The sequence below is a fragment of the Stegodyphus dumicola genome, chromosome 11, assembly GCF_044657685.1.
Source record: "Stegodyphus dumicola isolate Sdum_Otavi_A_Nest chromosome 11, ASM4465768v1".
Taxonomy (NCBI): domain Eukaryota; kingdom Metazoa; phylum Arthropoda; class Arachnida; order Araneae; family Eresidae; genus Stegodyphus; species Stegodyphus dumicola.
Genome location: NC_140778.1, coordinates 71,334,663 through 71,478,841, shown reverse-complemented (window position 1 = coordinate 71,478,841; position 144,179 = coordinate 71,334,663). Strand labels below are relative to the sequence as shown.

General features: G+C 33.2%; 1 protein-coding gene across 8 annotated transcripts; it reads right to left on the bottom strand.

Moving 5' to 3' along the window:
• Nucleotides 1-61,158: 61,158 nt before the first annotated feature.
• LOC118198826 (protein Gawky-like) lies at nucleotides 61,159-136,510 on the bottom strand. Of its 8 annotated transcripts, none has more exons than XM_035370601.2 (17): nucleotides 136,379-136,509; nucleotides 109,932-111,088; nucleotides 105,236-105,523; nucleotides 103,577-103,806; nucleotides 101,368-101,752; nucleotides 99,718-100,367; nucleotides 97,006-97,167; nucleotides 95,133-95,207; nucleotides 90,427-90,484; nucleotides 88,172-88,377; nucleotides 86,876-87,019; nucleotides 84,788-84,904; nucleotides 80,391-80,627; nucleotides 79,123-79,907; nucleotides 72,920-73,041; nucleotides 72,772-72,827; nucleotides 61,159-71,511 (listed from the first exon to the last, which is right to left on the bottom strand). In XM_035370601.2, exons 2-17 carry the CDS (start codon nucleotides 110,815-110,817, stop codon nucleotides 71,014-71,016), a joined length of 4,899 nt encoding a protein of 1,632 aa, XP_035226492.1. In that variant the 5' UTR covers nucleotides 110,818-111,088; nucleotides 136,379-136,509; the 3' UTR covers nucleotides 61,159-71,013. The 8 variants fall into 8 exon arrangements, with proteins under 8 accessions (XP_035226492.1, XP_035226494.1, XP_035226491.1 ...); XM_035370603.2 differs by lacking the exon at nucleotides 136,379-136,509 and adding an exon at nucleotides 116,714-116,932 and having other exon boundaries at nucleotides 88,319-88,377; XM_035370600.2 differs by lacking the exon at nucleotides 136,379-136,509 and adding an exon at nucleotides 116,714-116,931.
• Between the last annotated feature and the right edge of the window lie 7,669 nt (nucleotides 136,511-144,179).

Here is a 144,179-nt window from a genome sequence, read left to right as displayed (position 1 = left end):
AAAAGTTAATTTTTATAATGTTTTTAGACATTATAAAAATTAACTACCTACCCTTTTTGTTTAGCATGATGTCTCACCCTTTTTAAAAATAGATCATGACTCATCCTTTCTAAAAATAGAATTCCAAGAAAAACAATGAGTTACGGTCTATTTTTAGAGAGGGTGACATATGATCTATTTTTAGAAAAAATGAGACATCATCCTAAACAAAAAGGGTATGTAGTTAATTTTTATAATGTCTAAAGACATTATAAAAATTAACAAAAAGGTTTTTTTTAACAACTCAGCCACTCAGAAATTTTTTCCAGAGCTCTGAGAGTTCTTCCCCTTCGACTCGATGATCAAAACATGACATACAAAAGACTTTCTAGAAGGAATTCATACTTATCTATTTAAACCACTCGAGTTTCGACTTCAAATCAGTCTGTGCAGTGGATTCGACCTGGATACACACTTCTCCCTCCTAGAAAGAGATTCTATAAAGGCATGCTAACATATTTCTCAGCTTTTAGAAATGTTTTTTCCAGCCGATTCGATCGACGAAACATCACCCTATTCTTAAGAATGGACTCTCTATTATCTATGGAAGCCTTTCCTGTTTCGTTTGCGTTGAGTCCATGCTGTATATCCAGCTGGGTAAAAGTGTCCTTATTCTAGAAATTATCCACCGGTTTTGTATTTCATTTCATAGCTATGACGGTTTGTTTGTCCTATTCATTTCAAACAACACCGTTAAGGTAAGAAAAAGTTTAGAGCATCCGTGTTTGTCTACGGGTGAACAACGGGTCTCCCACTGAATACAATGGAGACCTGTTGTTCGATCTCTGATCTCTCAACATGAGCCTGCTTCAGACGACATGTTTGAATTTTTTTTTCAAAAATGTGTCAAATGTTTTCTCTGAGATCCCTTAGAAATAGGTCTCTAAACGTGATGTGTACAGACATTCCGCTTCAGATCAACATTGCCCAATTTCCTCGTAGCTGTATAAGCGAATTGTAAATTTGGACTCATAGCTCTCAAACGGAGGAAATTTAGATCTGTCGCACGAAAATCACTTGAGTGAAAAAAATTAACCATTTTTGCTTGAGCGATCACGAGATTTTCAGCGACCACGAGAGAGTAGAGAAGATATCAAAAAAAAAAATACACCCCTTGAAGAAAAATCAAAACTAGCTCGTAAGAGAGAAAGTTAACTCTACAACACATACACACACATATTTTAAAAGGATCATGCGTTTAGGAAAATAATAACAGGATTCTATTCCTCTTAATAATAATAATTCCTCTTAATAGGAAATTCATGTTTAAGAGAGGATCTCATTTAAAACATATAGTAAATATATGAATCGCGTCGGATATATAGCAATAAAACTGAGCATTGAAATTTTTTTATAGATTCATGACAAACAGAAAATCATACAATGTTTTTCTCGAAAGTGTTTAAAAAGGAATACTTTGAACAAATACTTGAAAAACAGGAATGTGAAAGAGGACCTACCTTTCGTGAAAAGTATTTCTGTGTAGACGAAAGTGGGAATCGATCTCGAAAAACATAGTTCTCCTAGAACTATGCCGGCACTCAGGGCGTTCTAGTATCGACTCAAAGGATAGAGTTTCCCCCAAAATATTCAAAGGGTAACATTTTCAAAATTCGTAAGTCATTCCATTGGAATCTCCTCCTTTGATCAATAAATAGCTTCGAAATACGAAAAGAAACATCCATCTTAGCTAAGATTCCGAAATGGTAAGGGATTCTCAAAGAATTCGTCTTGAGAAAACATCATGGGTTCCAGATTTGGGTAGAGAAAGAGAGCATCCATCCAATGAAAACATCTCCCTAGATGAAGCAATGTTCTCATACCTCCAGAGAAGCTCTTTCCACGAGAGAGCAGCGTGTATCCAAGTTGAGTGCACAACACAGACTGATCTGAAGCTGAAACGCGAATGCTTTAAATAAATAAGCGAGAGCTCCTACTAGAAACAATTTGTTCTGTCTTGTTTTGATGATTGAGTCGAGGGGGAAGAACTCTCAGAGCTCTGGAAAAAGTTTCTGAGTGGCTGAGTTGTTAAAAAAAAAAAGAAAAAAAAAGAACTTTTTTTAAATTTTTATTATGTCTTTAGACATAATAAAAATTAACTTTACCTCTCCTATTTTGGTTCGAATCAGTCGCAACATGTTTCAACATGCTTCAAATGCAGAATTCCAAAAAAGAGATGACTCATTGTTTTTCTAGGAATTCTATTTTTAGAAAGGATGAGTCATGACCTATTTTTAGAAAATGTGAGACATCATCCTAAACAAAAAGGGTATGCAGTTAATTTTTATAATGTCTAAAGACATTATAAAAATTATTAAAGAGTGTGTTTTTTTTTTGTTAAACAACTCAGCCACTCAGAAATTTTTTCCAGAGCTCCGAGAGTTCTCCCGCCCCTCGACTCGATCATCAAAACAAGACAGAACAAATTGTTTCTAGAAGGAATTCACACTTATCTATTTAAACCACTCGCGTTTTGACTTCCAATCAGTCTGTGCTGTGGATTTGACCTGAATACACACTGCTCCTTTCTGGAAAGATCCTCTATGAAGGTATGCGAACATTTTTCTCAGCTGTTAGAATTTTTTTGCCAGCCGACTCAATCGACGAGACATCCCTCTATTTTTAAGAATGGACTCTCTATTATCTATGGAAGACTTTCCCGTTTCACTTCCGTGCAGTTCGTGCTGTGGACTCTCCTGGATGTCTATTTTCTGTCCCCCTTTCTGGAAATTCTCATAGCTCTTTTGGATTCTGGTAGCTTTTTCTGAGTAACTTTTTTTTTGAGTTGAAAGCAAATCTGAAAAATGTTTTTTATTGACAGCCTTCCAAGTTTCGCTTTAGCCATACCAGGGTGATTTCAGAAAACTAGAGCAAGATCTCTCAACACGATCTTTCTCGAGTGTTCAAAGAGAGGGGGGGAGGTATGGTAACAACATTAGGAACTAAAAACATTTTTAATACAGTTTCTCTCTATAAACAGAAAATTTGACAATATTTCACCCGGAAATATTCAGAAGCATACTTTAAACTACTACTTGAGAAATGAAAATGGGACATGCCTTTCATGAAAATTATTTCTATCCAGACGAAAGCGGGAATAGATTTGAAAAAGCATTTTCAGCCTAGAGCAATGTCAGCTCTCGGGACTGACTCAGAATTTTCTTCTGAGGTCTGAGAAATTTTTCCCAGCCGACTGGATCGACGGGACATCACCCTATTTTTAAGAATAGACTTTCCATTATTTAATGAAGCATTCCGCGTTTAGCTTCAGTTCAGTCCCTGCTGTGGACCCACTGAGACACACGTTTCCCTGATCTGGAAGGAATTGGCATCAAGAGAGATTCCTTCTACGCTTTTCCCGTTTCATTTCATATCTGTGACACTTTGTTTACCCTATTTCTTTCAATCTCTATCGTGGAGGTTGGACACTGAACCATCATCAGGCGCCAGTATTCTTTATTCAACTCTCATGGTCTGTTTATCCTGATGGATCTAGCTAGACCTCTTACAGGAAAACTAAGAATTGCTTTTGTTTATAGTTATACCACGGTGGTTTGAAAAAAAAAAAAAAAAAAGAAAGAAAGAAAACAGAACTCAACCTTCCTCGAGTGTTCAAAAAATAGGTTGATTTTAAATTAAAACCTCCAACTTGAATCATGGTTTCTTCATAACAGACAATTTTGAAATTGGGAAGATCCTTTCACATTGTTAACGGAAAGAAAAAGTTCCTCTAGCTCGTCTCCCATACCTCTGTAAATCTCAAATATGTTGTCTGTCGTGGGAACGGAAATGGATCTGTTAGAACACTTTACATTTCACTATCTTGTCAGTAGATGGCCGCACCAGTCCAATGCATTGGATTTGAACTTAGCATTTCAGTGGCCTGGTGATAGCTCAGAAATTGGTAAAAAAATCAATTTAAATTATGAAAGAAAAGTGTAATAATTATTTGTCATTGCTAATAACTGTAATAATGTGCATTTAATTTTTTAAAATTAAGTGTGTGAATTTTCAGAACATTTTTTTTTGCTGTGTTATTGTTTTTAAATTTTCATATGTAACTGTAACATTGACTAAAGAGTTTTCTTGACCATGTGTTTTTTCGTTCACCACATGTGTTGGTGTTGGGTGTGCTGAAGGTGGACGTCTGTAATTTTTTTTCTGTATAAGTTTTTAGTGCTGTTCATGATTATGAATAAAAGTTTGCAATGAGTTGAACTAATAGATCTCACGATCTGCCCTCCCCCCTCCCACCTCATCGGTCAACGTAAAAGGAGGGACCTGTAGAACGGAAAGGATTTGAGTTCAGACCGTTTCGATTGAGACCTATTTCAGGGAGTTCAAAAAAAAAAATAAATAAATAAATAAATAAATAAACTGTCTGTGAGAGATTTTTTTTTCTGAGCTCAGAAAATAAAATCCAATCTAAAAAAATATCTCTGGGATCCTTTAGAAATAGATAATCAATAGAAACGTTTTGCTTTAGATTCTCGTTGCTGATCCGTGAAGGGATTTAAGAGGACAGTTTTGAAATCACAGCGTAAAGAGGGGGGTCTAGCCGAACAGAAATCCTTTTGCCCCATTTCAGCGACCACGAGACGTTAGAAAAGATATCCAAATTTAATATTCTTCTTTGACAAAGTGCTTCGAAATACGAAAAGAAACATCCAACTCATAAAATGTTCAGAAGTCCTCAACAATTCCTAAGAGAATTTCCTCTTAAAAACATCATAGGTCTAGATTGAGTAGAGAAATGTCGTCTCTTCAACAACCAGCACGGATCTGCATTGAAACACGAAATGCTTTTATAGATAAGCGAGCAATTGACAACCAACTCATCTAAGATTCAGAAGTTGTAAACAATTCCTAGAAGAATTTCCTCTGAAGAGCATCCTGGATCCAGATTGAGTAGAGAGAGAGAGAGATGTGTTGCCTCTTCAATAGCCCGCAGGGATCTGCACTGAAACGCGGAATGTTTTTATAGATAAGCAAGGAATTGAAAGTGAAAGTAAAAACGAAATCGTGTTCGCTGTCGAATGGGAAAGAATTCTCAGAACTCAGAAAAAAATTCTAAATCGCTGAGTTGTGTAAAAAAAAAAAAAAAAAAAAAAAAAAAGTTAATTTTTATAATGTTTTTAGACATTATAAAAATTAACTACCTACCCTTTTTGTTTAGCATGATGTCTCACCCTTTTTAAAAATAGATCATGACTCATCCTTTCTAAAAATAGAATTCCAAGAAAAACAATGAGTTACGGTCTATTTTTAGAGAGGGTGAGATATGATCTATTTTTAGAAAAAATGAGACATCATCCTAAACAAAAAGGGTATGTAGTTAATTTTTATAATGTCTAAAGACATTATAAAAATTAACAAAAAGGTTTTTTTTAACAACTCAGCCACTCAGAAATTTTTTCCAGAGCTCTGAGAGTTCTTCCCCTTCGACTCGATGATCAAAACATGACATACAAAATACTTTCTAGAAGGAATTCATACTTATCTATTTAAACCACTCGAGTTTCGACTTCAAATCAGTCTGTGCAGTGGATTCGACCTGGATACACACTTCTCCCTCCTAGAAAGAGATTCTATAAAGGCATGCTAACATATTTCTCAGCTTTTAGAAATGTTTTTTCCAGCCGATTCGATCGACGAAACATCACCCTATTCTTAAGAATGGACTCTCTATTATCTATGGAAGCCTTTCCTGTTTCGTTTGCGTTGAGTCCATGCTGTATATCCAGCTGGGTAAAAGTGTCCTTATTCTAGAAATTATCCACCGGTTTTGTATTTCATTTCATAGCTATGACGGTTTGTTTGTCCTATTCATTTCAAACAACACCGTTAAGGTAAGAAAAAGTTTAGAGCATCCGTGTTTGTCTACGGGTGAACAACGGGTCTCCCACTGAATACAATGGAGACCTGTTGTTCGATCTCTGATCTCTCAACATGAGCCTGCTTCAGACGACATGTTTGAATTTTTTTTTCAAAAATGTGTCAAATGTTTTCTCTGAGATCCCTTAGAAATAGGTCTCTAAACGTGATGTGTACAGACATTCCGCTTCAGATCAACATTGCCCAATTTCCTCGTAGCTGAATAAGCGAATTGTAAATTTGGACTCATAGCTCTCAAACGGAGGAAATTTAGATCTGTCGCACGAAAATCACTTGAGTGAAAAAAAATTAACCATTTTTGCTTGAGCGATCACGAGATTTTCAGCGACCACGAGAGAGTAGAGAAGATATCAAAAAAAAATACACCCCTTGAAGAAAAATCAAAACTAGCTCGTAAGAGAGAAAGTTAACTCTACAACACATACACACACATATTTTAAAAGGATCATGCGTTTAGGAAAATAATAACAGGATTCTATTCCTCTTAATAATAATAATTCCTCTTAATAGGAAATTCATGTTTAAGAGAGGATCTCATTTAAAACATATAGTAAATATATGAATCGCGTCGGATATATAGCAATAAAACTGAGCATTGAAATTTTTTTATAGATTCATGACAAACAGAAAATCATACAATGTTTTTCTCGAAAGTGTTTAAAAAGGAATACTTTGAACAAATACTTGAAAAACAGGAATGTGAAAGAGGACCTACCTTTCGTGAAAAGTATTTCTGTGTAGACGAAAGTGGGAATCGATCTCGAAAAACATAGTTCTCCTAGAACTATGCCGGCACTCAGGGCGTTCTAGTATCGACTCAAAGGATAGAGTTTCCCCCAAAATATTCAAAGGGTAACATTTTCAAAATTCGTAAGTCATTCCATTGGAATCTCCTCCTTTGATCAATAAATAGCTTCGAAATACGAAAAGAAACATCCATCTTAGCTAAGATTCCGAAATGGTAAGGGATTCTCAAAGAATTCGTCTTGAGAAAACATCATGGGTTCCAGATTTGGGTAGAGAAAGAGAGCATCCATCCAATGAAAACATCTCCCTAGATGAAGCAATGTTCTCATACCTCCAGAGAAGCTCTTTCCACGAGAGAGCAGCGTGTATCCAAGTTGAGTGCACAACACAGACTGATCTGAAGCTGAAACGCGAATGCTTTAAATAAATAAGCGAGAGCTCCTACTAGAAACAATTTGTTCTGTCTTGTTTTGATGATTGAGTCGAGGGGGAAGAACTCTCAGAGCTCTGGAAAAAGTTTCTGAGTGGCTGAGTTGTTAAAAAAAAAAGAAAAAAAAAGAACTTTTTTTTAAATTTTTATTATGTCTTTAGACATAATAAAAATTAACTTTACCTCTCCTATTTTGGTTCGAATCAGTCGCAACATGTTTCAACATGCTTCAAATGCAGAATTCCAAGAAAGAGATGACTCATTGTTTTTCTAGGAATTCTATTTTTAGAAAGGATGAGTCATGACCTATTTTTAGAAAATGTGAGACATCATCCTAAACAAAAAGGGTATGCAGTTAATTTTTATAATGTCTAAAGACATTATAAAAATTAATACAGAGTGTGTTTTTTTTTTGTTAAACAACTCAGCCACTCAGAAATTTTTTCCAGAGCTCCGAGAGTTCTCCCCCCCCTCGACTCGATCATCAAAACAAGACAGAACAAATTGTTTCTAGAAGGAATTCACACTTATCTATTTAAACCACTCGCGTTTCGACTTCCAATCAGTCTGTGCTGTGGATTTGACCTGAATACACACTGCTCCTTTCTGGAAAGATCCTCTATGAAGGTATGCGAACATTTTTCTCAGCTGTTAGAATTTTTTTGCCAGCCGACTCGATCGACGAGACATCCCTCTATTTTTAAGAATGGACTCTCTATTATCTATGGAAGACTTTCCCGTTTCACTTCCGTGCAGTTCGTGCTGTGGACTCACCTGGATGTCTATTTTCTGTCCCCCTTTCTGGAAATTCTCATAGCTCTTTTGGATTCTGGTAGCTTTTTCTGAGTAACTTTTTTTTTTGAGTTGAAAGCAAATCTGAAAAATGTTTTTTATTGACAGCCTTCCAAGTTTCGCGTTAGCCATACCAGGGTGATTTCAGAAAACTAGAGCAAGATCTCTCAACACGATCTTTCTCGAGTGTTCAAAGAGAGGGGGGGAGGTATGGTAACAACATTAGGAACTAAAAACATTTTTAATACAGTTTCTCTCTATAAACAGAAAATTTGACAATATTTCACCCGGAAATATTTAGAAGCATACTTTAAACTACTACTTGAGAAATGAAAATGGGACATGCCTTTCATGAAAATTATTTCTATCCAGACGAAAGCGGGAATAGATTTGAAAAAGCATTTTCAGCCTAGAGCAATGTCAGCTCTCGGGACTGACTCAGAATTTTCTTCTGAGGTCTGAGAAATTTTTCCCAGCCGACTGGATCGACGGGACATCACCCTATTTTTAAGAATAGACTTTCCATTATTTAATGAAGCATTCCGCGTTTAGCTTCAGTTCAGTCCCTGCTGTGGACCCACTGGGACACACGTTTCCCTGATCTGGAAGGAATTGGCATCAAGAGAGATTCCTTCTACGCTTTTCCCGTTTCATTTCATATCTGTGACACTTTGTTTACCCTATTTCTTTCAATCTCTATCGTGGAGGTTGGACACTGAACCATCATCAGGCGCCAGTATTTTTTATTCAACTCTCATGGTCTGTTTATCCTGATGGATCTAGCTAGACCTCTTACATGAAAACAAAGAATTGCTTTTGTTTATAGTTATACCACGGTGGTTTGAAAAAAAAAAAAAAAAAGAAAGAAAGAAAGAAAGAAAACAGAACTCAACCTTCCTCGAGTGTTCAAAAAATAGGTTGATTTTAAATTAAAACCTCCAACTTGAATCATGGTTTCTTCATAACAGACAATTTTGAAATTGGGAAGATCCTTTCACATTGTTAACGGAAAGAAAAAGTTCCTCTAGCTCGTCTCTCATACCTCTGTAAATCTCAAATATGTTGTCTGTCGTGGGAACGGAAATGGATCTGTTAGAACACTTTACATTTCACTATCTTGTCAGTAGATGGCTGCACCAGTCCAATACATTGGATTTGAACTTAGCATTTCAGTGGCCTGGTGATAGCTCAGAAATTGGTAAAAAAATCAATTTAAATTATGAAAGAAAAGTGTAATAATTATTTGTCATTGCTAATAACTGTAATAATGTGCATTTAATTTTTTAAAATTAAGTGTGTGAATTTTCAGAACATTTTTTTTTGCTGTGTTATTGTTTTTAAATTTTCATATGTAACTGTAACATTGACTAAAGAGTTTTCTTGACCATGTGTTTTTTCGTTCACCACATGTGTTGGTGTTGGGTGTGCTGAAGGTGGACGTCTGTAATTTTTTTTCTGTATAAGTTTTTAGTGCTGTTCATGATTATGAATAAAAGTTTGCAATGAGTTGAACTAATAGATCTCACGATCTGCCCTCCCCCCTCCCACCTCATTGGTCAACGTAAAAGGAGGGACCTGTAGAACGGAAAGGATTTGAGTTCAGACCGTTTCGATTGAGACCTATTTCAGGGAGTTCAAAAAAAAAAAAAATAAATAAATAAACTGTCTGTGAGAGATTTTTTTTTCTGAGCTCAGAAAATAAAAACCAATCTAAAAAAATATCTCTGGGATCCTTTAGAAATAGATAATCAATAGAAACGTTTTGCTTTAGATTCTCGTTGCTGATCCGTGAAGGGATTTAGGAGGACAGTTTTGAAATCACAGCGTAAAGAGGGGGGTCTAGCCGAACAGAAATCCTTTTGCCCCATTTCAGCGACCACGAGACGTTAGAAAAGATATCCAAATTTAATATTCTTCTTTGACAAAGTGCTTCGAAATACGAAAAGAAACATCCAACTCATAAAATGTTCAGAAGTCCTCAAAAATTCCTAAGAGAATTTCCTCTTAAAAACATCATAGGTCTAGATTGAGTAGAGAAATGTCGTCTCTTCAACAACCAGCACGGATCTGCATTGAAACACGAAATGCTTTTATAGATAAGCGAGCAATTGACAACCAACTCATCTAAGATTCAGAAGTTGTAAACAATTCCTAAAAGAATTTCCTCTGAAGAGCATCCTGGATCCAGATTGAGTAGAGAGAGAGAGAAATGTGTTGCCTCTTCAATAGCCCGCAGGGATCTGCACTGAAAGGCGGAATGTTTTTATAGATAAGCAAGGAATTGAAAGTGAAAGTAAAAACGAAATCGTGTTCGCTGTCGAATGGGAAAGAATTCTCAGAGCTCAGAAAAAATTCTCAATCGCTAAGTTGTGTAAAAAAAAAAAAAAAAAAAAAAAAGTTAATTTTTATAATGTTTTTAGACATTATAAAAATTAACTACCTACCCTTTTTGTTTAGCATGATGTCTCACCCTTTTTAAAAATAGATCATGACTCATCCTTTCTAAAAATAGAATTCCAAGAAAAACAATGAGTTACGGTCTATTTTTAGAGAGGGTGAGATATGATCTATTTTTAGAAAAAATGAGACATCATCCTAAACAAAAAGGGTATGTAGTTAATTTTTATAATGTCTAAAGACATTATAAAAATTAACAAAAAGGTTTTTTTTAACAACTCAGCCACTCAGAAATTTTTTCCAGAGCTCTGAGAGTTCTTCCCCTTCGACTCGATGATCAAAACATGACATACAAAATACTTTCTAGAAGGAATTCATACTTATCTATTTAAACCACTCGAGTTTCGACTTCAAATCAGTCTGTGCAGTGGATTCGACCTGGATACACACTTCTCCCTCCTAGAAAGAGATTCTATAAAGGCATGCTAACATATTTCTCAGCTTTTAGAAATGTTTTTTCCAGCCGATTCGATCGACGAAACATCACCCTATTCTTAAGAATGGACTCTCTATTATCTATGGAAGCCTTTCCTGTTTCGTTTGCGTTGAGTCCATGCTGTATATCCAGCTGGGTAAAAGTGTCCTTATTCTAGAAATTATCCACCGGTTTTGTATTTCATTTCATAGCTATGACGGTTTGTTTGTCCTATTCATTTCAAACAACACCGTTAAGGTAAGAAAAAGTTTAGAGCATCCGTGTTTGTCTACGGGTGAACAACGGGTCTCCCACTGAATACAATGGAGACCTGTTGTTCGATCTCTGATCTCTCAACATGAGCCTGCTTCAGACGACATGTTTGAATTTTTTTTTCAAAAATGTGTCAAATGTTTTCTCTGAGATCCCTTAGAAATAGGTCTCTAAACGTGATGTGTACAGACATTCCGCTTCAGATCAACATTGCCCAATTTCCTCGTAGCTGTATAAGCGAATTGTAAATTTGGACTCATAGCTCTCAAACGGAGGAAATTTAGATCTGTCGCACGAAAATCACTTGAGTGAAAAAAAATTAACCATTTTTGCTTGAGCGATCACGAGATTTTCAGCGACCACGAGAGAGTAGAGAAGATATCAAAAAAAAATACACCCCTTGAAGAAAAATCAAAACTAGCTCGTAAGAGAGAAAGTTAACTCTACAACACATACACACACATATTTTAAAAGGATCATGCGTTTAGGAAAATAATAACAGGATTCTATTCCTCTTAATAATAATAATTCCTCTTAATAGGAAATTCATGTTTAAGAGAGGATCTCATTTAAAACATATAGTAAATATATGAATCGCGTCGGATATATAGCAATAAAACTGAGCATTGAAATTTTTTTATAGATTCATGACAAACAGAAAATCATACAATGTTTTTCTCGAAAGTGTTTAAAAAGGAATACTTTGAACAAATACTTGAAAAACAGGAATGTGAAAGAGGACCTACCTTTCGTGAAAAGTATTTCTGTGTAGACGAAAGTGGGAATCGATCTCGAAAAACATAGTTCTCCTAGAACTATGCCGGCACTCAGGGCGTTCTAGTATCGACTCAAAGGATAGAGTTTCCCCCAAAATATTCAAAGGGTAACATTTTCAAAATTCGTAAGTCATTCCATTGGAATCTCCTCCTTTGATCAATAAATAGCTTCGAAATACGAAAAGAAACATCCATCTTAGCTAAGATTCCGAAATGGTAAGGGATTCTCAAAGAATTCGTCTTGAGAAAACATCATGGGTTCCAGATTTGGGTAGAGAAAGAGAGCATCCATCCAATGAAAACATCTCCCTAGATGAAGCAATGTTCTCATACCTCCAGAGAAGCTCTTTCCACGAGAGAGCAGCGTGTATCCAAGTTGAGTGCACAACACAGACTGATCTGAAGCTGAAACGCGAATGCTTTAAATAAATAAGCGAGAGCTCCTACTAGAAACAATTTGTTCTGTCTTGTTTTGATGATTGAGTCGAGGGGGAAGAACTCTCAGAGCTCTGGAAAAAGTTTCTGAGTGGCTGAGTTGTTAAAAAAAAAAGAAAAAAAAAGAACTTTTTTTTAAATTTTTATTATGTCTTTAGACATAATAAAAATTAACTTTACCTCTCCTATTTTGGTTCGAATCAGTCGCAACATGTTTCAACATGCTTCAAATGCAGACTTCCAAGAAAGAGATGACTCATTGTTTTTCTAGGAATTCTATTTTTAGAAAGGATGAGTCATGACCTATTTTTAGAAAATGTGAGACATCATCCTAAACAAAAAGGGTATGCAGTTAATTTTTATAATGTCTAAAGACATTATAAAAATTATTACAGAGTGTGTTTTTTTTTTGTTAAACAACTCAGCCACTCAGAAATTTTTTCCAGAGCTCCGAGAGTTCTCCCCCCCCTCGACTCGATCATCAAAACAAGACAGAACAAATTGTTTCTAGAAGGAATTCACACTTATCTATTTAAACCACTCGCGTTTCGACTTCCAATCAGTCTGTGCTGTGGATTTGACCTGAATACACACTGCTCCTTTCTGGAAAGATCCTCTATGAAGGTATGCGAGCATTTTTCTCAGCTGTTAGAATTTTTTTGCCAGCCGACTCGATCGACGAGACATCCCTCTATTTTTAAGAATGGACTCTCTATTATCTATGGAAGACTTTCCCGTTTCACTTCCGTGCAGTTCGTGCTGTGGACTCACCTGGATGTCTATTTTCTGTCCCCCTTTCTGGAAATTCTCATAGCTCTTTTGGATTCTGGTAGCTTTTTCTGAGTAACTTTTTTTTTTGAGTTGAAAGCAAATCTGAAAAATGTTTTTTATTGACAGCCTTCCAAGTTTCGCTTTAGCCATACCAGGGTGATTTCAGAAAACTAGAGCAAGATCTCTCAACACGATCTTTCTCGAGTGTTCAAAGAGAGGGGGGGAGGTATGGTAACAACATTAGGAACTAAAAACATTTTTAATACAGTTTCTCTCTATAAACAGAAAATTTGACAATATTTCACCCGGAAATATTTAGAAGCATACTTTAAACTACTACTTGAGAAATGAAAATGGGACATGCCTTTCATGAAAATTATTTCTATCCAGACGAAAGCGGGAATAGATTTGAAAAAGCATTTTCAGCCTAGAGCAATGTCAGCTCTCGGGACTGACTCAGAATTTTCTTCTGGGGTCTGAGAAATTTTTCCCAGCCGACTGGATCGACGGGACATCACCCTATTTTTAAGAATAGACTTTCCATTATTTAATGAAGCATTCCGCGTTTAGCTTCAGTTCAGTCCCTGCTGTGGACCCACTGGGACACACGTTTCCCTGATCTGGAAGGAATTGGCATCAAGAGAGATTCCTTCTACGCTTTTCCCGTTTCATTTCATATCTGTGACACTTTGTTTACCCTATTTCTTTCAATCTCTATCGTGGAGGTTGGACACTGAACCATCATCAGGCGCCAGTATTTTTTATTCAACTCTCATGGTCTGTTTATCCTGATGGATCTAGCTAGACCTCTTACATGAAAACAAAGAATTGCTTTTGTTTATAGTTATACCACGGTGGTTTGAAAAAAAAAAAAAAAAGAAAGAAAGAAAGAAAGAAAACAGAACTCAACCTTCCTCGAGTGTTCAAAAAATAGGTTGATTTTAAATTAAAACCTCCAACTTGAATCATGGTTTCTTCATAACAGACAATTTTGAAATTGGGAAGATCCTTTCACATTGTTAACGGAAAGAAAAAGTTCCTCTAGCTCGTCTCTCATACCTCTGTAAATCTCAAATATGTTGTCTGTCGTGGGAACGGAAATGGATCTGTTAGAACACTTTACATTTCACTATCTTGTCAGTAGATGGCTGCACCAGTCCAATACATTGGATTTGAACTTAGCATTTCAGTGGCCTGGTGATAGCTCAGAAATTGGTAAAAAAATCAATTTAAATTATGAAAGAAAAGTGTAATAATTATTTGTCATTGCTAATAACTGTAATAATGTGCATTTAATTTTTTAAAATTAAGTGTGTGAATTTTCAGAACATTTTTTTTTGCTGTGTTATTGTTTTTAAATTTTCATATGTAACTGTAACATTGACTAAAGAGTTTTCTTGACCATGTGTTTTTTCGTTCACCACATGTGTTGGTGTTGGGTGTGCTGAAGGTGGACGTCTGTAATTTTTTTTCTGTATAAGTTTTTAGTGCTGTTCATGATTATGAATAAAAGTTTGCAATGAGTTGAACTAATAGATCTCACGATCTGCCCTCCCCCCTCCCACCTCATTGGTCAACGTAAAAGGAGGGACCTGTAGAACGGAAAGGATTTGAGTTCAGACCGTTTCGATTGAGACCTATTTCAGGGAGTTCAAAAAAAAAAAAAAAATAAATAAATAAACTGTCTGTGAGAGATTTTTTTTTCTGAGCTCAGAAAATAAAAACCAATCTAAAAAAATATCTCTGGGATCCTTTAGAAATAGATAATCAATAGAAACGTTTTGCTTTAGATTCTCGTTGCTGATCCGTGAAGGGATTTAGGAGGACAGTTTTGAAATCACAGCGTAAAGAGGGGGGTCTAGCCGAACAGAAATCCTTTTGCCCCATTTCAGCGACCACGAGACGTTAGAAAAGATATCCAAATTTAATATTCTTCTTTGACAAAGTGCTTCGAAATACGAAAAGAAACATCCAACTCATAAAATGTTCAGAAGTCCTCAAAAATTCCTAAGAGAATTTCCTCTTAAAAACATCATAGGTCTAGATTGAGTAGAGAAATGTCGTCTCTTCAACAACCAGCACGGATCTGCATTGAAACACGAAATGCTTTTATAGATAAGCGAGCAATTGACAACCAACTCATCTAAGATTCAGAAGTTGTAAACAATTCCTAAAAGAATTTCCTCTGAAGAGCATCCTGGATCCAGATTGAGTAGAGAGAGAGAGAAATGTGTTGCCTCTTCAATAGCCCGCAGGGATCTGCACTGAAAGGCGGAATGTTTTTATAGATAAGCAAGGAATTGAAAGTGAAAGTAAAAACGAAATCGTGTTCGCTGTCGAATGGGAAAGAATTCTCAGAGCTCAGAAAAAAATTCTCAATCGCTAAGTTGTGTAAAAAAAAAAAAAAAAAAAAAAAAAAAAAAAAAAAAAAGTTAATTTTTATAATGTTTTTAGACATTATAAAAATTAACTACCTACCCTTTTTGTTTAGCATGATGTCTCACCCTTTTTAAAAATAGATCATGACTCATCCTTTCTAAAAATAGAATTCCAAGAAAAACAATGAGTTACGGTCTATTTTTAGAGAGGGTGAGATATGATCTATTTTTAGAAAAAATGAGACATCATCCTAAACAAAAAGGGTATGTAGTTAATTTTTATAATGTCTAAAGACATTATAAAAATTAACAAAAAGGTTTTTTTTAACAACTCAGCCACTCAGAAATTTTTTCCAGAGCTCTGAGAGTTCTTCCCCTTCGACTCGATGATCAAAACATGACATACAAAATACTTTCTAGAAGGAATTCATACTTATCTATTTAAACCACTCGAGTTTCGACTTCAAATCAGTCTGTGCAGTGGATTCGACCTGGATACACACTTCTCCCTCCTAGAAAGAGATTCTATAAAGGCATGCTAACATATTTCTCAGCTTTTAGAAATGTTTTTTCCAGCCGATTCGATCGACGAAACATCACCCTATTCTTAAGAATGGACTCTCTATTATCTATGGAAGCCTTTCCTGTTTCGTTTGCGTTGAGTCCATGCTGTATATCCAGCTGGGTAAAAGTGTCCTTATTCTAGAAATTATCCACCGGTTTTGTATTTCATTTCATAGCTATGACGGTTTGTTTGTCCTATTCATTTCAAACAACACCGTTAAGGTAAGAAAAAGTTTAGAGCATCCGTGTTTGTCTACGGGTGAACAACGGGTCTCCCACTGAATACAATGGAGACCTGTTGTTCGATCTCTGATCTCTCAACATGAGCCTGCTTCAGACGACATGTTTGAATTTTTTTTTCAAAAATGTGTCAAATGTTTTCTCTGAGATCCCTTAGAAATAGGTCTCTAAACGTGATGTGTACAGACATTCCGCTTCAGATCAACATTGCCCAATTTCCTCGTAGCTGTATAAGCGAATTGTAAATTTGGACTCATAGCTCTCAAACGGAGGAAATTTAGATCTGTCGCACGAAAATCACTTGAGTGAAAAAAATTAACCATTTTTGCTTGAGCGATCACGAGATTTTCAGCGACCACGAGAGAGTAGAGAAGATATCAAAAAAAAAATACACCCCTTGAAGAAAAATCAAAACTAGCTCGTAAGAGAGAAAGTTAACTCTACAACACATACACACACATATTTTAAAAGGATCATGAGTTTAGGAAAATAATAACAGGATTCTATTCCTCTTAATAATAATAATTCCTCTTAATAGGAAATTCATGTTTAAGAGAGGATCTCATTTAAAACATATAGTAAATATATGAATCGCGTCGGATATATAGCAATAAAACTGAGCATTGAAATTTTTTTATAGATTCATGACAAACAGAAAATCATACAATGTTTTTCTCGAAAGTGTTTAAAAAGGAATACTTTGAACAAATACTTGAAAAACAGGAATGTGAAAGAGGACCTACCTTTCGTGAAAAGTATTTCTGTGTAGACGAAAGTGGGAATCGATCTCGAAAAACATAGTTCTCCTAGAACTATGCCGGCACTCAGGGCGTTCTAGTATCGACTCAAAGGATAGAGTTTCCCCCAAAATATTCAAAGGGTAACATTTTCAAAATTCGTAAGTCATTCCATTGGAATCTCCTCCTTTGATCAATAAATAGCTTCGAAATACGAAAAGAAACATCCATCTTAGCTAACATTCCGAAATGGTAAGAGATTCTCAAAGAATTCGTCTTGAGAAAACATCATGGGTTCCAGATTTGGGTAGAGAAAGAGAGCATCCATCCAATGAAAACATCTCCCTAGATGAAGCAATGTTCTCATACCTCCAGAGAAGCTCTTTCCAGGAGAGAGCAGCGTGTATCCAAGTTGAGTGCACAACACAGACTGATCTGAAGCTGAAACGCGAATACTTTAAATAAGTAAGCGAGAGCTCCTACTAGAAACAATTTGTTCTGTCTTGTTTTGATGATTGAGTCGAGGGGGAAGAACTCTCAGAGCTCTGGAAAAAATTTCTGAGTGGCTGAGTTGTTAAAAAAAAAAAGAAAAAAAAAGAACTTTTTTTTAAATTTTTATTATGTCTTTAGACATAATAAAAATTAACTTTACCTCTCCTATTTTGGTTCGAATCAGTCGCAACATGTTTCAACATGCTTCAAATGCAGAATTCCAAGAAAGAGATGACTCATTGTTTTTCTAGGAATTCTATTTTTAGAAAGGATGAGTCATGATCTATTTTTAGAAAATGTGAGACATCATCCTAAACAAAAAGGGTATGCAGTTAATTTTTATAATGTCTAAAGACATTATAAAAATTATTAAAGAGTGTGTTTTTTTTTTTTCTTAAACAACTACAACTCAGCCACTCAGAAATTTTTTCCAGAGCTCCGAGAGTTCTCCCCCCCCCTCGACTCGATCATCAAAACAAGACAGAACAAATTGTTTCTAGAAGGAATTCACACTTATCTATTTAAACCACTCGCGTTTCGACTTCCAATCAGTCTGTGCTGTGGATTTGACCTGAATACACACTGCTCCTTTCTGGAAAGATCCTCTATGAAGGTATGCGAACATTTTTCTCAGCTGTTAGAATTTTTTTGCCAGCCGACTCGATCGACGAGACATCCCTCTATTTTTAAGAATGGACTCTCTATTATCTATGGAAGACTTTCCCGTTTCACTTCCGTGCAGTTCGTGCTGTGGACTCACCTGGATGTCTATTTTCTGTCCCCCTTTCTGGAAATTCTCATAGCTCTTTTGGATTCTGGTAGCTTTTTCTGAGTAACTTTTTTTTTGAGTTGAAAGCAAATCTGAAAAATGTTTTTTATTGACAGCCTTCCAAGTTTCGCTTTAGCCATACCAGGGTGATTTGAGAAAACTAGAGCAAGATCTCTCAACACGATCTTTCTCGAGTGTTCAAAGAGAGGGTGGGAGGTATGGTAACAACATTAGGAACTAAAAACAATTTTAATACAGTTTCTCTCTATAAACAGAAAATTTGACAATATTTCACCCGGAAATATTTAGAAGCATACTTTAAACTACTACTTGAGAAATGAAAATGGGACATGCCTTTCATGAAAATTATTTCTATCGAGACGAAAGCGGGAATAGATTTGAAAAAGCATTTTCAACCTAGAGCAATGTCAGCTCTCGGGACTGACTCAGAATTTTCTTCTGAGGTCTGAGAAATTTTTCCCAGCCGACTGGATCGACGGGACATCACCCTATTTTTAAGAATAGACTTTCCATTATTTAATGAAGCATTCCGCGTTTAGCTTCAGTTCAGTCCCTGCTGTGGACCCACTGGGACACACGTTTCCCTGATCTGGAAGGAATTGGCATCAAGAGAGATTTCTTCTACGCTTTTCCCGTTTCATTTCATATCTGTGACACTTTGTTTACCCTATTTCTTTCAATCTCTATCGTGGAGGTTGGACACTGAGCCATCATCAGGCGCCAGTATTCTTTATTCAACTCTCATGGTCTGTTTATCCTGATGGATCTAGCTAGACCTCTTACATGAAAACTAAGAATTGCTTTTGTTTATAGTTATACCACGGTGGTTTGAAAAAAAAAAAAAAAAAAGAAAGAAAGAAAGAAAACAGAACTCAACCTTCCTCGAGTGTTCAAAAAATAGGTTGATTTTAAATTAAAACCTCCAACTTGAATCATGGTTTCTTCATAACAGACAATTTTGAAATTGGGAAGATCCTTTCACATTGTTAACGGAAAGGAAAAATTCCTCTAGCTCGTCTCTCATACCTCTGTAAATCTCAAATATGTTCTCTGTCGTGGGAACGGAAATGGATCTGTTAGAACACTTTACATTTCACTATCTTGTCAGTAGATGGCTGCACCAGTCCAATACATTGGATTTGAACTTAGCATTTCAGTGGCCTGGTGATAGCTCAGAAATTGGTAAAAAAAATCAATTTAAATTATGAAAGAAAAGTGTAATAATTATTTGTCATTGCTAATAACTGTAATAATGTGCATTTAATTTTTTAAAATTAAGTGTGTGAATTTTCAGAACATTTTTTTTTGCTGTGTTATTGTTTTTAAATTTTCATATGTAACTGTAACATTGACTAAAGAGTTTTCTTGACCATGTGTTTTTTCGTTCACCACATGTGTTGGTGTTGGGTGTGCTGAAGGTGGACGTCTGTAATTTTTTTTCTGTATAAGTTTTTAGTGCTGTTCATGATTATGAATAAAAGTTTGCAATGAGTTGAACTAATAGATCTCACGATCTGCCCTCCCCCCTCCCACCTCATCGGTCAACGTAAAAGGAGGGACCTGTAGAACGGAAAGGATTTGAGTTCAGACCGTTTCGATTGAGACCTATTTCAGGGAGTTCAAAAAAAAAATAAATAAATAAATAAATAAACTGTCTGTGAGAGATTTTTTTTTCTGAGCTCAGAAAATAAAAACCAATCTAAAAAAATATCTCTGGGATCCTTTAGAAATAGATAATCAATAGAAACGTTTTGCTTTAGATTCTCGTTGCTGATCCGTGAAGGGATTTAAGAGGACAGTTTTGAAATCACAGCGTAAAGAGGGGGGTCTAGCCGAACAGAAATCCTTTTGCCCCATTTCAGCGACCACGAGACGTTAGAAAAGATATCCAAATTTAATATTCTTCTTTGACAAAGTGCTTCGAAATACGAAAAGAAACATCCAACTCATAAAATGTTCAGAAGTCCTCAAAAATTCCTAAGAGAATTTCCTCTTAAAAACATCATAGGTCTAGATTGAGTAGAGAAATGTCGTCTCTTCAACAACCAGCACGGATCTGCATTGAAACACGAAATGCTTTTATAGATAAGCGAGCAATTGACAACCAACTCATCTAAGATTCAGAAGTTGTAAACAATTCCTAAAAGAATTTCCTCTGAAGAGCATCCTGGATCCAGATTGAGTAGAGAGAGAGAGAAATGTGTTGCCTCTTCAATAGCCCGCAGGGATCTGCACTGAAACGCGGAATGTTTTTATAGATAAGCAAGGAATTGAAAGTGAAAGTAAAAACGAAATCGTGTTCGCTGTCGAATGGGAAAGAATTCTCAGAGCTCAGAAAAAAATTCTCAATCGCTAAGTTGTGTAAAAAAAAAAAAAAAAAAAAGTTAATTTTTATAATGTTTTTAGACATTATAAAAATTAACTACCTACCCTTTTTGTTTAGCATGATGTCTCACCCTTTTTAAAAATAGATCATGACTCATCCTTTCTAAAAATAGAATTCCAAGAAAAACAATGAGTTACGGTCTATTTTTAGAGAGGGTGAGATATGATCTATTTTTAGAAAAAATGAGACATCATCCTAAACAAAAAGGGTATGTAGTTAATTTTTATAATGTCTAAAGACATTATAAAAATTAACAAAAAGGTTTTTTTTAACAACTCAGCCACTCAGAAATTTTTTCCAGAGCTCTGAGAGTTCTTCCCCTTCGACTCGATGATCAAAACATGACATACAAAATACTTTCTAGAAGGAATTCATACTTATCTATTTAAACCACTCGAGTTTCGACTTCAAATCAGTCTGTGCAGTGGATTCGACCTGGATACACACTTCTCCCTCCTAGAAAGAGATTCTATAAAGGCATGCTAACATATTTCTCAGCTTTTAGAAATGTTTTTTCCAGCCGATTCGATCGACGAAACATCACCCTATTCTTAAGAATGGACTCTCTATTATCTATGGAAGCCTTTCCTGTTTCGTTTGCGTTGAGTCCATGCTGTATATCCAGCTGGGTAAAAGTGTCCTTATTCTAGAAATTATCCACCGGTTTTGTATTTCATTTCATAGCTATGACGGTTTGTTTGTCCTATTCATTTCAAACAACACCGTTAAGGTAAGAAAAAGTTTAGAGCATCCGTGTTTGTCTACGGGTGAACAACGGGTCTCCCACTGAATACAATGGAGACCTGTTGTTCGATCTCTGATCTCTCAACATGAGCCTGCTTCAGACGACATGTTTGAATTTTTTTTTCAAAAATGTGTCAAATGTTTTCTCTGAGATCCCTTAGAAATAGGTCTCTAAACGTGATGTGTACAGACATTCCGCTTCAGATCAACATTGCCCAATTTCCTCGTAGCTGTATAAGCGAATTGTAAATTTGGACTCATAGCTCTCAAACGGAGGAAATTTAGATCTGTCGCACGAAAATCACTTGAGTGAAAAAAAATTAACCATTTTTGCTTGAGCGATCACGAGATTTTCAGCGACCACGAGAGAGTAGAGAAGATATCAAAAAAAAATACACCCCTTGAAGAAAAATCAAAACTAGCTCGTAAGAGAGAAAGTTAACTCTACAACACATACACACACATATTTTAAAAGGATCATGAGTTTAGGAAAATAATAACAGGATTCTATTCCTCTTAATAATAATAATTCCTCTTAATAGGAAATTCATGTTTAAGAGAGGATCTCATTTAAAACATATAGTAAATATATGAATCGCGTCGGATATATAGCAATAAAACTGAGCATTGAAATTTTTTTATAGATTCATGACAAACAGAAAATCATACAATGTTTTTCTCGAAAGTGTTTAAAAAGGAATACTTTGAACAAATACTTGAAAAACAGGAATGTGAAAGAGGACCTACCTTTCGTGAAAAGTATTTCTGTGTAGACGAAAGTGGGAATCGATCTCGAAAAACATAGTTCTCCTAGAACTATGCCGGCACTCAGGGCGTTCTAGTATCGACTCAAAGGATAGAGTTTCCCCCAAAATATTCAAAGGGTAACATTTTCAAAATTCGTAAGTCATTCCATTGGAATCTCCTCCTTTGATCAATAAATAGCTTCGAAATACGAAAAGAAACATCCATCTTAGCTAACATTCCGAAATGGTAAGAGATTCTCAAAGAATTCGTCTTGAGAAAACATCATGGGTTCCAGATTTGGGTAGAGAAAGAGAGCATCCATCCAATGAAAACATCTCCCTAGATGAAGCAATGTTCTCATACCTCCAGAGAAGCTCTTTCCAGGAGAGAGCAGCGTGTATCCAAGTTGAGTGCACAACACAGACTGATCTGAAGCTGAAACGCGAATACTTTAAATAAATAAGCGAGAGCTCCTACTAGAAACAATTTGTTCTGTCTTGTTTTGATGATTGAGTCGAGGGGGAAGAACTCTCAGAGCTCTGGAAAAAATTTCTGAGTGGCTGAGTTGTTAAAAAAAAAAAAGAAAAAAAAAGAACTTTTTTTTAAATTTTTATTATGTCTTTAGACATAATAAAAATTAACTTTACCTCTCCTATTTTGGTTCGAATCAGTCGCAACATGTTTCAACATGCTTCAAATGCAGAATTCCAAGAAAGAGATGACTCATTGTTTTTCTAGGAATTCTATTTTTAGAAAGGATGAGTCATGATCTATTTTTAGAAAATGTGAGACATCATCCTAAACAAAAAGGGTATGCAGTTAATTTTTATAATGTCTAAAGACATTATAAAAATTATTAAAGAGTGTGTTTTTTTTTTTTCTTAAACAACTACAACTCAGCCACTCAGAAATTTTTTCCAGAGCTCCGAGAGTTCTCCCCCCCCCTCGACTCGATCATCAACACAAGACAGAACAAATTGTTTCTAGAAGGAATTCACACTTATCTATTTAAACCACTCGCGTTTCGACTTCCAATCAGTCTGTGCTGTGGATTTGACCTGAATACACACTGCTCCTTTCTGGAAAGATCCTCTATGAAGGTATGCGAACATTTTTCTCAGCTGTTAGAATTTTTTTGCCAGCCGACTCGATCGACGAGACATCCCTCTATTTTTAAGAATGGACTCTCTATTATCTATGGAAGACTTTCCCGTTTCACTTCCGTGCAGTTCGTGCTGTGGACTCACCTGGATGTCTATTTTCTGTCCCCCTTTCTGGAAATTCTCATAGCTCTTTTGGATTCTGGTAGCTTTTTCTGAGTAACTTTTTTTTTTGAGTTGAAAGCAAATCTGAAAAATGTTTTTTATTGACAGCCTTCCAAGTTTCGCTTTAGCCATACCAGGGTGATTTGAGAAAACTAGAGCAAGATCTCTCAACACGATCTTTCTCGAGTGTTCAAAGAGAGGGTGGGAGGTATGGTAACAACATTAGGAACTAAAAACAATTTTAATACAGTTTCTCTCTATAAACAGAAAATTTGACAATATTTCACCCGGAAATATTTAGAAGCATACTTTAAACTACTACTTGAGAAATGAAAATGGGACATGCCTTTCATGAAAATTATTTCTATCGAGACGAAAGCGGGAATAGATTTGAAAAAGCATTTTCAACCTAGAGCAATGTCAGCTCTCGGGACTGACTCAGAATTTTCTTCTGAGGTCTGAGAAATTTTTCCCAGCCGACTGGATCGACGGGACATCACCCTATTTTTAAGAATAGACTTTCCATTATTTAATGAAGCATTCCGCGTTTAGCTTCAGTTCAGTCCCTGCTGTGGACCCACTGGGACACACGTTTCCCTGATCTGGAAGGAATTGGCATCAAGAGAGATTTCTTCTACGCTTTTCCCGTTTCATTTCATATCTGTGACACTTTGTTTACCCTATTTCTTTCAATCTCTATCGTGGAGGTTGGACACTGAGCCATCATCAGGCGCCAGTATTCTTTATTCAACTCTCATGGTCTGTTTATCCTGATGGATCTAGCTAGACCTCTTACATGAAAACTAAGAATTGCTTTTGTTTATAGTTATACCACGGTGGTTTGAAAAAAAAAAAAGAAAGAAAGAAAGAAAGAAAGAAAACAGAACTCAACCTTCCTCGAGTGTTCAAAAAATAGGTTGATTTTAAATTAAAACCTCCAACTTGAATCATGGTTTCTTCATAACAGACAATTTTGAAATTGGGAAGATCCTTTCACATTGTTAACGGAAAGAAAAAATTCCTCTAGCTCGTCTCTCATACCTCTGTAAATCTCAAATATGTTCTCTGTCGTGGGAACGGAAATGGATCTGTTAGAACACTTTACATTTCACTATCTTGTCAGTAGATGGCTGCACCAGTCCAATACATTGGATTTGAACTTAGCATTTCAGTGGCCTGGTGATAGCTCAGAAATTGGTAAAAAAAATCAATTTAAATTATGAAAGAAAAGTGTAATAATTATTTGTCATTGCTAATAACTGTAATAATGTGCATTTAATTTTTTAAAATTAAGTGTGTGAATTTTCAGAACATTTTTTTTTGCTGTGTTATTGTTTTTAAATTTTCATATGTAACTGTAACATTGACTAAAGAGTTTTCTTGACCATGTGTTTTTTCGTTCACCACATGTGTTGGTGTTGGGTGTGCTGAAGGTGGACGTCTGTAATTTTTTTTCTGTATAAGTTTTTAGTGCTGTTCATGATTATGAATAAAAGTTTGCAATGAGTTGAACTAATAGATCTCACGATCTGCCCTCCCCCCTCCCACCTCATCGGTCAACGTAAAAGGAGGGACCTGTAGAACGGAAAGGATTTGAGTTCAGACCGTTTCGATTGCGACCTATTTCAGGGAGTTCAAAATAAATAAATAAATAAATAAATAAATAAACTGTCTGTGAGAGATTTTTTTTTCTGAGCTCAGAAAATAAAAACCAATCTAAAAAAATATCTCTGGGATCCTTTAGAAATAGATAATCAATAGAAACGTTTTGCTTTAGATTCTCGTTGCTGATCCGTGAAGGGATTTAGGAGGACAGTTTTGAAATCACAGCGTAAAGAGGGGGGTCTAGCCGAACAGAAATCCTTTTGCCCCATTTCAGCGACCACGAGACGTTAGAAAAGATATCCAAATTTAATATTCTTCTTTGACAAAGTGCTTCGAAATACGAAAAGAAACATCCAACTCATAAAATGTTCAGAAGTCCTCAACAATTCCTAAGAGAATTTCCTCTTAAAAACATCATAGGTCTAGATTGAGTAGAGAAATGTCGTCTCTTCAACAACCAGCACGGATCTGCATTGAAACACGAAATGCTTTTATAGATAAGCGAGCAATTGACAACCAACTCATCTAAGATTCAGAAGTTGTAAACAATTCCTAAAAGAATTTCCTCTGAAGAGCATCCTGGATCCAGATTGAGTAGAGAGAGAGAGAAATGTGTTGCCTCTTCAATAGCCCGCAGGGATCTGCACTGAAACGCGGAATGTTTTTATAGATAAGCAAGGAATTGAAAGTGAAAGTAAAAACGAAATCGTGTTCGCTGTCGAATGGGAAAGAATTCTCAGAGCTCAGAAAAAAATTCTCAATCGCTAAGTTGTGTAAAAAAAAAAAAAAAAAAAAAAAAAGTTAATTTTTATAATGTTTTTAGACATTATAAAAATTAACTACCTACCCTTTTTGTTTAGCATGATGTCTCACCCTTTTTAAAAATAGATCATGACTCATCCTTTCTAAAAATAGAATTCCAAGAAAAACAATGAGTTACGGTCTATTTTTAGAGAGGGTGAGATATGATCTATTTTTAGAAAAAATGAGACATCATCCTAAACAAAAAGGGTATGTAGTTAATTTTTATAATGTCTAAAGACATTATAAAAATTAACAAAAAGGTTTTTTTTAACAACTCAGCCACTCAGAAATTTTTTCCAGAGCTCTGAGAGTTCTTCACCTTCGACTCGATGATCAAAACATGACATACAAAATACTTTCTAGAAGGAATTCATACTTATCTATTTAAACCACTCGAGTTTCGACTTCAAATCAGTCTGTGCAGTGGATTCGACCTGGATACACACTTCTCCCTCCTAGAAAGAGATTCTATAAAGGCATGCTAACATATTTCTCAGCTTTTAGAAATGTTTTTTCCAGCCGATTCGATCGACGAAACATCACCCTATTCTTAAGAATGGACTCTCTATTATCTATGGAAGCCTTTCCTGTTTCGTTTGCGTTGAGTCCATGCTGTATATCCAGCTGGGTAAAAGTGTCCTTATTCTAGAAATTATCCACCGGTTTTGTATTTCATTTCATAGCTATGACGGTTTGTTTGTCCTATTCATTTCAAACAACACCGTTAAGGTAAGAAAAAGTTTAGAGCATCCGTGTTTGTCTACGGGTGAACAACGGGTCTCCCACTGAATACAATGGAGACCTGTTGTTCGATCTCTGATCTCTCAACATGAGCCTGCTTCAGACGACATGTTTGAATTTTTTTTTCAAAAATGTGTCAAATGTTTTCTCTGAGATCCCTTAGAAATAGGTCTCTAAACGTGATGTGTACAGACATTCCGCTTCAGATCAACATTGCCCAATTTCCTCGTAGCTGTATAAGCGAATTGTAAATTTGGACTCATAGCTCTCAAACGGAGGAAATTTAGATCTGTCGCACGAAAATCACTTGAGTGAAAAAAAATTAACCATTTTTGCTTGAGCGATCACGAGATTTTCAGCGACCACGAGAGAGTAGAGAAGATATCAAAAAAAAATACACCCCTTGAAGAAAAATCAAAACTAGCTCGTAAGAGAGAAAGTTAACTCTACAACACATACACACACATATTTTAAAAGGATCATGAGTTTAGGAAAATAATAACAGGATTCTATTCCTCTTAATAATAATAATTCCTCTTAATAGGAAATTCATGTTTAAGAGAGGATCTCATTTAAAACATATAGTAAATATATGAATCGCGTCGGATATATAGCAATAAAACTGAGCATTGAAATTTTTTTATAGATTCATGACAAACAGAAAATCATACAATGTTTTTCTCGAAAGTGTTTAAAAAGGAATACTTTGAACAAATACTTGAAAAACAGGAATGTGAAAGAGGACCTACCTTTCGTGAAAAGTATTTCTGTGTAGACGAAAGTGGGAATCGATCTCGAAAAACATAGTTCTCCTAGAACTATGCCGGCACTCAGGGCGTTCTAGTATCGACTCAAAGGATAGAGTTTCCCCCAAAATATTCAAAGGGTAACATTTTCAAAATTCGTAAGTCATTCCATTGGAATCTCCTCCTTTGATCAATAAATAGCTTCGAAATACGAAAAGAAACATCCATCTTAGCTAACATTCCGAAATGGTAAGAGATTCTCAAAGAATTCGTCTTGAGAAAACATCATGGGTTCCAGATTTGGGTAGAGAAAGAGAGCATCCATCCAATGAAAACATCTCCCTAGATGAAGCAATGTTCTCATACCTCCAGAGAAGCTCTTTCCAGGAGAGAGCAGCGTGTATCCAAGTTGAGTGCACAACACAGACTGATCTGAAGCTGAAACGCGAATACTTTAAATAAATAAGCGAGAGCTCCTACTAGAAACAATTTGTTCTGTCTTGTTTTGATGATTGAGTCGAGGGGGAAGAACTCTCAGAGCTCTGGAAAAAATTTCTGAGTGGCTGAGTTGTTAAAAAAAAAAAAGAAAAAAAAAGAACTTTTTTTTAAATTTTTATTATGTCTTTAGACATAATAAAAATTAACTTTACCTCTCCTATTTTGGTTCGAATCAGTCGCAACATGTTTCAACATGCTTCAAATGCAGAATTCCAAGAAAGAGATGACTCATTGTTTTTCTAGGAATTCTATTTTTAGAAAGGATGAGTCATGATCTATTTTTAGAAAATGTGAGACATAATCCTAAACAAAAAGGGTATGCAGTTAATTTTTATAATGTCTAAAGACATTATAAAAATTATTAAAGAGTGTGTTTTTTTTTTGTTAAACAACTACAACTCAGCCACTCAGAAATTTTTTCCAGAGCTCCGAGAGTTCTCCCCCCCCCTCGACTCGATCATCAAAACAAGACAGAACAAATTGTTTCTAGAAGGAATTCACACTTATCTATTTAAACCACTCGCGTTTCGACTTCCAATCAGTCTGTGCTGTGGATTTGACCTGAATACACACTGCTCCTTTCTGGAAAGATCCTCTATGAAGGTATGCGAGCATTTTTCTCAGCTGTTAGAATTTTTTTGCCAGCCGACTCGATCGACGAGACATCCCTCTATTTTTAAGAATGGACTCTCTATTATCTATGGAAGACTTTCCCGTTTCACTTCCGTGCAGTTCGTGCTGTGGACTCACCTGGATGTCTATTTTCTGTCCCCCTTTCTGGAAATTCTCATAGCTCTTTTGGATTCTGGTAGCTTTTTCTGAGTAACTTTTTTTTTTGAGTTGAAAGCAAATCTGAAAAATGTTTTTTATTGACAGCCTTCCAAGTTTCGCTTTAGCCATACCAGGGTGATTTCAGAAAACTAGAGCAAGATCTCTCAACACGATCTTTCTCGAGTGTTCAAAGAGAGGGGGGGAGGTATGGTAACAACATTAGGAACTAAAAACATTTTTAATACAGTTTCTCTCTATAAACAGAAAATTTGACAATATTTCACCCGGAAATATTTAGAAGCATACTTTAAACTACTACTTGAGAAATGAAAATGGGACATGCCTTTCATGAAAATTATTTCTATCGAGACGAAAGCGGGAATAGATTTGAAAAAGCATTTTCAACCTAGAGCAATGTCAGCTCTCGGGACTGACTCAGAATTTTCTTCTGAGGTCTGAGAAATTTTTCCCAGCCGACTGGATCGACGGGACATCACCCTATTTTTAAGAATAGACTTTCCATTATTTAATGAAGCATTCCGCGTTTAGCTTCAGTTCAGTCCCTGCTGTGGACCCACTGGGACACACGTTTCCCTGATCTGGAAGGAATTGGCATCAAGAGAGATTTCTTCTACGCTTTTCCCGTTTCATTTCATATCTGTGACACTTTGTTTACCCTATTTCTTTCAATCTCTATCGTGGAGGTTGGACACTGAGCCATCATCAGGCGCCAGTATTCTTTATTCAACTCTCATGGTCTGTTTATCCTGATGGATCTAGCTAGACCTCTTACATGAAAACTAAGAATTGCTTTTGTTTATAGTTATACCACGGTGGTTTGAAAAAAAAAAAAGAAAGAAAGAAAGAAAGAAAGAAAACAGAACTCAACCTTCCTCGAGTGTTCAAAAAATAGGTTGATTTTAAATTAAAACCTCCAACTTGAATCATGGTTTCTTCATAACAGACAATTTTGAAATTGGGAAGATCCTTTCACATTGTTAACGGAAAGAAAAAATTCCTCTAGCTCGTCTCTCATACCTCTGTAAATCTCAAATATGTTCTCTGTCGTGGGAACGGAAATGGATCTGTTAGAACACTTTACATTTCACTATCTTGTCAGTAGATGGCTGCACCAGTCCAATACATTGGATTTGAACTTAGCATTTCAGTGGCCTGGTGATAGCTCAGAAATTGGTAAAAAAAATCAATTTAAATTATGAAAGAAAAGTGTAATAATTATTTGTCATTGCTAATAACTGTAATAATGTGCATTTAATTTTTTAAAATTAAGTGTGTGAATTTTCAGAACATTTTTTTTTGCTGTGTTATTGTTTTTAAATTTTCATATGTAACTGTAACATTGACTAAAGAGTTTTCTTGACCATGTGTTTTTTCGTTCACCACATGTGTTGGTGTTGGGTGTGCTGAAGGTGGACGTCTGTAATTTTTTTTCTGTATAAGTTTTTAGTGCTGTTCATGATTATGAATAAAAGTTTGCAATGAGTTGAACTAATAGATCTCACGATCTGCCCTCCCCCCTCCCACCTCATCGGTCAACGTAAAAGGATGGACCTGTAGAACGGAAAGGATTTGAGTTCAGACCGTTTCGATTGCGACCTATTTCAGGGAGTTCAAAATAAATAAATAAATAAACTGTCTGTGAGAGATTTTTTTTTCTGAGCTCAGAAAATAAAAACCAATCTAAAAAAATATCTCTGGGATCCTTTAGAAATAGATAATCAATAGAAACGTTTTGCTTTAGATTCTCGTTGCTGATCCGTGAAGGGATTTAGGAGGACAGTTTTGAAATCACAGCGTAAAGAGGGGGGTCTAGCCGAACAGAAATCCTTTTGCCCCATTTCAGCGACCACGAGACGTTAGAAAAGATATCCAAATTTAATATTCTTCTTTGACAAAGTGCTTCGAAATACGAAAAGAAACATCCAACTCATAAAATGTTCAGAAGTCCTCAACAATTCCTAAGAGAATTTCCTCTTAAAAACATCATAGGTCTAGATTGAGTAGAGAAATGTCGTCTCTTCAACAACCAGCACGGATCTGCATTGAAACACGAAATGCTTTTATAGATAAGCGAGCAATTGACAACCAACTCATCTAAGATTCAGAAGTTGTAAACAATTCCTAAAAGAATTTCCTCTGAAGAGCATCCTGGATCCAGATTGAGTAGAGAGAGAGAGAAATGTGTTGCCTCTTCAATAGCCCGCAGGGATCTGCACTGAAACGCGGAATGTTTTTATAGATAAGCAAGGAATTGAAAGTGAAAGTAAAAACGAAATCGTGTTCGCTGTCGAATGGGAAAGAATTCTCAGAGCTCAGAAAAAAATTCTCAATCGCTGAGTTGTGTAAAAAAAAAAAAAAAAAAAAAAAAAAATTAATTTTTATGTTTTTAGACATTATAAAAATTAACTACCTACCCTTTTTGTTTAGCATGATGTCTCACCCTTTTTAAAAATAGATCATGACTCATCTTTCTAAAAATAGAATTCCAAGAAAAACAATGAGTTACGGTCTATTTTTAGAGAGGGTGAGATATGATCTATTTTTAGAAAAAATGAGACATCATCCTAAACAAAAAGGGTATGTAGTTAATTTTTATAATGTCTAAAGACATTATAAAAATTAACAAAAAGGTTTTTTTTAACAACTCAGCCACTCAGAAATTTTTTCCAGAGCTCTGAGAGTTCTTCCCCTTCGACTCGATGATCAAAACATGACATACAAAATACTTTCTAGAAGGAATTCATACTTATCTATTTAAACCACTCGAGTTTCGACTTCAAATCAGTCTGTGCAGTGGATTCGACCTGGATACACACTTCTCCCTCCTAGAAAGAGATTCTATAAAGGCATGCTAACATATTTCTCAGCTTTTAGAAATGTTTTTTCCAGCCGATTCGATCGACGAAACATCACCCTATTCTTAAGAATGGACTCTCTATTATCTATGGAAGCCTTTCCTGTTTCGTTTGCGTTGAGTCCATGCTGTATATCCAGCTGGGTAAAAGTGTCCTTATTCTAGAAATTATCCACCGGTTTTGTATTTCATTTCATAGCTATGACGGTTTGTTTGTCCTATTCATTTCAAACAACACCGTTAAGGTAAGAAAAAGTTTAGAGCATCCGTGTTTGTCTACGGGTGAACAACGGGTCTCCCACTGAATACAATGGAGACCTGTTGTTCGATCTCTGATCTCTCAACATGAGCCTGCTTCAGACGACATGTTTGAATTTTTTTTTCAAAAATGTGTCAAATGTTTTCTCTGAGATCCCTTAGAAATAGGTCTCTAAACGTGATGTGTACAGACATTCCGCTTCAGATCAACATTGCCCAATTTCCTCGTAGCTGTATAAGCGAATTGTAAATTTGGACTCATAGCTCTCAAACGGAGGAAATTTAGATCTGTCGCACGAAAATCACTTGAGTGAAAAAAATTAACCATTTTTGCTTGAGCGATCACGAGATTTTCAGCGACCACGAGAGAGTAGAGAAGATATCAAAAAAAATACACCCCTTGAAGAAAAATCAAAACTAGCTCGTAAGAGAGAAAGTTAACTCTACAACACATACACACACATATTTTAAAAGGATCATGCGTTTAGGAAAATAATAACAGGATTCTATTCCTCTTAATAATAATAATTCCTCTTAATAGGAAATTCATGTTTAAGAGAGGATCTCATTTAAAACATATAGTAAATATATGAATGGCGTCGGATATATAGCAATAAAACTGAGCATTGAAATTTTTTTATAGATTCATGACAAACAGAAAATCATACAATGTTTTTCTCGAAAGTGTTTAAAAAGGAATACTTTGAACAAATACTTGAAAAACAGGAATGTGAAAGAGGACCTACCTTTCGTGAAAAGTATTTCTGTGTAGACGAAAGTGGGAATCGATCTCGAAAAACATAGTTCTCCTAGAACTATGCCGGCACTCAGGGCGTTCTAGTATCGACTCAAAGGATAGAGTTTCCCCCAAAATATTCAAAGGGTAACATTTTCAAAATTCGTAAGTCATTCCATTGGAATCTCCTCCTTTGATCAATAAATAGCTTCGAAATACGAAAAGAAACATCCATCTTAGCTAAGATTCCGAAATGGTAAGAGATTCTCAAAGAATTCGTCTTGAGAAAACATCATGGGTTCCAGATTTGGGTAGAGAAAGAGAGCATCCATCCAATGAAAACATCTCCCTAGATGAAGCAATGTTCTCATACCTCCAGAGAAGCTCTTTCCAGGAGAGAGCAGCGTGTATCCAAGTTGAGTGCACAACACAGACTGATCTGAAGCTGAAACGCGAATGCTTTAAATAAATAAGCGAGAGCTCCTACTAGAAACAATTTGTTCTGTCTTGTTTTGATGATTGAGTCGAGGGGGAAGAACTCTCAGAGCTCTGGAAAAAATTTCTGAGTGGCTGAGTTGTTAAAAAAAAAAAAGAAAAAAAAAGAACTTTTTTTTAAATTTTTATTATGTCTTTAGACATAATAAAAATTAACTTTACCTCTCCTATTTTGGTTCGAATCAGTCGCAACATGTTTCAACATGCTTCAAATGCAGAATTCCAAGAAAGAGATGACTCATTGTTTTTCTAGGAATTCTATTTTTAGAAAGGATGAGTCATGATCTATTTTTAGAAAATGTGAGACATAATCCTAAACAAAAAGGGTATGCAGTTAATTTTTATAATGTCTAAAGACATTATAAAAATTATTAAAGAGTGTGTTTTTTTTTTGTTAAACAACTACAACTCAGCCACTCAGAAATTTTTTCCAGAGCTCCGAGAGTTCTCCCCCCCCCTCGACTCGATCATCAAAACAAGACAGAACAAATTGTTTCTAGAAGGAATTCACACTTATCTATTTAAACCACTCGCGTTTCGACTTCCAATCAGTCTGTGCTGTGGATTTGACCTGAATACACACTGCTCCTTTCTGGAAAGATCCTCTATGAAGGTATGCGAACATTTTTCTCAGCTGTTAGAATTTTTTTGCCAGCCGACTCGATCGACGAGACATCCCTCTATTTTTAAGAATGGACTCTCTATTATCTATGGAAGACTTTCCCGTTTCACTTCCGTGCAGTTCGTGCTGTGGACTCACCTGGATGTCTATTTTCTGTCCCCCTTTCTGGAAATTCTCATAGCTCTTTTGGATTCTGGTAGCTTTTTCTGAGTAACTTTTTTTTTGAGTTGAAAGCAAATCTGAAAAATGTTTTTTATTGACAGCCTTCCAAGTTTCGCTTTAGCCATACCAGGGTGATTTGAGAAAACTAGAGCAAGATCTCTCAACACGATCTTTCTCGAGTGTTCAAAGAGAGGGTGGGAGGTATGGTAACAACATTAGGAACTAAAAACAATTTTAATACAGTTTCTCTCTATAAACAGAAAATTTGACAATATTTCACCCGGAAATATTTAGAAGCATACTTTAAACTACTACTTGAGAAATGAAAATGGGACATGCCTTTCATGAAAATTATTTCTATCGAGACGAAAGCGGGAATAGATTTCAAAAAGCATTTTCAACCTAGAGCAATGTCAGCTCTCGGGACTGACTCAGAATTTTCTTCTGAGGTCTGAGAAATTTTTCCCAGCCGACTGGATCGACGGGACATCACCCTATTTTTAAGAATAGACTTTCCATTATTTAATGAAGCATTCCGCGTTTAGCTTCAGTTCAGTCCCTGCTGTGGACCCACTGGGACACACGTTTCCCTGATCTGGAAGGAATTGGCATCAAGAGAGATTTCTTCTACGCTTTTCCCGTTTCATTTCATATCTGTGACACTTTGTTTACCCTATTTCTTTCAATCTCTATCGTGGAGGTTGGACACTGAGCCATCATCAGGCGCCAGTATTCTTTATTCAACTCTCATGGTCTGTTTATCCTGATGGATCTAGCTAGACCTCTTACATGAAAACTAAGAATTGCTTTTGTTTATAGTTATACCACGGTGGTTTGAAAAAAAAAAAAAAAAGAAAGAAAGAAAGAAAGAAAACAGAACTCAACCTTCCTCGAGTGTTCAAAAAATAGGTTGATTTTAAATTAAAACCTCCAACTTGAATCATGGTTTCTTCATAACAGACAATTTTGAAATTGGGAAGATCCTTTCACATTGTTAACGGAAAGAAAAAATTCCTCTAGCTCGTCTCTCATACCTCTGTAAATCTCAAATATGTTGTCTGTCGTGGGAACGGAAATGGATCTGTTAGAACACTTTACATTTCACTATCTTGTCAGTAGATGGCTGCACCAGTCCAATACATTGGATTTGAACTTAGCATTTCAGTGGCCTGGTGATAGCTCAGAAATTGGTAAAAAAAATCAATTTAAATTATGAAAGAAAAGTGTAATAATTATTTGTCATTGCTAATAACTGTAATAATGTGCATTTAATTTTTTAAAATTAAGTGTGTGAATTTTCAGAACATTTTTTTTTTGCTGTGTTATTGTTTTTAAATTTTCATATGTAACTGTAACATTGACTAAAGAGTTTTCTTGACCATGTGTTTTTTCGTTCACCACATGTGTTGGTGTTGGGTGTGCTGAAGGTGGACGTCTGTAATTTTTTTTCTGTATAAGTTTTTAGTGCTGTTCATGATTATGAATAAAAGTTTGCAATGAGTTGAACTAATAGATCTCACGATCTGCCCTCCCCCCTCCCACCTCATCGGTCAACGTAAAAGGAGGGACCTGTAGAACGGAAAGGATTTGAGTTCAGACCGTTTCGATTGAGACCTATTTCAGGGAGTTCAAAAAAATAAATAAATAAATAAATAAATAAATAAACTGTCTGTGAGAGATTTTTTTTTCTGAGTCCATTCTTAAAAATAGAGGGATGTCTCGTCGATCGAGTCGGCTGGCAAAAAAATTCTAACAGCTGAGAAAAATGTTCGCATACCTTCATAGAGGATCTTTCCAGAAAGGAGCAGTGTGTATTCAGGTCAAATCCACAGCACAGACTGATTGGAAGTCGAAACGCGAGTGGTTTAAATAGATAAGTGTGAATTCCTTCTAGAAACAATTTGTTCTGTCTTGTTTTGATGATTGAGTCGAGGGGGAAGAACTCTCAGAGCTCTGGAAAAAATTTCTGAGTGGCTGAGTTGTTAAAAAAAAAAAAGAAAAAAAAAGAACTTTTTTTTTAATTTTTATTATGTCTTTAGACATAATAAAAATTAACTTTACCTCCCCAGTTTTGGTTCGAATCAGGTCTCAACATGTTTCAACATGCTTATAAAGGAGATTTCCAAGAAAGAGATGACTCATTCTTTTTCTAGGAATTCTATTTTTAGAAAGGATGAGACACCATCCTAAACAAAAAGGGTATGTAGTTAATTTTTATAATGTCTAAAGACATTATAAAAATTACCTAAAGACATTATAAAAATTATAATGTCTGAAGATTACCAAAAAAATTACTAAAAATTTTTTTTTTAACAAATCAGCCTCTCAGAAATTTTTTCCACAGCTCTGAGAGTTCTCCCCTTTCGACTCGATCATCAAAACAAGACAGAACAAATTGCTTCTAGAAGGAATTCACACTTATCTATTTAAACCACTCGCGTTTCGACTTCCAATCAGTCTGTGCTGTGGATTTGACCTGAATACACACTGCTCCTTTCTGGAAAGATCCTCTATGAAGGTATGCGAACATTTTTCTCAGCTGTTAGAATTTTTTTGCCAGCCGACTCGATCGACGAGACATCCCTCTATTTTTAAGAATGGACTCTCTATTATCTATGGAAGACTTTCCCGTTTCACTTCCGTGCAGTTCGTGCTGTGGACTCACCTGGATGTCTATTTTCTGTCCCCCTTTCTTGAAATTCTCATAGCTCTTTTGGATTCTGGTAGCTTTTTCTGAGTAACTTTTTTTTTGAGTTGAAAGCAAATCTGAAAAATGTTTTTTATTGACAGCCTTCCAAGTTTCGCTTTAGCCATACCAGGGTGATTTGAGAAAACTAGAGCAAGATCTCTCAACACGATCTTTCTCGAGTGTTCAAAGAGAGGGTGGGAGGTATGGTAACAACATTAGGAACTAAAAACAATTTTAATACAGTTTCTCTCTATAAACAGAAAATTTGACAATATTTCACCCGGAAATATTTAGAAGCATACTTTAAACTACTACTTGAGAAATGAAAATGGGACATGCCTTTCATGAAAATTATTTCTATCCAGACGAAAGCGGGAATAGATTTCAAAAAGCATTTTCAACCTAGAGCAATGTCAGCTCTCGGGACTGACTCAGAATTTTCTTCTGAGGTCTGAGAAATTTTTCCCAGCCGACTGGATCGACGGGACATCACCCTATTTTTAAGAATAGACTTTCCATTATTTAATGAAGCATTCCGCGTTTAGCTTCAGTTCAGTCCCTGCTGTGGACCCACTGGGACACACGTTTCCCTGATCTGGAAGGAATTGGCATCAAGAGAGATTTCTTCTACGCTTTTCCCGTTTCATTTGATATCTGTGACACTTTGTTTACCCTATTTCTTTCAATCTCTATCGTGGAGGTTGGACACTGAGCCATCATCAGGCGCCAGTATTCTTTATTCAACTCTCATGGTCTGTTTATCCTGATGGATCTAGCTAGACCTCTTACATGAAAACTAAGAATTGCTTTTGTTTATAGTTATACCACGGTGGTTTGAAAAAAAAAAAAAGAAAGAAAGAAAGAAAGAAAGAAAACAGAACTCAACCTTCCTCGAGTGTTCAAAAAATAGGTTGATTTTAAATTAAAACCTCCAACTTGAATCATGGTTTCTTCATAACAGACAATTTTGAAATTGGGAAGATCCTTTCACATTGTTAACGGAAAGAAAAAATTCCTCTAGCTCGTCTCTCATACCTCTGTAAATCTCAAATATGTTCTCTGTCGTGGGAACGGAAATGGATCTGTTAGAACACTTTACATTTCACTATCTTGTCAGTAGATGGCTGCACCAGTCCAATACATTGGATTTGAACTTAGCATTTCAGTGGCCTGGTGATAGCTCAGAAATTGGTAAAAAAAATCAATTTAAATTATGAAAGAAAATTGTAATAATTATTTGTCATTGGTAATAACTGTAATAATGTGCATTTAATTTTTTAAAATTAAGTGTGTGAATTTTCAGAACATTTTTTTTGCTGTGTTATTGTTTTTAAATTTTCATATGTAACTGTAACATTGACTAAAGAGTTTTCTTGACCATGTGTTTTTTCGTTCACCACATGTGTTGGTGTTGGGTGTGCTGAAGGTGGACGTCTGTAATTTTTTTTCTGTATAAGTTTTTAGTGCTGTTCATGATTATGAATAAAAGTTTGCAATGAGTTGAACTAATAGATCTCACGATCTGCCCTCCCCCCTCCCACCTCATCGGTCAACGTAAAAGGAGGGACCTGTAGAACGGAAAGGATTTGAGTTCAGACCGTTTCGATTGCGACCTATTTCAGGGAGTTCAAAATAAATAAATAAATAAATAAATAAATAAACTGTCTGTGAGAGATTTTTTTTTCTGAGCTCAGAAAATAAAAACCAATCTAAAAAAATATCTCTGGGATCCTTTAGAAATAGATAATCAATAGAAACGTTTTGCTTTAGATTCTCGTTGCTGATCCGTGAAGGGATTTAGGAGGACAGTTTTGAAATCACAGCGTAAAGAGGGGGGTCTAGCCGAACAGAAATCCTTTTGCCCCATTTCAGCGACCACGAGACGTTAGAAAAGATATCCAAATTTAATATTCTTCTTTGACAAAGTGCTTCGAAATACGAAAAGAAACATCCAACTCATAAAATGTTCAGAAGTCCTCAACAATTCCTAAGAGAATTTCCTCTTAAAAACATCATAGGTCTAGATTGAGTAGAGAAATGTCGTCTCTTCAACAACCAGCACGGATCTGCATTGAAACACGAAATGCTTTTATAGATAAGCGAGCAATTGACAACCAACTCATCTAAGATTCAGAAGTTGTAAACAATTCCTAAAAGAATTTCCTCTGAAGAGCATCCTGGATCCAGATTGAGTAGAGAGAGAGAGAAATGTGTTGCCTCTTCAATAGCCCGCAGGGATCTGCACTGAAACGCGGAATGTTTTTATAGATAAGCAAGGAATTGAAAGTGAAAGTAAAAACGAAATCGTGTTCGCTGTCGAATGGGAAAGAATTCTCAGAGCTCAGAAAAAAATTCTCAATCGCTGAGTTGTGTAAAAAAAAAAAAAAAAAAAAAAAAAAAAAAAAAAAAGTTAATTTTTATGTTTTTAGACATTATAAAAATTAACTACCTACCCTTTTTGTTTAGCATGATGTCTCACCCTTTTTAAAAATAGATCATGACTCATCTTTCTAAAAATAGAATTCCAAGAAAAACAATGAGTTACGGTCTATTTTTAGAGAGGGTGAGATATGATCTATTTTTAGAAAAAATGAGACATCATCCTAAACAAAAAGGGTATGTAGTTAATTTTTATAATGTCTAAAGACATTATAAAAATTAACAAAAAGGTTTTTTTTAACAACTCAGCCACTCAGAAATTTTTTCCAGAGCTCTGAGAGTTCTTCCCCTTCGACTCGATGATCAAAACATGACATACAAAATACTTTCTAGAAGGAATTCATACTTATCTATTTAAACCACTCGAGTTTCGACTTCAAATCAGTCTGTGCAGTGGATTCGACCTGGATACACACTTCTCCCTCCTAGAAAGAGATTCTATAAAGGCATGCTAACATATTTCTCAGCTTTTAGAAATGTTTTTTCCAGCCGATTCGATCGACGAAACATCACCCTATTCTTAAGAATGGACTCTCTATTATCTATGGAAGCCTTTCCTGTTTCGTTTGCGTTGAGTCCATGCTGTATATCCAGCTGGGTAAAAGTGTCCTTATTCTAGAAATTATCCACCGGTTTTGTATTTCATTTCATAGCTATGACGGTTTGTTTGTCCTATTCATTTCAAACAACACCGTTAAGGTAAGAAAAAGTTTAGAGCATCCGTGTTTGTCTACGGGTGAACAACGGGTCTCCCACTGAATACAATGGAGACCTGTTGTTCGATCTCTGATCTCTCAACATGAGCCTGCTTCAGACGACATGTTTGAATTTTTTTTTCAAAAATGTGTCAAATGTTTTCTCTGAGATCCCTTAGAAATAGGTCTCTAAACGTGATGTGTACAGACATTCCGCTTCAGATCAACATTGCCCAATTTCCTCGTAGCTGTATAAGCGAATTGTAAATTTGGACTCATAGCTCTCAAACGGAGGAAATTTAGATCTGTCGCACGAAAATCACTTGAGTGAAAAAAATTAACCATTTTTGCTTGAGCGATCACGAGATTTTCAGCGACCACGAGAGAGTAGAGAAGATATCAAAAAAAATACACCCCTTGAAGAAAAATCAAAACTAGCTCGTAAGAGAGAAATTTAACTCTACAACACATACACACACATATTTTAAAAGGATCATGCGTTTAGGAAAATAATAACAGGATTCTATTCCTCTTAATAATAATAATTCCTCTTAATAGGAAATTCATGTTTAAGAGAGGATCTCATTTAAAACATATAGTAAATATATGAATCGCGTCGGATATATAGCAATAAAACTGAGCATTGAAATTTTTTTATAGATTCATGACAAACAGAAAATCATACAATGTTTTTCTCGAAAGTGTTTAAAAAGGAATACTTTGAACAAATACTTGAAAAACAGGAATGTGAAAGAGGACCTACCTTTCGTGAAAAGTATTTCTGTGTAGACGAAAGTGGGAATCGATCTCGAAAAACATAGTTCTCCTAGAACTATGCCGGCACTCAGGGCGTTCTAGTATCGACTCAAAGGATAGAGTTTCCCCCAAAATATTCAAAGGGTAACATTTTCAAAATTCGTAAGTCATTCCATTGGAATCTCCTCCTTTGATCAATAAATAGCTTCGAAATACGAAAAGAAACATCCATCTTAGCTAAGATTCCGAAATGGTAAGAGATTCTCAAAGAATTCGTCTTGAGAAAACATCATGGGTTCCAGATTTGGGTAGAGAAAGAGAGCATCCATCCAATGAAAACATCTCCCTAGATGAAGCAATGTTCTCATACCTCCAGAGAAGCTCTTTCCAGGAGAGAGCAGCGTGTATCCAAGTTGAGTGCACAACACAGACTGATCTGAAGCTGAAACGCGAATGCTTTAAATAAATAAGCGAGAGCTCCTACTAGAAACAATTTGTTCTGTCTTGTTTTGATGATTGAGTCGAGGGGGAAGAACTCTCAGAGCTCTGGAAAAAATTTCTGAGTGGCTGAGTTGTTAAAAAAAAAAAAAGAAAAAAAAAGAACTTTTTTTTAAATTTTTATTATGTCTTTAGACATAATAAAAATTAACTTTACCTCTCCTATTTTGGTTCGAATCAGTCGCAACATGTTTCAACATGCTTCAAATGCAGAATTCCAAGAAAGAGATGACTCATTGTTTTTCTAGGAATTCTATTTTTAGAAAGGATGAGTCATGATCTATTTTTAGAAAATGTGAGACATAATCCTAAACAAAAAGGGTATGCAGTTAATTTTTATAATGTCTAAAGACATTATAAAAATTATTAAAGAGTGTGTTTTTTTTTTGTTAAACAACTACAACTCAGCCACTCAGAAATTTTTTCCAGAGCTCCGAGAGTTCTCCCCCCCCCTCGACTCGATCATCAAAACAAGACAGAACAAATTGTTTCTAGAAGGAATTCACACTTATCTATTTAAACCACTCGCGTTTCGACTTCCAATCAGTCTGTGCTGTGGATTTGACCTGAATACACACTGCTCCTTTCTGGAAAGATCCTCTATGAAGGTATGCGAACATTTTTCTCAGCTGTTAGAATTTTTTTGCCAGCCGACTCGATCGACGAGACATCCCTCTATTTTTAAGAATGGACTCTCTATTATCTATGGAAGACTTTCCCGTTTCACTTCCGTGCAGTTCGTGCTGTGGACTCACCTGGATGTCTATTTTCTGTCCCCCTTTCTGGAAATTCTCATAGCTCTTTTGGATTCTGGTAGCTTTTTCTGAGTAACTTTTTTTTTGAGTTGAAAGCAAATCTGAAAAATGTTTTTTATTGACAGCCTTCCAAGTTTCGCTTTAGCCATACCAGGGTGATTTGAGAAAACTAGAGCAAGATCTCTCAACACGATCTTTCTCGAGTGTTCAAAGAGAGGGTGGGAGGTATGGTAACAACATTAGGAACTAAAAACAATTTTAATACAGTTTCTCTCTATAAACAGAAAATTTGACAATATTTCACCCGGAAATATTTAGAAGCATACTTTAAACTACTACTTGAGAAATGAAAATGGGACATGCCTTTCATGAAAATTATTTCTATCGAGACGAAAGCGGGAATAGATTTCAAAAAGCATTTTCAACCTAGAGCAATGTCAGCTCTCGGGACTGACTCAGAATTTTCTTCTGAGGTCTGAGAAATTTTTCCCAGCCGACTGGATCGACGGGACATCACCCTATTTTTAAGAATAGACTTTCCATTATTTAATGAAGCATTCCGCGTTTAGCTTCAGTTCAGTCCCTGCTGTGGACCCACTGGGACACACGTTTCCCTGATCTGGAAGGAATTGGCATCAAGAGAGATTTCTTCTACGCTTTTCCCGTTTCATTTCATATCTGTGACACTTTGTTTACCCTATTTCTTTCAATCTCTATCGTGGAGGTTGGACACTGAGCCATCATCAGGCGCCAGTATTCTTTATTCAACTCTCATGGTCTGTTTATCCTGATGGATCTAGCTAGACCTCTTACATGAAAACTAAGAATTGCTTTTGTTTATAGTTATACCACGGTGGTTTGAAAAAAAAAAAAAAAAAGAAAGAAAGAAAGAAAGAAAACAGAACTCAACCTTCCTCGAGTGTTCAAAAAATAGGTTGATTTTAAATTAAAACCTCCAACTTGAATCATGGTTTCTTCATAACAGACAATTTTGAAATTGGGAAGATCCTTTCACATTGTTAACGGAAAGAAAAAATTCCTCTAGCTCGTCTCTCATACCTCTGTAAATCTCAAATATGTTGTCTGTCGTGGGAACGGAAATGGATCTGTTAGAACACTTTACATTTCACTATCTTGTCAGTAGATGGCTGCACCAGTCCAATACATTGGATTTGAACTTAGCATTTCAGTGGCCTGGTGATAGCTCAGAAATTGGTAAAAAAAATCAATTTAAATTATGAAAGAAAAGTGTAATAATTATTTGTCATTGCTAATAACTGTAATAATGTGCATTTAATTTTTTTAAATTAAGTGTGTGAATTTTCAGAACATTTTTTTTTTTGCTGTGTTATTGTTTTTAAATTTTCATATGTAACTGTAACATTGACTAAAGAGTTTTCTTGACCATGTGTTTTTTCGTTCACCACATGTGTTGGTGTTGGGTGTGCTGAAGGTGGACGTCTGTAATTTTTTTTCTGTATAAGTTTTTAGTGCTGTTCATGATTATGAATAAAAGTTTGCAATGAGTTGAACTAATAGATCTCACGATCTGCCCTCCCCCCTCCCACCTCATCGGTCAACGTAAAAGGAGGGACCTGTAGAACGGAAAGGATTTGAGTTCAGACCGTTTCGATTGAGACCTATTTCAGGGAGTTCAAAAAAATAAATAAATAAATAAATAAACTGTCTGTGAGAGATTTTTTTTTCTGAGTCCATTCTTAAAAATAGAGGGATGTCTCGTCGATCGAGTCGGCTGGCAAAAAAATTCTAACAGCTGAGAAAAATGTTCGCATACCTTCATAGAGGATCTTTCCAGAAAGGAGCAGTGTGTATTCAGGTCAAATCCACAGCACAGACTGATTGGAAGTCGAAACGCGAGTGGTTTAAATAGATAAGTGTGAATTCCTTCTAGAAACAATTTGTTCTGTCTTGTTTTGATGATTGAGTCGAGGGGGAAGAACTCTCAGAGCTCTGGAAAAAATTTCTGAGTGGCTGAGTTGTTAAAAAAAAAAAGAAAAAAAAAGAACTTTTTTTTTAATTTTTATTATGTCTTTAGACATAATAAAAATTAACTTTACCTCCCCAGTTTTGGTTCGAATCAGGTCTCAACATGTTTCAACATGCTTATAAAGGAGATTTCCAAGAAAGAGATGACTCATTCTTTTTCTAGGAATTCTATTTTTAGAAAGGATGAGACACCATCCTAAACAAAAAGGGTATGTAGTTAATTTTTATAATGTCTAAAGACATTATAAAAATTACCTAAAGACATTATAAAAATTATAATGTCTGAAGATTACCAAAAAAATTACTAAAAATTTTTTTTTTAACAAATCAGCCTCTCAGAAATTTTTTCCACAGCTCTGAGAGTTCTCCCCTTTCGACTCGATCATCAAAACAAGACAGAACAAATTGCTTCTAGAAGGAATTCACACTTATCTATTTAAACCACTCGCGTTTCGACTTCCAATCAGTCTGTGCTGTGGATTTGACCTGAATACACACTGCTCCTTTCTGGAAAGATCCTCTATGAAGGTATGCGAACATTTTTCTCAGCTGTTAGAATTTTTTTGCCAGCCGACTCGATCGACGAGACATCCCTCTATTTTTAAGAATGGACTCTCTATTATCTATGGAAGACTTTCCCGTTTCACTTCCGTGCAGTTCGTGCTGTGGACTCACCTGGATGTCTATTTTCTGTCCCCCTTTCTGGAAATTCTCATAGCTCTTTTGGATTCTGGTAGCTTTTTCTGAGTAACTTTTTTTTTGAGTTGAAAGCAAATCTGAAAAATGTTTTTTATTGACAGCCTTCCAAGTTTCGCTTTAGCCATACCAGGGTGATTTGAGAAAACTAGAGCAAGATCTCTCAACACGATCTTTCTCGAGTGTTCAAAGAGAGGGTGGGAGGTATGGTAACAACATTAGGAACTAAAAACAATTTTAATACAGTTTCTCTCTATAAACAGAAAATTTGACAATATTTCACCCGGAAATATTTAGAAGCATACTTTAAACTACTACTTGAGAAATGAAAATGGGACATGCCTTTCATGAAAATTATTTCTATCGAGACGAAAGCGGGAATAGATTTCAAAAAGCATTTTCAACCTAGAGCAATGTCAGCTCTCGGGACTGACTCAGAATTTTCTTCTGAGGTCTGAGAAATTTTTCCCAGCCGACTGGATCGACGGGACATCACCCTATTTTTAAGAATAGACTTTCCCTTATTTAATGAAGCATTCCGCGTTTAGCTTCAGTTCAGTCCCTGCTGTGGACCCACTGGGACACACGTTTCCCTGATCTGGAAGGAATTGGCATCAAGAGAGATTTCTTCTACGCTTTTCCCGTTTCATTTGATATCTGTGACACTTTGTTTACCCTATTTCTTTCAATCTCTATCGTGGAGGTTGGACACTGAGCCATCATCAGGCGCCAGTATTCTTTATTCAACTCTCATGGTCTGTTTATCCTGATGGATCTAGCTAGACCTCTTACATGAAAACTAAGAATTGCTTTTGTTTATAGTTATACCACGGTGGTTTGAAAAAAAAAAAAAAAAGAAAGAAAGAAAGAAAGAAAACAGAACTCAACCTTCCTCGAGTGTTCAAAAAATAGGTTGATTTTAAATTAAAACCTCCAACTTGAATCATGGTTTCTTCATAACAGACAATTTTGAAATTGGGAAGATCCTTTCACATTGTTAACGGAAAGAAAAAATTCCTCTAGCTCGTCTCTCATACCTCTGTAAATCTCAAATATGTTGTCTGTCGTGGGAACGGAAATGGATCTGTTAGAACACTTTACATTTCACTATCTTGTCAGTAGATGGCTGCACCAGTCCAATACATTGGATTTGAACTTAGCATTTCAGTGGCCTGGTGATAGCTCAGAAATTGGTAAAAAAAATCAATTTAAATTATGAAAGAAAAGTGTAATAATTATTTGTCATTGCTAATAACTGTAATAATGTGCATTTAATTTTTTTAAATTAAGTGTGTGAATTTTCAGAACATTTTTTTTTTTGCTGTGTTATTGTTTTTAAATTTTCATATGTAACTGTAACATTGACTAAAGAGTTTTCTTGACCATGTGTTTTTTCGTTCACCACATGTGTTGGTGTTGGGTGTGCTGAAGGTGGACGTCTGTAATTTTTTTTCTGTATAAGTTTTTAGTGCTGTTCATGATTATGAATAAAAGTTTGCAATGAGTTGAACTAATAGATCTCACGATCTGCCCTCCCCCCTCCCACCTCATCGGTCAACGTAAAAGGAGGGACCTGTAGAACGGAAAGGATTTGAGTTCAGACCGTTTCGATTGAGACCTATTTCAGGGAGTTCAAAAAAATAAATAAATAAATAAATAAACTGTCTGTGAGAGATTTTTTTTTCTGAGTCCATTCTTAAAAATAGAGGGATGTCTCGTCGATCGAGTCGGCTGGCAAAAAAATTCTAACAGCTGAGAAAAATGTTCGCATACCTTCATAGAGGATCTTTCCAGAAAGGAGCAGTGTGTATTCAGGTCAAATCCACAGCACAGACTGATTGGAAGTCGAAACGCGAGTGGTTTAAATAGATAAGTGTGAATTCCTTCTAGAAACAATTTGTTCTGTCTTGTTTTGATGATTGAGTCGAGGGGGAAGAACTCTCAGAGCTCTGGAAAAAATTTCTGAGTGGCTGAGTTGTTAAAAAAAAAAAGAAAAAAAAAGAACTTTTTTTTTAATTTTTATTATGTCTTTAGACATAATAAAAATTAACTTTACCTCCCCAGTTTTGGTTCGAATCAGGTCTCAACATGTTTCAACATGCTTATAAAGGAGATTTCCAAGAAAGAGATGACTCATTCTTTTTCTAGGAATTCTATTTTTAGAAAGGATGAGACACCATCCTAAACAAAAAGGGTATGTAGTTAATTTTTATAATGTCTAAAGACATTATAAAAATTACCTAAAGACATTATAAAAATTATAATGTCTGAAGATTACCAAAAAAATTACTAAAAATTTTTTTTTTAACAAATCAGCCTCTCAGAAATTTTTTCCACAGCTCTGAGAGTTCTCCTCTTTCGACTCGATCATCAAAACAAGACAGAACAAATTGCTTCTAGAAGGAATTCACACTTATCTATTTAAACCACTCGCGTTTCGACTTCCAATCAGTCTGTGCTGTGGATTTGACCTGAATACACACTGCTCCTTTCTGGAAAGATCCTCTATGAAGGTATGCGAACATTTTTCTCAGCTGTTAGAATTTTTTTGCCAGCCGACTCGATCGACGAGACATCCCTCTATTTTTAAGAATGGACTCTCTATTATCTATGGAAGACTTTCCCGTTTCACTTCCGTGCAGTTCGTGCTGTGGACTCACCTGGATGTCTATTTTCTGTCCCCCTTTCTGGAAATTCTCATAGCTCTTTTGGATTCTGGTAGCTTTTTCTAAGTAACTTTTTTTTTGAGTTGAAAGCAAATCTGAAAAATGTTTTTTATTGACAGCCTTCCAAGTTTCGCTTTAGCCATACCAGGGTGATTTGAGAAAACTAGAGCAAGATCTCTCAACACGATCTTTCTCGAGTGTTCAAAGAGAGGGTGGGAGGTATGGTAACAACATTAGGAACTAAAAACAATTTTAATACAGTTTCTCTCTATAAACAGAAAATTTGACAATATTTCACCCGGAAATATTCAGAAGCATACTTTAAACTACTACTTGAGAAATGAAAATGGGACATGCCTTTCATGAAAATTATTTCTATCCAGACGAAAGCGGGAATAGATTTCAAAAAGCATTTTCAACCTAGAGCAATGTCAGCTCTCGGGACTGACTCAGAATTTTCTTCTGAGGTCTGAGAAATTTTTCCCAGCCGACTGGATCGACGGGACATCACCCTATTTTTAAGAATAGACTTTCCATTATTTAATGAAGCATTCCGCGTTTAGCTTCAGTTCAGTCCCTGCTGTGGACCCACTGGGACACACGTTTCCCTGATCTGGAAGGAATTGGCATCAAGAGAGATTTCTTCTACTCTTTTCCCGTTTCATTTCATATCTGTGACACTTTGTTTACCCTATTTCTTTCAATCTCTATCGTGGAGGTTGGACACTGAGCCATCATCAGGCGCCAGTATTCTTTATTCAACTCTCATGGTCTGTTTATCCTGATGGATCTAGCTAGACCTCTTACATGAAAACTAAGAATTGCTTTTGTTTATAGTTATACCACGGTGGTTTGAAAAAAAAAAAAAAAAGAAAGAAAGAAAGAAAGAAAACAGAACTCAACCTTCCTCGAGTGTTCAAAAAATAGGTTGATTTTAAATTAAAACCTCCAACTTGAATCATGGTTTCTTCATAACAGACAATTTTGAAATTGGGAAGATCCTTTCACATTGTTAACGGAAAGAAAAAATTCCTCTAGCTCGTCTCTCATACCTCTGTAAATCTCAAATATGTTGTCTGTCGTGGGAACGGAAATGGATCTGTTAGAACACTTTACATTTCACTATCTTGTCAGTAGATGGCTGCACCAGTCCAATACATTGGATTTGAACTTAGCATTTCAGTGGCCTGGTGATAGCTCAGAAATTGGTAAAAAAAATCAATTTAAATTATGAAAGAAAAGTGTAATAATTATTTGTCATTGCTAAATACTGTAATAATGTGCATTTAATTTTTTAAAATTAAGTGTGTGAATTTTCAGAACATTTTTTTTTTTTGCTGTGTTATTGTTTTTAAATTTTCATATGTAACTGTAACATTGACTAAAGAGTTTTCTTGACCATGTGTTTTTTCGTTCACCACATGTGTTGGTGTTGGGTGTGCTGAAGGTGGACGTCTGTAATTTTTTTTCTGTATAAGTTTTTAGTGCTGTTCATGATTATGAATAAAAGTTTGCAATGAGTTGAACTAATAGATCTCACGATCTGCCCTCCCCCCTCCCACCTCATCGGTCAACGTAAAAGGAGGGACCTGTAGAACGGAAAGGATTTGAGTTCAGACCGTTTCGATTGAGACCTATTTCAGGGAGTTCAAAAAAATAAATAAATAAATAAATAAATAAATAAACTGTCTGTGAGAGATTTTTTTTCTGAGTCCATTCTTAAAAATAGAGGGATGTCTCGTCGATCGAGTCGGCTGGCAAAAAAATTCTAACAGCTGAGAAAAATGTTCGCATACCTTCATAGAGGATCTTTCCAGAAAGGAGCAGTGTGTATTCAGGTCAAATCCACAGCACAGACTGATTGGAAGTCGAAACGCGAGTGGTTTAAATAGATAAGTGTGAATTCCTTCTAGAAACAATTTGTTCTGTCTTGTTTTGATGATTGAGTCGAGGGGGAAGAACTCTCAGAGCTCTGGAAAAAATTTCTGAGTGGCTGAGTTGTTAAAAAAAAAAAAGAAAAAAAAAGAACTTTTTTTTTAATTTTTATTATGTCTTTAGACATAATAAAAATTAACTTTACCTCCCCAGTTTTGGTTCGAATCAGGTCTCAACATGTTTCAACATGCTTATAAAGGAGATTTCCAAGAAAGAGATGACTCATTCTTTTTCTAGGAATTCTATTTTTAGAAAGGATGAGACACCATCCTAAACAAAAAGGGTATGTAGTTAATTTTTATAATGTCTAAAGACATTATAAAAATTACCTAAAGACATTATAAAAATTATAATGTCTGAAGATTACCAAAAAAATTACTAAAAATTTTTTTTTAACAAATCAGCCTCTCAGAAATTTTTTCCACAGCTCTGAGAGTTCTCCCCTTTCGACTCGATCATCAAAACAAGACAGAACAAATTGCTTCTAGAAGGAATTCACACTTATCTATTTAAACCACTCGCGTTTCGACTTCCAATCAGTCTGTGCTGTGGATTTGACCTGAATACACACTGCTCCTTTCTGGAAAGATCCTCTATGAAGGTATGCGAACATTTTTCTCAGCTGTTAGAATTTTTTTGCCAGCCGACTCGATCGACGAGACATCCCTCTATTTTTAAGAATGGACTCTCTATTATCTATGGAAGACTTTCCCGTTTCACTTCCGTGCAGTTCGTGCTGTGGACTCACCTGGATGTCTATTTTCTGTCCCCCTTTCTGGAAATTCTCATAGCTCTTTTGGATTCTGGTAGCTTTTTCTGAGTAACTTTTTTTTTGAGTTGAAAGCAAATCTGAAAAATGTTTTTTATTGACAGCCTTCCAAGTTTCGCTTTAGCCATACCAGGGTGATTTGAGAAAACTAGAGCAAGATCTCTCAACACGATCTTTCTCGAGTGTTCAAAGAGAGGGTGGGAGGTATGGTAACAACATTAGGAACTAAAAACAATTTTAATACAGTTTCTCTCTATAAACAGAAAATTTGACAATATTTCACCCGGAAATATTTAGAAGCATACTTTAAACTACTACTTGAGAAATGAAAATGGGACATGCCTTTCATGAAAATTATTTCTATCCAGACGAAAGCGGGAATAGATTTCAAAAAGCATTTTCAACCTAGAGCAATGTCAGCTCTCGGGACTGACTCAGAATTTTCTTCTGAGGTCTGAGAAATTTTTCCCAGCCGACTGGATCGACGGGACATCACCCTATTTTTAAGAATAGACTTTCCATTATTTAATGAAGCATTCCGCGTTTAGCTTCAGTTCAGTCCCTGCTGTGGACCCACTGGGACACACGTTTCCCTGATCTGGAAGGAATTGGCATCAAGAGAGATTCCTTCTATGCTTTTCCCGTTTCATTTCATATCTGTGACACTTTGTTTACCCTATTTCTTTCAATCTCTATCGTGGAGGTCGGACACTGAGCCATCATCAGGCGCCAGTATTTTTTATTCAACTCTCATGGTCTGTTTATCCTGATGGATCTAGCTAGACCTCTTACAGGAAAACTAAGAATTGCTTTTGTTTATAGTTATACCACGGTGGTTTGAAAAAAAAAAAAAAGAAAAAAAAAAAAAAAAGAAAGAAAGAAAACAGAACTCAACCTTCCTCGAGTGTTCAAAAAATAGGTTGATTTTAAATTAAAACCTCCAACTTGAATCATGGTTTCTTCATAACAGACAATTTTGAAATTGGGAAGATCCTTTCACATTGTTAACGGAAAGAAAAAATTCCTCTAGCTCGTCTCTCATACCTCTGTAAATCTCAAATATGTTGTCTGTCGTGGGAACGGAAATGGATCTGTTAGAACACTTTACATTTCACTATCTTGTCAGTAGATGGCTGCACCAGTCCAATACATTGGATTTGAACTTAGCATTTCAGTGGCCTGGTGATAGCTCAGAAATTGGTAAAAAAAATCAATTTAAATTATGAAAGAAAAGTGTAATAATTATTTGTCATTGCTAATAACTGTAATAATGTGCATTTAATTTTTTAAAATTAAGTGTGTGAATTTTCAGAACATTTTTTTTTTGCTGTGTTATTGTTTTTAAATTTTCATATGTAACTGTAACATTGACTAAAGAGTTTTCTTGACCATGTGTTTTTTCGTTCACCACATGTGTTGGTGTTGGGTGTGCTGAAGGTGGACGTCTGTAATTTTTTTTCTGTATAAGTTTTTAGTGCTGTTCATGATTATGAATAAAAGTTTGCAATGAGTTGAACTAATAGATCTCACGATCTGCCCTCCCCCCTCCCACCTCATCGGTCAACGTAAAAGGAGGGACCTGTAGAACGGAAAGGATTTGAGTTCAGACCGTTTCGATTGCGACCTATTTCAGGGAGTTCAAAATAAATAAATAAATAAATAAATAAATAAACTGTCTGTGAGAGATTTTTTTTTCTGAGCTCAGAAAATAAAAACCAATCTAAAAAAATATCTCTGGTATCCTTTAGAAATAGATAATCAATAGAAACGTTTTGCTTTAGATTCTCGTTGCTGATCCGTGAAGGGATTTAGGAGGACAGTTTTGAAATCACAGCGTAAAGAGGGGCGTCTAGCCGAACAGAAATCCTTTTGCCCCATTTCAGCGACCACGAGACGTTAGAAAAGATATCCAAATTTAATATTCTTCTTTGACAAAGTGCTTCGAAATACGAAAAGAAACATCCAACTCATAAAATGTTCAGAAGTCCTCAACAATTCCTAAGAGAATTTCCTCTTAAAAACATCATAGGTCTAGATTGAGTAGAGAAATGTCGTCTCTTCAACAACCAGCACGGATCTGCATTGAAACACGAAATGCTTTTATAGATAAGCGAGCAATTGACAACCAACTCATCTAAGATTCAGAAGTTGTAAACAATTCCTAAAAGAATTTCCTCTGAAGAGCATCCTGGATCCAGATTGAGTAGAGAGAGAGAGAGATGTGTTGCCTCTTCAATAGCCCGCAGGGATCTGCACTGAAACGCGGAATGTTTTTATAGATAAGCAAGGAATTGAAAGTGAAAGTAAAAACGAAATCGTGTTCGCTGTCGAATGGGAAAGAATTCTCAGAGCTCAGAAAAAAATTCTAAATCGCTGAGTTGTGTAAAAAAAAAAAAAAAAAAAAAAAAAAAAAAAAAAAAAAAAAGTTAATTTTTATAATGTTTTTAGACATTATAAAAATTAACTACCTACCCTTTTTGTTTAGCATGATGTCTCACCCTTTTTAAAAATAGATCATGACTCATCCTTTCTAAAAATAGAATTCCAAGAAAAACAATGAGTTACGGTCTATTTTTAGAGAGGGTGAGATATGATCTATTTTTAGAAAAAATGAGACATCATCCTAAACAAAAAGGGTATGTAGTTAATTTTTATAATGTCTAAAGACATTATAAAAATTAACAAAAAGGTTTTTTTTAACAACTCAGCCACTCAGAAATTTTTTCCAGAGCTCTGAGAGTTCTTCCCCTTCGACTCGATGATCAAAACATGACATACAAAATACTTTCTAGAAGGAATTCATACTTATCTATTTAAACCACTCGAGTTTCGACTTCAAATCAGTCTGTGCAGTGGATTCGACCTGGATACACACTTCTCCCTCCTAGAAAGAGATTCTATAAAGGCATGTTAACGTATTTCTCAGCTTTTAGAAATGTTTTTTCCAGCCGATTCGATCGACGAGGCATCACCCTATTTCTAAGAATGGACTCTCTGTTATCTATGGAAGCCTTTCCTGTTTTGTTTGCGTTGAGTCCATGCTGTATATCCAGCTGGGTACAGGTGTCCTTATTCTAGAAAGTATCTACCGGTTTTGTGTTTCATTTCATAGCTATGACGATTTGTTTGTCCTATTCATTTCAAACAACACCGTTGAGGTAAGAGAAAGTTTAGAGCATCCGTGTTTGTCTACGGGTGAACAACGGGTCGCCCACTGAACACAATGTGGACCTGTTGTTTCATCTCTCATCTCTCAACATGAGCCTGCTTCAGACGACACGTGTGAAATTTTTTTTCAAGAATGTGTCAAATGTTTTCTATGATATCCTTTAGAAATTGGTCCCTCAGCGTGATGTATACAGACATTTCGTTTCAGATCAACATTGCCCAATTTCCTCGTAGCTGTATAAGCGAATTGTAAATTTGGCCTCGAGCTCTCAAACGGAGGAAATTTAGATCTGCCGAATGAAAATCACTTGCGTGAAAAAAAATTAACCATTTTCGCTTGAGCGATCACGAGATTTTCAGCGACCACGAGAGAGTGGAGAAGATATCAAAAAAAATACATCCCGTGAAGAAAATCAAAACTAGCTCGTAAGAGAAAAAGCTAACTCTACAACACATACACGCACATATTTTAAAAGGATCATGCGTTTAGGAAAATAATAATAGGATTCTATTCCTCTTAATAATAATAATTCCTCTTAATAGGAAATTCATGTTTAAGAGAGGATCTTATTTAAAACGTATAGTAAATATATGAATCATGTCGGATATAGAGCAATAAAACTGAGCATTGAAATTTTTTTATGGATTCATGAAAAACAGAAAATGATACAATGTTTTACTCGAAAGTGTTTAAAAAAGAATACTTTGAACAAGTATTTGAAAAACAGAAATGTAAAAGAGGACCTACATTTCGTGAAAAGTGTTTCTGTGTAGACGAAAGCGGGAATCAATCTCGCAAAACATTCTTCTCCTACAACGATGTCGGCACTCAGGGCGTTCTAGTATCGACTCAAAGGATAGAGTTTCCCCCAAAATATTCAAAGAGTAACATTTTCAAAATTCGTAAGTCATTCCATTGGAATCTCCTCCTTTGATCAATAAAGAGATTCGAAATACGAAAAGAAACATCCAGCTCATCTAATGTTCCGAAATGGTAAGAGATTCTCAAAGAATTCGTCTTGCAAAAACATCATGGGTTCCAGATTTGGGTAGAGAAAGAAAGCCATCCATCCAATGAAAACACTTCCCAAGAAGAAGCGCAATGTTTCCATACCTCCTCTCTCTTTCCAGGAGAGAGCAGCGTGTGTCCACGTTGAGTGCACAGCACAGACTGAAGATGAAACGCGAGTGCTTTAAACAGATAAGCGAGAGCTCCTACTAGAAACAATTTGTTCTGTCTTGTGTTGATAATTGAGTCGAGGGAGAAGAACTCTCAGAGCTCTTGAAAAAATTTCTGAGTGGCTTGTGTTGTTAAAATAAAAAAGTTGTTAATTTTTATTATGTCTTTATACATAATAAAAATTAACTTTACCGCCCCAGTTTTGGTTCGAATCAGGTCTCAACATGTTTCAACATGCTTATAAAGGAGATTTCCAAGAAAGAGATGACTCATTCTTTTTCTAGGAATTCTATTTTTAGAAAGGATGAGACACCATCCTAAACAAAAAGGGTATGTAGTTAATTTTTATAATGTCTAAAGACATTATAAAAATTATAATGTCTGAAGATTACCGAAAAAATTACTAAAAAGTTTTTTTTTTAACAAATCAGCCTCTCAGAAATTTTTTCCACAGCTCTGAGAGTTCTCCCCTTTCGACTCGATCATCAAAACAAGACAGAACAAATTGCTTCTAGAAGGAATTCACACTTATCTATTTAAACCACTCGCGTTTAGACTTCCAATCAGTCTTTGCTTGCTGCGGATTTGATCTGAATACACACTGCTCCTTCCTGGAAAGATCCTCTATGAAGGTATGCGAACATTTTTCGCAGCTGTTAGAATTTTTTTCCAAGCTGACTCGATCGACGAGACATCCCTCTATTTTTAAGAATGGACTCTCTGTTATCTATGGAAGTCTTTCCCGTTTCACGTCAGTGCAGTTCGTGCTGTGGACTCACCTGGATATCTATTTTCTGCCCCCACCCTTCTGGAAATTCTCATAGCTCTTTTGGATTTTCGTAGCGCTTTTTCCGTAGCTTTTGAAAGCAAATCTGAAAAATGTTTCTTATTGACAGCCTTGCAAGCTTCGCTTTAGCCATACCAGGGTGATTTGAGAAAAGTAGAACAAGATCTCTCTCGGGTGTTCAAAGAGAGAGGGGTGTATGGTAACCACATTAGAAACTAAAAACATTTTTAATACAGTTTCACTCTATAAACAGAAAATTTGACAATATTTCACCCGGAAATATTTAGAAGCATACTTTAAACTACTACTTGAGAAATGAAAATGGGACATGCCTTTCATGAAAATTATTTCTATCCAGACGAAAGCGGGAATAGATTTCAAAAAGCATTTTCAACCTAGAGCAATGTCAGCTCTCGGGACTGACTAAGAATTTTCTTCTGAGGTCTGAGAAATTTTCCCAGCCGACTCGATCGACGAGACATCACCTTATTTTTAAGAATAGACTTTTAATTATTTAATGAAGCATTCCGCGTTTAGCTGCAGTACAGTCCCTGCTGTGGACCCACCGGGACACACGTTTCCCTGATCTGGAAAGAATTGGTATCAAGAGAGATTCCTTCTACGCTTTTCTCGTTTCATTTCATATCTGTGACAGTTTGTTTACCCTATTTCTTTTAATCTCTATCGTGGAGCTTGGAGACTGAGACCTCAACATCCCGCACTGATCTGCGCTGAAACGCGGAATGTTTTTATAGATAAGCGAGGAATTGAAAGTGAAAGTAAAAACCAAATCGTCTTGGCTGTCGAGTGGGAAAGAATTCTCAGAGCTCAGAAAAAAATTCTGTGTCGCTGAGCTGTAAAAAAAAAAAAAAAAAAAAAAAAGGGGGGTTAATTTTTATATTGTTTTTAGACATTATAAAAATTAACTACCTACTCTTTTTGTTTAGGATGATGTCTCAACCTTTCTAAAATAGATCATGACTCATCCTTTCTAAAAATAGAATTCCAAGAAAAATAATGAGCTATGGTCAGTTTTTAGAAATGGTGAGTCGTCATTCCCAGACAAAAGGGGGAGATTGTTTATTTTTATAATGTCTAAAGACATTATAAAAATCAACAAAAAGTTTTTTTTTTAAAAGTTTGTTTAACAACTCAGAATTTTTTTTTGCTGAGCTCTGAAAATTTTTTCCCAGTCGACAGCCAAAACGATTTGGTTTTTACTTTCACTTTCAATCAACTCTTATCTATAAAAACATTCCGCGTTTCTGTTCAGAACAGTTCGGCCTCTCGAAGATGCAACATGCTTTCTCTCTCTTTCTCTCTACCTCATCTGGACTCAGGATGTGCTTTCTCAAGAAAAGGAATTCTTTGGGAATGTTTTGCAATTTCTGAAGTTTACACGAACTGGATATTTATTTCATATTTCGAAGGAATTTGTCAAAGAAGGGTAAGATGTAATGAAAGGGACATTTTGACGAATAAGCTAAACTAATTTCTAGTCTCACGAAACCTCATTCAACTCGAATCATTTCATGCTCTTAAACCTCGATAGTTTGAGAACCACCCTTTTATTTCTCATCTCAAACCTTGATGGTGGAAGCAGCTATTTTGTTTCCCATCCAATGAAAACTTTCTGAAGAGATCGTTGTGTTCTTTCTCTCTACGCGAGCCAAGATGGGACGTAGCGACCGTTTGTTTTTTCTCTTCGCGCAAACCTGGATCGTTTGATCAGTCATTTTGTTTCTCATCTCGCCCAGATAGGTCATGTTGTGTTTTTTTCCCTACACCTAGCTAAGATGGACAAGAACCACCACCCTTTTATTTTCTCATCGAACGAAGATGGATTGGGGAGACCATTGTGCTTTTTTCCTCTTTCTCTCTCTCTTCGCGAACCAAGATGAGGTAAAGTGACCATTTTTTTCTCTGCTCTTAAACCTTGATTGCTTGAGCAGCCATTCTTTGTCGCATCTCACCCAAATAGGACATTTTGTATTTTTTTCCTACACCTAGACAAATTTGACGTGAGCTACCCTTTTATTTTCCCATCGAACTAAGATGGATGAGTGAGACCATTGTGTTCTCTCTCTCTTCGCGAAACGAGACGGGGCGTAGCGACCATTTGCATTTTTCTCTGCGCGCATACGTCGATCGCTTGAGCAGCCATTTTGTTTCCCAGCTCACTCAGATATAGCTCGTATTGTGTTTTTTTCCGACACCTAGCCGAATTTGACATGAGCCATCCTTTTGTTTTCCCATCCAATTAAGATGGATGAGTGAGACCCTTTTGTTTTCCTCTCTTCACCAACCAAGTCCGGCGCAACGACCGTTTGCGTTTTTCTCTGCGCGCAAACTTGGATCGCTTGAGCAGCTATGTTGTTTTCCAGCTCACCCAGATAGCTCGTGTTTTTTCTACACCTAGCCAGGATGGACGTAAGCCATCCTTTCGTGTTCTGATCGAACCAAGCCACCATTTTGTTTCTCAACGGAAAAGAAAATTTTCCGAATGCGTACCGGTGTTCAATTTCTTTTGTGACCGACTGTACCTCAGGATTTAACCGTGGATACAATTTTTTCTAACGAATCGAATACTTTTCTGAAGTACCTGGACCAAAGCATGCCCCTCCTCCTGATTCGAAACTAATTGAATATTTCAATAATTTTGTTTTCCAAGTATACTAACCAACAGCAGCGTCTTCGCATTCTCGATACAAAACAAGAGAAGCGCCGTGTTTTTGGCATACGACAAGTGAAGCGCGCGCCGGACTCAAACGGTTAATGAACTTTTTTTAAGCAAAGTATTAGTACACTGTAAAATCAGCCAGTTTTATATTAGCTTCTTCATTAATTACCTTTCGTAAATAATGAAGTTTGTTTTATTTGTATCAATAAATAAATACTCTTACATTATGAAAATAACTTGAGTAATTTGCATATTTTTCACTTAAAAGTTTTCTAATATTTAGTTTATGAGCTTCAGGAGTTTCTCTTACAGAAAGTTGTAAAAAGCATTCTAATATAAATCTTGCCTTTGCATTTTAAATTCAATGATTAAATGTAGTACTTCGAGTGTTTTTAGTTTTAAGTTCAATTAGTATTTTGAATTAATTAACGAAAAATGCCACAGACAAGTTCTATGCACTTAAGCCCCGTTCACAAGAGCAGATTCGACCGGTAGCGAAAACCGGTTCTTCCAATGTGTCCCATTCACATGCAAAGATTGTTCACATGGGACAAGCATTAACTGCTTCGCCGAATTGGAGGTAGAACTTGATTGAATGTTCCTTACCTCTCGGGAACAGGCCAAATAGGAAGATTTCTCGTACTATACTGCCCGGTTCACTTAATTTTAGTTACTGCTCGCTGGACTGTCAGCGAAACAATCGCGCTGATAGATGTCTGGGGATGTGATAGCATTTCCTTAAAAACTACGTAGAACTGTACAAGATACGGAAATTATAGACAAATACAGACAAGGTTATCTGATGATAGGTATTCCAGAAATATCGTTTAAATTAAAACTAAAGTTAAGACAAGTGCACATCGGCTTCCAATGCGACAAGGGACTCGGTACCTTTTGAATGATTTTTTTTTTAATTTAAGCATTCTTATCTACTTTTTATGAATATTATTAAATGGTTTTGTGAGACAAAATAATTTTAAGCTGAAAAAAAGTTTTTGCTGGTAATTTTTTTTTAATTTAAATTTTTGAAGAAAAATTTTACAATTAAAATGTCTTTCTTCTCCTACAATTTTCAATGTCTCCCCCGAGTTTTTTTATTGTATCAATTAGAGTGTTCTTAATAACTTCAAGGAATGATTTTGCAATTAATGAATTAGTTTCTGAAAAAAAATACACTTTTATCTAAAATCTTTAAAAGAAATATGATTTCAGTCACATTTTCATTTCAAATAATTTTTCCTTTCAGGATTTTGCAAAACCCATCCTTGTTTCTATAAAGTATGTAATTTTAAATAAGGCAGTAAAAATAATTTAGTCCATACCTGTATATGCTTTAGGACTTTTAAGTTAAAGGATTTATTGAAAAAAATGCAAAAGGTTTCTCAGTTTGCATTTGCAGTTTAAAGAATACAAACTGTCTAAATTGACATTTAACCATTTCAAATCTTAAAAATTTTATTACTGAATTTCAATACACACACACACATATATTTATCACACACATATATATCGACGAGATTTCCATGTGATTATATATATATATAAATCAAACCTAGTGCTATTTATTCAATTGGTAAATATAAACATAAATTACAATCCTTTTTTTAAACCTATGTGGCCAGAAAAATTGCAAAAACTCATAATACGCAAGCAGAATTTTTCTTTACCTGTTTTTGATTTGCAAAACACGTTCAAAACAATTTCAATACATTAATTAATTATAATATTGTGCATACAGGTTTGTAATAGATTGATAATAGTTCGTAAATGATTGTCATTGCACTCAAATCCGATGATAGCTTAATTAAATTTATTTTATCAACAGAAACACTTCAAAGTTTTCGAATTTTCCACAGAAGTACTCGTACAAGTGTTTAGAATATCACTAAGTATAATCAGTAATTATGCTTCAATCTAATAAGAACATTAAACACAACGGATTGCAAAACGCATCTTAAGAGAAACTTAACTCAGAAATATCTCCAATCTCACACTGAACTAACAACTGGCAACAATAACAACTTATATAGCATAAAAAATGTCATAAAAATAGTGTGGTATAATGAGATTATTACTTTGAAACCGATGTTTCAAATTGATGCCCAAGAAGAACCAATATTTCCCATATCTTTTTAAAAAAGTAAAAAAAAAAATCATCCAATTAATTTCCTTTATCATTTTTTTTAAATGCGAAAAGTTTGTTTTATAAGCTGTGAAAATGTCGGAAGTTTGTAACCGATATATTTTTAGATATGAAATTTTAAATTTAATGGCCGTCAAAAAGTCTAAAAATATGAACGATTTTAAAAAAAATTCTCCCAAAATATTTTTTAAAAAAATTACGCTAAAATTTCATTTTTTCCCCCTCCACAGTGTGTTATGATGTGAACTATGATATTCTGAGATTCTCAGTTTATTTGTTAATATTTGCAAAACATCGTTTCAACTTTAAATTTGAAAAAAATCTAATCCTCTAAAAATCAAAAGCGTGACACCACATCCACGTACAAAGTTTGAGTTCTTTATTTTATCGGGAAGCAGTTTAAAAATCTACGACCATCTTTTAACCATAGCAACAAGCACCACGAGTGAACTAAATAACAGCTTATAAAATAATATTAAAAAGCATATATTTTTCAGGAACCGTTATGAAAGTTCAGGTACCAGTTGTGAAAGTACAGATTACAAAATTAACAACAGTAAACAACATTAAAAACGTGTAAACAGTATTAGAAATCTGCCAATTCGGAGACGTGATTGCTCACAGAGGCTTAGGTGTAAAGGGAAGGAAGATGGTGGTTTTCTGAACAGGTCCTAAAGACAAAACTCTTCTAGGTTTGTAATGCTATACAAACAAGAGGCACTTATGTTATGAAGACGATGCGGTATGCATCAAAAATAGCTTTTTAGCCTATTCGCTCAATGCATAGGATTTGTCTATGGTATTTTTCATTAATTCAAATTGCTAAAAAGTCTTTACATTTTCTAATTATAAATTTAAACAGAATTTTTGCCACATTTTGGCTCTTCAGATGTGCTTTATCCATTTAATGAGGGACACGGAATTGTCAGAAAGTCAATAAAAATGAACAGTGATATTTCGTCTGACCATTTGGGAGGGGGGGTTATAGCTATTTTAGGTTCTAGTCAATTTTCTTGTTATATATCTATAATGAAGTAAATAATCCAGATAACCTCTATAAAGTTCAGTTCTTCATTACTGAAGTAGAGGGGAGACCCCCAAAGAAGTTTTTGCCCTGGGCTCTTGCTAGTGGTATAAGAAAAGAAAAACACATAAATGAGAGTACAATTTAATCAGTGATTAAGCTGTGAAACACACATTAAGTATACAAATATAGTATGGTTAAAAAAGCTTATTAAAAAAGTAAAGCTTCTTAAGGCATTACACCCCAGAATGTTTGTTTTAAAAATGTACTCTTACTTATTAATGAAATCTGAGTCTGTTAGGAATGGCAATATACTTAGTGAATCCAAATGTGTTTAAATGTTTTGCTAAAAGAGTATCCTGCTTCCTTTGCTTAATATTAAGTAAAATACTACTGCTCAAGTATTATTTCCGAGGGACACTTGGCAGCCATAAACAAGTAATTCAAAAAATTCTTGCACAAATTCATTTTTTTACATGATGCAGTAACAAATTTTTCCGTCACTAGTATTCATATTATTCCGTTGATCTAGTAAGATGTACTTGATGTTTATGATGTATTTTTTTAAATTAGACAAGACAGCAATACAGATTACACAAACCTTTAATGCTGAAAGTTACCCCCAGTACAGTACAAAAATCAGCTAACATTACATAGGTATTCTCAGCATAACGAAATCAGAAGGGAAGAGAGATTTCCATGTGAAGGCCCCAAATTTGCAGCTAGACTTTTGCTCATAACCAGGGAAAACCTGACAGTGAGTAAGTCTCAAAGGAAGGAATGTATTTATATTTCCCCCTTGGAATCACATTTGCAGAAGGGTAATTTTTATCTTTTTTGTCAGCTGCTTTCTCAAAGAGCTCATTGGAGAAAATAATGAAAATACTACAATACACGGAAGTCTCTCATCCCTTTTACATCGTTAGGTAACATTCTTAGATGCGTGCTTCAGTTGCAAGAACCTGAGAACCACAGACTTTTTTTTGTACCCTGGTGGTTGCTAAGTGCACAAATCACAGGGACGATCAGATCAGGAATATAAACATCTGCTTTGCAACTTTCTTCTTTTCGCTGTTAACCTTAAAATTTCATCTACACCGTACCATACATTTCAAAATACAAACCAGCATTTTTTTTTTTTATAATTTCAAAAAAATTCTAGTTGTACACTTATAAACACACGTCGACTTTTTGTGGCAACAATGGTTTTGGTCAGTCTGTTTATAATAAAGCAGGAATATATTTCTTCTTAAAGGAACAATATGTCTTTGCACAGGTGGTAACATTAAAATCACTGTCTTGTACATGATCTGAGCAAAAATTACAAGGCCAGCCTCATACATATTTGATCAAATATATATAAAGCAGCAAAATCTGGTTTGACTACAATTTTTCAATACATATTTTAAATCGAGTAATAGCTCGAACAACTGACAAACATTACACTTTCTTTAAATTAAATGATACATTGCAAGTAGGCTGACTAATGTCATCCAATAAGAGGTTTTAGCCACAACTTTTAAAGTTTTGGAAGTTTAAGTGGCAGTGCGTTTCAATCTCCATTGTTTGGCCTCGCAATGCACATTCAATTTAAAAAAAGGCTTTTTCAAACTAACATAAGCAGGTCACTTAAGATCCATACTCTGTACACAACACTTCTAAATCTAGAACTACACGACACTTATATTTTTTTTTATCTTTTTTGTTTTTTTAAATCTTAAAGGAACGATTTTATCTAATAATGCTCAACATAATTTCAGATCACATATTAGATAGACCCTGAGCAACAAAAACAACCACATTCATGTACAATTACTACTGCTTACAATGTTTACATAACATCAATACACAAAGTTACCTGTACATCATCGCATGTAATTCAGGAACAATACTCACATTATGAAAAGCAGTTAAACAGGGATCAAAATACTGGCTATACCATAGTTGCCCTCACAAACATATCTATTCAAACTAAGAGAGAATACATTGGTCAAGATTAAAATGGTGGCACTATTATATCGCAATATTTTTCAGTAAACCATTCCCAGGTCAGAGATGAATATTTGCACTGACAAACTGTTATCCTGCCGCACAAAACTTGCTTAACTACTGGTAAAATGCGCAGAGACTGGACCAGATTTACATTCAACGTTCCTCATGGTTCTGAAAATATTTCATGGTTTTATGAAAATGTTTAATTCACTGAATGGAATGCATAGGAATTTATAACCTTTGAAGGTTAAATTCTAAAGAAAAAAAAAAAAAAACTGACAATTTCAAGTCATGCTAAGCGTCAGAACCACAAGGAAGTTTATTTTTTCACTACCTTTTACCTCACAGTAGGTTCGTTGTGTTCGTGTTTGAGATTATTTTGAGTTTAAAAGGCACATTTAATTTTTTTTTTTTTTTTTTGGAACCCACAAACCAGCAACAATTTTTTTTCTTTCATTTTATATTTTGAAGGATTCTTACTGAGTTGGAGGGCTTCAGAGTAGTTGGCTTGTTAGTGATTGCTGGGTTTTGAGAAGCAAAGCCATCCACTTTCTACTTTTTAACTCCCGACGTGACTAGGCGGGTAATGGAAATGCATAGTGCGGATATTTCCGACACAGGTCGGTGCCATTATCACATAGGACGAGCTTTCGCCATTTAAGATCGGATATACAGGCAGGACTTTGATAATGATGCAGATACTGCAAAATGTCACTACCAACTGTCCTTCAGCTGGTTCAATTTAATTCAACAAGCAGTACATGTTTAAGTAATATCATCGAATTTTATGTTTTTTGATAAATGGCGGGATCAATAAGAAACAAACCTTTTCCCCTACATCCATTAATTTGGCACAATATTAAATATCTTCAGTGAGCAGTACATTATACTATGGGGTATAAATACACATATAAAGTAATTGCACTAGATATATTTATTTAAAAACACAAAATTAATACTAAAAGTATACAATGCCAAAAAGGTTTTACATAATGATATGATCTGCTAAGTATAAAATAATGAAAAAAGAATTTGATATTTCTTTGGAAATGTTACACAAAAACAAAGAGATTAACAATAAATTCTCAGCATGAAACAAGTTACCACCAAAATAATTTACACAGCAAGCAAAATAAATCAAATACGAGATTATGAGAAATAATGAACACAAACCCATTTGTAAGTATTTAATACCTTTTCACACACTGTTTCTTTATTCTACAAAAAATTTTAAAATATCAAAGTTATAATCTCTTTTTAAATAAAAACATGACAGAATTTGTAACATTTGAGCATCCTTCTCCTTTGGAACATTAACCTTTTGATTACAAAAACACATGGGTCTCAAACTCATAGGAATATGTACCCTATATTTTATCCAGGGTATGCATGAAAAGATTTTAGCTTCCTGAACATTTGACACAGGAATATAATTTTTGTACATCATTATATACAACACTTAAACAATTAATGGAAACTTTAAAGCAAAATTTTTGCAAAAAATAATATGACAACCAATATATTTAACTTATCACAATGGTGGGTTCTTAACTCATTAAATAAAATCATAATAGTCTTGAAAAATTAATTTATACTGATAACATTTTTGGCACTTAAAAACCAATTCCAAACAGCAATCATAGCTAATGTTTCTTCTCATTCAAAAAATTCACCATGTAACTTTAAAAAAAAAATATTCATATTTACAACACACATCAGCACTGCAAATGAAAGATATGACAGTATTCAGGATGTATGGAATGAAAACAATTCAATGAATTATAAATCAATCTACAGATTTCAGATAAAAGATAGAAATAAAATTCATAAAAATTTACACTGGAGATGAAGGAGTTAGAGTTTTATGATAATGAATTGTGTTTATCTAAAATAATTTCAAGAGTATTCAACTACTGATTATTAGAAGAAACACAAGACTACACTTAAGATAAAAAGTTGACATAATCAAATCTAATTTATACAATTCTTTTTCAAATTTTGTATTTACAGTAATACCTGGATAATGCTTTTGCATTACATGAGGTGTAATGATTTTAAAGAATATATTTTAATAATGTAAAAATAGTTTGTTTAAATATATCTTTTACTGTCATTTTAAGATTTCAAATACTGATGAGAGTAAGAAATTTGAACACTTCCATAAAGATTTTTAATACAATATTATTCAAATTCCTGCATTCTGTACAAATTATCATGGAATAAAAATATGAAAAAATTATATTAATTTATACCAATTTTTAAGTATTACAATGATATATCACTTCAATCAACAATGAATTTTTTGACTAGTTTTATGAGAAAAAATAAACGACAGACTATTTCTCACTCCCTATAGAATTCAATCTATCATGTTTTTTTTTTGCAAGTAAATGCATTTCTAGCTTTTGTGCATATTTCATCGGTTTCTGTCACAAAAATAGACCCACACAAATGCATGAGGAAATTTAAAAGTTTAGGCACAAATATAGATTTACAAAGTAAAAACGTTTTTAAACATCTGACTTCTGATGTTTGTTCTGCAAGTTACAAAAATAAAATATTTTCTAAAAATTTGGACAATTATTTAGTATGACTTAAAATAAAAACTAAGTCTTCAATGTACTTTAATAAAAATAGAAAAACTGCTAATAAAATCAATATTCAAAGTAAGCTCTACCAAGAACTAAAAATGTTAAATAATTTGCTCTTTTCCTTTGGGGACATAAGATGAGATTTAAAAACGTACATGCGAGTAAAAGAAAAATCAATCCATACGTGTAATAAGCCTCATTACATGACAATACTTCAGATTAAAATGTAAAACAAATTTCATCAGAAAAAAAAAAAAAAAAAAAAAAAAAAAAAAAACCTTAACTGTTTCCAAAAAGGCTAAAATAATTAATGACTGGTGATTTCAGCCAAATTGCAAACATTTCTCAAATATGGATTGCACTCTGGTTTCTTTAAAAGATGAATTATATCACTTTTTTTCTTGCAAATTTGTTAACCTTAACACTTTTTAAGCTCAAATACCAAGTTTGAGACCCATGTTCCTTCACTTTTCTGCAATCATTGTAAAGCTTAAAGCAAAATCTTTAGATTATCAATTTTGTAACATTATCTGTAACTATTTGCTTCATTGGCGAGTGAATGGAATGGTCACCTATAATTATTGATACCAGATGTGAGCACTCACCGGAATAAATGTGCGTTAAGCTCTAATATATATTTCTTCGCAAAAAACCTTGATAATTCATTCATTACAGAAGAAATTTTTATGGCATGTTAATGCTGAATGACTGTTAGGAGATTTTGGTGCCTTATCTCATTCATACTTCCTGAGAAAACATTTACAAAAGATTTTTTTAATATATATTTACATAGTACAGCTGCCAAACACAGTTGTAGAAATAAATTCCTCAATGCAAACAAAGAACATATAACATCTGTGGCACAGGAATCGTTTTAAAAACATTAAAAGTTAATTTTTTTTCAGATTGCATGACCTTTTACCGTGGCAGTAAAAGAAAGGGGGGGGAAGATGCATGCACAATTGAAAAAAATTTTTTTTTTCTTTATAAGTCTTTTTCCTTTGTCTTTCTGTACATGCACAGAGAGTAAAATAAAATGATTTTGGCTTCATTTAAAGGCTTTAAAAATATAGAATATTTAAATAATACAGCAATAAAATCAGAACACTTAAAATTAGCATACAACACTTAAAACTGGAACTTTAATGCATAATAATGCACAGTCACAACAGATGTATCTTGAACATCAAGTTCATCAAACAAATGATTAACAAATAATAGATACTTATATATTATGATTATCACAATTTATCAACTTGAGACTTAGAATGTTATATGCTGCTCATAATAGATCTGAATATATTAACCAGTTTCACCATATTCATAAAATGCACATTTTATAGACAAAGATTCACAGACAAGTTTTTCAGTCCTAGCTACTAATTTAATTGAGACTCCAAAAAACTCACACCATGTTACTGTTAAACTGAAAATCAGAAAATGCATTATATGAGCTTCATTTGTAAAAAAATAGTCCAAAACATCAATTTACTCCTTTTGCAGTAACATTTGCACTCATCTGCTGAAGTACACCACATCTTCCCACAGAAAAATATATCCACATTGTTAAAAGAAAATTAAAATGCATCTTCAAATGCATACCCCAAGGCAATTTGAGTGCAAAAATACTAATCACAATATTATGCAACGAGCAAGGGGCTTTGAAATAAGACGTATATATATATATATTTGATTTTTTTGGGGAGAGGATCAATCCACATTTTCTGTATTGCATAAAGGGTTTGCACATAGTGAAATATGGCAAAGAAAAAGGCATAGGACTGTAACAAGTTCTCTTCCAGAACTGGCATATTTCCTGAACAAACAAAATCACACTGCAAACAGGAAAACAGGAGCCTAGTCTAGAAGCTATCTTCACAGACATGGGATTCATTCACTTGTGCCATTCCTGTTTTGTTTCTGGAACAAAGAATACTATTGTTAAGTGCAGATATTACCAAGTTTGGTCCATGGAATATTCCATATTTCTGCACCTTAGTTTGACCAATGCACACTTTTATATCAAGGAACAGCAGAAAAATTCAACAAGAAATATACAAATTACAAAAATGTGCTACAGAATTTTGAAGTGAGCTTTGAGTAGGTAATTCCACAAAATTCAAACTTGGAGGGGGGGGCTACTGGGTGCAGATTAATAAATATTACAAATTGATATCGCACTTATGATCAAATATATTATTCATCTTAAGACTTGACAAAAGATGCAACAAATTTACAAGACTTAAATACCCCATTCTCATTAAATAGTACATAAACATGCCATCCGAGATCAACCTTAGCCTTAACATTAAAAGAAAAGTAGTGAACATCAACTTGTCATGGGGGGGACATGCCTTCAATTTTATTGGCTAGAACTAAAATAATAAATTTTTAAAAATTAATAAAGCACCATAATATACAAAAAAATTAGCCTGATATTGCATATGGCCAGTTCTTTGGTTACTTTCTTTACAATATGTGCATATTACTTATCTGAAATTATATTACATCATAAAAAGTAATAAATTAATACATCATAATCTCATACTATGTGATTACTACAAAACTGAATTTAAATTACCTTCAGTGGAAAAGGAGGAACGTCAGAATGGAATGCTGGCCATGCTTTTGGATCGAAGACCTAGCACCACAATACGACGGAGATGCAAGACCAGAGGATGAAAATTATACTCAGCAAAAGAGACCAAAACTATTGGATATGGTAAAGCGTGGACGGTAGAGCTTGCCTACAAATTGCTAGCCCCGTGTTCTTCCACTGAACAGCACAACACATACATTTACACATACTTATGTACAGATATATATATATTTTTTTAAGCAATGGAAAGCAAAGCGAATTTTTGCTGATGTAAGGCAATGATGCAATTTAATTTTGCTCTACACAAAACTTGCATGATTAAAGTAAAGGATGGATGAGTGACTTAATTTGCCATATTCAAATGGCCACAAAAACAGTTTGCTTTAGCCTTTCTTAAATATTTGTGCATGGAAAGCAAACTAAAATTCTTTTGATTAAATAAGGTATATATATATATATATATATATATATGTATATATATCATATATTGCTGAAGTACAGCATCAATTAAAATGGCACAGAGATGATCTTTGGGCCTACAAGAACCATCGCAGGTTCATTCCAACTGGATACCCGCTTGGTCCATTAACTTAAGCACCAGAGGCACAAGGGAAAGTTGTGTGGCAACCTCTAGCACATGAACTTGTCAAATTGCAACGATTCCTTTAAGTACAGTTGACGTGATGGAAGTTTGTTCCAAACAACGCTCTAAATGATGCATGGGTTAAAAAAACTTTTTTAAATACAAAACAAATATAAGACTTTTATTTTCTAAAATACATTAATTACTTCAAGAGTGTCTAGGGCACTGACAAGGCTAGATTTCAATGAGGTGGGATGAGAGTTCTCCAAAGAAAAACGTATTCCAATTGCGCAATACGATTTACATCTCGTAAACAAAGAGGCTGATATGTTTATAAAAGCTAGTTATCTTTCATTCAAACATGGGATGTCTGAGCAGATCAGTTTTCCTATGTCAAAATGTGAAACATCCATCTGACTAATGTGTACAGATGGGCCACATGCATTTTCACAGCAATGATGGAAAAAAGATTGCTCCAGAAGAATGCATGTTCAGGGAACATGATCACACATTCACAATAACACTGAACACGTGCTTTCATGTGCACATACGCATACACATACACACACACACACACAAACAAGTACATACATACACATGCACACACACAAATGAGTATTATTTTACATCACAAAAGAAATTGCATTAGTAATAAAGTATATCACTACTGCTAATCACCGGGGCAACATACCTTTCAGCATCCAAATAAGAACCAATTCTTACAAAAATCAGTTTACTATGTAACATGAAGTGGTTCCCAAACTTTTAGGTATGCACACCCATTGCACAGACAGTTAATACCCTTACCTGCCACCTTGAAATGTGTTCCCTGCAATATAGTAATTGACTGGAATGTTTTTGAAAAAGGCTATGTAAGACTATAATTCGATTTTTTTAAACTGCAACTGTCAACTAAATATCCAATTTTGCAGAAGGGAAGGCGCACCCCTTTGAGAACCACCAGCTTTAAAAAAGGAAAGCTGATGTGATGTATTAGTTACAAGTTTTTGCCTTGGAAGAAAAAGGATATATATATATACACACATACACTTTTTTTTTTTTTTTTTCCTTTGTATTATTTCTAGAGGGGGATAAAATATTCTGCAGCAAGCTCTCTGATTTGATCATTGAAAGGTGAACTTTGGCAAGCTATCAAAGTGCTGATGAAAAGGCAAATGCCACACATCAAGAGAATGTGCAAAGATTCAAAAAAGAAAAAGGCAAAGATGAAGAGCACTCTCTAAATGCCGCCATTTGCCAACATTAGCACCAGGTATAAAAACTACACAAAATGCACTTTTTTAGATTAATTTTCAAATATTGATCACATTTATAGTTGACTTAGTGGGGAAACATTTCCCCGAATCTGTCTGCTATTTGATATTTATATTTACTTTGTTATTTCCAGCAAAACAGACACATGTACTTATTTTTATCACACAATTTCAAGTGGATTCTCTCACTACACAATATGCAAAGACAAATATTTCACACATTCCAAAGCACATGGAATTTGGGAGGAAGTTAAGACTCTCAAGCTCAAGGATTAAAACTTTTGTCAAAATTACATTTAAAGCCTAAATGCATTAAAAAAATTTTCAATTAAAATATATGAAATAGGATTCATATTTTCTAAAACTTCTAAGAATTAAGATTCGTTTCAGTTATGGTCCTCGAGGTGGAGAACCTTACGAACCCTCCCTAGTAAATTATCAGTTTTCATGTAAATAAACATTAAAGTCAATTAACACATACTTCCAAATAATTAAAATGCAACTATTTTCAGAAAGACTTATCAAACACAGCACTTAAGATCAACATTAAACTTAACTTACTTTTTACAATAATTTCAAAATATTAATACATACCAATAATATACAATTCTTTCAAAAAAGAAAAGGGGAGAAGCAGCTCTCATTGGGATAGAATAGCACAATAAATCATAACATTAATTTACAGCAACAAATTCACAAAATACACAAATCTCAAATAAACCTTTTTCTATAGTCAAAAACAAAATGAAACTATCTGACAATCGACATATAATTTACTTGCAATTTGCAAAATAATAATAAAAAAGAATCATGCAGATGATCTGTCCAAGTCAATACCATCTACAATGCAGATCAAGCGAATCCAAACATCTGATGACTAAGAATGTGTTCGATAATCCACCAAAACAGATTGATATGGCAGAAATTTCTTTTTAAGGCTTTTCTCCTGTGGCACTTAAAATACTGGAGAAAGTTTCAATACTTTAATATAGTCGTTTGATTTGCTCTCTTCAGTATTAATCTATGATTGTAACCGAGCAATATCCAACATGCTCGAATCAGGCAATCAAATGGTCAAAAAGGTAATACAGTGTTACAATAGCCAAGGGGGAATATCACACTCTAGCATATGCAATCATAGTTCATTTTATCATGTAGACAATTACACATACTGGAAGAAGCAACATGGCTATTGTAACGTGAAAGTGTTCATATCACATTAACGCAAGACTTGGGCATTTAACCCATTAATGCTGCCCAAGATGGCGAACATCAGTTTGATCGTCCATCTCTGGCAATGTGTAAATGCCTTTACTCATATTATGGCATTTTCAAAGTTTTTTTTAAAAGCATCTCACAGATTATTTAGAATGTAATGAGATGCAAAGGAGGGGAACTCACTCACATGGGCTCACCACCTAGCAGATCACCAGGAAGGTAGGAGTTCATAGGATTTGTACTTGCATCATGATCGTTGCTTGGCTGACCAGAGCCCCATAAGCTGGAATTGGAAAATGACCACAGCTGAGAAGTAGATACATTTCCATTCCAGTTGGAACTGCCAGCACCATTAGTGGAACCACTGTAAAAAGCAGAAGAACTGGCTCCATGATAGCCACTTGTTCCCCCACCACTTTGCTGTTGCTGAGATGAGGGCCATGTATTATTGCCACTCTGACCAGAAGACACTTGGAGGTATTGTTGAATTTCGCCTTCACTAGGGATGTCAGCGAGCATTGTCGTGTTTCCTAGAACACAATTATTCAGTGCAGATTGGGCCTTGGACGCTTCTTCACGAGTGGAATAGCGGACTAAAGCTACTCCTCGATTTAAAAAGAGATGAAACATTTGCAATGGGCCATGTTGCATACACAGGGTTTTCAGTGTTGATCCATCAATCTATATAAATATATTAATGGTAAGCAAACTCATCTACATGAATATTTAAACTTCGGCTACTCATACATATAAACAAGATACACTTAAAAAGTTTATTTGGCACTAAAAGAAAATGAAAAAAGTTAGTTGAATAATTTTTATTTATTTATTTTTATTTTAGAAGCATATAGATTAGATTATTATTCCACACAGTCAATGAGGAACTTACTGCAGCTGAAATGAGCTACAAAACTGAAAATCCTTCAACAGCTTTTGCATACTGAAGTACTTTGGCCATGAAAAATTCAATCGTAAATCACTGATATGAAGGGAAAATTAACAATTGGACAGAGGGCATGGAAGAACTGTGTATTGTGGAAGAGGGCAATGCAGTTGGCATGTCCCTCATAATGAACTTCATGGAGAGTTTACATACCTGATATTAGCCATTATACATTTTGTCATTCATAGTTCCAAAACATGCATAAATGAACTGTACATGGGATGATTTTTCTGACACGATACACAAATGATAAAAGGTTTCCCGACTCCCACTGTAACTGGGAATGAAACCTAAGTTAGTCATCAAGTAATAATCCATGGATGCCATCATTTAGTTATCCTGCAAACAGAAACATGCAGATCCCTCTCCAGAAGTCAATTACTACTGCCTGGACATAACATTATATTATTGATATAATAGTATACTACTTATTGATTTACGCATAATCATTGAAATGAAGCACTGAAGTCCCAGACTAGTCATTTAAAAACAGAAGACATATCTCCTTACCTAATGGTGTGATCATCTTTCCCAACAAAGCCTCGCTGCATGTTGTCACATCATACAACTACTACTGCAGAACGTTCAGTAGAAGGTTTGGAAACACACAATTTATGGGCACTATCTCATTTCCACTGAATACTTCCTTTTTATAAAATTAAAAGAAATTTTTGGTAGAAAGCACTTTGCTAATGACAAAGGGTTCCAGTAAATAATAACTGCATCTCTTATCATACCGAAATTAGTGATACGAGCATACAAAATCTTGTCTTTCCGATTCTTATTGAGCTTCTCAATACTAAGAACATCTAAGTGGAATAAATACCCTAAAGTATGCACTTTCAAAATAAAAACGATTTATCAATCTTACTTTTTTTTAATAAAACTAAAAACAGTTTATGGAAATAATATAATACTAAAATCTCCCAGTTTACATATTACAAACATCCATCTATACATCATATAATAAATCAATTCATGGAATGAATGCAAATTACCTGTGGTGTCAAATTCCTCAAAATTAAGAAAGTTGAGTTGTATGGGCGTTCCCAACCTGAAATAAACCACAACACATGTAAATTTTTCTTTATACATATTACAATAAATGAAAACAAAAAGGAACATAACCGATGTAACTGCTCTTACCTTGGCCAGAAAGGCCAGGTGGAGGGTTTCGTGCTTTGGATATTGATCCCCACAGATCTGAAGATGCTCCAAAATCAGATGAGCTCCAGCTGTTTTTTCCATTTCCAGACTTTCCAGTTGAGCTAAAATAATTTTACGAATGAATATTTCAAAATTTAACAAAAAATTAATTTCCTAAACAAAAGTTTTTGCATGACATCAGATGTAAAACTACCATAGCACTTTACTCACATCAAATGTACAATGCAATTTTCAATAGAAAATTGTTTTTTGTATAACACACACAACTCTGAAAACCATTGGAAGTCATAAAAAAAGTATTGCTAAAGTATCTGTATGGCTAAAGTATGGATGTAACATACATAAGCATGAATTTGCACTTCCGGAAATTCAATCATTTTTGCACTAGTGTTTCCTTCTGCACTGAGAATACTTTATTTTTCTTGCAAAGAATTATAACAGGACTGTGAAGTCATGAAAAAGAAAGTGTTGCTTACTGCAGGAATAACGATGTTTTGCCTAAGATTTTTTTTTTTTGGGGGGGAAGCCACTTTATGAAGTTGTATTTCTTAAATGACTAAATTTTATGGAATGTGAATTTCAGGGCAGCATTAAATGCAAGTAAAGTGTTAGAATGCGAGTTGCATATTCCTTTGAAGGCAGCATTTCTAGTTTACAATACTTATTTGCTTTATTGCTGATCGGTATGCAATTCTAAACTACCAGTACTATCACTATTTAAAAGGTTCATACACATTTCTGCACATGAAAATTAAGGACTTTTAAGGACCATTAATGAAAAAAATTAACCCCTTCGAGCCGGGTAGCGAAAACACGTGCTTATCGCGGAGGCCAGCAGTGTCTTACGCGAGCGTCTCTCCATGGCCGGGGGCTTTTTTGCTACTAAGCCTAAATCCACGAAATTTCCGAAGTATCAACGCATTGTTTAATAATGCTCTATAGAGTATTTAAACGGCTTATGCTTTATAGATATTTATATATATATACTTTAATTACCTTACTTCTTGTTTAAATGCATATTTTACACATTTTATTTTAATTACTCCCCATTTTATGACTTTTAACATTATACATCTGAAAACTAAATATATTACTTAAAATTCTCTTTTCGTATGAAAAATTTGAAAACAGGGATCTACACACAGTCCTACATTACATTCCTTGAACTCGTAATAACTCATCTGCCGTTTTGGAGTATTTTCCCAGGAATGTGAACAAACGAAGCATCGTCGTCTCATTTTCTTATCAGTCTCTTCTGAACAAAGTTTTGGAAAAAGTCTTTCAGTTAATCTTTCAGAATCAATATCAGAATATCAGAATTTCGGAATCAATATCTGAAATATTTTGCATCATTTCTGCTATTTCATGCTCTGTTAAACATTTTCGACGCTTCGACATTGAAACGGTAAAAACAGAAAGAATTCACGTCTAACAAGATCTAATTATTTTCTAAAAACTGAACTGTAAACCGAAATACTCAACGCTTTAGCGCATATAAAACTTCTACTTACAATAAACAATTACCATGTGCAAATAAAGTGTGATTTAAAGAGACGTCATAAATCACGCCATTCGGAAACATTTAGTTCCCCGTTTGTTTATATAATCAAAAACATGTGTATGTGAGTCACGCTTCTCTCATTTCGAGTAGAAGGTCTAATGTACATGTATCTGAAACCATATAGACATACAGTGCCATCTTGTGGCAGAAATTATAGTTTGAAAAACATTCCAGGGTACTGGCACAAATACGTGACAGTCAGTAGTAACGCGAAAATGCTCTGGCATGCCTGCGTGTCGGCCAGTAGGTAAGTGTGTTTGTTGTTGGCACGTATACGTGACAGTCGGCGCAAAGGGGTTAAGAATCTATGAGCAAATGGAAACTTAATAAATTCAATTAAAAATATTATTTTATGCCTGAATTTCACATTTGCAATACCATCCTAAAAATAAAATAGATCCCTAAGTAGTATGCATTATTACTATACATGAATTAACATAATTATTCATAAGTTAGACAATAAAATAAATTTTATGAAATTTATTAAGTAACATTAAATATTTTACACTTATAATAGTTGGATATATTTGAAAGACAATAAGTGACATTTACATATTACTAATAGTTAGATATATGTTGATTTTTTTATGTCTCATTTTGTCACATACTTGGTCAGTCTAGAGGTCTAATACATAGTAAGTAGATTTTATGTCAAGCAGCATAAGTTAAAATGAGAAGCAAGATCATAATCAGCATGATTCATAACAAAAGACTGAATGTTGTCACACCTGCTGCTTGTCTAGACAGAGACCTGCTGATTAGAACAAACCTGAAAGGCCTAATGTAGGCACAGTTGGCCAAGTGTTGAAAGTTAGTCAGGCTCTGTTTGATGCAGTTAGTATCATACCTTGTGTAGAGTTCCAGAGGTTGTAACCCAGTTAATATACTTTAAGGTTCCAATAAGCCATTAAAGCACCAGAGGTGATAAGTTGTTTTGTATTATTTGAAGTCTCACTAGATGCAAAGTTTTACTTGAATTTTTACATTTTTTTTGTTTTTCTTGTGACCACAGTGAGTATCAATCGCTTTAATACATAGAGATAATTTTTAAGGATAAGCAGTTAGTTATAAATAATTAAATTAGGTAATTAGATAACCTTAGTCATTATGGATTTACATGGCCACTATTAAATCTTATTTTTTAACAATATTTGTTAAAGCCCACTCCAAATCTAATAAAATTTCAGTTTAAAATACATATAATTTATGACACTGATTCTTAAAAGATATTATGATAATTACACCTTAAAAGCTACAAACATTTTGGCTAGTTTATATCGATTTAAGCAACTTTTCTAACAATTAGAGATTTGTCTCAATATGAAAACCAATGCTCTCGCTAGTTTCTGCGTGCTTTATCTCCTAACTTGACAAACTCTCCACAATGTACACCTACGAGGGTTTACTTGATCTGTTAAAAGTTAAATAGTCCCAAACCCCCGACAGACGTGAAGCAAACTATCGCTGTGTACCCTACCCAATTGTGTAACAGCAAAAAGTCAAAAATATTTTGGAAAAAAAAAAAAAAGGAGGGAAAAATGTAAAATTAATTTTATAGAGAAAACTGATCCATATTCTGAGACAATTACATGGGAAAAAAAATCTTACTATGAAAAAATTAAAAAGACATTTTTAATTAATTACATAGCTAATTTTGCTTTTGTTAAGAGCTTCTCTATAGCATTATACCTTATTTTTCATATTCAAAATATTTTATAATAAGTTGCCAAAATGAACCTTTATAATAGGACAGCGAAAAAATAAAATGTTTTATTTTAATGTAATTTCAATATATTACCATTATTTTAATAAAATTTATCATTGTTACGATGTCTTAAAAAAATATCATCGAAATATTCTCAGATTTCACAATTAAAAATTTTTTAAAGAAACTGATCTTAAAATCGCCAAAATGTTTAGAAGTTGCCAAATTTAGAACAATAAAATTCGAAAAATAAAAGAATTCACATCCCCCAAAGCGAAAAGTTGTTTAAGAGCTCTTTATTAGAAAAAATAACTTTCGAAATGCTCCTGTTTCACTTCTTGCTTAGAAACTTAAGTATCCCATCATTTATATTAGAAATAGGAACAATTTATAACCCATGAATCCATTCAAAAGATAACCATATATGTCAGTGAATCATCAAAAATATTCCTCCAAAATGCTAATTCACACTCAAAATGGCAGTCGTAAAAGCAGACAAAAATGTCACATGATTAAAATTAAGGACCTTCTGCTGAGTTTGACGAAAATTAGGACTTTTAAGGACCAAAAATTTATTCCAAAAAATTTAAGGAATTTTAAGGACCCGACGAACCTGTATTTAAATAGGCAGGACTAGGTTTGGAAGCCGAAACAGATTAAACTGATTTATACACAGGGAGAAGAGTGCAAAAAAATTAACAGAAGATTTTCTTTTTTGGAAAAGGTAAGCGTTACATTAACTATGTTTTTTGCTTTTTTTAATTTATTGATTAAAAAAGGATTCCTTACTGTGCCACCATTCTGAAAATGAGTACTGCCTCTTATGCATTTCCTTGGCAAATGAATGCTCTCCAAAGTCAGCAATAAATTTGCAACTTTTCAGCAGGGGTGTGGATAATCAAAAAGTACTCTTAACGCTCAGCCATAACAATTTGCAAATTATCATTAAATTACAAATAGTTTTACTGAAAAATGCAATGAGCTATATTAAAAATTAAACAATTACAAGGATTTTTCTTATTTAAATTTTTTATACAGGCTATTTAGATTCTTACAGAAGTTTCATTAAAATTATTTAATTTTAGACTAACTTTTAACTAATTTACCCAGTCTCACAAAATTGCACTGAAATGTCAAATTATATTCTGAGCATTTAAGCATCTAAAAGTAATAATTTGTATTTAAGCACACAAGATTAAAGATTTATATTAAATATAATTTTAATACAAATTTGATACGGAAAATTCCAATTTTTTAAAATCAGAATTAAATATTAATGTTATACAAGTTCCGGCTATTAATTTTCAGGACTCATGGAATAACTCAGAAGAAAAAAAGGTTAAACACAGAGCCATTTAATATGATTAAAAGTAATCCCCCATCAGCCGTAATGCACATCTGTGCTCGGCTGTACAAATTTCAGAGAGAAGTTTTAAAGTCCTCGTTTGGAATGCTCTTTAATAGTGATGTTATAGTTTTCTTGGTGGCTTCGACATCCTGAAATCTTGTTCCCTTCAATGAATTTTTCAGCTCAGAAAACAGGAAAAAGTCTGTGGGTGTTAGGTCTGGAGAGTATGGTGGATGCTGCATTTCAACGACACCATGCTGGGCTAAGAATCGCCTCACAGGTAACGCAATGTATGGGCGGGCATTGTCATGTAGCAGCAGCCAACTCCCATTTTTGTTGAAAATGAGGCCTCACGAATTCGTTTTTGGAGTCAGTGAAGAACTTTGTGTAGAACTGTCCATTGATAGTCATGCTAGGAGGAAGAAATTCACAATGAATGAGTCCATCGCAATCGAAGAAAGCGATTAACATAACCTTGATTTTGGACTTTTCAAATCGATATTTTTTCTGCCTTGGTGAACTTGGAGACCGTCATTCAGAGCTTTGACGCTTGGTTTCGGGGTCATATTGATAACAAAAAGACTCGTCTCCCGTGATTATCCTATCCAGGAACGCAGGGTCAGCATCAATGTGTTTGATAAGTTCACCACATGCGTCCAGTCTTAATTGCTTTTGTTCGACGCCTAAATGAATCTGGAACAAATATTCCGTTTGCCTATGTCTTGCATCAAAATTCGCCAAACCGTCTCTTTGTCCATGCTGAATTCATTGGCGAGTACTCGAATAGTCAATCGACGATCACGTTTTTACCATACCACAAACTTTTTCAATTGCTTCCATCGTGCATACGATCATCAATGGATCATCTTCGACGCTTTCGCACCCGTCCCGAAAGCGTTCAAACCATTCAAAAGTTCTTGAGCAGGCTAATGCTTCCTCGCCGTAAACTTGTTTTAACATTTCGTAGGTTTCTGCCGCTGTCTTGCCCAATTTGAAGCAAAATTTAAAGTTAATTCTCTGCTCCATTTTCACTTTAACAATAGTAATTTAAGAGCTATGTTTTAATGCACCTTTCCACGGGAACCACTTACTTCAGAATGGCGTGAATTGCACTGCACATGCACAAGAAAACACTCTTCAATATGCAATCATTAGCGCCATCTTCTGACTTTTCATTCTCCTACAGTTAAATTATATTAAAATAATAATTATTAATTAATAGCCAGACCTTGTATACATATTTGCAAAATACAAGTGGAAAAATTAATAGATGCTACATTTCATTATTACACTACATAGATATATTAAAAGGGGCTCATGACATCGAGATGAAACTCATGCTTTTGTCCAGATCATTGAAATACTGCTATTTATTAATTTCCAGTTGCTTTTCTTATTTCAACATGGCAATTTTTTAAAATATTGCTGCGCCCCCCGAAAAAAATTTATGGTTCATTCATAAGAAGGAAGAGCATTAATACTTATTATAATAACTTGACATTTAATATTTACTTCCTGCATTAAAACAAGATGTTTTAGCAATAATTAACATGAATAAGAAGAGGTACCTATTTGGGCCGGCAGTAGTAGGCGGATTGAATACCCAAGTACTTGAAGTTAAACTACCAGTAGCATCACTATTTGAATTGGCAGGACTAGGTTTGGAAGGCCAAAATAGGTTAGATTCTTTTATATTATTGACTGACAAAGGAGATCTGGCAATACTTCCAGGAGTAATATGTGGATCATCTTCGATGTTCTTGAGCTGGGTCCCTTTCCAGGGTTTTCCAGGTTCAAACTCTGGAACTAAGTCTGTTAAACTATATGATGGGTGAGAAGATGCTGATGTTGGACCAGAAGTAGAGTGGGTAGATTCTTTGTTGTCAGCAGACTGACCATTTCCTATACTAGGAGTAGAGACATTGTTAGAGCCATTGGTGCTCTCTGTGGAAGACGTGGCTGTTTCAGGCCAACCTGAATCTCCATGTGAGCGCCCAGAAAGACCAGACCAAGTGCTCTCATTCTGGTCCAGAAGGGGATGCAAGGTAGAACCAGAGCTAGGTATAGAAGGTGTTTTAGAATTCAAGGGTCCAGGAGCTCTGCTAAAATCCCCAACACCACCCAGATTGCCTTGAGTCATGTCTCCTGGGGGACACATCTGGTTTTCATCCTTTTCAAGGGAGGAGAGTTTCCACTGGTTGAGCCTGGATTGATGGTTTTGATGTGGGGTATCCTTGAGGGTGAGGTTTTGAAACTCATTGTGCATTGCTTCAACATTCGGCTTGAAAAGGTCAATAGTAGGCTGGGATCCATGATGCTGTTGCTGCTGGACAGGTGGTTGCTGCTGAGGAATCTACAGAATGGATAAAATACATAACACATCTTATATTTCATCTAAAATATAGAAAACTTTTTAATCAAAATAAACCAAACAATTGCTTATTAAAATAATTCAATCAAATTTCCATATTCCATAAAAAAATTCATGCTTTTGCAACAAAGGAAGGAAATTAGGGATGCAAAAAGATATACCTTTAAAAAGCTGAAGAACTTTTTATACATGTTATTTAGATTCTTTTCAAAAGGAAATATGCAGATTTTAAAAATTCAGATAATTGAAATTTGAATAATATAAGGATTTGAAATAATTAAATTATAATAATTGAAAATTAAAATAATTTAATTAAAATATTTGAAAGGGATAATTGAAAGGGAAAAAAATCACAAGAAAGAGGTAACTCACCCCCCATCACATATCTAAACTTTTGAACAGAATAACAAAATTAAAGAAAATTTTAACAAATTACAATATATTTCATACACTGTAATAATTTACCTGTTGCTTAAGAAAAAGCGCCTGATTGGCACATATTTGATTTTGTAGATTGTTAATTCTTTGTTTAGTTTGAGCAATTTGAACATTTAACTGAAGATTGGTATTCGGAACTCCTTGCTTTGACATATGGCTGCTTTGTAAAATCTGCTGTTGCTGTAGCTGACCCAGTACTTTGATTTGTTGTAACAACTGGTATAAGAACTGAAGAGTCTGCGGGGCTAAAGGCTGGTTTAAAATCTAGAAAAAGAAAAACAAAAAATACCTCAGATAAATTTTATAATTCTTGAAGAATCTTAGTAAAAGTAATATCCAAATTAATACACATAAGAACTGGGGAAAATAATTAAAAACATTAAATATTATTAAGTAAATTATTTAAACATAAAATCCAAGTTATTTCAACGGCAAAAAATGCACATGTGCCTTTCAGACTGTTTTCAAATAAAATTTTTTAACAAGATGGTTTACAATACCCCATAAATCAAGTTCCTTTCCAAAGAATGAACCTTATAGCAGAACTAATACTCAATATTTTCATAATAAGATCAATAACAATCATACCAGTTTTTCTAAAAAAAGGGGAAACTGTCTATATGTATATATATCAAGTAAAATAAGGTGAAAATTTTTCTTCCATTTTAGGTAAGCTAGAATTTTCAAATATTGGTACAAGTCTTAAGGTTTTCAATATTTTGTTAATATGCTTAATACAATTATACTTTTACTTAAATATTTGCATTAAATATTATACAATGAACTACTTAACATAATTTTACAGGCATTTAAACAAAGTAAAGTTGTAGTCATTTAATTTTCTGTATCTGTTGTCACAATAACAATGTTTTGCACTTGCTCATTAGCACATGTTTTCTACATGTTACAAAAAGCAATGCCCCAAGATTAAATAAAATCTTAAATATGCCACAAAATTTGATTTTTTTGTACACAAAAGATGACTCTCAACAACAAGGCCTTGCTTACAGTGAAAGCTGATTACTGCTGCCATTAAGTGTTGATTGAGAAACGTGCACCTACCCACAAAAAAATTAAAAACTAGCCCAACAAGAACTTCAGAAGATCTGGAATCGATGTTAAGAAAACTGATTATAACTTAAAATGTGTTAGAATTGCCCACATACTGGAATCTTAATGGAGTGACAAAGGTTTGATCTGGTTAAAACTGTTTTGCGTTAACACTTTTATTCATACATTACTGATGTTTCAAAGAACAACATGCGCTAATAGTAAAGTGCTTTCCACTAAATTTTATTTTGTCAACTGATAGTCTTATCTGTCATCTAACAATAATCTTAGCAACAAAACCCAGAATAAATAATCCCACTGGTATAGAATCTGGTCCGCAATTTGATTTCTCAACATGAAAGGTCTTCACGCTTCCAAAATTAGCTGTAAACTGTGTCAAATTAATGGCACCACAATAATGAGGTGAGAAAGAAGAGGCAGAAGCTTATGCAGCTAACTTAGTAAGACTGTACAAATGCTTAGAATTAAAAGAGAAAAGGGAGACTTAAGTGTTCAAAATAGGTGAAGATTAAAATTTAAGAAAATTACTATCTCATGATCAGTGTTTTTAATCAAAGAATTTTCAGATATTTCAAGGAAAACCATCGCTAAATCTCAAACTACTAAGTGCACAAGATGAGTCAAATTGACCGACATATAAAAAATAAATGATGACATCTAGCACAAGCACTTTTTACGAGAATTATGTGAGAAAGAACGTGAATTTTTGCTTTTCATCACCATGAAAATAGCATCATTCAAATTCAGTAAAACTATACAAATTCAAACAAACTCAGTATGAAAGTAGTGAAGATTATGATTAGCGATTTATGGGATAAAAAGCATGGACTATTCATATTGATTTCCATACTTTCTTCTACTTAGAGAACTGGTTTAATATGGTTGAAGTGATACACTGATAATAGCAATGCTGAACTGGTAAAACTTATCTTTCTTTTTTCCCCCTCTCATTTTTTCACAAAGAAATAAACTATTCTTTGTTATAATAAGTGCTGAAATGCTGAAAAATAAACTGGCCCATACCAAAAAAAAAATTTTTTTTAATGACTATAAATGGACTTTTACTTTTCAAACATTACTCTTGATCAGGTTAACAGATTACAAACACACTTTAACACATTTATAAGAGACTAACTAGCTTCTGAAGAAAAGGAAATATTACATCATCTCTCTCATCAAGTGATATTCTCTCATCTCTCTTCAAGTGTGCAGATAACTGCAATACCATACAAAATATTTTTAGTAGAACTGCTTGACTATATTGCCAGAGCAGCTCTCACTTCGATATTGGGCTTATCAGCCCGTTTAAAAATTATTATGAAATTATTTCTAATTTTATAACTTAATGATTATAAAATTATTTCAAGCATACTGCTAAAGCATTCCAGTCTGAATGTTCAGTTATTAGGATGAAAGAGGTAAGAAAAGGGACACTGTACGTGCCATCCTTTTAATTAAAATCTAGGTGTTTTTTTTTTTCAGGGGTTCCTGATAATTTTCTAACTCAGCAATACCTACTGTTACTGTGTTATGACAAACACGGGCTGCCTAAATGTCATTTATTATAAAGATACAGTTAAATCTCTGCTGCAAAAAACTGTTGTTAATGACCTTAATAGGGATATACAACAGTTGTGAACTTCTGGCTGTAAGTTTAAGACTACTATATATGAAGATTCGTAAACTTATTGCTTATTAATGAAGAAAAAACAAAAACACTATAAAAATAAGATATTTCTAGTAAACCAAAACTGCCTACCCCAATCTTTCAAAATCAGCATTTGATTTCTATAGCATTTTTACTACACCTTCTAATTACCTATCTGCTATTCATAACTTGCACTTATTGCATACGTTAACAAAATATTTTTACAGGTGTGCCAAATGAAACATTTCATCTGCCTATAGCTACGGATATTCAACAATAACATTTTATTATAATAATCTAACCAGCTATGTTTTGAATCTTTACTGTAACTTCTCCATTCCAGTTTTCACCAGAATGCAAATTAGCTCATATGCATTTAAAGCTGAGGTTTTTAGATGGTAAGACAGAGCATGTTCTACCTGTCGAGGCCATGTTACTAAATTGCTAGCTCAGATACAACTTGAAGTCTTCGACCTTGCATTATAATTGCCGATATTTGAATATCTATGCCTGTTAGGTTGGTGAGCCAACTTTGCATTAAACTGAGTTGTGTATTCTTTGACTACTCGGATATATTAAATTTGAACTATTATTTTATCACACTACAAGTAATGGCTGAATTGTACACATGAGAAGTGAATTTTAAGTTCAAATTAATAAAAAGGTTTGATTTAAAACCCTCAAGACTGTCATTAACAACTTTTTTAACTCGATCATTCATCTGGAACTTCACAATACTTAAAAAAGATAATTAATTTTGGCATGATACAGTAAAAGGACTGAATTAAGTATCAAAATAAGCATCTCAATATCACACTCCCCCCACCACCACCTATTGTGTCGCCATCCTCCAGCAGCAAAACAATTTTTTGTACTTCATTTGAGATTTCTTCAAGCCATTCTTTATTCACGTGCTAACTAAATATAATTATGCTCAAATCTCACCAGCAGCAAATTCTACCACACATGAGAGACAAGATGTCCATTGACATATTTCAGAGTAACACCACATAAATATGACCAAAACTCTATTTCCAATGCAAAATTACACTTCCAATAAAAAAATTCTGAAATTATTTAAATTCCAACTTCAAAGGTGACAATGCCTGCCTTCATTCATGAATTCCAATCACTTTTATAACAGTTCCAGACACTAAACATATATAAATGCATTTTAACAGCCCTGAATGATTATATTTTCACAGTTATGAAGAATGCAATTCAATAGTGCTTTTAATAAAATTTTAAAACAAATTTCAATTTCTCAACACAACTGTAAATGGATTTCAGTATTTTAACCTCCATTTCTGATGTAATTTAATCGCATGCATAAATCTACTAGATTTTAAAATAAATAAATGAAATAATCAGAAGTGACAATTTACATCATTAAATTATTTCCAATTTACACGTAAAATAAATAATAAAAATCTATCAAAATTTTTTTTAAACTTTATTTAAAAACTGTACATCATCCAAAGAAAAAGATTCATTTCGACACGAAAACTTTCATTAAAAAAATTACTTAAATGACTCAACATACAATTAAAAGAATCATACATCATAACTCAATAAGAACAATCAATAAAAAAGGAAGTTATTTGACAGGAATTAGTACACAAATCACAAGGGTTAGCAAAATTAGTAGGAAACGGAAAAGGAAAATTAAGATCAACATTTAACAGATGTAAAGAAAAGAACGTACATCAATTACCTGTGCATTCAAATGGCCAGCCTGTACAGCCATTTGTATCTGTTGCACGAGATGACGAAGCTGGGCATTTGTGGGAAATTTAGGATTGCCAAACGCCTGAACATTATTCTAAAGCGAGACAGGGAGAAGGGGAAAAAAAATTATTTTTTAGTTTAAAATACTTCATGAAAATCAGACAAATTTTTAATGTTCAGGCTAAATATTAGTCTGAAGATATTAATACAACTATTATTTAATTTTTTTATAATATAAAAGAAAAATATTACCTTACTTTTTTAATCTACTTATCTAGTTAACCGATATTCAATTTATTACGTTCTCTCATTTAAATTTACAAATATTAAATCAATTTTAGTAGCCTATACAAAATATATTTGAATAATGAGATGGTGAATAAGTTACTTTAAATGTCATGTTCTCATTATTTGGCACAATTACGATTATTTACTATTTTACTGTCAATTTCAGATCTGCTGTACCTAACTACAGAAAAGTAAAATGACTGATCAATACTTTAACATATGCTGCAGCCAACAGAAACAATATATTATTCCATAGAATTCTGGAGAGATACATATAAATGCAAACACCTCGGATCAATTTGGAGATTTTCTACAGATGATGCAAAGGTTAAAGTTACTTATTAAGTGTAAGTTGTCATAGCCTTTTTTTTTTTTTAATTCCCAAATAGCATTAACCAGAGGAACTATTAATTTCATTTTGGCATTTTGCGTCGAAAACTTTAAAATTCCAAATAACTTTTGTGAATTGTTGCCACCAAATATTATCCCTGTGTTATATTTAGATTAAATAATAAATAAGAGATTAAATAATAAAGAATCTGCATAAATGTAAGTATGTTTCTTGCATTGTGATAACATACTCAAACCATGAAATTCAGTTCAACAGCAATATCGCAAAATAATTTTAAAATGAACATACGTTTAGAATTTCTGATAGTCTCGTGCGCTGGAGATAAAAATGTTTTTTTTTTTTTTTTTTGGTAGTGTTGCCATTCCTTGCTTTGAAATCCTTGAGTTTGTTAATCAAAAATTCGTTGAAGTGTTACAAAATATGAAATCGATCATAAAACAAATTCAAATTAATGCTTCCACATGCCCATATTCTATGGAATATTATGTTATTCAAATATTGATGGCTCTAGGTACCATTGTTTTATCACAATGCGAGAAACATACATTCATGCAGAATTTATTATTTCATTTCTTTAAATATAATACAGGGCAATACTATTTGGTGGCAATCATTTGAAAAGTGAACCGACATTTAACGTTTTCAACGCAAAATGTCAAAACAAAATTAATAGGCCTTAAAGGGCAAACTGCCCCTTTGTACTAAAAACGCACACAAAACTGAGATACACAAAATTTCTAAGGAGGAAATGGAAGGCCATTACACAAAACCGAGATACACAAAATTTCCAAGGAGGAAATGGAAGGAATTTTTCACATTAGTGTTTGTTCTTTATCATGATGATTTAAACTTTTGGATACTTTATAATTTTATCAATAAATAGTATCTTTATCAAAGTGGCTGGTGCTTCGCACAACTGCACTACAGGTTGGTCGTTCGATCTGCCTTTCATCCCTTGAGTAGGTTGATAAAATCAGTACCAAGTTCGCTTGAGGACTAAATACCGGTGGTCCTGCAGCAAGCTAACCACTTGCCAGCGCATACACTGATGCACCCCAGGGCCTAAGGGCATGAGAGCTAATTTTTGGGAGCACTGATGGCTGTGGACCACTAGGGCTGTTGCACCACTTAGAAGTTTAGTATTTTCATTAAGTGTAGCATCAAATTTTATTCCACATAGTTATGTAGTTTAACTAAGACTTAAAAACTGAAGTATTAAGTTAACCCACAAAGGTAAATAAATGCTTTCCTTGCGCAATATTTTTATCAAAAAGTACAAATATATTCCTGTATAGCTAGTTTTTTTAAGATGGAAACATTTTTTTAAGTATACATCATATTTTTTAAATTTTCACAAGTTAATAAGCCTTGCATAATGGATATTATTTTAGAATAAAAAAAATTGGATCAAGTATGTTGACTTACTAAATTGAGTAATTGAAGACTCTGTTGTTGTTGTTGCTGTTGCTGCTGCTGTTGGAGAATCTTTTGAAGTAATGCAGGAGATAAATTCCCAGCTGTCTGTTGCCCGCCCAATGCAGAATTTAAGACTGAATTACTGTTTGGTCCCTGGATGGAAAAATTTTATTAGACACATTCCTAAACAAGGTAAAAACCACATGCATAGCTACTCACTTTGAAATATGAAAAACTGGGAGCTTCTGCAAAGTTTTCAAGCTACACTTTAAAAGAAATTCTTAAACTGACTTAAATTTTTATATGTACGAATCAGGTTATTAAATTACTGATTCTGATTTAAAATACATTAATATTTAATTAGATAATATAAATTGTATGGTCTTTGAGAAATTTCATGTAGCAATTTTCTTAGCCTTTTATATATAGAAAATCTTGAGTTAGGAAGAAAAGCTTTAATTTACCAAAGAACTTTCAAATACGATTGGGGGAAAGGACATACAATGATATAGATAAACTTAGTTATGTATGATGTATTTGGTGTTAAAGAAAATTAAATACAAATATTTACTGATTAAACATTGACTGAATCTTGATATAATGTTCTACATATGTCTACAATAGATTAAGCAATTCAGATCAAATAAAATTATGCTGATAATCACTAGGGGTTGAAGAATGAAATTAGCACAATTTAAATTTCAATTATTTCTGAAAAGGCTAAAACACAAAAGCAGAAGATTCAGGAGATGTGACAAACACACACACACACACACACACACACACACACACACAAAAAAAAAAAAAAAAAAAAAAAACCACTAGGAGTCTTGAAACAAAATTGGCAGCTATGGAACTAATATTTTCATCAGGGAATGAACTATATGAACTAAGGTACGGGAAAGAGCTTTCGCCATATACAACAAATGAAATGAGCAACTGAAAGCATATTGCCAAATACTAAATGTTTCTGAATCTGTTTTTGTTAATCATTACAAAGGCATTTTTTCAACTCTGGTCCAAAATATAAAGAAAATTCTCCATTTAATATGTACATATTACAGTTGCAAAGTTACACATACAAAATCTGAATTTTCAGCTAAGCTTATTTTTCAATCATACTTCACACATAATAAATAAAACTTTTTTTAAGATTCACCTACTGTAATATTTGCATAAACAGAATATGAATATTTTCAATATACAAATGTAATAATTTATTATACTTCTAAAATAATACACATGAAAATAGAAAATACAAAACAAAACTTACTGAGGTAAAATTTGCACAGATTAGTAACTTACTTTTGGTGTTTGTTGTTTAAATGAATGTCCAACACCAGGAAAATTAATAGGACTTTGGAAATTGTTAGGACCATGAAAATTAGTTGGGAAAGCATCAAGGCAAGGATCAGCCATTGATACATCATCAAATCCATTAGCTGGTCTCACCTTGCGACCTGTGAAGCTATCAACATCCATTGCTCCATTACTCATGGCTTGCAATTCAGCTGAAATTAAAAGCCAAAAAAAACTTTTATTACAAATGTTCTACAACAAAATCTTCTGGATATTAACACTTTATCAAATTGCATTTAATTGTAAATCAATACTTTTGTTACATTACATAACATACAAAATCTAATTTTTAAAAAACAAATTATTTTTAAGAGTTCATGTTTATTTCTCACTTGCACTCCTTAATTATAGCTATTTCAGTACTTACAAGACACTTATGAGAGCCAGTTTGTCCAATTTTATGTTACTTCAGAAATGCTTCAATTTTAATCATGAAAATAGAAGACACAATGAAACTTTGCATTGATTCTAGAGTACTAAAAAATATTACAATTCTTTTCAAAGCTCTAGATAAATTTCAAGGCATTCAGCAATCTTTTACATCTCACAAGTATTCCCTCTAAAGAAAAATCTCTGGTAACCAGTATGCAAGCTATTGGCAATACCAAAATAACAGCACTTTTGAATGTGTAAATCCATAATTCAGGCTTACAAAATTCAAAAATATATAACAACCTAACAATTAGAATACTGGAAAAAAATTTTTGTTCTGTCTCTGCCATCCTACATAGCAATGGACCAAGAATTATCTAGACTCTTAAGATGAACTACCGTTCCCTTTTTATGTGTTAATGTGTGAACTTTGAAAGCTGTGTCTATGAATTTCAACAATTTATGTTGGAAGACAGCAGATCTACTCTGTCTCTTGCTTGCAAAGATGCAAAAGAATACTAGTCTATGTCACTGCTTAGTGTAAATTATGCTGTATGATTATATTCGTAGATAATGAGTTAAGTGATGAAGATTCTCTTTGCAGTAATATAAAATAAATTTGGTGCCTGTTGCTGACACTTTGAATTTAGTTACATCTTTGGAGAAGATTAGTATTAGTGAAGAGTAGTTGCAGATTGGGTGGATGTAGAAAATTCTCTTTCCATTACTCCTCTCTCAAAATGATGCCAAAATAATAGTTAAGTGAAGGATTGTACACTTTCATAAGATTAGCTGAGAAATATTGGTATATGTCAATGAATGTTATGAAACTGAATTATACACATGTTTAAAACTACAGCAAGAATCTCTTAACAGGCAGATATGCGAAATTAAATGCCATCACACTAAAAAAGAAATCCATTACTTTCATGTGATAATAAATATATGACCATATTAAAATGCAGTTTGTTTTTCGAAAATATGAATAATTTTTGTTTGTTGTGTATTTTTGTTAATTGTTTATTGTGGCTAATTGGGAGGGGAGCATGACCAACAGATTTCACATGCTTAAGTTTCTACAAACGGTATTCCAATATATGAACAAGTCAATTCCAGAAATACATATTCAATTATGTTGAATTGGCAAAGTCCTGTTTGTTGCCAGTTAAGAGAGATTCTATTGTATCATATTTCAAACCACCACAAAAACTATATACAGTGACTTTTCAGATGCATACATACTGAAACATTTAAAAGTACTCAGTCTTAATTCAGCTTACAATATGTCATTAGTTATTGGAAACAAATCTCAGCAAAGATACAAATTTATTACTAATAGCATTTCAGTTTACATAAAAACAAACAAAAGCATTTGAAACTTTATTCATTCCATTCAACTAGCATTAACAGAAGTTATCAGAAACATTCTTATGCATGTGTGGAAGATGCAAAATGATTCTGTGATACTTAGAAGCAAAGAATACCATGTCACCAAATGCAATTCAACTTATTTAAATTTATTATTTTATTAAAATGAGAATAAATTTCACCTCCCATTTCACTGTTTATAATCATATAATTGAGTATTCATACGTAAATCGTACTTTAGATTAACCACGGTTATATGAATGAGGCTTCTTTAAATTTTTTTTTAATATTTTCTATTTCAAATGTCTTATTAAATTCTAAACTTTTTGTCCACTTTCAGTAAGTACATATATGGCAATGACAGGCTAATAAACAAAACCTAATTATTAATTATTTCAAGAAATTTCAGTGATGAATTTTTCATGATCAGCACAGAATTAATACCACTCCTTTAGACATACCTGCTGCCTCTTCTAAATTCATATTATTATTTCTCAAGGCATTTTCCACATCTTCTTTCTGAAAACAGAAAATTCTTTTAAATTACAATCATTACTTAAATAAACATATGAAGAGTTTTTAGTGCAATAAATCTTAAAATTTTTAACAGTTGTCGACTAAGGGAATGTGTTACAATAAGCAATTACTGACTATGTAACATCTTGCCTTTTCTAAAATTACTTTTCCTAAATTTCTTCATTAAATAAATCAGCGCTTTAAAAACTTACATTCCCCCCCTTTTTTTGGTGTGTGTGTGTGTGTGTGTGTGTGTGTGTGAATGCATACTAGTAACTTAATGCATTTTTAATCTCTGAAAAATAAAAACAATTTCTTTTTTCTGCAGTTTTATAGAATTCACACTAGCAGGAATTTAAAGCATGTTAGTCAAACTAATCATCAAGCATATATTACAATATTAAAATGTAAAAATGTTGATAACAGAAAGAGAAAAACCTACATGATTAAAAGATATTGTTCATATCCTGGCAAAGATTAACACATATCAACAAAAATCATCACACATAAAATTCCAACTTAATTTCCATGAAATTTCAGTGTGATACCAAATCCTTTTTATTAGTAAGAAGCATTTTTACACTATTATGCTAGTACACTATTATTTCCCAAAATAGTAAGTCTAAACATTGAAATCTGATGTCATATATTGCTTTTTAAAATTTAAACTAATATTTTTTATTATGAATCCAAGGGAAAATATCCGAACTGTCAGCTCTCTTTTATTGGGTTTTATTAGACAATCAAGCCTATATCCAATAAATGCATATCGACACTATTTTACTAACATAATGACCAGCTTTATTCGTGAATGCCATATTTACATAAAGTTTTACAACACTTAACTTTTTTTTCAATATTAAAATAAGATCAATAAACAGAAAACAATTGCTTCTATATTACAATTAACGACTACTTTGTAAATAATAATAATCCACATTATGAGAAAAGTCCCTAAGCCTTAACTGTGAGCTAAATAAAAGAACCTTTTAATAAAAGATGAGAAAATGAAAGCACTTCAGGTAAACACACTGACATTTTTGAAAATGCAAGAAGGCAGAAGAAACTTTAAGATAAATCAAACACTTCATAATAGTTCCCCAAACCTTTTCAGCTCATCTCAAAGCTTCACCCAACACTCATACCCGTGCAATAATGACTTGTATCAGAGGAGGCTAAACTTTTAATATGCATGCAAGGAATCAGAAATATTTTGAGAGCCGCACAAAATTTTCGAGAGGCACAATCCCTTACTTACATCATTTTTAAAAGTACATAAAACAGGTTTTCATAAAAAGAAATGTTAGGTTTCTGTACTAAATTTCTCCTTTTGTTCGCCCTTGCAAGGTTGCAAATGAGATTCAAGAACAGTTAAGGCAAAGGTTTTAGAACGTTTTAAGAGTTCTAGGTAATGAAGCTCACAGCTTTCCATTCCCAGCTCTGCCAATTAATATTCCAGCATTAGCCATTTGCTACCCAAAGTTAAAACATGTCATTAAGTTCGAGCCAGCTGATTAGACAAAATTTATGTAGTTTCTGGCTATCATCTTTTTTTTTTAAATTGAAAATTTATGTTAGTTTTAAAACCTGCAAGTGGCAGAATTTTAACTAACTTTAAGCTGTGCCTTCTGTTTAGTTCTTCCAAAAGCTGTGCTTTCTGTTCAAATTTAAGATCAATACAAAGTTTATTTAAAACCTTTTATATATTTTCAGACGAAGCAAACACTTGCTTGGCAGTCTAACAGGGTTCACTAATTTGGAATCTACCTAAAAATTTTGTATTTTTTGTGCTACCAATATGGCTGCATTAAAATGCAAAAAAACATTTATTTCCCCTTACTATATGTTTGGAAAAACTGTTTTCTGTTTTCATGATACACAAATTTGAAACAACTGTACGATGTAACTAAACATTTCCTTTTATCAGAGAAAGTAGAGTATTTTCTTTTGATTTTCTTTCTCCCCCAAGTTATAGCTCATGAATGGTTTTTGCAGATGTATACTGAAATCAAAAAGAATTTTAATGGCCTTTACAAGAACTGTGACGAAAATTTCCTGTGAGTGAAGAATCAAGCACTAACTGGAAAACCAGATCCAGAGATTTTTCTTTTAACTTATACTAACTCCTCTGGAAAGAATGACAAGAAATATTGCCACTACAAACAAATTCCCATCCGAGAAAATGTGCTTGAATTCAACAAATCACATAAAGACCATCTGCCTAACAGAAGAGAGGTTCTCTGAAAGACAATCTATGGAAACTGGCTCTTATATACTCTTTTTGAGAAAGGAACATTGTTTTAAAATAAGCTGTTCCTTTTTCAGGATTCTACACAAAAATAATAATTTAGTTTTTTACACAAAATTAGCATGAGGACAAAATACCGAAATCAAAACGTAATCATACATTTACACTTCATTAAGGATGATATATTCGAACCCTCAACATCCACGAATCTTCAAAAAGATCTGAATTTCCAAAAATGTCTTCTTTTCCCTCCTTCTTGTAAAATAACATTTTACAGAGCATCATGGGATGTTTATAGTAAATCATAATTAAGCTATTTAATTTTATGAAGAGAACATCAGATATTAAAGACAATGGATGGCAAGGAAGACCAAAATATAAACAGAAGAAAGAAATGTGATACTTGAAAAGAGGCTACTGAAAAAGATCAATGTGATACTTGAAAAGAGGCTATTGAAAAATATCAATGTGATACTTGAAAAGAGGCTACTGAAAAAGATCATTCAAAAATATGTGAAGAAATATCTCAAGCTACAATGGTGTCATGAGTACATGGTATTTGGAGAAAGTATATGGTATTTTAATAAAATACTCAATAAAATACATATAAATATAGAAAACTTGTGCCCGACGGATTCCTTACCACTTGATACAATTTACTGAAATGAAGATTTGATAACAAAGGTGAAAAGATCTGTCTTGAACAATCTGACGTTCAGCAATTTTCAGCCACAGCTTAATTTAATTAAGTGGCCAATCAACAGAAGAATTCCATCATCTTCATGACGACGACAATTTATGTATACACAATCATAGATAAAGTAAATGATAATCTCTGCTTAAGATTACCAAGGTGTTCCAAGGTTAGCTGAAAAAATTTACACTGCAGCATATTATTGGAGGTAGTTAAAAAAAGTTTGGAAAAAAGTGAACAAAAAACTGCCTGAAACTTAGAGACGGACATATATGGTTGTAACCAAATATGAATGCGAATTTCACCTAACAAGTATACACATGAATCCATCAGAGCTGAAAATATGTCTTTAATTTGAAACAGCTCCTATGATAACTGCATATTTTGTTCTCTGAAAAAGATTTCTTCAGTAACTACTCGAGATATTCAAACAGCATAAAGCACCACTATTTTAAATGACAGCAAATTTTCCAAAATCTAAATTATGGTAGAAGCAATGGGACTGAAAATATTGCAAGGAGGAACTTCAGACATAAAACCTGGCAGTGGGGGTGGGGGAATATAGTATGTTAATTTTTTTAATGACTTTCACTTTTGTCTTTTGTGCTGTGCCAATGGCTATTAGCTGTTCTAAAAATATCACAGCTATACAAGTTTACTTGATCACGGCAAAACACTTGAGGGCTATCTGCACATAATAGGCAGGGATGCCGTCATGGGGGATTTTCTATAGTAAACAGGCTCATATAAATGTAACACACGGAGGAAACGCACAAAAATGCCCATGCAGTCAGCTCATTCATGGGATTCAAACCTTGGACCGAAATACCACCGTTCAATGTCTTTATTGCTCAGTTGCTGGTGGGCCATGCTCATACAATAATTTGCAGAAACAAATTATTTACTATTTTCCTTGCAACACTGACTATTGAACAGCTTAATATCAATCGATTTATTACACCCATAAGGTAATTTAACAACTTAAATTACTGACAAAAAGGTTTCTCATTGCACAATTTGTTTTTAAAACAGCATTTAAAAAAAAAATAACCGCTATTTTTTGCAAGCAAGTCATATATAAGATATCAAAAAGCCTCATATATCTTGGAAGCCTCAGTTTGGCCATGACTGACATAGACCTATAGTCTGTGACTGGACAGGTTGAAATATTAGCATATCTGTTCGACTGCATTTGCATGAATACACTAAGTAAAAACTTATCAGGAAATTCAAAAACAAGACTAACAGTGATTAAAATTTTCATCTATTGCTCCACATACGTGTTGTACTTGTAAGAAACTTAAACTGATAAATTTTGACTTACACCTTGAAGAAGGGAAAGGGGATACAAAAGAAACCTAAATACATACAACTGTGGATTAGCATTTAAGGTTGAATGACATAATTTAGCATAATCTAACTTCAATTACTCTCAACAATACTTTAGTGGGTAGGGCCTTCCACATTCGGACATATTAACTACATCACTTCCCAAAACGTTCCAATGTAATATTTATTTATACTTGCAGGTTATGCAAATAATAAAAGGAAAAAATAATAAATTCAGCGTTACTTGAAATTGTTATAACTGTCATCAACTTTACATAAAAAAATAATATACGGAAAATAAAACAGAAAGAAATGCTAGTTTGCTTTTAATTTTATATAGCTAATATTTAAAATCCAAAAGATTTAGGAAAGAAAATTACCCTAAAACCATATTCTGTCAGAATGCGAAACTGTTTGCTGGCATGGACTATATCTCTGCACAAAGGTTTCCCACCCTGAAAATAAACAAAGAAAACATGCAATTACAGAGAAAACCATTCTACATTTTGCATCAAACAGGACATTAAATACGAAAAAGAGCAGACTTCTTTAACAAATAAATGTTCACAATGGAGTTACATACAGCTATATCTAAAAATAACAATTAAAAACATCTCTTTATGACTAGCATCATTTATCTAATTTATTGCATACATATTATAAATGATGCATAATATTTTACTTTCATTAACATATTTTTAAACTGCAAAACTTTATTCTAATGAATCCTTAAAATTTATTTTAGCTGTAAAAAATGACATGACTAGCATCATTAATTTATTGCATACATGTTATAAATGATGCATAATATTTTACTTTCATTAACATATTTTTAAACTGCAAAACTTTATTCTAATGAATCCTTAAAATTTATTTTAGCTGTAAAAAATGACAGTTTATTAAATGAAATCTTCTTCACATGATTTTTTTCCTTTTATAGAAATTCAGATATTACAAAATTAAGATTTATTATTTAGGTGATCCTACTATTATCTGTGCTTCAAGTTCACCACAAGATACAACAAAAGGCAAAAAGATTAGCTCATAATATCAACAAAATTTTGTCAATCTTGATACCTCATTATCCAAGCTTGCCATTCCTCATTAAGGCTGAATTCTTTTCTGTTCCACTTCAGGCCCACAAACATTAAGTATGAAGCTTGTATTGTGAAGTATAAATTATTTTTTTCATATTCTTAATTTAGCACACAACTATACGTAAAATCTTATAAATTATAATAATACTCTTTCCTTTCAATTTCTCTAGCATGAATGTATGTAATCCCTCCTCAAAATGAAGGAATATCTTATCATTTATAAAATATACGGCAGAAATTTTTTATTAATATCATAACGAAATTGTCTCTAAGGAAAACTGCATTTAATTATTACAAATTTAATTAAGTAGTTGATTATTCTAAAGAAAACTAATTATTACAAATCATTTATTCAAAGTGTGCAATACCAGTATTTTGAATTACTTTATAACAAATACTACCTATCAACTCTAAATAAATTTATGGAAAAAGTGCACTAATTCTGCCCCCCCCCATTTTTACAATATATCTTCTTCTTCTTTTTTTTTTTTTTTTTTTTTTTTTTTTTCCCATTCTTAAACTTCATTCAAATTAGAATACCATTAAAATAAATAGATTAATTAAAAAAAAAAAAAAAAAAAAAAGGCTGTCAATAGCTAAATTTAAAAGAGAACTTTTAATTTCCTGGGTGGCATATTTCCAAGCACGATATAAGAAATTATACAAGTTACAGAAAAAGGAGGAACATGACTGATATTAATGTTAATTTAAACTTAAGTTAATTTTCTTGCTTATTTCTGAAAGACATCTGATAGGTATTTGCAAATAGATTCACATTTAAAGTCATGCATTAGAAATACAAAATATAGTGTTTGGGAACTCATGCACACTCTCTATTCCAAATCACCTTACTTATAACCAGTCATAGTCATGCATGTTTCAAAAACACTGCTCATGACTGTTAACAATCAAGATAGTTTTCACTTACAGCTAATCATTCACATACATTCCTTGTTGCATACAATCAATAAATTTCTTCTGTTACATAAAACAGACTAATTATTCACTGCAGTTAAAATATTTTAAGACAAATCAGATACTGGTGTAAACAGACATTTACATCAGATAAATAATCGAAGTCGAATAAATTATTACACCTATCTAAACCCTGCATGTTATAAAAAAATAAAAAAGCAGGGTTAAAATTTTTTGTTACCTTAAGTTTGCGCCCAACAATGCCATCATATGGCGCTGGTTGTAGGATTTTAGCATCAGTCCAATTTCCAATTAAGTCCTTCTTAGAATCATTTTTGAGATTATTTTTTTCAGACATATCTTCCAAAACGGAGGACCAACCGGGTGGCATCATTTCGCTCCTCTGAATGAATGAACAAAGAAATTAAAAATATTCCGACACAGGTAACCTGATCAGTGGTCTACCTCGACAGTTGTCAGAACACATATTTTCATAGCAAATTATTTGCAGAAATACCACCTTTTAAAATTTCAAATTATATTTCATTAAAACACAATTTCTTTTTAAAGGAATTTATTAGTACACTCATGACAAAGTGATTATACTAGCAATTTATTTATTTCTTTAATTATTCAAACATTACGGAAAATCATATGCCAAGAATGGCTTAATATTAATTGGCAGGAGGTTTGTAAATATTTCAAAGAACTTATTTTCATAATCACATAAATATCAGATGGTTCCAATACAATTTCTGTATCCTGCTTTAAATTCTTTTTGTGATCAAAATCTTTGTACGAAATAGGGTGCAAATTATATTAAAACTTATTTAGGGAGATAAATTTATGGCTTGAATGAAGTCTAGTGTTAGCTCAAAAGTTGCTTAGAAGACAAAAAAGAAGCTACATTTTCAAATGCTCGCTGAAAAAAATAAAATCGCATTTTAATGCGATTGAAGGAGTTAAACTAAATGAAAAGTATGTTTTAGATGTAATAAAAATATATTCCTTTCAAAATATAGCTCAAAGATAATATTTTAATGAGATATAGAAAACATTTTTCCTAAATATAGAAACTAACTTCTCATACATCAGTTGCACACATGTAACTAATTCCTATCATAAATAAGATTGTTAACTTTATTACTAAGCATATAATATAAAATCTGATCAGGTAAGGCATTCTGGAAAAACTTCCAAACATAAAACACTTTCCCAAATACAATAACATCTAAAGAATAATTCTGAGCAGCATTTTTGAGTATACTTCTTTAATAGGGGCAATTCAATCAAATAACCTATCATAAACCATTCACTCTAAAACAACACACACACAAATATAACATGCATGACATGATTCAACACTACAAGATAATCATTCCCATAAAAATTCAGAAATGCTGATCAGGTAAGGCATTCTGGAAAAACTTCCAAACATAAAACACTTTCCCAAATACCCATCTAAAGAATAATTCTGAGCAGCATTTTTGAGTATACTTCTTTAATAGGGGCCATTCAATCAAATAACCTATCAAATTTCAACCAGTATAAACCATTCACTCTACAACAACACACACACACACAAATATAACATGCATGACATGATTCAACACTACAGGATAATCATTCCCATAAAAATTCAGAAATGCTATACATTATTATAATGTATGCTTAGCATTACAATAGTACAAATTTGTTCTAAGAATCTTTAAAAATGAAATATCCATGTTAAGTGCTGCCAAAAAATATTCTGTCACTAAAGATCAAAATTTTAAGTGTTCCAATTTTTTCTACAATGCACTTAGCAAATATTTTTCTCTTTATTGCCTGGAATTTTTAATAATTTAACTTTCTACATAAAACCTTAAATTTATGTTTTACCTTATTCCAAGATTTAGTGGTAACATATATGACAAACATTTTTTTCTTCAGAAAAGTTCTGATTATAGGTTCTTTTGGATTATCCTTCCTCCCAAAAATTATTCTTAATGAAACGCACTATGTCGCCAAAATCATGACATAATAACCCCGATGGCGTTCGAACATATTTATGTGGCAATCCAGGGAATGCACAATATAGTACACACAAGTACATATGAATTTCCTTCTAAATTCAATGGTCTTTTTTTAAATCAATGCTTGCTTTTTGCATTGAGTAAGTTTCCCCCCCCCCCATGTAACGAACCAAATTGGGACTGTAGAATTTGCCAGCTTATAGAAAGCTGCATTTCTTCAGAAATATAACCTTTTGTTCACCAAGTGGAGAGTGCAAATAATTAGCATTCCTTTAAGTTGTATATGTTCAACAATCAAATTTTATTGAAATGCAATTTGCAAAATTATATGCAAAGTATAAAAATGCAAGCCAGAAATTGATTTGGAGAAAGCCTAATCTCATTTACAATATTGTTGCTTCTTTCACTGTTAGACAAAAGAATATACTTCAGTGATGTTCTATGCAGAAGCGGAATTATCTCCAAATTCAACTGCGGACGGGTGTCATTACCTCCAAGAAGTGTATGTACTTTCTAAGGGAAGAAAAAGGCAGCATTGGATGCATTATCCAAATAAACGAGATTAACTGCAAAGAGTACAAATGTCACATCTATGCAATTTTCTGGTATTTTAAGAGAAAACAGATTGCCATGTACATGAGAAAAAGATTTTTAAAAAAGAAATTACATAAGAATTTCTTTAAAAAGGCTAGAAATATACTGGAGAATTTTTTTTAAATTACTAATTTATTGCTTTTATGGAATTCTCAGAGCAACACGATTTTAAAAATGGATGTTCCTTGGCGAAAAAATTAGTTGTCAACAAGATGCCGTCTTTCTGGGAGGTGACCATAGATAATCAGAAAGTTACCAAAATTTAAAATTTCTCAAAATACATAACTGAAGCAATATTTCTCATACAAACTATCTAATATTCCTTACTGACATAAAATTTTTACCTGTTTAGTTGGCCCAAGCCAAGAGCTTGTATCAACTTGACCATCAGCCCAACTTGAATTAGATTTTGGCTTAGTTCCCCAATAAAATGGTGTGTTGCACTGGTCATTCCATCCAACATTATATGGCCCACCTTGGACATTAGGTAGATTCTTAATTTGACTATGCATGTGGTTTTCTTCACCCCAATTGTTGATAGTGGGAGAATCACGGCGAGGTGCAGGAGGCTGTACATCTGCCCAGTTGGTAATACGATTTAATGGTGGAGGTTGTTTGTTCCAAGTGGCAGTGCCGTCCTTATTTCCAGTAGGCAACCTGATCATTCCAGGGCCTGATGGTGGCATACCTCCAAGGTTTGATAACATAGCATTTGGCCCGACCATGTTATTACTAGGATTCATGATGGGTTTGGTAGACGGCATATCTTTCCAGTGTGAAACCTTTCCTTGGCGTTGAGGGTTTCCCCAAACTGCAGTTCCATCATCATACGTGCTTCCAACAGCACGCCTACTTGGAGGTGGTGATGGTGGTTCCCATCCAGATGAAGAAATTTCTTTTTTTGGTGTTGTTATTGGTGACCAGTTTGACATTTGGCGATTTTTGTTCGAGGATGCCCATGCAGAAGTTCCGGTATCACTGCCACATGGTCCATCTAATAAAAATATTAAGAATGAATAGGCCATCGATTTTTTATTGTGCATACATTAACTCTTAAATTTGCAATCGTAGAAAAAAATTAAATTTTTAATTTGAATACAAATTTTTAGTCTTCACACTGGAAAATCACATTCTGCATCAAGTAAAAATAGTAATTTCAGAAGAATTCTTCAGAAATGCTATATTGCCAAAACCATTCCCAATAAACTAAAGCAATATTAAAACTATTATAAAAATGGCTACAGAAATTTATAATCCGTTTCTCTCCAATGGCTTTTCAATGTATTCAAGAATGTTTTAATTTATAAGCAAGCTTACTATACTTAAAATGACTTGAACTCTTGAAACTGTGCTCACTACACAAATGCTGCTATGGAATGAGACAGCATGATATCCACTATAAAGTCAGAACACGAAAAAAGGAAAATGAATCTTCTCCATAAGAACCTGAGACAAGTACACAAATACCCTGTTTGTGACATCTGCTTTGAAACCATTGGATTGGTAACCAAACATGCTACACCTTCAAAAGTGTTTTCATGCCAAAGAAGATCACTGCCAAATGCTAGTCTAATTTACCTGGCTGTGAAAACTTTCCATCATGTGGTGCTCCAGGTGGAAGCAATACCAGATCAAGGCCCCTTTTTAACATTACCTCACATTCAAAAAGCCAACAAAATTAAGCTGAGATCCTAGGCATCTTGCCTGCCTTCAACACTTTATTTTATTGTTTTTTCAAAATACACTAGCCAGTCACCTGCTGGCTATTCAGAACAGAAAGTGACTACCAGTGGACCATTAATTTGGAATAGAGATTCAATTATGAGCTTTATAACTGCAATTATTTTAATATAGGATATAAGCTAAGTTTCACTGACTGCCTCCAAATTTTAAATCTAATGCAAATTTGAAAAATGCTTTCTTGGTTATATACTTCATTTAACTATTCTAGTTCTAAGACATTTTTAACTTAAAGAACTGTAAAATTTACTAACCACCCCAAGAAGACTGGTTACTGCTCCAATGTTTTTCACTTGGCACAGAATTTCCGCCCCACATGTTACTTGTACTGGCAGTATTAGACTCTGGCCAATTTGCAGGGGTTGGATTAGGATTCTGAGGTACACCACTCCACATATTTGTGGAGTCATCATCTCCCCAATGCCCACCAATATTTGTTGCAGGCGTATGTCCCCAAGGAGGTGCCGCAGCAGTTGAAACAGGAATAGTAGTACCTGAACCTTTGTTCATTCGAAGATTGTTCTCCCATATTTCGGTACCATTGTTCACAGGAGCCCGCCAAACAGCAGGTGGATTGTCTTTACCACTATCAGGTGTAGGAGAATCAGGAATATCCCATGCTGTATCTTGATTAACAGACTGTAAAATAAAAGAACACAAAGTTTTAAAAACGTCAATGCAAATTTTTGAAGGCAAATTCAGATAAGCTACAGGATAGGATAAAAATATCACTCATAGATCAATGTTTATTTGGAATTAGTACGGTAATGCATTCTGCCCTGATTAATATTGTTATTTATTATTCATAATACTACTAATTACGACAAATAATAATAATTACCTAAAATATGACCCTCCTCATATTTTAGCATTAATTTTAAAAAATATATGCAAAACATGCTTCAGATTAGAAAAAGCAAACTATCTACCTAAATAAAATTTTTACTTGGTTACAGAAAGAAATATAGCAAAAACTAAGGAATACATAATTACTATCTGTTTTCAGATATACCACTAACGAGTATAATAGATGCAAGCCTAAACTGAAATCACTCAACTACACATGGGTATTTTAACTAGTGGCAATTACATATTTACATGTACAGTAACTATATTTTTCTTTCAAAGGCAGTCAGGCTTTAGTTGTTTACAGGCATTGGTCATTACCAAGGACAGAAGCAATTGTCTCTTTAATAATGAAGGGATCTATTAGGTGCACCACTGTTGCCTCCTATGGGACAAATTACATCCATGTCTTCTCCAGGATTTGAACACGGGCACTTTTAGTACGGTAATCAGAGTCACAATAATCACTTCCTTTCCTGGATGGCGTAATTACATATATGATTTATATAAAATTTGAACACGGCAATTATTCTACACAGTATGATAAACTCCTTCCTATGACTCTGAAATTTTGTTTAGTAAAATATCCATCCCGGGGAAGTCTTATTTTTCACTAAATAAGACCTACTTTCTTTTTGCTTTGGTTACACTCTTTTCTGCAATTAAACAGCATATAACAAATTACAATTCACATCAACATTTCTGGAACAACAGTGCATAGAAATGCCTCAGCAAATTTTAAGATATTCCCCAATCTAACCACTTTTACATGCTTAAACATTTAATTTTTTTTTCTTACAAACTTAATATATAATTATCATTCTTTACAATTTCTTTCTTACAAACTTAAAATATAATTATCTATAAAACACCAATGAAAAATACAAGGACTGAAAAACAGGCTTAAAAAACTGCTCAATTTATGACTGTTGTTTTAGCAATTAAGTTTCATTAATGGTGATGGTGACACATGCAAAATTTAAGCATACTTTGAAGAAATAAAAAGCTTTTCATTAAGTATTTCTCTGCCCCCCCCCAAAAAAAAATTATGCATAAAAATCCATCTTATCAATAGAAAAGTCACTTTTTTCATCTAATAAATTACCAAAGCTAACATGAAATGTATAAATGCAGAATCTGCATATCTCAATACAGAAATCTGATGGAGACAAAATGTCTCTTGAAATGCCAATTCAAATTTTACATAAAATTTTAAAATACTTTCAATGAGGGAAAAAATTATGAAATTTCGCATTATTTTATGCAACCCATTCAGTTTATTACAAAAATTCTCTATATAAGTAATTTTGCAAGATCTAACTAAATCAAATTGCATAAAATTTTCCTATGGAAAATTTCAATTACATTTCATTATTTCTTTTAAATAAACTTGCCAAAGTTCGATGATGAAATTAACTAGGAAAGGAATAAAATGTAACAGCAGCCCAAGGATAAAACTATTTTAATAACTTACATTCTGACCCCAGGCCTCACTCATAGCTGCTTGATATCTTAAATCTTTAGCATCAAAACTAGTTTAATAACTTACATTCTGACCCCAGCCCTCACTCATAGATATCTTAAATCTTTAGCATCAAAACTATTTTAATAACTTACATTCTGACCCCAGCCCTCACTCATAGCTGCTTGATATCTTAAATCTTTAGCATCAATCTCAGTATGATCTCTGGAAGTAGCTGCACTTTCACGCTGAACACTTGTTTCTGATGGCATAGTTGATCCGCTATTTTGTACATTTCCTCCTCCAAGACTACAAGACTGACTTGGGTTTAGGCCTTTACCAGCTGCCTGAGCCCATGAGCCCTGAGGTTTCGTAGGTGAAGTGCCTATATATATATATAAATAAAAAGAACCAAGTATATTCCATGCAATTTTACTTTCTTATAATCTAAACAGCGCATTTTCAATTTTCACTGCAGAAAAACAACTTTTTCTACCTTCATAAACATTTTCTATTACATTTTGACTGGAAGAAATAGTATGTCGTTGATAAGCTTGTAACCAGCTATTTTTTGCTTTATGGACTTGTTCCATTCCAAAATAACAGAACATTTTTTTAAAAAATTTCAGTTCTTTACAGCATGCATATTATTTCTAAATTAAATATTTCTGGTTTTAAAAAAGGTAACTGCTTGAAAGAATATATTAAATCTAGAAAGTCAGGGTTTCTTTGATCCTCTTGCACCTAAGACTCTGAATGATACTGCGTACCCAAGTATTTTACTACTAAGCCTACCAAACAAAAATAATTCTAACAAAATTTGTATTTTATTGAAATATTTGGACTCTTGCATATGTTATTTAAATGCTATTTCTTATAATATAAGCAGAAAAATCATAAAACACATTCAAAATAAAAATACAAAATAAGTTAAACTACAATTATATTTGATTTTATTTACATATTTAAATTATTTCCATTCAATAATGATTTAAGAAACCAGTATCATATTTACAGTTGCACTGAATGGAATGTTCAACTCTGAGTACGTGTAAGACATGTGTTTTAATATTCACAAAATATAATCCTAACAAAAAAAAAGGGAGGGCTAATAATTAAGAGTTTCCATTTGCTGCATTCTAATATAATTTATGTGCATTTAAAATTTGAATACTGCTATAACATTTCGTTAGCATATCAAATGACACGGGCAAACCACCAGTAAAATTTTGCTCCCATATCAAATTGGATAAAGTGGGTACATGGAAATTGAAGGGGATCATACATGATACTTTAGAACTGAAGAGGTTATAAATACATGAAACTTTTCTGAGAAAGTTACATTTACTCAGTTCCTCAACCAAAAAATATAACTGCATTAATATTTGGAGCAGTGGGAAATGACAAACTAAAAAAAATTATGAGGAACACTAGTTCTAACTGCAAAATATCCCTGCTGAAAACCAAGAGTTTTAAAAGCAGTATGATTACTTAATTTTAATGACAAGGTAAACCTACAATGCATAACTCCTTCTAATGGCCAATTATGCAAGTTAATATTGTACGTAACATTCACTTATAGAAAACAAAAAACTGCACTATTTTTCATAGAATTTTTTACTTGAGACATTTTTTTAAATAATGATAGTATGATACGGAAATATGGCATTTTATCATAATTTTTTTACTATTATAGAATAATAAAGGAAAACTAACTTGAAAATTTAAAAGAATCTGGAAAAAGTTTCATAATAAATGCTTGTTAATATTATTTATGCACATCACAAATATGACTGACAGTAAATAAAATGTACCTGAAGTTGATGAACCAGGCATATCACTAGCAGCATTATTTGTACTTGTCCTTCCACCGGAACCCCATCCTGATCCAGGATTTCCAGAACTGCTGTTGTTTACCCAGCCAGATGGAGCAGTATTCATGTTACCTTCACCGCCACCAAGTAAACCCATCCGCGGAGGAGGGATAGCATGGTCTTGTCTGTACGAATTATTGCCACTATTTTGCTTTGTATCTGAAAAATCTGAACCACCTGTAGCACCAAGCATACCATTAAAGCCCATGTCTCCATCGACAATCATATCTAAGACAGAGAAAAGTAAAGGATTTTACTAATCATATAACAAAACACGGCAGTAAATACAGAAGTACTTCTATATATCCCATAAAACTTTTTTTTTTTTTTTTAATATTAAAGCATGCACTTCAAAATTATTTACAAAGTATATTAACAAATCATTTATTCATCAGCTAGCAATAATGTTACTTGTTACTGCCATAAAACTTTCACATCTATTTCAAAACGGCTTTAACGTATATTTTTTATCCATATACTTAACACAAACAATTAAAGCAGATCAAACTCAAAATATTATAGAAGGCACATCTTTACAATTGAGGAACCATATGAAATAAAAATTGCAGTGTAATTACAGAAAATACATGCATATGGATGACTCGTTTCCTTTCAATATACCACTAATTTTTGTCCTCCAACAAATACTACTTTTGGGGTATTTTCTCATTATCTGCACCACCATGAAAAATTGCCAACTAATCAGCAACTTTGTAAATAAGTGATTTTTTTCTGGCTACCTTTATGCCTTCCAGTTACTGTTTTGTTCATAAATAAATTATAAAAAGAAGCATTTTATAAAAACTAAGAAAGTTTATAAAAAAAGTTATACAGTTGATATTTATATTTTGGATATTGTTCCCACGAAATAACGGTTAAATATGAAGCCTGTAAATCCACATGTACTCAAACAAGTGCATGCATAGTTGACTACTGCAGTGTATATATTCAAAAACATGGCAGAAAGATTAAAATTCTACAGATTCCAATTTAAAGCAGAAATTTGTTTCATGCAATATCACTGAAACAGCAAAATACTAACATTACACATTACCATATACTCTCTTAAAATTCTTATTCAATTTAAAAGAAAATGATCCCTTTAAATGAAACAGAAGCTTCATCACAGTATATTAAAAACACACTACGAGCCAATAATGCCCTAAATCATTTCACAATTAAAACAACATTTAATATTCAAAAATATTTAGAATCAGTATCACTAACTTGCTTTCTCGAATACCCATGACTAAACAATGCTACATTAATTTTCCTTTTAGTGCACAACGTAGCTTGAATTATTTTTTAAATATCTGCAAGATATTTTAGTGTACAATGTAACTTGAATTACTTTTTAAATATCTACAAGATATATTCTGTACTTATGCCTTACCCTGTCAACTGTGAAACAGACGGCAAACAGGGTGATTTGAGTACCAGTTATGGATAAGTGTGAAGTAACAACATACTCATATCTGCACATTTAATTTGATGTTATCGGATTGATTTTCAATAAGCAATCGTTGGTTTTCATGAACAAGGATATAAATTAATTGCTATTGTTATATTGTTCTTGCATTTTGGAGGGAAAAAATTAAAAATGTAATGTTACTTTCATACAATAAAAAAAGCACTATTCAAAGTCACCAGATTCTACTTTAAAAAAACAGGTGTATTAATAGACATGATGTGGTCAGCAGAATATGACTTAAGCTTCCCGTAAAAGTGGAGGGCCTAACAAAATAGAAGTTGATGTAAGCCCTTTTATGAAGCAAAAAACAGAGTGGGTCAAATACTGATTACTTATTAATTAACGAGACACGAGTTACTACAGAATTCCAAACAAATGGCTAACGCAACATTCGGGACTGATAGGATAATGCGTAAAAATCTTATAGACACAAAACGCATTAGAAAAACTATTTGAATTTTACTAGGTTCCTATTAACTCTGACATAAAAAAGATTTTTTAATTAAGATTTATTGGTCTGTAGCTGTTTTTTTAAAAAAAAACTATTCATGTTTTAGCTATTTAAAAAAAGAACACAAAAACAAGTTCTGCTGAAGTATTCAACAGCATGATGGAGGGGGGGGGGAATTTTTAGTTCCTATGTTTTAGTGCATACACGCTCTCTTCCCCCTATACACATCCGTGTGTGCACGTATATAGTCTACATATATGTATGTGTTAGCAATCATTACACACAATATGTGTGTTAGACATAAAATATGAATGGAAATTACTAACTTTAATTTGGTAATAGTCCTTTTCATCCCCATTTTAATTTGGCTATCTGCCATTTCTTTTCTAAAATTAGAAACAGTTAATGATATTGCTTATAACTTTCTAGACTGTGTCTTTCCTACCCAAATTGATCTGTTTCATATTTCTTATATGGATTCATGCTGCAATGTGGATGACTTTCATTTAATCAAATTAAAGAAATTTTTACTATTAATTTCACTGCTATTAGTGGGCAGCTCTCTTTTCACTATTTCACTTGCTGCTTGCTAATCTTGCCTCTGCTATTTATCGCCATTGTCTAAAAACAATAGGCTGACAGCACATTCATAATGATGCTATTATGAAATAAAACTGTTAAATCAACATCACTTCTTTTTCTTAGGAATCCAGTACCCGTTTTTCTAATCTCAAGATATCTACAATTTATATTACATATATGTGTTAAAAAAACTGAAAATTTAAAATTATTGAACATTAAAAAAAAAATTCCTATGAAAGCATTTCTAAAAATAGCAAACCCATAAAAGTATGTGATGTTTGTGGCTCTAAAAAAGTATTTTTAGCTCAAACAGCTTGTCAAAAGAAAAAAAAAAACTATAAGGTATATTAGAAGCTTGAAACAGGTTACTGTGATCTGAAAGAAGTGCAGAGGAAAACCTAAATACCTCAAAAAGAAACTGAAACCTTTACATCAACAAGATATTTACACGAAACAGAAAACCCTCATTAGGAATTTTAGGAGAATAAATGTTCCTAGCACTGATGAAGAAATTAGCATTAGGAGACAAGTATTCCACTTCTTTTACTATAACAGTGGATTTCAATTCATATAAAATTTTATCAAATCCATTAGATTTTACTTTTGCCTAAAACAAGAGAGATGCAGATTTAGAAATTTTACATCTGGCCTACTACAGGCTAGAAATTTTATGACACTTATGATAGAAAATATTTTTCTACAAAAGTCAGAAAAGACCTTTTTAAAATAATATCAACATTTTTTGCAATTTTAGCCCAGTAAACAATATACTGTCAGACTAAGGGATTTTCACAAATATGGCATTGTAAAAATTATATTACTTTAAAAATAACTAATTTTGTCAATACTCAATTGTTAATTTTGAGATATATTTAACTGCTATAATAAAATCCTGCAGAAATATTTATTGACTGTAAAATAAAATTTTCAAATGGAAATTAACAATACTAAAGTGTTAGAATTAATAGATTTCAATTATTCCATATATACATACATATACACACTTCATGCTGATTGTCAATCCAAAAATTCTAAGATAATGAATAAGACTAAAAATTGTTCCCGGTTTTAAAGCGAATTTGAAATGACAATATAACAAGTCATTTTTCAATACATAAATACTTTGCGAATGATATTTTATTTTAATACAATCAGACAATTTTCAAGATTAAAAGTCCCTCCCCCCATTCCTAAATTATATGATTCACACACTGCCAAGTGGCTTAAGCCGCAACAGTTGCCCCAAGTTCCTGTTCTGACAGTTACACAGACTAGCTTCATGAATTTTTCCATTGTGATGACACAAATGGAGAATTCTTCATAAAAAAACTTTCTTCTCTTCATGTACTTCTTACATACTTAGCCAAATGAACCAACTAACCAAACACTTTTCTAATTGAAAAATTCTCTAGAGGAAACAAACTATTTACAATTGGATAAAGCACATGACGAAGGTGAATCATGCTAATTTCACATATCAGCTACAATGAAGATAAAATATATTTTTAGAAGTTATCTAAAACATTTCCCATCAGCAGCAGATACAATGTTCACGATCGCTTTAAATCACAACTACATTGAAAAATTCTCGCTCTGATATAGATATATGTTGCTTTAAAATGTGTGTACAGTGAAGTGCCATTTAAATGTAACATATAACTTCATTTTAACCACAGTAAGTTCACAGATGAACAAAAACTGTCACTCATAACAAATACATTCTAAAACATCTACCAACTTGCTGAAAGAAAAGCTATGATATTTGTTAATTATTAGCTATAACAACAATAAAACATGCAGAAGAAGTGTAAATATTATTCACATACTGTTTTGAATTAACAGTAGTACCTCACAATAAGGGAAACCTAATGGACCAGACATTTTATCTCTTAAACACAGGTGTCCCTTATTAAAAGGCAAATACTAATTCAAATTTCCAGTTAATCTCCAGCTATAGAACAAATTCTAACGAAGTTCCATAGTTCACCATTACTGAAACCCTCAGAATTGCAGTTAAAGAGAAAAAATTTTTAAATAAAAAATTTTTAATTTTAGTGCATCTCAAAACTTGTGGATTGACTCTGACATACGATTGCATAATGAATTCTAAAAATACCTAGACTTATTTTTACCTGAATTTGCATTTCCACTTATTTCAGAGGAGTTGTTCTGTCTGTTAACACCTCCCCAGGCAGAAACTGTACTTGTGGGACCTTGACTTCCATTCCAATTAGATGGCTGAGTAACTAGAGAACTTTCTCCTCCACCCAGGAGTCCAAGACGTGGTACATGTCCAGAACGTGATGAATTACCTGCAAAGTTATTGCTGCCATTTGATTTCTCCTCAGAATAACTATCTGATCCACCAGTTGCCCCAAGAAGGCCTGAAAATGACGACTCATTGTCAATAGTCATGTTCTCTTCCTTGCTTGCTGAATTATCACGACTGCCATGAATACTCCTGCCCATCACTTGTTTGTTATCTGGAATGTTCCAATTGCTGGAGGAAGAGGAAGAACTGACAGAAGAATTTAGGCTTTGCCAACCTGAATATGAAGACTCGGTATTGCTGTCATTCTCACAATTATAACCCTGACCCTTGTTTTTTTCTACAGAAGAATTAAACTGAGCACCATATGAGGAATTTTGACTGATAACCCTGGATGAATCGTTGTGTGGCCCATTGCTGCGATACACTCCATTGCTGCTAAAAGTGCTGGCACCACCATGACTAGATGATGTATCATTATTGTTGTACCTTGAATTGGAATCCATCTTATGTACATTTGTTTGCATGTCACACAGAAAATTATTTTCAGAATACTCTGGCAAATCTATATAGGGCTTCTGGATGCCGTAAGTCTCAGTGAGAACTTGTTTGGCCCCAAATTTCTGAGTAGGCGAAACTCCCTGAAGTCTGCTGAAGTCGCCACAGAAAGACGTAGAGGATTGTGCACTTTGACTATTGCTGCCTGAATTAGCGTTGCTTTGAGTAAAGAAACTACTAACACAGAGCATGGAAGAACCGAAAGGGCGACCTGACTCCAATCTTTGGCGACTCTACATAGTGGACATGTACTGGCTTAAGGAAGGATACATACAGACAGAATGAGTTGTAGCACCCGGCACACCACAGAGGCTTGAGCTAATTATCACAGATTAAAATTGGGAGCTTAGGGTACTAGCAACACCTGTCTTAGCATCTGAGTTTATTTAAGTCTCATCACCACCTGATCTGAACTTGTTTCAGATATAAACATCTGCATCATTCTAAACAGATGCTGATCAGCTGAAAATAGGGGGAAAAAAAAAAAAAGAAATTTTTAGTTGCCTTGAAAACAAAAAAACTTTTTTATACTTCACAGTCCTGATTTATGCAGATCTAAAATAGCAAATTTTCAATTTAAAAATACACACATAGTACTTAAATAACAGATGATATAATATCTCTTTGTATAAGTTTTCATATTAATAATACACTGGTCTGGCAAATTACTCGTCTTTCTATTCAAGCTACCAATAATCCAGCAGCTTCCCAAAACCAATCAAAAGTGTAATACTGGGAACAAGTTTGGATTCTTACATCAAAATAATAATAAACAAATTTATCAAATTATTTTATAAAAAGAACACAAAATGTGCCTGACTAAATGCTGCAAAATATTTGCTGAAACATAAGACACCGCTCCAATAATTAGCCATGGCTTATACGGTATACACGGGATGTGGTGACATTATGACGACTTGTTTAATGCTCTTCGTAAATGACGCATTTACTCACAGCCATGGTTTACTGCTCATAATAATGTCATCAAATCCCATGTATATTTATTATTTATCCTTCTTTATGAAAGAAGAGCCTTCCTTTAAACTTTTTAAATGTCAACATAAAACAAAGAAGTTCATTTATATGAAAAATCTTTTTCTTTTCCTGATTTTTTTAATGACCAAATTATTTTTAAAAACCTAAAATAACACTTAAAGAATATCTTATGTGATAAGTATACATGCCATATTACTAAAAATTACATGAATATGAAACAGCTTTCCAAAATTAAATGCTTTCAAAATTGAAAAGACAACAAAGACAGACACCTCAGCTGTCAGAAATACAATAGTATACATACATGAATTAAAATACAGATGAAAAAATATGAGTACCATCTCTCTTTTAACTCTCTGAGCAGTGCAGGATTTTAGATCCATCATGAACACCAGTACTTAAACAGCATTTATTAACTGAGTTTCTAAATTACTTATCTTAGTCTATTTTCATAAACATACATTCATTAAGATGATATTTACACTATTAAAGAAAGTTAGAAAGCAAAATACAGTCAAAAGTCGTTAATTCGGACACCCATAATACGGACCTCAAAGCTACAAACTTTCTGCGCATGCGTCACGTTGACGCATGTGCAAGACCTTTACGGTGGCGAATATGCTTGTGCGTGTGCGCAAAATACATTTACGAATGCGCATTTAATGTATAACGGACAGCATAAGCTAAGCTAAAATTATCTAATTCAGTTAATGTTGCAGATTGCGTTGTTCCTTAATCTTCGAATTGGATGCGGCTTATTATTTTTTTGCAGACTGTTAGAGCAATTTTATAAAAGTAAGCGTGAACTTTCGATTATGTCATATAGAATTTCTGATATATATTTACTAATATGTAAAGGATCTACAAATTGAAAGTATGTTTCGAAATCCATTAGACAAAAAGTGGAATTGCTGCAAAAAATGGATAAAGGCATATCCTTTGTTTATCTAAACTTTAACGTTTGTTTATCTAAACTTTGTTTATCTTTTAACGCAGCAGCGTGCAATGAATTGGAAGTTGATCTGTCAGCACTATCCTTATCTTCAGGGCAGATCTTTTTATTTTATTTGGCTTATAATTCCTTACTAAATGTAGTATTTCATCTCGATGATGTACTCCGTCTTTGATATGATTTAAATCAAATTCCTCGTCATTATAATTCGCTTCGTGACAAAGGTTATTGAAAACGAAAACATTTCGATTGACAAATTAGTTGGAATTCTCGACACAGCAATTATAGGACTTGAAAAGCAGAACTTTGTAACTGAACAAGAAATTATGTCTGTTTATAGAATTAAAAGAATTAAAGAGAATGTATTATCACATAAAAAATGAAGCAACTTAAACAACTTACATTGAAAGAAATGTTTAATAAAGTAAACAAATAAATATTAAGCTTTTTTTTTTTTTAATAAATTTTGATAACCTTTAGATCATAATTGTTCTTTATTTCATAAATTACGGTTTCATATTTTAATTTTATAATTTCTGCATGCCATCTTACCAGATTTAAACTGATGATCTATAATTCGGAATCGCCGAAGTCCCGACAAGTCCGAATTAACGACTTTTGACTGTATCTTAAATTATAAGCTAGTATATACCAAGTAGCAAAACTTCTGTTGAACTCAGAGGGTTAAAGAAGATGGCATATCTATAAGAATTGATCATCTGAAGAGCAACATTTGACTGCTGAAGGGTATGTGACTAATGTTTATTTAATGCAGGGGTTCTCTTAACCCAGTGCCCGCAAGTGCCAATGCGCCCGCCACTGTCTACTATATTAGTACTACCGTCAAAAGACTTTAATCCGGACGTCCATAATCCGAAATTATCTATAATCCGGACCTCAAAGCTACAAACTTCTGTGCATGCATAAACACATAATACCTTTACGCATGCGCATACGAGTATACACATGCGCATAATACATTTACGCATGCACGTTTAATCTATAACGGACTGTATAAGCCAAGCTAAAATTATCTATTTCAGTTAATGTTGCAGACTGCGTTGTTCCTTAATCTTCTAATTGGATCCGGCTTATTATTTTTTGCAGACTGTTAGAGCAATTTTATGAAAGTAAGCTTGAACTTTCGATTATGTCAAAAAGAATTTCTGATTCTGGAGCTGCCAAGGGATCTACAAAACGAAAGCATGTTTCGATGTCTATCAAACAAAAAGTGCAATTGCTGCAAAAAATGGATAAAGGCATATAATCTGTTTCTCTAACCATTTCGAAATCTGTTTATCAATTTCACCCTGCTCTGCGGGGTCGGGGGGTTGCAATTAACTGGAAGTTGATCCGTCAGCACTATCTTTATCTTCAGGGCAGATGTTTTTATTTTATTCGGCTTATAATTCCTTACTAAATGTAGTATTTCATCTCGATGTACTCCGTCTTTGATATGATTTAAATCAAATTCCTCATCATTATAAATATCACGAATACACATCAAATAGTTTTCTGGTTGCAATTTTCTAATTTCGACTATGTGTAATGTATGCTTAAGGCATGTGCACGTTGAAAGAAATGTTTAATAAAGTAAATAAATAAATATTAAGCTTTTTTATTGTAAATTTTGATACCCTTCAGATCACAATTGCTTTTTATTCCATAAATTACAGTTTCATACTTTTAATTTTGTAATTTCTGCATGCCATCTCACCAGATTTAAACTGATTATCTATAATCCGGAAAAACCGATAATCTGGAATTGCCAAAGTCCAGACGAGTCCGGATTAAAGACTTTGACTGTATTTTGAATACTATATTAGCAACTATTTAGAATTTTTGTTACCTTTAAATATAGGGTATTGTTTCTGATGCTTATGATTCACAATAAAATAAAGAAATATTAATTGTTATACTTTTTTTTTTACTGTGCCCACCAGCATTTCCTGTTTGTCAGGTGTGCCCAGACAGGAAATAAGAACCCCTGATCTAATGGGTCTCTTTACCAGCTTATCCCAATGTGAAAATATTGGGAGTAATTCTGTAACTTGTAACTGGCTTATATTAAAGACTTAAAACATTAAACTTAACTAGGCTAGACTAGAATTTGTTTCAGTGTTGACAATGCTTTTCCTATAACTTGATTTATACTTTTTTTAAATCACTGCATATAATAAATGCTGAATAATATCTTTAATTTTTATATCTTCCCCTGTGTTTCAGGTGAAGTGTAGAAACATCCACTTATTTAGCACGTTATGTTTGGCACTTTAAACAAGAGTTAGAAGAATTGGATTTTCGAGAATTTATTTCGACTTTTTAAGTGAAAATACATCGATGTGTACATGGACAAAGTCAGGGGGGCTCTAGTGTAGAATTGGGTGCCCCTTTGATTAGCGACAATTTTTTGTAAAATTTTGGCTCATTTCTGGTTACCATGATAGTTTATCTTTGCTCTAGCCTCCTGATTTTTTTAAAAAATAAAAATAGACTGATGTGTACATGGTCAAATTTAAAGCTGTGCGCAATGCCTAGTTTGTGCAATTCTGGGATGTTTTTTTAAGTGAAAATAGATCGATGTGTACACGGACACAGAGTTTATGCAATTCTTTGACTTCTTATTTTTTTTTTTTTTTTTTTTGTGTAGCGGCCATCTTGAAATTGTGTCCTCCTGGCGCCGATCTTGGCGTCAAAAAACAAGGGGCACCCAATTGTAAACTTTTACCGTCAGGGGAGTGCGCAATGACAAATTTGTGCAATTCTCTGATGAGTTTTTAATTAGAAATAGGGCGATATGAACATGGATATCGAGTTTGTGCATTCTTAAAAATGTGCCAAGCAGTGGGTGATTCTGCACTTCCCCTCCATGTTTCTTTAGATTTCTTTTACATAACGGAAGTACTTACGTCTTCTGATAAAAATAAAGCATTGTAAAGCAAGCACTCATCAAAGGGAGACACATGTAATTAATATATTTTTCTTTCAAACATATGCAACAATAAACTTGAAATGATCTACGAGAAAAGAAAGGGATCTTCCAAAAATAATTTAGCATAAATTATTAAATAAAAATTTACTTAAGTTGCTATAAATAAGTAAATAGTACATAAGAAAGTGTTACATTTTCATTGGCACAGAGGAGAACTGACCAACTGAAAGATTCATTATTTTTCAATGTAGATGCTGATTAAAAAAAATAATACATATGAGCCAAAGAAAAGTCATTAACAAAAATCCAAATGGAAATTAAAAGTTCAAAAATTTTCCTCTTCCAAATTATTTTACAGCATTAAATGTATTTTACAGCTATTAAATGTTGCAAACAAAATAAAAAAATAAAGATTTTAAATGCACATTTTTGAATATGTTCATTCATAAAGGGTATGAACATTTCAGCAACTATTAAAATATCCTAATTAGAAACAAAATTTCACAACGGTATTTTTGAAGATCAAACACATTATGCATTTACAGTACATTTGTTTACATCAAAAATAATAATATGCATCAACAGTAATACATAAGTTGTACAGTTTCCTTACAACCATAAATTTTTAATTGCCTTTGGCAAGATACAACTTTTGTTATGACATAAACCAAAAAATTCCACAATAAAATGAGACCTAAAAACGGTTAACAAAAAATTATAATACATAAAATATTTAATCACACGCATTTCCCTTTTTCCATTCATAGTAAAAATTTGCTTAAAATTATTGAGATTTATTTGAAATTTCCTAGGAAAATAGATTTTTTGGTGGGCGGTGGTATTTAAACTTAACGGGGGATATATATATGTATCAATCATCACGCTAATTACTACACAGAATTCAATTTATTAAAAACTTTAAGGTAACTTTTTAAGTTCAAAATTTTTATTTACTGAAAAAACACTTTAAAACAAAAAAAGGTTTATTCGAAAAGATTTTAACTTTTATAACTGATATACATCAAATTTTATTCAGAAAAATTATAAAAGAACCCAAGTATGCTAATACATTTATGCTCATCCCGATCGAAAATATTGACAAAAAGGGCTAACAAGCCAGATCCATCTTCAAACGAAAGCATAAGAAACGGGATACGAAAACACTACGAGACATGCAAACACCCCTACGACTGTTAAATGGACTCACCTCTCGGCTCCCTCAAAGAGTTGACAAAATCTTGCTTTCTTTATTTACATTTTTAAGTAAAATAATAGCCTGTGTGACTGATAATGTTAAGCTCGTTTCAACCACCTCGTTTTCTGGTTAGGATCCATTTTTTTGGACTACAAAACTTCGTTTAAAATCAGACAGAAAGGATACACAGAATACGTGCAAACAATCTCCTCACTTCCTCGCTCGATAAATGCAGTAGTTCCGAACGCAGCGCTGGGGTTATTGTAAAAATCCCAGACGCGCCACGTACAAGCTCCAATCTGTCGCCAAATGTAAAAGTGGATTTATCATGGCGTCCAGTGGTATTGCGTCGCTAAAATGTCGATACAGGCTAAATACGGCTAAAACTAAAAATACTATAAACTAAACTATAAAAACTATGTTAGAGTAATTGTGTTTAAAAAACATTATTGATTTTTATACACAATTACTCTAACGTAGTTTTCGCAATCTGAATCTACTAGCATAAACTAAACTAAAATGAATATATTTTCTACGATAGGCACTTTTTCGAAGAACATATAATAAATTGGAATGTGTTTTTAGTTCAAGAAACTAAAATATTTTTCTTTCCCACATTTAATAACAGTTGTCCATTGCTCACTGAACATGGGTTTTAATTTGTCCACAAATTAAAACTGTAAGCAATTTTTTTTTAACTTTTAAAACATACTTTGCAAAATGCAAAAGGAAGCATTAAATGAGTTTATTTTTGAATATTTATTTTAGTTCTAATGTCATAAGTGTTTCTAATTTACTTCTTAAGTGCAGGAGCTCGCAAGTGGCTACATGATCATAATCCCTGAGCAACTCACTGACCTCACTGGTAGTTTGAGCTTCTGAACAGGATGTTTAGAATTTTTCCTTATGTGTAATGTAAATTCAAATCAATTTCCCTTACAAAATCCTTCCTGAAAGCATCACTTCCCATAGGCAAAGAAAAATTCATCAATTTTGCTGAATTTGCAAACATTAGCTATATACAGGAAATTTATTCATAAAATCTTAAGATGTATATGGGGATCATTATTAAGATTTATCAATATACAAAACTTCAAACATTTTTCATTTATTTTATGATTAATTGTTGAAAATTATTTTATAATTAAAAAATGTTTGCAATTTCAAATCAATATACATGTTCATTTTTTCCTCAAAACTAATTAATATTTCTTCATATATGGAACAACAGTGAATCTCTAGGCTTCTAAACAATAGTTTAAATTATAAAACATGGCGCACATAAATCCCATAAGATTTCAGACATGTGCACATCCACACTATTCTTAAGTTTCCCACCATATAAGCTTTATTCTTAGCATTTTAGCATAATCCTTTTTTTTTTGGGGGGGGGGTAATATTTAAAGTGTTTCTTTTCATTTCACTTTATGTCTTGGTGTGAAATAATTTAAAATCCTTCACAATTTAATGCTGATCTAAAAATATCTAATCATCATCTATAATGACAAATAAATACACACTTGCACATAATAGAAAACAAAACTTTTTTTTTTTTAAATTATATAAATTCCTCAGGATTATTTATTAGCACACAAAGAAAAAAATATAAAATTAAACACTAAGTCAGAGTATGCTAAAATTAAATTAGTATACTCAGATTGGCCATTTGCAAAAGCTTTACTGAATTAGTACGATAAATCTAGTTGTTAAGTGTATGTCCTTCTTAATAGGAAATAGCAATCCTCTAATAGCCTGCCGCAGCAACACAATTTATGAGGCAAAACTTAAATTAATAACTGTAGCTTTATAAGCTTTCGTATTAAAATTTTTACCAATTAGTGAACTAATTCCTCAAAAGCAAGGTTTTTTTCCTATACGTTAATTTTACAAAATTAATCATGCAACTCTACACATATTTAAACTAGAGAATTTACAAATACACATCATATTTAAAATACTAAAAAACTGCAACAACAACCAAAAAATTATAATTCAAAGAATAGTTTTTACTATCAACTACTATTGCAGATGTATGCTTTAAGTCAGCGTAAGTCACAACAGAAACTCTTGCTATTTAATCAACATACACATATGTATTACAACTAATTACCTATAATATACTGATGCTGCAGTTTAAAATATTATTACAAATTATATATTAGGACATTGTTGTTCTGAAATTATCTACAATATACTGGTGATGATAATGCAATATACACCTTCATGTCGAATGTGAGCACCAAATGCAGTACTGTGCAGATATGGAAGAATATATTCAGGAATGGTTGCCAAGGCAATACAATGAAAAGTAAATTAATAGTGCCCTCAAATGTGTCAATGAATAGTTATTACTTTTGTTTACTATATATCACATCTATTTAGGAAATGCATAAATATTCTGCCAAGGAAACTGCCAAAAATTAAAGTAAGCGTTTTTCTCCCCAAAGATAAAACACAAAAAGACAATTTTGACCTCGCTGCCCCTAAAAAGAACACTTATTCTAAAACGTAGTTTTATTATTTTAACTATGCTTAGTTCCCTTACTTTATGCAGCTCACATGTTAACAACAACTCTACTCCTAAACAAACCCCATGGACTCAAGTTTTTCAGACTGCTGGGAAAGTTAATTCATAAACAAATAATAGCAATGTTTATGTTCCCAGAAATATTACTTTTACAGATGTTTGCTATTACAGGTATTGACTTTATTATTTGTTTTTATTGAAATAACAAATAATAAACTGCTTCAATTTTTTCCAGCAAGCAGAATTCCATTATTAATATTAGAAATTTTAAACAAGTTCTGATTATGAGAAAAATCATTGAACATCGTCTTTTAAAAATGAGTATTTACATTTTCAAAAATTAATCAATTTAAAATTCTTCAGATTATTTAGTTTTACAAGTACAAGCTGCAAATATTTCTAGAAATTCTTTCAAAAACTTGTCTTCTTATGAGCCTTACAAATTACTTAAATAATATAATTAGAAAGCATGATTACTGATTATATTTTTGATCCTATAACCGTATGCAATAAAACTAACAAAATTTATGCAAATTATAATTATAAAATGAGAATATTTACAGAATTCAGAACATTTTATTAGAACACAATCCACGTACTCGTAATTATATAGATAAATATGCTACACATAAAGGCTGGGCTGATGTTTAAATATTTTGCCACTCGGTTTTAAATTCTGTTGCCCCGATGCCTTACCAAGTTCTACAAATTTTGTTGCCCCTAGATTCGGCTACACAATGACTTATCTATACACTACAAATTTTGCCATTTCTAAAATTTGCTGCATATTATTTCTCTAAATTGTAAAAATTTTGATGCCCCTAAATTCCGACACTCAGTGCGACTGCACTTGTTGCACTGGCTCTCCTGCCAGTGCTGCATACAGGAATGTATTACTTTTATGCTTCATTATAAAACACATAAGGTTTAAACGTTTATAAGTATGCCAAAAAACATACAATCAATTTCTATCCAGGGATTTAGGAATAATTTAGAATGGGATCTAAAATGTCATCTTTCTATCATAGGTAGATTCTGTTAATTTAACCATACACTAAAGTACAGTTCCTTGGTTTGAATTATTTTTCATAAAAAATCCCACTACGGTTACCTACCGTCGGTTAGTACGACTAATTATTTTTAAATAGGGCGATGAAAAGCACTTCAGTATGTTACAATCTTACATATAATAGAGCGCTTTTCTTCAAATTTACAGCATTTGGAATATGCTTAACAAAATGCTCAGAATTTAATGTCGACAGTAAATAAAAAAAATTCACGGCTATTATCAAATACAAGTATTTATTTTTTTATCCGAACAGTTCTATTGATGACTGGATGAACGCAATGGAATGAATTTAGTTATGTCAAATCATCGCCAACACATATGGCAATAATTCAGCCAAAATAGTAACCCTGGATAACAGCTCCTTTAATATGTTTTGTGCCCAGAGCAGTTGATCGGCTAGGCACTCCTAGCGCTAGTGCGCATTGACGTTAAACATCACGTGACCAAGCAGGGAGCGATTGAGAGAACGACCCATCCGACCTTCTTTCTGAGCCATGACTGGGGGGATGTATTCCATGGCTGCTTGCCTTTCCCAGAGACGGTTTAAATATAAAATAGTAACTTCCCTCTTACAGCTAGCTCTACACGGATGACGATGCGATGCGCATTTCGGAAGATTTAAAATATTTTGCTAGGTACAAAGTCAAAACTGGTCATTTGTATTTCAAGTTATCTTCTCTCTATGTATACATACGAGAAATGGGATGTTATATTTATACAAGCGATATTAAATTACATATCAGCTGGGTTTTAAAGCATAAAAATATTTAACTTACTACAAACTAGTAATTTAAAAAAACTTACGAATTACCGTAAATAATGGGACAAATTTATCTTTCATTAAATGAAAGCTTTGTCTCATAAATTATAGGGAATTAATTCCATCAATAAAGAACAAATATTTATACAGAACGAAAATATTTTCATGAAAGGAAAAAATAATTAATTATTTAGTAACATTTCGCCAAATAATAATAAAGTACAGCATCAAAGAATCAGTCTCTAATAATGAATTATTTAGTAACATTTCGCCAAATAATAATAAAGTACAGCATCAAAGAATCAGTCTCTAAATTTATAGCACATTTTTGGATTGGCTCCATAAAATAAAAATCAATAAAATTACTTATCAATTCTCTAAATAATTCTTTTAAAGGGGCTTTCTTAGAACTCTCTCCGACGTCAGCTTTCCTCTTGCTTACATCCCTTCTGGCAGTCAAGCGTTTTGGCGGTGTGCCAAGGGGGATTGTATTTTTCTTAGCTGGACAATAAGGATGAGTTTTCAGGATTTTTTTTTGACGGGGGAAAACTGCAGCCTATGCCTATACGAAATTGGATTATTTGATTAATAGAGGGATGTATAACATGCGGGGCCCGCAGGGTGATTTTCCCGTCACTGATCTTTTTAATTAATGTAGCTTGCACTCATAAAAAAGAATTGATTTCTATAGATATTTTAACAAAAGTAACTTTTCACATATAATCGACACTGCATAACAAATTTGTCTCTTACGCAGTACCTGTATTTGCAGTATTTGCGAACAATCATTTTCGATTATGAATTCAAATAAATATGAAAATAATGAAAATAGGTCAGTCCTTACCAAGGAACACTTAGGTGACATTTTAACAACAGCAACTTCAAAATTTACTCCAAACTACAAAGATTTGGTATCCAAGGAAGAGGATGAATATATCACATTGAATAATATATTCTATTTTTAAAGTTTAAATTAGAAAATACATTTAAAAAAATGGTTTATTTATAATTTCCAATTTAATATTAAAATACTTTGTTCACTGTTTATTTAATTAACTAATTATTAATTAATTTACTTACTGTTTATTTAATTATTATTTTATTTAATTACTATTTTATTTAATTACTTTGAGCTAAACAGGAGAACTTTCAAATGTTTTTGAAATATTTAAATTAAACTACGTAAGTGGCTAAACTTACACCTTTTTTCACTCCTACAGATTTTGGTTTATTATTTGTGAAAGGTGGCCCTCACCAATTTCAACAGTTTTTAAATGGCTCTTCACAGATTAGAGTTGTGCACCCCTGCATTCAGGAAAAAAATAATGGCTATGCCTCTGAGAACTTTTTAAGGCCTCTGCTAATACTGTAGGAAATGACAATTATAATTTGACTGTTTTTAGATTGACTGACACAAATCTTGAAATTGCATTGTAAAAAATGCCTATCCAAAGATCACTTTTTCTTTCTTCATTTGTAGATAAAATAAAAATATGACTAAAATTAATAAAATACACCTAAAACTGACTAAATAAGGCTAAAACTCCCTTAGAGGATAGTGCTGCAAAAGTTTGTTGAATACAAATAACCATAAGTCGATATTCTTAAGTTTTCTCAAGGAGTTTTACAAATTTAAAAAAGTACTTAACTGCATTCAGAAACACTGAATGAATCTTACAGAATTCAACTGCAAGAACTTTTATAAACACATAACTTAAACGCTGCAGGTTTAAGAAAATAAATATTTATTTTTTATAGGTGGTGATTAACGCACAGAATATTTTTAATATAATATTTTTGTTAAAGGAATATGTGTACTTTCATTAAGGATTAGTACAGTCAGTTTAAGGAAAAGATTGCTTATTTCTTTTCCTTAACTGCAAATATTTCAGTGTAAAGCATGACCAAATTTTTTCACAAAACGAAATATTTACTCAAAATATACATATGAAAAAGAAGAATTCAAATGGTTCGAAATTTTATAATCTTCTTACATTCAAAATAATACCAGATCATATAAATACATAATAACGGTATCATAGAAAATTTGCAAAGCCAATACATTAACATATGGAACTCTTTTAATGATATTAATTTTAATATAATTCATTGCAATTTTAAGGACTGAATAAGTAACAGGTGCATATGTTTATAAATTGCTTATTTTATAGTGATGTATTGTTATAATTCAGATATAAATGAAAGAAAAATGTTACATGAATTAGTAACCATGACATTTAACCATAACTCAAATCACCTACACTGAAGGTAGATTTTTTCGGGTCCGGGTCATAATCCCGACAGCCGAAATGCCGACAAGCCAGAATCCCGACTGTCCAAAACCCCGACAGGGCCGAAATCCCGACAACCCAAAGTCCTGACACGGTCGTAATCCCGACAGGGTCAAAATCCCGACAAGCCAGAATCCCGACTGTCCAAAATCCCGACAAGTTAATATCTAAATACAAACACTCAATTTAGCTTAATAAAATACAATTTTTAACTAGCTATTACATATTACTAATTAAAAGTTTAAATCAAAAAATCATAAAAATTATGTCATTACTTAAAATAATTTTTAACAAATTGAAATGACTGTTAAAATTTGAAATGAAGATTTATAAAAGTCTTTTTATTAAGAAAAAGAAAACATCTCTTACACATGCAAACGACATATTTACAGTGACACATTGCGAGTGATAGCACGAAGATATTTCATCACAGGTCGATTATCACGATCGTCCACAACAGTCATAATTCTCCTTTCTCTGTCATCATCTACCTTCCTACGTTTTGGTTGTTGTTCTCCGCGAAGAATGCATTCAACTTGGTATTCCACATGCTCCTGTTCTTTTTGAAATCCTTCTATGATGTTATAAACGCCAACATGGCCCGTCCAATTAAGGTCTCCCATCTTCTGTGCCAATCCTCGAAGCATTTTGAGTGCGCAGAGCCTTTTCTAGATCACTAATGATTCTAGATGGCCTCAGTTCAATATTATTTTCTTCAGCGAAATCAATTAAATCTTGGAATAATCTTTTGTAATTTTCTTCAGATTTGCTAGTCATCAAAGCATATACTAGTTGCAGCTGTGTAAGTATGTTAACTCTTTCGCATCGAGGGTGGGCAAAATCTCAATTCCCCAAACATCGAAAACGCCCGTATCTAAGAATTTCTCCTGGAATGCTTTTCCTTCCCCCCCATGACAAGTTGAATACTACAGCGCTAACAATAGCCTTACTTAAGTAAAGCGAGAACTTCTTTCTTCGACGCTTTGACACTGTGTGAATTTCCCCCTTGGGACGGGATTGCAACTTCGGACATCAAAAGCTAAACACTGACAGTAAAAAAAGGAAAGGAAGGAACAAAGGAAACAAGGAAGCTACTTTTAGTAGCTTCAAAAGAATGATTGACATGTGATTTAACAACACCTGAAAGCAATGACTATAACGTGATGGGGGAAAACACTGGGTAGGAAATTATTCAGGCCTTTCTGACGTCCAGCTGATGTCTGAATGTTTGGGCGTTTGGGGCGACTTCGATGCGAAAGAGTTAAGGGGTCATTAGGCCTTATTGGGATTTCGCCCGTGTCGGTATTTTGACCCTGTCGGGATATTGGACAATCGGGATTTCGACCCTGTTGGGATTTTGGCTTGTCAGTATTTCGACTCTGTCGGGATTTTGGTTTGTCGGGATTTCGACCATGTCAGGATTTTGGCTTGTCGGGATTATGTCTGGATACCAGATTTTGTCATCATCTTTGAAATCTTCTACTGCTAATCTAATATTTTACTCTCCATCAACTTCACAGAGTTCCTTTTAGGCACTGACTTTCCCCTCATTATTTATGTAAATGATATAATTATTACCTGTAATATATGCTAAGCCTTACTGTGAATGTTAATTTAGTTATTCAAGCATTCCAAAAACATTATGATCTTACAATGAAGAGATGAATGCAGCACGATACCTTCCCTCAGTCTGAACTATGCAAATAGTAATATTCGTTCCAGATTAATTAACTCAAATGCCCATATACTGTTATTACACAGGAGTTGAGTATGTAATTACCCAATAACTTCTTGGAACACTGATTTGTAGAAAAACCCAAGTTTCTCTTCTGCATTGTGTTACATAGCCAATTCTCTATTTAGTTCTTTCTCCCTTATGCTTGAAAGATATATTTTTAAGCTTGCATTAATATAAAATATTAGTCACCATGAACTGAATTGGGATTCTCAACATTTTAACTGAAATGCTTCATTTAAATGTTAAAAAAATATGACTACTTTGTTTTATACTAATGACAATGCACTGAAAGAATCTAAATGATGAAGCTGCTTTGAGCTTTGAACAAATAACTATGACTTTATCACTGTAACGTGATCTAAGCACACTTTAATCCCCCCCCATTTGCTAGAAGATTAACTTAGTATCTGTTCTTTTCAATAACTAAGAACAATGTGCCCATATTATTGTGAAAGCCTAAATCCATTATTCTAAAATTCATTTTCAAGAAATATTTTCATATGGTCACTGCGACAGTGCTGTCTTAACACCATTATGGACCCCTAGACAAACCACTGTGATGAGTCCCCTAATACAACAACCAATCACAGAAATGAAATTTTAATGGATTAGTATACAAACCCTATGCTTGTGGTGCTCACGGTAAAGTGTCCAGTAGGGCTATGCATTAAAATAGACCTGGGAATTGCAAGCCAACAAGCACTTGATACCAACAAACATGACAGCTTTTCACAAAACTTTGAAAAAGTTGCATTATAAATATCCTGAATAACCCCTTAATACTTGTTTTATTTTGAGAACAGCAATACATAATTCTTTTACTTAAAATTTGAATAACTTGCTTTAAAAATAAAAATGTGAAAATTTTATGCTTGACAAGTTTATGAAATATTTAGTAGGTACTTGGACTATAAATTTATGCAGGATTTTTTAAGTCACCAGATGCACATTTGAGGCTATATACTAAAGAGTTAAAATTAACTCTGACTTTAACAGTAAAATAAGTGACAATTATCTTAATAAAAAATAGGCGAGAATATTTAAAACTACGATAAACAGGATACTAAATGGGATATAATGAAGCCATTAAAAAAAACTTTTAAGAAAATTTAGGTGGTCATTTAAAATTTTTATTTATTGAAGCAGATTTTAATAACATAATTTTGTTCTAATGTTGTTTTAAACCCTTTGTTTTTAACTTTATCTGAATTAGTTACTTGAAATCATGAACTAATTAAGAAAAGACTAAATACAACGATATATATGGAAATTACAATACTCTTCTGTTATAAAAGACTGGATTCAGAAAATATATGTATGTGCATATACATGAATGTACAGTGTATACACAGATATACTTAAGTATATACACATAATATATGAATACAGTTATCCATTCATACTTGTATACATTCATACATTTCTGATCTGATATCGATAACAGAAGATGGTATTATTCCGTTTGAGTGGAGTCAGTTAAAAATGTGGCACTTTTTTTTTTTTTTTTTTTTTTTTTTTTTTTTTTTTTTTTTTTTGTCACCAATTGTTGCCAAGTATAAAATTACGAAATAATAATAAAGTTCAAAAGACTAAAAGAAATTAGTTTTATAAAAAGTAATTTGTTTAAAATTTCTTAAAAGTAAATTTTTCTTTTTAATTTTTTAATCTAAAATACTCTACATGTAAATAAAAAAATAACACAAATGAAGTAAAATGTAGTAAAATACATTTGAGGGCGAGAGCTTAATTATTGCATTTTTCATGCATTTTGCGAAGAAATCGGTGCTAATCATACCGTGCTCCTATATCACACCGAAATACGATGGTTATCTAAGGGTCGCATGCTCAACAGAGTTTTTGAATTGCGTGAGGAAATTATTCAATTACTGACTAGTCAAAACTGTTATTTAGTAAAAGATTTTGAGAGTAATGATACAATGCAGAGGCTGGCCTACTTAGCAGACATATTTAGTTAGCCATTTAAATGAATTGAATATATCAATTCAAGGATTTGGTATAAATATTATAATACCTAGTGAAAAATTATCTTCATTTATCGCAAAATTAAAAATTTGGATACGTCGAGTAGAAAAGGGGAATTTTGCAAACCTTCCCTTGCTTGATTCTGTTACTGCAAAAAAAAAAAAAAAAAAAAAAAAAAAGAAAAGAAAAGAATACAATTGTAATACATTGCAATACATTTGAGACAATTGAGCAAATCATTCAACGGATATTTTTCTACCAGAAATATTACCAAAACTCAGAGATGGATATTAGATCCATTTCTATTTGACCTAAATTTGATGGATGATAGTGATCTGGAAAAAGATCAACTTATTGAAATGCGAGCAAGTAGACATGTTCAAATGGAATTCGAACAATTAGAATTGCAACAATTCTGGTGTTCACGGTTACAACGTTATCAGACTTTGTGAACGTAGCATTGCAGTTACTCTTACCCTTTGCTACCACCTACTTGTGCGAAATGGGATTTTCATCGCTTATAAAAAAATATATAAAAATAAACTAAAGCGAGAGATATATAACTATATATAAAAACTAAAGCGAGAGATCACTTAAATGCAAGTGATGACTTAATGCGCATGTCTTTCAAAAAAGGAACCTTGCTTCGCCAGTATAATAATGAACAAACAACAACAGACTAGTCATTAATAAAAATAATATTGTTTTGTATTTATATAAAATGTACAATGTTTTTCAATAAACAATAAGTTTAGCAAAAAATGTATTTTTCTACACGAAAAAAATTAAAACACATGGTACTTAGGTATTATCGCAACCAGGTCAAAATTCGCATAAATTGCCAAATTTGGCGACCCTACTTACGGCAAACCTACGTGTTATACGTAGTTTTGTAAAAAGAGCATGTGGACATTCACAAAATTTTCCTGCATTTTCGTGCAAATCTTTGTAATTTATGAGAAAATAGCAGTGTACATGGATAAAGTCAAGAGTGTGCGCAATGCCATTTTTGTGCAATTCTGGGATGTTTTTTTAAGTAAAAATAAGTCGACGTGTACATGGTTATGGCGAATACGGTTTTCAATCAGTGCTAAAAGCAATAGCGAAAAGATTTCCGCCGAAAAATTAATTCTGCAACTTATTCAAATTCGGAACCGGAAGGGTTTAATTGCTATTTTATATTTTAAAACAAAATAATATAAAAAACTGATTAAAATTATCTGTAATTAATAAATGTACATTTTCTTTCTATTCACACTTTTTTACTCAAACTTACAAATAGCGCCAACCTGGTTGCGATAATACGTAAGTACCAAACACATTTTTCAATGGGGTGCAGAGATATATTTTCAGATTCAATGGGGTGCAACTCGCTAGAAAGGAAAGAAAACACTTTAGAAATTTAGAAAGGTTAAGAAACACTGTTCGAGCATGTGCTGTGGCATGATTTTTCACTTTCATCACATTTTGCTCTTTTATTATAAAATACGTATATGCATACATTTATAAAAGTGTAATTATTTATATACATATAATTTACCTACTATATTAATATTACTTACTATAACTCTATATCACATACACATATATTCTTTTAACTTATTTTTGGCCTTACTGGCACTTATAACTAGCTCAATTACACTTAATTCTAAGCTTGATTTTTTGCCCTGCAGGCAGGAAGACGTAGCGGGTCTACTTTGTCTGTGTCTGACAAATTTATATCATTTCTGCCACCTCACTTACTTTATGAACTAGTATACGTATTAGATAATAGGCGACATGTTCTACTGGGGTAGCGCCGTCTGCACAGGAACCCAAAACAAATTGATAAGCTCATGATGCATACGATTTAGGTCAAAATATTACTACTGATTGAAATAAATTAATATGTATACCTGATTCTGTTATTTGTGTCAATGATTTTTCAATACTTGTGATTTCCAGTTAGTTATTGTCTGTTTGTGTTTTTATATTTCAGCAGCCAGTTCTTGTAATGTCTCTGATATGAAAAGTTGTGCAGTGATATTTTCAATGAGTTCATGACATACTTTCTTCCACTAACTATTCTGTCTGTGTAGTACAACTAGAAATAAGTTTTTTTTTTTTTTTTTTTTTTTTTTTTTGGTATATTGCATATATAGTATTTTTTATTATTATTATATAATATAATAAATCGCCACCCAGATGGAAAAGTGGTTAGTGACTCTTATTGCCATACCGAAAGGCCTGGGACAGAATTCCTGAGAAGAAAGTCATGGGATGTAAATTGTTTGTCCCATTCATATAGGAGGCAATGGTGGCCCACCTATTATGTGCCTTCATAATAAAGTGACCATCGCTTCCCACCTTAGTAGTGGAAAATGTCTATGATGTCTAGTGGAAAGAAAAAAAAAAAAAAAAGATAAATAAAAGAGGAAAAAATGCTTATCAGACTAATTATTAAATTTATTCTGTGTGTATACAAGGAGCTGTTTTTGAACACACATTTCGAAAATGGTTTGAGAATTGCCGAAATTTCAGCACCGAAGATGATGCCTATTCTATATAAACACCCTGTCTCCTAACCCTAAAAAAATAGACCTATTAAAAGAAGCTATCTCTGAAAACCCATATTATACAGTTCAGGAACTATCAAACAGTAACAGACTAAACACTTCAAAAGTATATATAGCACATGATGACTGGGTATGTAAGAAGCTATGCGTAACCCATGCTTTCAGGGAGCAGAACATGCTTCCTCGAATTTCAGCACGTGGTTCTTTGCTGAGATTAAATAAAGAAGTTCTTTTTCTATAACAGTTCTTTATTAGAGTTAATAAGTGGACACTATATAAAAATTACAAGAAAAAGATCACAGGTTAAGCCAAATGAACCTCCTTTAGAAACAGTGCGAAAGGGCATTACTTACTATGACATTATTTTAGGATTATAATAAGTAATCTCAAAAAAAGTAATGCTCTGTGGGATTACAAATCAACTGTACATTACCCCGCTGCAACCAAAACAAACAATAAATTTGAAAAAATACTGTTCAAAATTAGTGATTTCAAAAGCATCGAAGCAAAGCTTCCAGAAATGATCGATTGTTGAGGTGCTGTCTTCCATTATGATAATTGTCAGCCCCACATTTCTACGAGTATAGCAGTCATACTCTGTTATATATTTCCCGCACCCTTCGCCTACAGGGTGCCATGTATGTTCATTATCCAGTGGCAGGCAGGATTGTAAAGATGTAAGACATGGAAGGCAGAGATGCCTAATAATATATCTGCAACTATTTAAATTTGTTACATATTCTTGAAAATAAATTTTGTTGTTTTTAAAAGCCTCTTTAATGCACCTTTAGACAGACGGAATATTATTTTGCTGCTTAAATGCATTAAAAATAAACAATACTCAAACATTTCATAACTGATAAAAAGAGTACTTATATGTATGCATAACTACAAATGCTAACAAAGGGAAAAGCAAACACCAGTCTCACTGATTTGATCCAAATTCTATATCATTACACAAGGCCTTAAATTAAATGCATATGCAAGACAGAGCGAGTATCTTTAAAAATTAAGCCACGTTTATGATTATTCAGATAACAGTAAAGTACTTGAGGACATAAGGAGAATCATACTTTCATGGAGGACTTTCTACGGGAAACCAGAATTTAACATTAAGCAGCCATAATACTAACTGAATTACAATGTTACTGCAAGTAGAACTACAATGTTACTTCAAGTAATTTAACTGTAATTGCAATTACAATAACTGGATTACTTATACTTGTAACTACAATTTAACTTTAAATCATGCAATTTTAATGTAACCACAATTTATTCAGTCAATTAGGATGTTAAAAAAAAAAGAATATTAATAACGTATAATTACATTTATAAGTTATGGCAACACAGTGCTTTGTAATTCGCAGTTAACTTGCTTGCTCGTGTTTCGCAATGCTGTAAAGTTTCAAGGATATAGTTATTTTAAGTAATTCAAATTAAACTTCGGTACTTACGTATTAATGCAACCAGGCCAAAATTCGCATAAATTGCCAAATTTGGCGACCCTACTTACGGCAAACCTACGTGTTATACGTAGTTTTGTAAAAAGAGCATGTCGAAATTCACAAAATTTTCCTGCATTTTCGTGCAAATTTTTGTAATTTATGAGAAAATAGCAGTGTACATGGATAAAGTCAAGAGTGTGCGCAATGCCATTTTTGTGCAATTCTGGGATTTTTTTTAAGTAAAAATAAGTCGATGTGTACATGGTTATGGCGAATACGGTTTTCAATCAGTGCTAAAAGCAATAGCCAAAAGATTTCCGCCGAAAAAATAATTCTGCAACTTATTCAAATTCGAAACCGGAAGGGTTTAATTTCTATTTTATATTTTAAAACAAAATAATATAAAAAACTGTATTAAAAATTATCTGTAATTAATAAATGTACATTTTCTTTATATTCATACTTTTTTACTCAAACTTACAAATAGCGCCAACCTGGTTGCGATAATACGTAAGTACCTAAACTTCTTTTAAATTCATTTACAACGCAGTTGTAATTACAAATCAAATAGTTACAACATACCCAAAATTGGGGGGGGGGGAATGGAATAAAATATAATACAATTACAAACTCTCCTTTATCCTACCCTTCGAGAACCACTGATGAATCTTACGATTCTTCAAACAGATGATTTGGTAAAAATATATTTCAGGCTACCCCTTGGTGAAAATTGGCAATTCGCCAGCAACCCACAATTTCAAGATGGCCGCTATGCAAAATCAAAATAACAAGTCAAAGAATGCACAAACTTGGTGTCCATGTACACATCGATCTATTTTCACTTGAAAAAAATCAGGACAATGATGACATCATATAATGTTAAAACAAAGTTACGCATCACAAAACTGAACAAAATTTGTAGCCAATCGAAGCTCAATAAACTGCATTTTAAATCACACAATGAGATGACATGAAAAAAGATATTTATGTTATCGCATATTCTTTACAAAAAAGGAAATATAGACTTGCCATATTTAGAAATTTCTATGTCTTCAGTCTGTGGCACACAAAATTCCTTAACAGCATCCTCAAAACTTTCTAAAATTATCTGAATTAGAGCATGCATACTGCCGTCACCACATTAATTCACAAAAATAAGAGTAAAATAAATCCTCTGTAGTGACAACTGCTGGTGGCATTTCTTGCAAGAACCTTCCTTGCAACAAACCCATTCAAAGCCATTAGAACGATCTTTATGTTTGACCACAGGCAATTCCTTCATACAAACAGGACACTTACAATGACCACTAAGCAAACTTTCATTTACACACCAGTCAATTAACGCTTTTTTTCCCCCTTTCGTTCCAAATCGTACAGAAACTTCAGATTAATTTCATCACATACAGCCATTTTACACTGAAAGCAAGTCAAATAAAATAAGCAATGTACTTCCGACATCCAACACAGAAATAAGCCCTTACAAATATTTTCCCATCAGTCAAATTTACCATAATCATGCAACCAATCATATCATAATAGGGTTTCTATAACATTTAACTACTCAGGTTATGATAAATGAAACAACTTGGCAATAATCCAAGAGGCACCCTAAGACATAGGCTAACTGATGATTTAAAATATTTATAACCAAAACTGGGAAAAGAGGAGGAATAAAATGTACAATACAACTGTACACTTCATCCTACCCTTTGGGAATTACTGATCATCTTATGATTCTGCAAACAGCTGATTTATATATAATAGACTTTATTACACATATTTATGTAAACATAATGGTACATCACAATGAAAATACATGCCACTCCAGACAGGCAACTCTGAAAATTTTTAGACAATGCTATAAAAAGAAATATCAGTACATTTTTTTAAAAATTGGAATAGGGTACTTTCCGTTCTGAAAGTGAAGCCAAATACAGGTCAAGAGCCGAGGATAGTGCTATTTGGGCTATCCTTGCATGTCTCTATCTTATAAAATATGTTCTGCATATTAAAATGACTTGAGAGTTGATTACTATTTTTATTTTTTTAATATGAAGAACTTGAGTTCCCATGACAGAAAGACTATACCTTTCATTCCAAATAAAATATAATTTCAAGATTTAGTGTTAATAGAGTTGACTTTTACAAAATTAGACTATGACAAACTTGAGGCCCATGTGCCAAAGATAAAGGTTGCCTTTATGGAGGGCATTTTAAGGGAAACTGACTCTATTTAAGTTCTTCTTCATAAGCTCCACAGCCTGTTACAGCCCAAGGTTGTCTCTCAAAGTTTCCTCCATCTGACCCTATTCGGTGTAATAGCCATCCATCGGTTAACTCCAATTAACCTTAAATCTTGCTTGACATCATCTATCCATCTAGTGGGTGGTCTTCCTTTTCGTCTTACTCCCACAATTCTTGAAAAGGCTATCTTTTTGGTTGGAAATGCATCATCATATCTAAACACATAGCCCAGCCATCTGACACAAGATGCCTTTATGATTCTCGCAATATCAGTTTCACCATATTTCCAATAGTTTCCATAAACTTGATGATTATAGAGAATCCTCCACATGCCATCTTAGTTGTACCGATCCAAAGATCTTTCTTGGGACTTCTTTCAAAAGTTGATATCAGGTCTTTCTCTGCTCTGCTGAGTACCCAACATTCACTTCAGTAAATGACAACAGTCCTTATTAAAGTTTTACATAAATTTAATTTAGTTTTTACGTTGATTAGTTTGGATTTAAGTTGTTTTTTAAGGCCATAGTAACATCTACATATTTAAGTTACTCATGCAGAAAATCATAAAAATCTCTATACAGCTAGTTATTCACCTGGATTAAACTGTCAGTGCTTAGCAGGTTTACTGATCAACTGTAGGAACATACTGAAGCTTCAAATGGCAGAACAGATTTCTTTTCTTCTGGATAGATCATTATGTGGTTAAAATTGATGAAACCATGTGAGACTTTACATCACAGAGAGCATCTCAAATCATAATACATACTGATGGTGCCAAAAGGAATTTAAAAGTAAAATTCTAAATTCATTCAATCTTTCAATCTTAACTTTTAAATCATAGATCCAGAACTTAATATATTTATAAAAAAAAATTTCAGTATTAAATAGATCTAAGAGACTAGTTAATTAAGAACATTAATAAGACTTTTAAATAGAACAATGTGTTGGTTGGTTTAGTTTATGTGATTACGAAAAAGCCTTGAGGGCTATCTGCCTAAGAAGAGGGATGCCTTTGAGGTGGACTTTTTAAGGGAAACTGGCTCGTATACATGTTACACATGGGGAAAACCACGAAAACGCCCATGTAGCCAGCCCATTTGCAGGATTTGAACCTCGAATCGAACTACCAGTGTTCAGCGATTTAACCACTCGGCTGCTGGTGGGACTATAAGAGAATGGAAAGTACAGATAGAGAATGACAGATTTTGATGCTTTTATTCTTTAACAATTAGTCAGGCAGATAGCCCTTGTGCACTTTGCCATAATCAAATAATACAAACCAAACTTTAACAATGACATTATTAGTCTATGTCAGAGTTTCTTAATGGTATGGGGATCCCATTATATTTAAGAAAACTTTGTGGGCCCCATAAGCATTGTGCAAATCCAACACACGCACGAGTGAAACTATCGAGTTCTTCACTTGTACTGTAATTATACTACTGTAGTTTTAGGTCATTAAGTTTAATTTTTAAAGTAAAATAAAAGTTTGTATTATAAAAAATGCGCCATTTTTTCTTTGTCTATATTGTCTTATATTTATCAATTTTTACATACAATATGTAAAATATTTAGTAATTATAAAATTATTATAATAAATTAAAGAAATATCAACATTGCTAAAATTTTTGGCAACCCCTTACTGCAGGTCCCGCAACCCCACGACCCACAGTTTAAGAAACTCTGGTATATAATGTGACCTCGGTGATCTTTTTTAGTTACAAATAACTAATTTTTTATTCCTAGTACATGGCATGAAGGTATAATGTTCTATTACCTCGGACGTTTTTAAGAAAATATACAAATCAGTAGTCTCTGAACACTGACAGATTAGTATAGTATCTTTATTTTTAGAGAAAATGCTAAAATATCTTTCTTAACTATTCATTTACATTCTCTTCTCTAAATCTACATAAAAAAAAATGAGCTCATAGTTAAATTAACATGGCTCACCCTGCCCTCCATTTGTAACTACTACAGTTTGGCATTCTAAAGAAAAAGGACATTGTACAATAACTACCTCACTGAAAGTGAATACAATGTACTCTCATAATCTTTTTAGCTTTTTACATAGCTAAGATCAGATCTTTACAATGGAAGCATCACTATAATACGTAGTCATTATTGCGAGCTCGGACTGCATAAACAGAACCATGGATGGAACAAAACCATGAATTAATAAATACTATATTATATATTTTAGGTAAAAATAACAAGTCGAACAAATATTAATTTAAAAGTCGAACAACCAAAAATCAACATTATATTTGCAAATTTTCAGAGAAATTTGTACTGTGAAATTTTGCAAATATATAAAGCTGATTTTTGGTTGTGGACTTCTAAATAAATACTTTATTGCTTAAAAAATAAATTATAATAATAAAATGCCTTATACACTAATTTTTATAAATAAATCACAGAATAATGTAAATTTCCCAAAAATGATGATTACGATAGAGTTTGCAGACACTGACAGGATTTTCTAAAGCTATTTTACACTAGGAGAAAGCTTTAGATCGACAGAGCCACACGTCTACTCCAGATCTGCGAGGTTCCACTAGCACATGTGACACCTGAGGCGAATAACTCTAGATCGCTACCGGGTAACTATTTTATACGCTAGTTATTGTGTTTCAAGATGAACAATTTACGTTGTCAAGTAAATCACTCAACTCCATTTAAAAATCATAATCAAATTTCTAATTGAATATTATATTTATAAGCAATTTTTCATACGAAGTGAATATTGCTCAGAAAAATATAAACAACTAAACGGCAATGTAAAAGAACAACCTCTAAAAATATTTACCCATATTGATTTGGAAACATGAATTTATATTTGAGATAATTTTCCTTGATCAGTCTAGAAGCATGAAATGTATATTAGAAAATGTATTTTTATAACGGTAAATTGAAATTCATTCCGAGTACGAACGCATAACACCTACGTCTTACTTAAGAGTCAAAGAAGAATGCAAAATGTCTGATTTTACAGTAACAGTTAAATACACTTCTTAAACATGCATAAATTTATTTCCGTAATTAAGATTTTTAAAATCATTTACCTCTTCTGAAGTCAAAATTTCATCCTTAGCCACCTTGGCAACACATAATGGCGAAAACAGCACCTAAACGTAACTGGCAAACAGCAGAAAATCTTTACACGCATGCATTCCCACAATTCCATGCGCCTGATAATCTATTTCGCCATAGCTGCGAAATTATCGCTTATCTGGCGAAGTCACCTACAAAAATTAATATAGTAATAGCTTGATTTTACTAAAAAGTTATGAGAGAAAGATAATACCAAATATCGGACAAACTACTATGTGTTACGTGCGAAGCATATTCTTTCCTAATGTACTATTTCCCTCGACGATTCAAATATTGAAAGCCCAAAGCAATCATTTTGAAGAAAGTTGCTTGGAACATGGACAGTAGTTGCTTGCATGAATTTAATTAGGATACTGTTGTTTGAAATGATAAAATTGAATGAAAGGTGAATTAGAATATTAAAAAATGCTCTTTTTCCTACAAACTCCCAATCTATAACCACATAAATATAATATTTATTTAACCCAAAGTGACAATAAAGTAAATTTTTTAATATTTAGAAGTAAGTGTGTGTGTGTGTAATATATGGCAAGGTCTCGAGGGCTATCTGCCTAAGGGAAGGGATGCCTTCGTGGAGGACTTTCTAAGGGAAACTGGCTCGTATACACGTTACACATGGGGAAAACCACGAAAACGCCCATGCAGCCAGCCCGTTCGCGGGATTCGAACCTCGGACCGAACTACCAGTGTTCAGCGACTTTACCCCTCGGCCGCTGGTGAGCCGCATTTAGAAGTAAGAACCAAACATGTATATTACAAAGCTTAATTTTAGCCAAAATTAGGTACTATTTGAAAGAAATTGAAATTTATTCTTGGGTGCACCGCAGCTCCGATTCCCATGGCCTGCGGGCAAGGCTTAGTATCTAAAATTAGAAATACCGGAACCCAAGAACTGTCAGGAATAGTGAAGAAAAATATTTAAAAAAAAATAATAAAATTTTTAAAAAATAAATGAAAGCAATAAAATGCGAAGAGATAAAAATAAATTAAATTGATGATAAATAGGCAGATAATAAATATATTTAATTATTCTAAGAATTATGTGAATAATAAAATAAATATGAGATGAATAAATTAATTATAAATTAAACATAAAATACACTAAAATGTGAATGAAATAATAAAGCAAACGAAAGGGGAGTAAATTAATGGCAACAATACACAACACGAAGTATGAAAGATAAGTAAGTATTTTGAATAGCGCTTTTCTTCACCAAAAGAATTACATCTATATTTTATCTTCTAATCCCTCTTGCTCAAATGGATGTAGGTGCCCACCAGCGGCCGAGCGGTAAAGTCGCTGAACACTAGTTCGGTCCGAGGTTCGAATACCGCGAACGGGCTGGCTGCATGGGGATTTCGTGGTTTTCCCCATGTGTAACGTGTATACGAGCCAGTTTCCCTTAGAAAGCCCTCCACGAAGGCATCCCTCCCCTTAGGCAGATAACCCTAGTGTGCTTTACCATATTTAAATACACACACATCAAATGGATGTAGCTTGTGAAATTTTATCTTCTTGAATGGAATTGCGTTTTGTTGGGGCTGTTTCCTTTCTCGGCAGCTCAAGTTACGCGCATAATTTGTTTTTCTCAGGAAAAATAAGTCATTCATTCAGTAGTTGTTGTGCTGTTGTTTCTCATCTCACTTATCTATAATCAGAACGACGCACACACATTATATATTTACAATCATCCATGCTTTATCCGAGATTCGAACTCGATCCCTTCAGTACAGTAGTCAGAGTCACCAACCCCTATCCCGGTTGGGCAGCATTGAACAACTAATATCGGTATCAGTTTTAATAAATGCGAAAGGAAATGTTGCAAATCACGTAATACAGTTGTACAACACAGTATCGGAATTCATCCTATTATAGTTTCCGTCTGAATTTAAATCCTACTATGAGAATTAAAATGAGTTATATTAAAACTCCAGTTGTCTGGACCCATTAATCATGAATTACAATTACCCGAATACCATGTTTATTCCAAACTCATACTTTAATTTACTAATTCCTTTTTTTAGAATAAAGGGCGTTGACCCAGAAGGGCTATTAAATTCCTTTCGACATTTTGGTTGAAAACTTTAAAAGGATATATCAGTTTTCAAATTGTTGCCACCAAATACTATCGCCCTGTGTTATATTTAAAGAAATTTAAAAAGAAGGAAGAAAAGAAAAATCTGAAATGTTTCAGATTTTAAATTGCGTCCAAAAGGGACGTTTTTTAACGTTTTTTGTGTTCATGTTCTATGTATCATGTTCTATGTACTCAAACTATAACATTCAGTTCAACAGCAATATCGCAAATTAATTTTAAAATGAGCATATCTTTAGAATTTCCGATACACAGTCTGGCGCCCTGGAGATCTGTAGCAATTTGTAGCAAACTGGAGCAATCTTGCTTTTAAGCAAGAAGAAAGGACATGAGGACTTTGGCGAACGCCAAAGTCCGTGAGGGCGCTGCAGATAAAAATGTTTTTTCTGTACAACGTTGCCATTGGTCGCTTTGAAATACTTCAATTTGGTAATCAAAAATTCGTTAAAGTTTTACAAAATATGAAATCGATAATAAAACAAATTCAAAATTTGGGCTTCCCATATTCACAATAGGATTACGTCATTCAAAATTCGATGGCTCTAGGTACCGTTGTTTTATCACAATGCGAGAAACATACATACATTTATGCACATTCTTCGTTATTTAATTTCTTCAAATATAGTACAGAGCCATAATATTTGGTGGCGACAGTTTGAAAAGTGAAACGGGCATTCAGAGTGATTCGACGCAAAATTGCAAAACGAAAACAATAGTTCCTCCGGGACAAAGCCCCTTTGCACTAATAATGAAGAATCTGCATAAATGTATGCATGTTTCTCGCATTGTGATAAAACAATGGTACCTAGAGCCATCAAATTTTAAAACGTAGTCCTCCACCCAAATATGGGCATTTGGAAGCCCTAATTTAGAATTTGTTTATTATGTATTTCATATTTTGCAAAATTTTAACAAATTTTTGATTAACAAACGAAACGATTTCAAATCGAGCAATGCCAACACTGTACGGGAGGGGGGAAACATTTTTGTCTCCAGCGGGCGTATTGGAAATTCTAAAGATATGCTTTTTTGAAATGATTTTTTGATAGTGCTGTTGAATTGAATTTAAGTTCGAAGAACATGATATTGAATAAATAAAGGTAACACACAAAACGTTAAAAAATAAGCTCCTTTGGACATAATATGAAACCTAAAAACTTTCAATTTTTTTTTTTCAAATTTAAATACTGTAATATATACAGTATTTAAATTGTACCCTATTTTATGTATTTGTTTATGTATTTAATATGTATTGTACTTATTTTTAAGAAAGCTGTTAAATTATTAATTTAGATGGATGTATGAACCAACATGTAATTCGGATTTCGAAGCTAGATATATGTAACCTATGTATATAATAAATATTAATAGGGAAGCAGTTACATTCTGTATATAAACATACTATTAAAAAAAAAGCATGCCCTTTTCTTTTCTGAAATAGAAATAAGTCGTGTTATTTTACGCACATAAAGCTTAAATTCTTCGTTTAATTTTGATTAAAAGATTATAGGTCTAGTTTTAAAACTCATATAATTAAAAATTAATTTTATAGTTATTACGTTTAGTTAAACTGTGTTGTATGTTATAGCAATGAAGAGTAGTTTCTTGATCTGTACATTATGAAAACTGTAATTTGCAATTTAATTAATTATCGCTGTTCGTTGTATATTCATTTTTAGCCCAAAAGGGTCATTAGTCTAAAAACGCAATTTTGCGTTGTTTCACTTTCATTCAAGTCCGTTTCCAGTTGGCAAAAATTTAATCTGTCTGTTCAAGTCCGTTGCCATTCGGCAAGATGTATGATATTTATCTTTGAAATTTAATCTGTCTGTTACTGATGAGCAGACTAACTATTTAAAAACAATAGACGCATTTCTTAAGAAGGGTATTTTTTACTTTTTAATATGATTCAGTTAAATAAAAATGAATTTTATTCATGATATACCTAATTAAAAACATCTAATATTTTATCGAATTACGTTATATATTTGTTTCCTTTTTCAAATATAATTTTTCTCTTTAACGTCTAGTTTCACTTTTCACTGAATCTGCTGCCATTCGGATAAACGTAAAATACGTATTATTCTTTCATAGTTAATCTATCTGTTATTAATTAACAAATTAAACTATTTAAAAGCAATAAATAGATGCAGTTCTTAAAAATATTTTGTTACTTTTTCATATGGTTGATTTAAAAAATATGTAATTAATTCATTATATATTTAATTAAAGGCATTAAATATTTTTATAGAATTGTAATTCTATTATTACATATTTTTATTGAATTCTAATTCTATTATTACATATTTCTATAGAATTCTAATTCTATTATTACATATTTTTTATAGAATTGTAATTATTCTATTATTTTATAGAACTGTAATCTAGCATTACATTTTTTTTTTTTTTTTTTTTCATTTTTTAACTATACAGAAGATATATAACTTTCCTATGTTGGTTTACATGTTTATTCATCTAATATCCTATAAAATTTTTCGCTATTCCATCTGGGCCATGTCTATCAAAAATTTTTACTAATAAACTATATAAAATTTTAAAAAGGGCCCTTTTGGACGATCGGTAAAACCTTAAAACTTTCAAATGTTTTTCCCAAAAGGGGCTATTAGTTTCGAAATGGAATTTTGCACTAGTTCAATATAAAGGGCGTATCACTTTTCAAACTGTTGTCATTAAGCCCTGACTTATTTTTAAACAAATTAAGTAATGAAGCAATGAAGTCTGTATGCAGGTACGTATGTTTCTTGCATTGTAAAAGAATCTGATGTGGATACCAGGCCTATTAAATTATACACATTATTTGCTGCCTTTTATTTGAACTTATTTTCCCCGAACTTCATTAGAGATATATTTCTCATTTAACCAATTCAGCTCTCACTTCACGACAGGGAAAAATACATAAAAACTCAAAACATCTTCATAAAACATTGTAAAATACAGAAAAACCTAAAACACCAAATAGTGTTAAAAAAAGAGTTTTTAACAGTTAAAATTAGAATTTAAATGACTTAAAATTAGGCAGAAAGACAGATTTTCAGTACACAAAACTTTTGGCCCCGCTCTGCGAAAAGACACTGAAGTTGATGCGCCAACTGACTTAACTCACTATTTTACTAAGAGTTCCAAATGCAAACAAATGGCAGCGTCGTTAGGCTTAGCGCTACTAAACATATAAACTATTGATAATTCTACAACTATTCCATGCAGATTAACTAAAGGCATAAAAAACCTTAACAGGAACGTAAAAATAACTCAATTCAATCACTTTTAAAGCCAAAAAAAAAAAAATGCACAATTTACCAACATAAAAGAATAAAAGAACTGAACTCAGAAAGCCAAGTAACAAAAGAGGATATATATATATATATATAAGAAAAATAAAGAATATGTAAAAGATTAAATTAGCAACATAAATTTCCCTTATCAATTCTAAAAATAGTAACTTCTATTTGCGCTGCGTCATTTCGAGACTAATCTATGTCATATGATTCTTAAGTAATTCTGATGTTGTAAATGGAACTAAAATTCAAGCAGCCAAGAATAATTTTACAGAAGTATTAACTATCCAATCAAAAGCATTGAGAACCAAAACTAACTCAGTTTGAATTAAGATTTCACCCTGAACATAATTCACTTGCTTTTTATGCCTGGATAGACTGCAGTCTGTCTGCTACTTCTTTGTTACTGCAAATTTATATAAAATACAATTTTTTTGGAATAGGCACAATTAATGCGGCAACTTGATTGTAGCCGCAACATGTTTGCTGAAATAAAAAATGAAGATTTAATCTGCCTTCCCCTCCAATTTCTTATTCGTTATGGATCAACACTTCTACGCCACCAAAATTCCTGCTAATCATTCACTTCAGACTTTGTTCTTACCACACATATATGTATACTTCTGGTGCGGCAGATTGCAACCAAAAAGGGAGGTGCACATCTAAATGTTATAGCAGTCCCATACCCAAAATTTCAGTGTTCTGAGGCTACTCATTTTTACTTCCTTGTACGAAATAAAAAATATCCATTTTGACAGCTATCGAATGCAATTTAACGATGTTTTTGCGTGATATCTGTACGTAAGGACAGAATAAAAGACTCTTTTCCACCAAAAATATTATAAAACTGCTTTAAAACTAATTCTGAAGAGAATTTTTCGTGGCGTCTGTACGAACGTATGTACGTACGTACGTATCTCGCATAACTCAAAAACGAGTAGCCTCAGAAAGTTGAAATTTTGTATATAGGACTGCAATAACATGTAGATGTGCAACTCGTATTTTGGTTGCAATCAGCCGCACCAAACGTAGATAAATATATTTATACATATATCCACTCTGTTACCCGTCTCAGTGATCTCAGTTTCTTTACTCTTTTATGTTTGTAAATTGGACATTTTTTGCTTTAAAAATGATTGAATTATGTTGTTTTTATCTTTCGGTTAAGGTTTTTATGTCTTTAGTAAATGTGTATGCAATATTTTTAGAATTATCAACAATTTAAAAGCTGTTTAAGTGCGTTTAAGTTTTAAATAACATGGCGGACATATTTGTTTACATTTGAAACAGCAGAATTGTAGATTTGTTGCCAATCTAGAGAGACTAAGCTTCGCAACACAAAAATAACGCCTTCATTTATTATTGCGAATTAAATCATGCTTAATCCTTTCTGGAATTTTTTCGAGGAAATAATTGTTTAAGATTTACTTCGCAATATTTAATGCAGATATTTTGAGTTTTTATGTATTTTTGCCTTGTCGCGAAGTGAGAACTGAATTAATTGAATGAGAAATACTTAATCGTCTATGAAAAACTGTTTCTTTTCTGTTTTGTTTGCTTAATTTCTTCCATACATCGTTTTAGCTTTATTATAGTATTTGAATAGAACATGTGGCAACGATAATTCTTCAAATGATATAAATTTTGTGCATTCAGTGTGTCGTTATAGTAAACAAATATAGTGAATTTTAAAGAGTGCATTTATTCTATTGTGGTTTATGCGCTGTCGACGAAGTACATTTAATTCAATCCAATCAATTTAAATGAAATTCAAGAAAAAAATGCGTATAATTTAATATTCCGTACAAGGAAGTCATGTGGTGTACACATCAGATTTTTTTTAATTATGCGAGGTACATACATACATATGTACGTACAGACGTCACGAAAAAATTTCTTCTGAATCCCTTTTACGATCCGTTTTAGGAAAAAGAATCCTTTATTCGGTCCGTACGTACAGATTTCACTCAAAAACGTCGTTCAAATGGATTAAAGAGCGGTCAAAATGGGTATGTTCGTGAATATAATGATACCTAAATTTTCCCCCATTACAGTACTTTACTGCGTACAAGGAAGTTAAAAGGCAGAATTCGAGAGGGGGCGACCAAAAGTAAATAGCGAAAATTTACTGAACTTTCTTTGGCTTGAAATTTCACACTAAGATATTTGCGAAATATTTTGCGGTCGAAGATTTACTTAGTAAAAATATGCAGCCGTGGGTTTGGCAGAAATGAATCGACAAGTATTTAACGGTATAATTATATCATTTAATGACAGAATGTAAACATTTTGTCACACAGAATCATTAGACATCATCAAACATTTTAGAATAATTTTATCCATGTTAAAATACTGCTAAC

Coding starts and splice junctions, on each gene's coding strand:
- LOC118198826 (XM_035370601.2), bottom strand. CDS start 110,817: ATGCTCTGTGTTAGTAGTTTCTTTACTCAAAGCAACGCTAATTCAGGC. Junction 97,168..99,717: donor GGCTTGGGCCAACTAAACAG/GTAAAAATTTTA, acceptor TCATTCATTCAG/AGGAGCGAAATGATGCCACC. Junction 90,485..95,132: donor TGACAGAATATGGTTTTAGG/GTAATTTTCTTT, acceptor TTCTGTTTTCAG/AAAGAAGATGTGGAAAATGC.